Raw genomic sequence first — 129,313 nt, forward strand, 5'->3', positions numbered from 1 at the left:
TATTAATTACTTCGGTAATGTGCAATACCTGATTTTTGCTTTTTTGGTCGAGTCTGGTCAGGATCTTCCAGAGGTGGCAGAGTGCTGAGGAAAAAACACGCAGAACAGTGTTTTGCAAGTACAGATGAGCTTCTGAGAGACTGAGTTCCCTTCGCAGGGCCCACGCTTCCAAAATTTGTTTTCATATCCCAAAACTCTCCCCTCCGAGCATCTCTGGGATCATCTCAGACAGGAGAACACGCAGCTGCTGCTACCGCAGCACCTCTCACCAACGCCCCCCACTGCTCCCACTCAGCAGAGCACTCACAGAAAGTTAATCCTCCCCCTACAGCGCATTAGGCCTCTTTCTCACATTCAGTTCATGTTTTCTGTCCGTCACTAGCAACAAAAAATTCTTAAGTTAATATGTAAAGCTTATTACATATATTACATATCCTCTTTCCTCAAGGAAAGCAACATGCCAACGATTACTAAGCCATCTGAGTGCACTACACTGAGCTGCAGAGAAAGAAAAGTTTAATTAGGACAGGAAATAAAAGGTGGAAAAGCAACTCGTGAACACCCACATAAATAACTTACTGCTAAATCAGTGCTCGTGAACTAGTTCTTTAAATCATTCTTAGCTGCACCCTTCCTTACTAAGCGTTAGTTAAAGTATTATATCAGTTGATACAAAGATAAAGTCTAGCTGCCCTTTTTTTTTTTTTTTTTTTAAACTTTGGGAACAGATAGCAAAGGTTGTGTCTTTTTCTTTTTTTTTTTTCCTTCTTTGATTCCAAAAACACCCTGACACACGGCGAGGGTTCTTTGAAAGATGCTGTGGTCCTTCTCAAATAAAAGAATTTCTTTTCAACTGTTATGCTCCCAAACCCTGCTGATTGCATCACTTCTGGACTGTTTTCCTTCTGCAGCAGGAGCACAAAAATGAGTTCTTATCCTTAACTGCACCTTTCGTACAATACAGACGGTATTTGTCATTGCTATGCTACTAAACTCAGGAAGAAAATATAGCGGGGTAGGTGTTAAATGCAAAGCATTCCTATAAAAATACATTCTTACTCAGCATATTTAATATTCCAGAAGGTAAAACTGAAGAAAGCAAAAATATTTGTCTTCCTGTTCAGTTTTTCTCAAGAACTAACTTTCATTCTGAGCTGGTCTTCAGTGAAATCTTTCCAGCATCAGTCCTCTGCAGAGACAAAGCACAATCCCACCTCCTCACGGCTACCTTCTGAGACAATCACAGGTTAGACACCTTACTATGCTGACAGTTACTGGTTTCAAATGGAAGCGCATCTTTCTCCAGTTTTAGAAGAGCACCCAGCACCCACGAGAGTGGTTTTGTCCTGTTTCCTTTACCAAACACATGGATGCTTAGAATTAGTTTGAGCACATGGAAAAAGGAATTCTCTGATGGTGATTCAGAAGGTTGGGAAATCGCTGATGTCCTGAAGTAGGAAAGGCCAGGGAACACGAACGGGCAAAAGATAGGAGGAGCAAGGGGGAAAAAAAAGGCAGATCTATGCTCAGCTACCTGCCTGCAACAGGACCGCACAACCCACGAGGAGGTTACGCTGTGTCACCACACCAGAGGCTTTGCCAAGGGCCTGGGGGAAACAGGTGAGTACAGAGGGTGTTGAGCAACATCTGAAACAGGCTGAAAGAGTGGGCCAGAAAGCAGAAGTCATTTGAGCCTGCTCTCCACGTAAAGATGCACTCATGTCCTTCTCCATGCCCTGGAGGTGACAGCACCCACCCGTGCCCACTGTTTTTCTCACCTCCTTGGCGACTACAGGGAAAGAAATAAGCTATCGGAAACCCTCGGCACCTCTGCATACCCCCACGTACACTCGGGCTCTGCTCTGTGCAAAACCTCCTCCTGCACCAGTGTCCAGGACAGCTCGCTGCAGCGTATAATTTAAAGTTGTAAAAATTCAGCTTTTCACAGGTTGACTCCCAAAAATTCGCACGCTGTACTTCGGCGATGCACTGTAAGAGCAGTTAATTTTCAACGACTCTCCCCATAGGTTTCACCACCCGTACCCATAATTTTTCATCTTTTTACTGCGGGGTAACACCGAGGGGCAGCAATAACGGAGAAGGCGGCTTCGGTGTTAACTCCCCGCTTTCTCTGCCGTTTCGGCTGCGAATGGTGGAGCTCGAGGGTTTGGGACTTGTCCGCTAAGCCTGTCACACCGAGCTTCCAGCTGGACGCGCTGCCCTGGTTGTAACAGAGCGCACCTGCCCGGCCCAGGGCTGGGGCTTGGCTTCCCGCAGAGAGCCTCGCACGCGGGAGCTGGGAACACCCTTGGCGTTTTAGCGAGTATCTCAGGGAACGCACACCTTTTGCGTTTCAGCGAATATTTCAGGGAAGGCTTTTGCCTTTTAGCGAACACCTCTGCCTTTCGGGGAGCACCTGAGGGAGCACCTCCGCCTTTCGGCGCACACCTCAGAGTCGCAGCCCTGCTTTCCGCCGGACAGCTTCCGCAGCCACCCGACGCCGGCTCACTCGCGTTCCGCCCCGCTTTCCGTCCCTCACCGTCCCCAGCCGCCCCCACGTCCCGTCCCGTCCCGTCCCGTCCCGTCCCCCCTCAGCAGGGGCTGGGCACAGCCGCGGGACCCGCACGACCCCCGCGGGTCCTTTTGCTGCCCCCCCCCCCCCCCCCCAGCCTCCCCGCACGCAGCCCGCCCTCCTCCCCCCACACCCCCGCAGCCCGGGCCCGCGGCCCGGCCGAGGAGGGCCCGCTCCGACCGCGCTGACCTGCGGAGCAGCCTCTTGCGAGGCGGCGGCGGGGCAAGGGCCGCGGCCGGGGCCGGGGGCGGCGCGGGGCGGCGGGCGGCGGCGAGGAGGGCGCCGAGGGCCGCCAGCAGCCATTGGTACATAGGCCCCGGCCGCCGGCGGCGGAACTGCGCGCATGCGCGGGGCCGCCCTCGGGCGCCGCGAGGGCACAAAATGGCGGGCGGCCGCCGGCGGGAAGGGGTCTGAGCCCTCCGCGCCTTGTGGCAGGGGCAGCTGCCTGTCGGGCCCGGCTGGCCGGGAGGGGCTCCTCACAGCCGCTACGGGCTGAAAAAAGTGTTTCGGGGGTGGCGCTGCACCCCCTGCCTCCTCTCCGGGAAGGCGAGCCCCGGGCTTGCCAAGCCCTGCCCCGCTGGAGCAACGCAGGTCTGGTGCCCGCTGTCCCGCGGCTCCCGACGTGTCCCGACAGCAATTCACAGAATCATCTAGGTTGGAAGAGACCTCCAAGATCACCGAGTCCAACCTCTGACCTAACGCTAACAAGTCCCCCACTAAACCATATCACTAAGCTCTAAATCTAAACATCTTTTAAAGACCTCCAGGGATGGCGACTCAACCACTTCCCTGGGCAGCCCATTCCAATGCCTAACAACCCTTTCGGTAAAGAAGTTCTTCCTAATATCCACCCTAAACTTCCCCTGGTGCAACTTTAGCCCATTTCCCCTCTGTGGTGGAAATCTCTGCGTTTGGACTTGTTTCTTGTGTGAAGAGGGCTTCTCCGGTCTGGTGGGAGCAGGGTGAGGTTCTCCTTTGGGACATTGCTCAGCACCTCACAGCGGTCTCATTTCGGGTTAATAGAGGGCTTGCCTAACACAGGTGCCCACTCAAGAGGCTGTTGGGTTTATTTCCAGTTTCACAAAACAGGTGATGTGGGCAGAAACAGGCTCTTGCCCACCTGTAATTCCGGGAAGGTGAGCTGCTAGTGCTTGACCTTTAGAGCCATCAATTAGTTACAGGCTTTTTTTTTCTTCACACCGGACAAGGGCTGATGTGGTGCTGCCTATTTATTACAAAACATCTTTGCCCCAAAATGACCGCTGGCTGTTGAGAGGTCAGTGTTGCAAGGAGAATGGAGCTGCAGGGCAAGCTGGGGCCGATCAAGTGCCCAGGGCAGGGTTGGCACTTCTGTGGGATGTGCTTTCCCTGCCTGCAGGGAGTCGGAGGGATGGCAGAGCCTTGTTTTAATTAAAACGACCTTCTTCGTTACTCCAGGAACCTAATTGCTGCTCCGCTTCTATTTCAGGGCTCTGGCCAAAGGAGGTGGCAGGGACCTGGGCACCGAGCTGGGATGTGGCAGCAGGTAGCGAGGACACAGGCAAGCGTACGGGCAGGATGGGGAGGGCACCAGGCGGCGTGCAGCAGGCTCGGGCAGGGTGGTCGGAGAGGCAGCCTGGCCCGGCAGAGGGCACGGCAGCACTGCGCAGAGCCTGAGGCTGGGAAATGCTGCTTTGGCCGCTTTTCCTTCCTCCCAGCCCTCATGTTTTAGCTGAATCCTGCAACAGAGAGCTGGAGGGGGCGCAGGGAGCTTGTTTGCATTCCTGCGGCAGGAAAGGTGCGAGGTTTTTCTCAGCTTAACTCTGCGCCTGCCGTTACTGTGCACAGCCAAATGTGCAGGTAGAAGGCATGGGCACTGAAGCCATGAGACAACACGCTGCAAACTAGGAGTCTTGTGAAGGGAGAAGGATGAGGAAGGGGCCTTCCCTGCCCCACTGGCAGACATAGGGCTCGCACGGCTTGTCCTGCATCCCTTGCAGGTGCTGTGCTAGGAGCAGGGATGGCGCTGAGGCTTCTCTCCTGTCCTGGGATCCCTACCATGCAGGCGTGAGGTCCTGGCATAGGTGAACATCCATGGGAAGCTAGACCCGGCCTCGGGGCTGCAGGATTCCTCCAGAAGGCATGGTTACCCCTGCTGCCATTTCCACCCCCTCTGCTGTTTTACCTCTGCAGGATAATGCTTAGTGTCCAGAAAAACATGGGGAATCTTCTCAGGAATTCTGTTTGCTATTTTAAGCAAGCTTCTCTGTGCCTCCTGATATCACCACTTCCTCATCCTCACCAGAATAATGCAAGGACAATGATTTTAATCCTTCACAAAATGTCAGCATTAATGGCTTTGAGTGTGCTGGAAAAGTGCCTGTCAATAACTGCGGGGTTGGTGTGACTGTGGGACTCATCCAACCTCCAAATAAACCTGCACAGCCTGAAGGTTTTGTCCCAGACATAGGAGGACAGTTAATGTGGAGTTTCATGTTGTAATTCTTTTTTACCTGGTGTTTGGTAGAAAGATCATCACGATCTCTAAAACATGAATAAACAAATAGAATCTCATTAAATTAACGCCACCAGACAGCAATCTTTCTTCTTGGAGTTGGGTGTCTAGTTGCACCTTGCATAAAATACACTTGTCTTCTTCCCTCTCACACGTGGCAAACTTTTCTTTCTTCCCTATATTTTTTCAATACTGAACTTTGCAAGCTAGCCAAACTGTGTGAATGTTGAGAAGGAGTACACAGGGGCTACACACAGGAGTACACACAGATGTGGCTTCCAAAGGACTTTTATCAGCCAGGTTTGTGAGTTCAGCGTACAGTTGTGGCTGTCCTGAGCCACTGAGTGCCGCCCCTACCTTCACCAGGACCCGGCAGACTTTCTTCTCCGCATTTGATGGAAGCAGGTGCCCTCCCTCTGGGCATTCTTGCATCTGCAGGTTTCTATTTCATACCAGCTCTCCTGCCTTCTTTTCATTTGGAAGCCTTTCCATGTCCTGCCTCCCTCAACTGCTCTCTGATTCTCGTCCATGTTTTGTTTTTCCAAATAAAACAATAGCTAGATTGCAAGAGGTCATATATCATAACACATGCAGTTTCTTTACAGGTCAGTTCTACATTGGTTGCATTTCTCAATCCCTGTAATTTAAGCTGATGGTTAACTTCATGACTTAATTCTTTACAATGCCTGTGAGCTTCTTGCTCAGTACATTGGTGTGTAATGACTCAGAATTATGGCATTTGATGCATGTACATCCAGAATCCTGTTACTGGCCATTTAAATACCCAGGGGTTACTCGTGTCCCATCTCTGATCCCGGTAGCAAATGCATGTAATTCCAGAATCCAGGCTCATCAGTTGTGTGTTACCCAAAGTCCCTACCTTTGAGCAGCATCAGCGTGGAAGCAATGTAGTTCATGGATCTGGCTGCTAAAGCAGCGTGTTTCAAACTAGTATGATAACAGAGTAATTCCACTGAATGGTTAATTTGGGGGATAGAGGAATGAATAGTAATTTTAGGTATATGCCTAATTTTAGCTATATAAAGCGTAGTACACTTAATCTGTCATTAAAATCATTGTTTCACCTGTGTTCAGGATGATGTCCAGGTGGCATAGCGCTGTACCAAAAAGCTGTTTGCCAAAAAGATGCTTCCTCGTTCCCCCTGCCACACCCCTGGTCTGCCACAGGTGATCTCCGTGGCCACGATCTACGTCGTTGCCGTCCTTTGGCTCTGGACCTTGTGCCCTACGAAAACAACCCTGATAAAACCCCAGCCATCCAGTCGATCTTGCTGTCAGCGCCCATGCTTTCACTTAACTTTGTGCAAATATTGGTTCCGAGTCGTGAAGAGGAGGGGCTTGGCGCGTGGGTTTGGAGCACAGCGCTCCCAAACCAGCAGTACGAGTCTCGGCAACGCGCGCTTGCCAAAGCTTTCACATTGCTTGGTTTGCTAATCTTCCAAATTCTTTGCCTTGGGTATAATCCCACTAAATATGATTCAATTTGTCAACATAGCTACCTGATGACTAATGTGTGTTTAGCTGGTCAGCCCTTTTTTATACAGTCGCTATCAAGTGAGATGGTGAATGACAGCAGATGTGGTTGGAAAAATACCTTATTTTTCATCCCAGATAGCTCTGAGGCTGAAACTTGCTTGCTGTTTTCCACTGCCCCAGCTCAGCAAGATTACTCTTTATAATGCAGTGCCTGTAGTTAAGGTGCATTTATAATACTCTTTCACATTGGCTGCATTTTTCATTCCCTATAATTTACATAGCTGAAGGTTAACTTCACAGCTTAATTCTGTATTATCCCTTCTAGTTTCCTGCTCGGGACAGGAATAAATCTGAGCCCGTTTCTGTCCAGCAGTGCGCGTTTGTAGCTCATCGTAGCCAGCAGGGTGTATTCACCCGAGTGCCCACATCCCCGGTGTGTCTGGGTGGGTAATCTCGTGTGCGTGACGGCACGTTTTGGGGGCAGAGATGACCGATGAGCGGTCTACATCTGATCTCGGCTCTCCACCATCGTCCTCCTGGGGTGAGGCAGCTCGTGGAAGGGCAGCGCTCGTGCTGCGAGGTGCCACGCTCCCGGCCGAGGCCAGAGAGCCAGACCCCAGCCGGTGCAGTGAGCGAGGAGATCAGCGTGCGGCCCCAGTGCCAGCGGTGCGGCAGCCTTAGGACTTTCTCTGCCCATCCCGCCGTGCCTTCAGGGAAGGTGGTTAACGTTGCCTAAGCGTAGGGGAAGGCAGGATGAAAAGTGCCCAGAGTTTCCCGGCCAGCTCTCCCAACCTCCTTCTGGAAATCCCCTTGTCCCCAATATTCCCCCAACACCACCTGCACCCCTTGTGTCCCCAGCAAGGACGCTGCTCCCAGGCAATACCTGGGGGCGGTGACGGCACCGAGATAGCCCGACAGCACGGTGACCTGCAGGGAGGGGACACCACGGGGCTCCTGTCACCCCAGCACTGCCTTCCGAGCAGTGTGTGTCGTGGCTGTCTGGCTGCGAGGTGTGATTTTATTTACCTTTCCTAACGAGCCGGGGTTGTGGCTGGTGGGCCAGGTGTTGTTATCACGGGGTGAGCTGCGTGTGTCACGCTTTTACGGTCAGAGGCAAACAAAAACACTGCGGCGCAGAGCTGTGCCGTGAGCGTCTGTGAAAACAACACCAGCGATGATGACTCACGTCTCTGTAATGCCACGTTCAATTTGCTAAATGCAGCTGGCTTGTGGTGTAGCACGGGGACGGCTCAGCCCCAGCCCTGCTGCGGCCGCCTGGGCTCGGCTGGGAGCAAGAATTTACGGAATCAGAAGTGACAACCGATCTGAGTAAAATCTGCGGGTATGATTGAGTGTACACTGGGAGCCGTTTGTGGAAACTGCAGCTTTTATGGTGATTTCTCACACCTGCAGCCACAGAACCTGCTCCTGCACAGCACAGAGCCTGCAGAAGCACGTGCTGCGTTGTACGGACATGAATGGCCAAGCTTGCGCTCGGTGTTAGGAGGATCCTGCTGGGAAAACCATCAGGAAGCCCAGTTAAAGCCATGGGCAAAGCAGAAGGGCACAGATGCAGGCACGCACAGCAGCAGAAGAAATGCAGAGCCATGCGTTAAAGCCAACTGCAGTTACTGGGGCAGAATCCACTTCTGAAGGAAGTGTTTGCATCCGAACCGCGCGCCAGCAGCAAAAGGTCTCCTGGACTGCTGCTGCCATTGGCTGGTGGTGAACGGAGGCAGGAAAGAGAGGAGGTAAAGAACAAAAGTGCTCAGAGGATTTGCTGAAATGCAAAGTCTCAATAATTCACCCAGATCTTGCAGAGCATCCCTGCTGGGCTGCAGGAGGGGAGCAGCGGCAAGCTTTTGCGGGGCCCTGCTCATGCCCACAGGTGGGCTGCAACTTGGGATGAACACGCAGGGCAATCCATATCTGCTTTGTGCATGGGGGGCGACTTGCTGAGTGTGCAAATGTGGATTTTATTCTAGGATGTCCTTACACTTGTGCTTGTCTTTAACTCTCCCTTTCAGCTCATGACTTATTTCCTTATCATTCCCCTCCGCAGCTCTTCCAGCAGCTTCCAGGATATTTCCAGCCAACAAAGGTTCTTGACCTTTCTCACTTTCTTGCCCTGCAGTCCTTCTTCCTCTTCTTCACCCAGAGAGACACAAAGCCCTTCAGGAAGTTCAGGTTATTGCCCAACATGTCATCAGGACTAAGGGCATCACCTCGAATTTGTTGCACAGATCCTTTGACAAAGGAAGTGCAAAAGAGAAAGGGGAAGCACATAATTTGGGCTACTTTTCCTGCAGAGAAACCAAATGACTTCAGCGCTGTTTGCCTCATGCCTTTCTTAGGTTCCTTTGCAAACTCACGCATGAAAAAATATTGCTGCTGTTGAGTTTGTCAGATGGCGGCACTCGGGGCCCGGCTGGTGGAGCTGGGCAAGCAGCCCAGGAGATGGATTATCCCATAGGAGCCACCCATGGGACCTGATTCTGCCCTCATCCGACCCCAACAACGCTTCAGGAGGTGTCATTCATCTGTGGGAGGTGTCGTGAGGCTGAGATTACCTTCACGGGGCTTTGGGGGAGGTAACGTGTGTTGGCCTGGAGCAACGACCGCTGCTCTCCAGCTTGGGCTGCGGGCAGGCAGAGCAACAGCAGCGTCCACCTCTGCTCCTCCAAGCGTGGATCATTGCACTGATTCGGAGTGACCCCTGCCTCAGCTGCGAAGGAGGGAACCCGTAGGAAAGCTCACGCTGAGCTCTGCCACAAGGCTCTGGTGTCCACACAGAGCTGGGCGAGCGGTGGGGGCCAGCCCTGACCTTTACTGTAGCAAGGGCACCTCCGCTGCCCCCCTCCCTGTCCCTCCGCAGGGGCTTTTCCCGTGCAATTCAGGTTGTTCCACGGAGCAGGCTCAGGGGCTGCCTGCTAAATCAGACAATTAAATCCTTGAGTCTGGGTTTTAGTGTTTCCATGTGCCGCGAGTATCTTAATCCGGGCTGCTTAGGGAATTTTTATCCCGCGGATCCCTCGGTATGCCTGGAATGTTTGCTTTTCCTACTGCGTGCGTGTGTTTGAGGCACTCCTGTAAAAACAAGAACTTCCTGCCCGCCTTGTAAATCTTCTCCCTGGATCGGCAGTCGCCTTGGGTGATTAATAAATGGGCGAGCCGAACCTGGCGCCCGCAGGGAGCACGACAGAGGGACCACGAGGCTGGCCTCCCTCCAGAGCCCGCCCAGGGGACGCGCGTGGTGACACCGTTTTTCGGTAAGAGCCTGGGAGAGGAAGAAAGAAACGGAAATTCCAGCGAGCTAAGGAAATGCACCAGCGGGCCAGGGCTTCAGAGGCGTTTTCTATTGTATCATCGAGCACGCAGCTGAAGCACGCGGCTCCACTGGAAGGCCGCTCTGCCGACATCGGAGTTCGGTGTTGGCACCACTCTTTCCTGGAGCTGGCCGTGGGACTCCTGCATCGCTGCTGCACTGTGCTGGAGCTCAAGGCGTTGAGTGTCTTCTAGGGCCTGGTGTGCTCAGGGCCAATTGTAGCTGAGTTCGGTATCGCTCTCGCTCTTTTCCTTCTTATTGCCCTACTTCTCCTCTTGCATCCTCTTCTGCCCACACTTCTCCCAGCAGCTGGCCACAGGGCTGCTGTTTCAGGGTGTTTCTCTAAACGACCCTTTCTCTCCCTCACCATCATTTTCAGGTCATGTCCTTCCCACTCATTCATTGTCACCCGCACGGTCCCCAAGTGCTTCCTGACGTCCAGAGGGAACCCCCTCTGCTTGGGTCTGTGCCCGGTGCCCCCTGCCCTGTCCCTGGGCACCACCGCAAGGAGCCCGGCTCCGTCCTGCCGGCAGCTCCCTGCAGGCACCCATGGGCACGGGTGGGCTCCCCCGGCCTCCCCTGCTCCAGCCCCAGCTCCCGCAGCCTCTCCTCGCAGCAGAGGGGCTCCAGGCCCTCCAGCAGCTCGCTGGTCTCATCTGGGCTCCCTCCGGTGTTCCCGGGTCTGTCTTGTGCTGGGCGGCCCGGGCCTGGCCCCGGCACCCGGCTGTGGCCTCCCCGGTGCCGAGCAGAGGGGCAGGATGCCCTCGGCCTGCTCTCGGGGCTTCGCCTAACTTCTTGGCCTTCTCTGGGACACGGGCACGCTGCTGGCTCACAGCCACCTGGGTGCCCACCGGGACCCCCAGGGCCTTTCCTGCAGATCTGCTCTCCTGCTGGGTGCCCACAGCATGCCCCGGTGCCTCCGGTCATTCCTCCCCAGGGGCAGGACTTTGAGCTTCCCCATCTTGAACTCCAGGAGGTTCCTGGCAGCTCCACCACAGGAGGGGCTCAAAAATTTGTGACGAGAGGGTCACGGGGCATTTCACACCCTCTGTGCCTGTACACTGTATGCCTGGAGCTGCATCTCAGGAACAAGCCCTCCGGCAATCCGCTGCCTTTCAGCAGTGACAGCTTGGTGTCACCCTCCCTGTCAGCATGCCAGAGCTGGCAATAACGCCACCGAGCCCGGTCTCCAGGGTTTCTTTTTCCCCAGGGATGCTCTGGGTGTGCATCGGTGGCACGAGCTGAGCACGGGCTGGTGCTGCTGAAAAGTGGTCCCTGGAGCATCCCTCACCTCCCCGTGCTGCATCTCCTCCTCGTGCCTCTCCCCTGACACGTCTTTGAATCAAGATACCTCCCCCTCTCCCCCAGTAGCCCTGCGGCCCCTGAAGAAATGGCAAATGTGAAGACTTTAGCTATTTAATTTTCGGTCTGGTAAGACATTATCTCTGTGACATTTAAATGGGGCAAAAAGGAAGATCCATCCGTCCATCCACCCATCATTCCCACCCTCTATTCTATATTCTGTTCCCGGTTGGTCTTTGGGCTCTCTCAGGCCATTAAAAAGCTGCTGCTAGCTCAAAGACCAGCCCAGCTGCCCCGAGAGGCAGCCTGTTGGAGGAGGAGGGCGGCGATGGGGGCTCTGGGAGAACAGCTGGTCTTTCTCCTTTCTGGTTTTGTTCTTTGGTATTTGCATGAAAATTTAGCAGCAGGCTGCTCTTCAGTGGCTGCTGTCTCCCTCGTCTCGCCTGCCTCCTCTTCTCAATCTTCTCCCACCTCGAGCCCTCCACAGCACGGCTGTGAAGCCAAACCTTCCCGTGGGGGGTGACCTGGAGCCCACGGGGCAGGCAGAGGTGACACGAGCTGGCTCTTGTGCCACCCCACGGCCCTGCTCCGTCCTGATCCCCCCCCCGCCCTGCTGTCCCTCCCACGGGCAGGAAATCGCACCCAGAGCGCCGCATTTCTCAGGAAAGAGCGAAAATGCCACAAAGGTGAGAAAGTGGCCGAATTATTGCTGGCGAGAGCAGAAAAGGACAAGTTAACATCCAGGAATGGAAATGACTCACTTCAAGAATGGGGCGGAGGGGGGGATTAAAATGCGGAGAAGGGGAAGAGAAGGACACCGGCCCCTTTGTGATGGCCACATGGCTTAGCCAAAAATTTGCACATCACCCCTCGCATTTCCTACCTCATCCATGATGTAGGGACGGGAGATGCCCGTGTGAGCACCAGCATAGTAGGAGCTGAGTCTTGGGGGATGGCTGTCTGTGGGGACATCCCTGTCAGCCCCTCCGCACCGTCACCAGCCCCGGTCCCCACGTCGCTCCAGCTGCGCCCCCACCGAGGCTGCCTGGGTTTCCCACGGGGCAGTGAAGGATGCTGCCCTTCTGCAAGGCCCTGGCACGAGGCTCGCAGGCTGGGCACTTGTTATCCCAGGAATAATTAAAGTCGTGGAGGGTCTGCACCTTGGCTCACAGCTATGTGAGCACTTTGGGTTTGCAACTTGCTGTCCCTGGGGACCTGCAGGTTCTTCTGGAGTAAGATGCAGTAATGGAAAGGTTTTGGGGTGAAATGTGGGGAGATGATAGCTTAGAGGGAGTAGTGGAAAATGCAGCAGCAGTGATGAGTGTCAGAGCCAGGGATGTGGCACCGATCCTGACCCCCCTGGTCAGAACACAGCATCCCTCTGGGACCCTTCGAGCATCTAAGGATGCAGGGAGCCACCCGTAGTGACACGGGCTGGTGATGTCCCCAGGGGCAGGTAGCCCTGAGGTCCTTCCACCGAGCTATTCACAAGCCATGGGTCAGCAGCCCCAACAGCTCAAGCCTGCACGGATCTTGGCACGGGGAAACAGCATGGGACTGGGAAATGGGCACTTGTGTGGTTCCTGAAGCCCCATTTTTCCTTCTCGCTTTAAAGCAGGAGCTTGGGAGAGGGGCGGGAGGGATTTTTCAGCATCCCAGGGCTTGGTGGCCAGGATGTGGCACCTGGCTGCCTGCATGCTGTCGCCATCCCTCCAGGACCAGTTTGCTGGCTGCAAACCTCCTCCCCATCGCGCGCATCCTCCCCGGCTTGCGGGCTCGGGAGCGGCGGCTGGGAGCCGCGAAGAAAGCCGAGGTGATCTCATCCCATGAGCATTTTCTTGGCTCGTTCACCTCGCTCCAACGCCTCGCCGATAAGGCTGGGCGGTGAGGTCAGTGGCAGGGTTTGGCATCGCCAGGCTGTGTGTCATGCAGGGAGCCCGCGGCCCCGGCACCTGCACTCACCTCCTCCCCGCTGCTGCCCCAGGTTTTGGGATCGGGGCTGCTGGGAACCCTGGCTGCTTCTCCCCACAGCCAAAAAACTGCTGGTCTGCCCGCTTTTCCTAAAGGTGGGAAGCGTTACACGGGAGATAACACATCAGGAATATAATCTGATGGCTAAACAGAGTTGAGCCCCCAGGATGGAACTCAGCAATCACAAGCATCCTGGCTCTGACCGAGGATGTGGCACGCCACTGCCTACCCGGCATCCCTGTCTCCATCCCCGCTCCCCAGCCTTGCCAATTCAGCCTCCCTGCCCTGCAAGACTGCCAAGTCTGGGTTTATGGGGCTGCCTTCGACCTTTCTGCATGCTTCATCCCCTGATGAGGGGCACAGGGTCCGTGTGGGGAGCCCGGTGGGTCTGCGGGACGGGGTCGATCCCTGATGTTCAATAGCCAGCTGCTGTTCAGCCTTCACCGGGGGAAGATGGAAAGGTGGAGGCTTCTCATATCTGCAAGTGGCAGAAAGAAAAAGAGGAGCAGAGGGCTTTTCCTCTTCAGATCACTTTCCAGAGTGGTGTTATCAGCCCAGGAGGGGTTTCCTGCTGCCAAAAATAGAGCGGTGTTGAGATAGGAAGGGAAGCGGGATGACGCAGGCATAGATAAGGCTGGTGGATGAGCCAGGGGAGGCAGCCGGGGGGCTCTGGTCCTACCGGGGCCTCTGTCACGCTGGGTCCCCCTGTCCCGTCGGGAAGCCCTGGCAGGGGTGGGGACCTCCCCCACACCTGCAGCGTGGTCTCCACCTTGACCTGGGCTGGAAGCTCATGTTGCTCAGCCCTCTAACTGGTCCGTGAGCCGCCGACAACAAGCCCAGCGCCTGCATCATGGGGAAAAACGCCTGCTTTTCGGGCTCTGCAGCACGCATCCGTCACTCTCCCGCGTGCCTCGCTGAAGGATGCTGCTGGCTGGCAGCGGGGCTTCGGCCGAGCGGAGCTTCCCCGGCAGCTTGTCCCCCTCCGTCCCCCCAGACAAAGCTCTTGAGGATGGGAAGGGGACGAGCCCGACGGCCCACTCCGGGCTTTGTTCGGCGTTTGGAAGGTGCCGAATTCCCTCTCTCCGGAATGAGAGAGCTTAATGTCCCGTATCTAATTAGCAATTTTCCCTGCACCTGCCCCTCCGCTGCCCCCCTCCCCGCCGCCCCCCGGGCCATCTGCCGTCTCGGGGCCCGCGGGCGGACGTGCTGGGGAGCCGCCGGCCTGCACGTGGGGGCAAAGCGGCTTCGTTCCCCGCTGGGAAGGAGCAGAGCCCCCGTCCCCTGGCGTCCCAAAGCCACAAAGCCCTGCTGTGACCCTCCGTCGCCACGTCCCCCTCCGTCCCTCGGCCTTTCCGCCCCCTGACGAGAAGCACCCAGCGCCCGTCCCGGGGCTGGGGGCGGCGATGGCTGAGGGGGGCCGTGAGGGCAGAGCAGATGGGGCCGACGGGGACTTTTTGTGTGCGCGCGTGTGTTTCTTTTTTTTTTATTATTATTTATTTTTTCCTTTCTGGGGGTGGCTGGGAGACAATGGCGTGTCTCCCGCAGCTTTGATCGCACACCAAGATTGATGCGGCCGGGCCAGCTGGCGGGCAGGCCCCGCCGCCCCCCCTCAGCGCCCGGCAGCTGCACCACGCCGCCGCCTCCCCCCCGCCGACCCCTCCTCGGGCACCGGGCCCGGCCCGTGGCCGTGCCCCCCCCGTCCCCTCGGTCCCCCCCCCCCCCCAGCCCCGGCAGCCGAGCCGTGTGAGGGGGGCAGCCCCGAAATGGCGGCGGCGGGGCGGGCGCTGCTCCCCCTGGCGGCGGCGGCGGCGGCGGCGGCGGGGCGGGCCCCGCATTCCGGGCATAGCAGAGCCCGGCCCGGCCCGCAGTCGGCACCGGCCGCGCTCCGCGGGCAGCAGCACGGCCTCGGCGCTCCCGCCATGCCCCGGTAAGTGCCGCCCGGCCCCGGGATCCCGCGGGCAGGGGGCTTCCCTTTGCCCCCCGGGGGCCGCCCGGGACGGGACGGAGCCCCGCAGGCAGCCCCCAGCTCGGGGCTGTGGCGAGAGCGGCGGGGCTCAGGCCGGCCTGCTCCCGCTGCCCGGCGGCAGCAGCAGCTCCCCGACGGTCCCCGAGCTCCCCACCGACGTCCCCAACCTCCCTGCCTGTCCCCTCGCTCCCCTCCGACTTCCCCTCGCTCCCCTCCACCATCCCCTTGCTCCCCTCCGACGTCCCCTCGTTCCCCTCCGACGTCCCCTCCAACGTCCCCTCGCTCCCCTCCAACGTCCCCTCGCTCCCCACCGACGTCCCCTCGCTCCCCTCCAACGTCCCCTCGCTCCCCACCGACATCCCCGAGCTCCCCACCGACGTCCCCCCGTCTCCCCACGCAGGTGCCCACCTCGCCGCTAGATCCCGACGCGAGCTCCTCGGAGGGAAGCGCGGCTTTGCCAGCGGAGATGAGGACGGCGGAGGACTCGAGCGGGACGGTCCTGCACCGCCTGATCCAGGAGCAGCTGCGCTATGGGAACCTGACGGAGAACCGCACGCTGCTGGCCATCCAGCAGCAAGCCCTGCGCGGCGGCAGCGGCGGCAGCCCCCGCTCCTCCCTGGAAAGCCTGACCCAGGAGGAAAGCCAGATGGTGCAGCAGTCCACCAGGCAGGAGCCCCAGGGCCAGGAGCATCACGCTGACCACCTCTACTCGGAAAACAGCGGCTACCGCCTCTGCCAGCCCCAGCACAAGGGCGAGGAGCTGCCGAGCTACGAGGAGGCCAAGGCGCACTCCCAGTACTACGCGGTGCAGCGGGGTGGGCAGCAGCCCGGGGGGGCCGAGAGCGGCGCCCGGCGCCCCGACGACTCGCTGAAGGACCTGAAGCACGGCCACGTGCGGTCGCTGAGTGAGCGTCTGATGCAGATGTCGCTGGAGAGGAATGGGGCCAAAGCGCACAGCCCCATGAGCTCATCCCACAGCTACCCCCAGCTCTCCCGGCACTACACCCTGCGAGGGCAGCGCCCCGAGGGGCCGGAGCCGCGGGGCCCCCCCCCGGAGTATCCCTACATCATCCCCAGCCAGGATGCGGCCGGCACTTACTTGCCCCGACCCTGCTCCCGGGACGGTCCCGGCTTCCAGCACCCCGAAGTCAGGTAACCCGCAGAGCCTGCACGGGTGCCACGCTGTTTTTGGGGTGCAGGGGTGCCGCGGCTTCACAAAGCGGCTGGGCAGCACCGTTTGCCCAAGTTTTCCCTGGCGTAGCCAGACCGCGGTTCGTTTTTCTCCAACTGGCAACGAAAACCCCGCTGTTCTGGGAGGGATTTGGGGTTAATTCAGGAGCTGGAACCAGATCAGGAAATGGCTAAATTCGGAACAGGCACGGGCCAGCGTGGAAGGAAAATGTGCTCCCTGGGGTGGAAAATGCCACCCGGCAATCCCCAGCCAGAGATGCCCACGGGCCCTGGCACCGGGCTCCCCTCCATGCCACAGGGGAGCTGCTGGGGGCTCTGCCAGTGGCGTGGATAAGTGTTGGGCACTTCTTCCTTCAGCAAAGCCCAGCTCCACTTTGAGCTCCACTTTGAGATCCGTGGGCGCAGAGGTTCAGGCATCGCCTGGCATTTGGGGAGGGCTGGAAGCATCGTCTTCTGTGGAAAACGGGGTGAAGAGGGGAACTGCAATAGGCAGGGGGACGCACGCTGCTCCACGCCTTGCTGACCTACCCGGGCTGAGAGCGATAGCATCTCTGGCAGGAAGCGCTCTCCTTCCAGGGAACAAAGAGGGGAAGGGGAGCCACGAGGAAGATGCATTTGTTCTTCCTCACTCCTATATCACCCCGCAGGAATGCGGGCTCCAGCGGGGCGGCTCCGGCGGGGCGGTCGCACGGCTTGGGATGGCCGAGGCGGCTGTGGGATGTCGAGGAACTCGGAGCGCTGTAATGAGGAGGTATTAATAGTTTGGTGGTGAGCCTTTGAGCCAGGAGCCGTGCCAGGAGCCCTTGCTTTGCCCAGAAAGTAATGAGGAAAAAGGGTAGAGCTGCAGGCTTTCAAGGCGCATCCTTTGCCGAGGATTTTCCTAGCTGCATCATCCCCAGTCACAGGGTGGGACTGGAGCCCCTCCTGACACAGCGGCCAGGTCCTGAAGTTCTCAGGTGTCCCAGGTGCTTAAATCCTGGCTGTGGAGGTGCTCGAGCTCCACGCTGTGAGATGGGATTTGCCTCGCATTTGAGAGTGCTTGAGTGAGAACACAAACCCTTCCTGGCCCTGGAAGGCAGGCTGGGTGCTCTCAGAGCCTCCCTCATCCTTTTGGGAGACCTGGGGGCACCCAGCACCTGTTTCATCCCTCTGGTGAGCCCAAGCAGCACCCACAGGTGCTTCAGGAGCTTTGTTTTCCCACAAGGGTCACCTAGAGGAGGAAGACATGGGGGCTGTAAGAAATCCACAGGGTGCTGGAGTTGCTTGGCGTGCTTTGTCCCTGCAAAGCCCCTCAGCATCCCACTCCTTCCTTCCAGCAGGCTGATGCCATCGCCCGTCACCGCGGCATTCCTGCCCATGCCAAGCGCGCTGGGCTCGCTCGGCCCCGCCGGCGTGGAGGCCCTGATGAGCGCCCAGGCGGCCTCGGCCGGCAGCCGGCTGGCCCAGGCGGACGCGGTCCTGCGGGAGAACGAGAGGCTGCTGCGGGAGAACGAGAAGCTGCGGCGGGAGCTGGAGAGCTGCGCGGAGAAAGCCAGCCGCATCCAGAAGGTGAGCCGGCCTCCGCCCCGGTGTTCGCGTGTCGGAGTGGGATGCGGGATCCCAGCCCTGCCGTTTCTTTGGGATTTGAGCAACGAGTGCGGATACTCGGTGGAGCCACCTCTGCTTCGACCCAGAGCTTTGCCCACCTCCATCCCTCTGGGAGGAGGGGACGCGGCTCAGTGACCTCCCACCCCGACGTGCTGCGGGCAGCAGGCTTGGGCTGGGAGTGGGTCCCCCCCCCTGCCCCCCGGTGTGGCTTCGTCTGCACAGCGAGGCTTTGTCCCCTGTTTTGGGGCAGAGCTCGTGCATTTGCTTCCTTGCCGCCTGGGGCAAACAGCTGCTGGGGAAATTCACCCCCCTTTTGTGTTTTAATCTCTGCCCCCTCCCTCTGGTGGCTTCTCCCTGCAAACAGCTGTGCTTCAGTGGCAGGGCAGCTCCTCGTCCTCACTGAGCGGGCAAGAGGGGGGGAAGAGAGCCCATTCTGCGCCTCCGGTAGCACTCGGGCTGCCACAGAAAGCCCTTTGTGCGGCTGTGCACAAGGACAGGGCTGTTCCCCGCCGGACAGATGGACACTTGGAGGCACAGGGAGAGGCTGGGCCAGCGCAGGGGGACTGCGGCGCAGCCAAGTCCATGCTAGGGCCAGTGAGAAAACTCCCTCTGTGCCCACAAAGCTAAAAGCAGGGGAAAAAAAAAGAGTTTTTCCCCCAAAACATGCTGTGGTGGGGGTTCCTCGCTGCCACTCCCATGGGTTTTCTGAGTCCCGTTGGCAGCTTAGGGCAGGTCAAGAAGCCCGGGCGATGTTTCGCCAGCATCTGCCTTTCTTTTCCTCATTCCACAAATATCTCACCCCCGCCCGTCACTTCCTCCTCCCCAGCTGGAAACGGAGATCCAGCGCATCTCGGAGGATTACGAAAACCTCATGAAGGCGTCCTCCAAGCGGGAAGCGCTGGAGAAAGCCATGAGGACCAAGAGAGACGGGGAGATGCGGCGGCTGCAGGACTTCAACCGAGACCTGAAAGGTGAGGGTGGCTGCGACCCACAGGAGCATCGGGGTGGTCCACTTGTGTCCCCCAGTTCCATGGCGGCTCTGGTTGGCCAGGCCCCTCCACACCCCTGTCTCTGCAGGCGCCCCGAGCCCTTGGCTTTTCCCTGACAGATTTCTTTTTAGAAGTTTCATTACTCTGGGTGTTTTCACCAAGGGCTCCCCCTTCATCCGATCAAGACAATTATTTTAAATCTGAATTTTTCTTTGCATTTTTGTGCCAGAACGGTTGGAATCAGCCAACAAGCAGCTGGCCAGCAAGACCCAGGAGAACCAGGAGAGCAACCAGGGCACGGTGGCGAAGCTTCTGGCACAGAGTAAGTCCCCGGGGGCTCGTCTTCACCTGGCTCCCCTGGGGCAGGGACTCGGTGCAGAAGCCTTTAAGCTGGGGGAGGAGGCGGCGGGGGCCGGGTGGGAGCTTTTTGCCCTTCCCCAGGGATAGCTGTGCTGCTCCGGGCGCTGGACTCGAGCCATTAATCCCGGCCGGCCGGCGGGGTGACCTGCATTCTCCGCATTCCTGCTGCCGAGCCGGCTCTTCCAGCACAAAGTCCGCACTCCCTCCCTGCGCCCGCCTGGCCCTTCCTTTGCTCCTCTCTCCTGAGCAAGCTGGGATTTTTTTTGGGGGGGTGGGGGGGGAATACAGCAAGATCCATCTCTACATTTCTGCTGTGTGTTATTTCAGCAGAGAGACGGTGTTGGTGTTACGAGGGAGGAATTGTGTCCTCTTCCCTGTAGTGGCTAGCTACAAGCCAGGACTGTTTTTTTTTTCTGTCACAATTCAAATTTTGGGCTGCAGTATGCCAAAAGGAGGTTTTCTGATGCAGCTAGTGTCCGTGCTTGTGGCCGTGTCCATCAGGACATGTCCATGCTCTGATGTCTGTGCTGCTGGGATGTCACCCGTCACCGACGCACCACGCATGCTGGGCAAGGGCTTCTCATACCATGCAGTTGGGTCAAGAACCATAGGCACGGCCTCTTTTTTAGGGGCCTCCATGTGCTCTTTCCTCCCTCACCTTTGTGTCTCCGGGGCTGAGCTCTGTGTTTTTCTGCAGGCTATGAGCACCAGCAGGAGAAGGAGAAACTGGAGCGGGAAGCCTCCCTGCTGCGCAGTGCCAACGAGGACCAGCGCCGGCGGGCAGAGCTGCTGGAGCAGGCGCTGGGCAGCGCCCAGGCACGGGCAGCCAAGGCGGAGGCCGAGCTGCGGAAGAAGCGGGCGTACGTGGAGAAGGTGGAGCGGCTGCAGGCAGCCCTGGGCCAGCTCCAGGCCGCCTGCGAGAAGCGGGAGCAGCTCGAGCTGCGCCTCCGCACCCGCCTGGAGCAGGAACTGAAGATGCTGCGAGCTCAGCAGGTGGGGGCATCCTGGGGACCATGCGGCAGGAGGCGCCTGCGACCTCCATCCCGGCATCTCCTCACCTTCTCTGTGGGTCTTTTTTTGTCTGCTTCAGAGGCAAGTGGGCGCCGCAGGCGGGGGGACGCCCGAGCTGAGTGCCCACAGGCTGTCCGAGCAGCTGAGGGAGAAGGAGGAGAAGATCCTGGCCCTGGAGGCTGACATGACCAAGTGGGAGCAGAAGTACCTGGAGGAGTGCACCATGCGGCAGTTCGCCATGGACGCCGCCGCCACCGCCGCGGCCCAGCGGGACACCACCCTCATCAGCCACTCGCCGCGGCACTCGCCCAACAGCAGCTTCAATGAGGACCTCCTGCTGGCCAACCACAAGCACCAGGAGATGGAGAACAGGTAGTCCCACCTCACCAGGCCTGCTTTCCGACGAGCTGCTCATTGGGCGGTGCGGTCACAGAGCATCCCCAGTGGGCCAGGTGGCCCCAGTGAGGCTTCATCCAAGGCTTTGGCTCCATCACGCTGGCCGATGGTCTTCCTCCTCTTCTCAACTTGTGCCTCTTCACCTCTCCAGGTTAAAAGCCCTTCATGCCCAAATCCTGGAGAAGGACGCCGTCATCAAAGTCCTGCAGCAGCGCTCGCGGAGGGATCCTAGCAAAGCCCTCCAGGGCTCCCTGCGACCGGCCAAGTCTGTGCCATCTGTCTTTGTCGCCTCCGCCGCAGAAGGCACCTCCAGGGGCAGTGCAGGTAAACGAGGGCATCCCAGCCCTCCTCACCTCTGCTTCCCAGCAAGGAGCAGCCTAAAATTTCCCCTTGCAATTTTGGAAGTGGCTCTCCATAGCTGGGAGGTTTGGGGGCGTGTTGGGTGGGATTTCTCCCATGCTGACAAATCCCTAACGACGTCTCCTCTGGCAGGCAAAACCGCAGCAGATGAAGTGCCAGCGGTGCCCACCGCTGTCCCCCCACCCTCTCATGCCAAGTGCGGCAGCAAGGATGGCAGCACGCAGACAGACGGGGCGGCGCAGAGCTGGGGCGAGGGCGCAGAGTGCCCGGCCGGCTCGCAGGGTGAGTCCCGCAGTCCCCAGGGATGCTCCGAGGGATGCGGGAGGTGCAGGGAGTGGGGCTGGGCTTGGCTGTCGGCTTTGAGCTGAGACTAAATCCACTAAAACTGAAGCAGTCTGGCTCCAGGAAGAAAATCCTGCTTGCTTCTCCAGGCCTCACGTTCTCCCCTCATTTCTCTGCAGAGAGCTCGGCCGCCCCCAGAGCCCCAGACCTGTCTGACATGGTGGAGATCTTGATTTAAGGCTCTTCTGGCCTCCCTGCCTCAACTTCCCCAGTGTGGCCGGGGAGAGCTGCTGTCACCGTGGTGGAGCTGTCCAAAGAGGAGAGGCGACAGTGCAGTCCTCCACGTCCAGTCTTGGCCACTGTCCCCACCATGTGCCCTGTGCGTGTCCCTGGGGACGCTGGAGCACCTGGCCCCGGTGGCAGCTGCCTGACAGCCCAGGAGATGTGACCCCCTGTAAATACACCCCTGTTTTGTAGGACGGGAGCAAATGTATTTATCATTTCAGCCTCCTTCCCCACTTCCCCTGGGGTTTCTTCCCATCCCTCCCTTGTTGACTCCTTCCCATCTCCATCCCCATCTCAGGAGCTACTGGGAGAGCCCTGGGCACATCCCTTTTTTTTTTTTTTTTCACGAAGGGAGGGAATGGAGTGTTGGTTAAGCAAAAACTAAAAAAACAATAATAGAGGGAATGGAAGGTGGAGGAGAAACCTGCTGGAGATGAAATGCTCAGAGTGGAGCAAGCGTGCACCATGTCCAGGTGGGACGCACCGCCCCGTGGCCCCCTCCTCTACTGGCAGCTGGCTTCTGCCCGTAGCCAATGTTGACTGCTCGGTCCTCAGAACTCAGACACTTCCCAGCCTTGCCCTTCGTGCATATATATATATTTTTCTTTCTTCTTCAAACATGTGTGCATTTGCTGGACAACTGCATTTTTTATTTTCTCTCCCAGACATGTAAAAAATGCGTTTGGTTCTCATGCATTGTTTACAAAGTGGAAAACAAAGCAAAATATGAAAGAGGAAAAAAAAACCCACAACTTAATATATTTTATATTAATATTGGTATTTCTTTTTAAGTATTTCGTGCTGTGAACTTTTTTTTCCTGCCAAAGACGACGAGTTCTTGTTTGTGCGTTTTAAGTTATCTGGAGTATTTAAACGTAAACCTGGCTGTTTCGTTATGCCGCCCTATACCGAGATTGCTGTAGCATTCCACTTGGTATAACAATATTTTAATAAAAAAATAAATAAAAACCCACAAATCTCGACCCCCCCCCCCCCCAGTGTTCTTTTCGTATGCGATGCCATGTTTGCCCGGGGAAGTGGAGATTGGGGTGAAGGACGCAGCCGTGTGATGCTCCACAACCTTCCTCTTCCTCCTGGTGAGACTTCCTCGCTGCCAGGTCTTCAAGCCCTTCCTGGTCCCCGAGCTCTTCCAGGGCTTCAGCAGCCACCTCTCGGCCCTTCCCGTGCTGCCCGGCTCCTCACTCTTCTCTTCTGGAAGGCCAGAAGTTCTGGTGTTCGAGATGGGGCTGCCTTAGGACTTGCACAGCCACAAAATGATGCTCCCCAGCTTGATGCTCTTGTTTGCCGCAGTCACTTGAACTTTTTCTGACCGCCGTCACAGATGGACCACCCTGGAAGGTGGCTTCTGAGTATGGTGGGTACCAGTGTGACGGCGATGCTGAACGCGAGCTCCGAGCCACCCTTCCTATCCACAGCGTTCCTCTTGTGAGCGTGTCTCCATCCTGCTGTGATGTGCAGCCACTGCACGGCCTCGCTCACTGCTGTGCTCAGCGCGGCGGCTTTGGAGATGCCATGCTGGGGAGCTTTGGCTCCTCAAGCCCAAGGCTGTGGGGGAGCATGGCTGAAAATTTAGGAGCCTCCATCCCTTTAGGGGCAGGTTGGAGAGGCCCAGAGGGATGGGAAGCCCTGAGCTGGGCCATACCTGCCCTGCCTCCCCCTGCTCCTGCTCCCCAGGGGCTGCAGCGGCCGCTCGGGAAGAGCTGCAGCATTCCTGGCATACCGCAGCAGCTCACGCCCGCTGCTTTATTTACCCAAATCCGGATGCAGGTCGGCCTTGCAGCAGGTCTGGCTGCTTGCAGGCAGCTTCTCAAGAGCTGCAAAAGAAAAAAGGAAGGGGAAGGAAAGCCCCAAAGCCCACCTATAAAGGAGGCAGGATGGGGCAGGATGCTTCTGCTGCTGCAGCCAGCAGGGCCGGGGCTGCTTTGTTTTGGTAGGGTTGCTTTCCAGCTGCAGGAACAGCCTGATGCAGCTCAGGCAGTGGGGCCGCGGGTTAGGAGGAGCTGAGACCCACCAAAATCCAGCCTGAGGGCCCATGCTGCTGCAGCAGCCTCCACCGGTGAGAAATGCCTCCCAAATTTTGCAGAGAGGGGAGGAGGCAGCAGGCAGGTTGGCTCCGAAAACTCCGATTCCCTTCCCTGGAGGCAGTGCCAGGGCAGGAGCTGGGCTCTGTCCCCACGGCATTGCCCCCAGCTGCAGCTCCTCCCTGGCATCGCTGGCACCCGCTGGCCTTCATCACACGCCGTGTCCCACTCAGGCCAGGATGTGTCCCTGTCACTGCTGCGGGGCTGCCAGCGATCCTTTTGCTGTCTCAGCCAAAATACTGCAGGGGAGCCAGACCTCCTGGTCCCATCCCTGTGTCTGTGGTCCTTGTGCCCCAGCATTCCTGCACCCGTGTCCTTGTGCCTCCAAGTCCTAGCACTCCCATGCTTCTGTGTCCTTGCATCCCTGTGTCCTCAATCCCTGCATCCCTGGGTTCCTGCATCTTTGTATCCTTGTATCCTTGATCCCTGCATCCCTGTGCCTCGCCCCTTGCATCCCTGGCTCCCCGTGTCCCCGAGGAGGGGTGGCTGCAGATGTCTACCAAGCTGCTGGCCGTGCTGGTGCCCGGACGTGGCACCTTCTGCAGGCTGCAGGTCCATGGCCCTGGAAGGATGGAAAAGGGCCAGCACGGGCTCTGCTCCCAACGCCACCACCGTCACCCCGGTGGCTTCGAGTCAGTCACCACGTGCCGGGGCAGCAGCTCCCTGCTGGGTGAAGGGGAGGTGGCTCGGCTCGGGCAGGGATGGTCCTGTCCCTCCTGCGGCACGGCGAGGCCGTGGGCTCTGCGTGGGTCAGGGCATGGCTGAGGGGCTCAGTGGTGACCCCCAATTTCCTTGCAGCCCCATGGCCACCAGGAGAGCATCATCCCCCCCATGCTGCTCCCCAGCAGCATCTCTGAAGCCCCATCTCCTGCTTTCCCTCTTTCTTCCAGGCTCCCTTGGAGACACAGGTTGGAGCTTGGTTCTTGGAGCATCCTCGGAGCTTGGCCTCCTTCTCCAGAAGCTCCCTCCTCCTCCCCCCCCTGCTCTCTGTTTCCACGAGCCAAACGCTACAACTGGAAGGGAGAAGAGGAGCTCACCACAACCTCCCCGTGATGGAAAACACCTCTTTACAAAGCTGAGAAATCCCCGGCTTCCCACCAGGATTAGGCAGCAAGGGAATTTCACCCGTCTTCCAGCTAGTCCCCGTTTTTCTGGGGGAAGATTTGAGAAGGCCGGGCAGGGGCGAGCTGCCAGGCGCTGCAGCTTCTCAGCAAACCAGTCGGGCAAAGCGCGCCACCGGCTCCATCTCAAGTCCCGGCTTGCTCTGGGGGCCGGCAGGAATGAAGCTCTCCCCGCCGCGCCAGCTCTGCCCTGCTCCCGCACCTCCCGACCCCGGGGCTTCTCCTTCCTCCCCAGCCCCTGGCCTTCCTCCTCCTCCTGTGCTGCTGCAAGGGGACGGCGGCCGATGGCTTGGCGGGGCCGAGCAGAAGCGGCCGGAGCGAGCCGGGCGAATTCCTCATTCCTCGTCCCCGCGCCGCGCTGCCTGCCTGCCATCTTTGCATGCAAACAGTAAACAGGCTGTGATTATCCGGGATGCTTTGAATAACTGTGGCTATTTTTTCTCTTCCCAGTATTCTAAAAAGGCAAAAAATTCCCTGTGGTTTCTGAGTCAACTTTTTTTTTTTTTTTTTTGCTCTCCCCCCTCACTTTCCCTTCTCTTTCCTTCCCACCACCTCCGTGACCTTGACCAGCCCGGCCGGCGGGCAAGCTCAGCGCCCAGTTTTGTGCCCGCATGGAGACGCTGCGGGGAGCCCCGGGGGGACCAGAGGGACCCGAGGGTGCCCCCAACCTCAGCCGCTCCTTGAAAGCCGAGCTGGGCACAGCAACGTGTCCCCCCCCAGCCATCAGAACGGCTGGAGCCGAGGGATGAGGGGCGAGGGGACAGCCTGGGGAGGCGGCTTCTCCTAGGGAGGACTCTGCCGTCAGATCTCCTTGGTCTCCTTCAGAGACCTTCCTGAGCAGGTCTGTGGGAGACCTGAATGGATTTCGAACAGGTTTGAAGCCAGAAGCTCCCACACAATAATTTCAAGCTCCTGCCTCATTACGAGGGGCCGTGAAATCAGCCTGGGTTCGGGCATCCCTCCCCTGCGCAGCGCTCACACTCAGAGCAAGGGAAGGGAAAGTTGCAAGAAATGATTTTAGGGAAATGCATGTTCCTTTAGCCAAACGTCATGCCCGCCGCCCCCATCAGTGCTGAAGTTGTCTCTGGCCCAAAACACCTTTTTATTTCCTCATTTATTTCGATAAATAGGCAGGGGCTGCTTTCTGAAGCTTCTCATCTTCCAGCGTGACACTGAAAATATGGAAGTGGAAAATTTCCATTTCGACTAGAGCTGGAGCAGGGCTTTGTGTTCGGTCTCTGGATTTTGGTGGAGCAGGACAGGCTGAGAGCTTTGTGGGGCTGCGAGCAGGAGGAATGTATGCCCCTGTCCAGAAAGTTGAGAGAAATGGGGACATTCATGGTTTTCTGCCTGGATGCTACTTCCAGGCTAGAAAACAACCAAAAGCAACCCAAAGACTTGGTGGTCCCAGGCTGGCAGCCTGTAAGAGATGCAGAACGTGCTGGCATCTGCGTGGGGTGTCTGAGATGCTTTGCAGAGCGGTGGCATTGTAAGGGCAGAGCAGCACCAATGCCAGCGCTGCCTGGACAAACGGCCTCGGCGGGATGGATGGACGACGTCTGGCTGTGGGTAGCACGGCTGTGACCCAGCCAGGAGCAGCGGGCAGGGATGGAGAAGCTCCCACCCACCGCTTCCCTGACTCGGGATTCGCATCAGCACTGAGTCGCTGCTCAGGAAATTTCTAGGCAAGCATTTTCTCATGCAGAAGTGTCTTTTTTTTTTAAAAAAAATTTTCTTTAATTTCTTTCCCTGGCTTCCCAGTTAGGCTCAGCATATTTTGGTTGCACCCCACCTCCCGTCCCAACATAAGCAAGCACGAAAAATGCTGCCGGGCTCCCCACAAACATGTGCACAAACACCGCCAACGCGGGGGCTTTGCTTCAGGGAGCGCTTTGTCCCTGCACAGCGTCACCTTGTCCCTATGCAATGGCACTTCCCTTTCCACATGAGAGCTAAAACTCTTCAAAACCACAAATGTGTAAGAATTTTTGTTTGTCGATCAAAGAGAAAGTGTGCATTTTTCACTGTTGTCATGCTTAGGAAAATTACAGAAATATTTTGCATGAAATGTAGGGAAAGTAATTGGCTTCAGGCAGAATGACGGGAGGGGAATTTTTAACTACTGACGCTTGAAATTGAATGTATGAGGTCTCCTGGAACTTGGTCATAGTGGGGGATCGCTTCCCTCGACTTTTCTGACTCTGAAAAAGCTGAAGCCTGTTTCATTGCAAGCCGATGCTTCGGAGCTGTGAGGAGCCGTGCTCCTCTCCCCTCACCTCTGGTGGAGGAGCAAAGGCTGGGAGCTCCCCATGCCATGCCATGCCATGCCATCCCATCCCATCCCATCCCTCCCTGTGTGAGCTCCTCGTGCCGCCCAAGGACCGCCGAGGTGCCGTGCTTTCCCTGCAGTGCTCCAGCTGGGTTTTGGCACACTTGTGCTTCTGAGCCAAGAGGTGGGACAGGCGAGCACCAGCTGGACGTGAGCTCGGAGCCTGGTTTGGGTTGGAAGGGACTTTGAGATCAACGCACTTTGCTTTTCCGTGCTCGGAGGAGCTCTGTTGGCTCTTCTTGCACCAAAACCCAGCGAGCAGGTGGTGAACAGGCAGGTAAGGAGAGAAGGACTTGTCTTGTGAGCAGCTGCAGGGCAGGGGAGTCGCGGTTATCTGCCGGCTGTTGTGCAGCAAAGGGCAGGGAGTGGGAGCCTCGCAGGTTCCCGCGGGGCATGGGATGCTGGCGGTGTGGGGCGACAGGAAGGAGCAGCAGCACCTTTAGAGAAAAACCAACTTGCAGGGACAAAAACACCAACAGCGAGCGGCAAAATGCGGATTTTGGCTTTGGCGGAAAATGACATGCACTGGAAAATATTCCCACCCACATTTTTACAGCCTTAAAGCACGATGCTTTATTTTTTATTTTTTTTTTACTTTTTTATTTTTATTTTATTTTTTGCCTTTCTGCATCGGCTCCAGCATGAAGTAATACCACGCCTGGCCTTGTGATCCCATGGCACACGCGAGCAAATTTGCAAGCGCTGCCGTGCCTGCAGAGGGAAGGGGGCCAGGCCAGTGGGTGCCCTGTGCTGCCACAGGGCGCTCGCCCCATTTTTGGGAAGCTCTGGGGAGCCCCCTGCGCCGTGATCGCCCGCCCTGCAACTCCTGGCACGTCTTGAAGCCACCAAAAGTTTCGGAGTGTGTTGCCATGGCAACACATTATTTTTTCCAGCTGTTATTAAAAAAAAAAGAAAAAGTGGAATAATGATAATAATAATAATAAAACGGAACCAAGAGAGGAAATACTAAGAAAATGAAATAAGCCGGAAAGCTGGCAGGCGGCTCTCTTCCCTCCCCAGCAAATATTGGTGGGAGACAGGGCAGGATCCATCCCTGCGGCACATGCCGGGGCTCTTCCTGAGCTGCTCCATCCCCAAATAGCACCGCCACCAAGGCGTTATCCCGGGGTGGCTATTTCAGGTCGTGAAACATGTGTCTGTGTTGTCACGATGCATTACACAGCTCGACGGCAGGTCGGAAAGAGCCACCCCAAACAGGGTGGCTTTTTGTGATGCCACATATCACCTTGTCCATCTATTCCTGACCCGTCTTTTCCCAGGGATTGAGAATAACCCTCCCACATTCTTCAAATACAGGAGAGTTATTCAAGCCGTGGCTCAGAGATGAGAATAGTGCAAATCCTTCCCAAACTCCCCAACTTTCTCGGCTTCCCTGCAATCTCGGGGCGTCACCGTCCTTGCAGAGCGGTGGAATGAGCAGCATTTCCCTGGCGTCGTAACGCTGATGCAATGGGCTGGTGAATCAGTGGGGCTCGTTCTGCCTCAGCCACGCCGTACCATTGCTGTAGCTACGTTTTGCTATTTTAAGCCACTCAACCCAGGCAAAGTGAATGGCGAGTAACTCCGCCGGGTCTGATTTCAAACCTGCTGCGCTAACCCCAAACTATTCTGGTTCACGAGACCCTGCTCCAAACACACGGGATGCCAGGCGGTAACCCAAGCGGCGTGTAACACTATAAAGGGTATAAATAGCACCCACGGCCCTTCTCCTGGCTGTGCTGGAGGGGCAGGGGGAACCACAACGCCCGCGTCTGCCATCGGCCGGCTACCGAGGGCCGAGGTCCCGGCGTCCCCCTCGCCCGGGTGAACGAACGCTGGGGCCGAGCTGGGAGCGAACGCCGTGTCCACATTCTTCAGCCCGAGCCGGGAACGTCAGCTCCTGTCCCGACGCCAAGGGCTGCATTCCTCCCCAATGCTGCTCCCAAAAATGCCAGCCCGGGACGGTGCCGCTGGGTCCAGGAGGGGGCTCGGGGTGCCTGCCGGCGGCGCGTGGCAGGGCCGGGCAGGGGATGGCGGGCATGCGGTCCCGCGTGCTTACCGAGCAGCGGTGCTGGCCGCAGGGAACGGCAGGAATGCGCTCCCCGCCGGACCCCAAGGACAGGCGGGCAGACCCGGGGAATTCGCTCCTCCAGCCGGTTGCCATGGCTGCGTATTTCGGAGGAGCAAGCAAAGGAAAAAAAAAAAAAAAGGAAAAAAGAAAACCAAAACGTTTTCTTGGGAGGGAAGAAAAATAGCAGGGGGAAAAAATGCAGAAGAGTAATGAGAAGGACTGGAGAGGCCAAGAAATGCATGAGGTCATCCTTAGAAACTGGTGTCGGAGGAGTTCTCCGTAGCTCAGGCTACTCTAATATTTATTGTGTGTTGCTCAAACCCCGGCTCCTGGCACCGGCTGTGGAGCCCTTCAGAAGCTCCACTGCGCCGTGGGCCCTTCAGAAGCCTCGTGAAAAGCTGGGGCTGGGCTCCGGGAGCAGCGGAGGGAGGCTGGCGAGGAGCCCACTGGGGTGGCAGGAGGGCAGCACGGCTGGCCTGGCCATGTTGTCCCGGTGGGCACCCAGGTGGCTGTGAGCCAGCAGCGTGCCCGTGTCCCAGAGAAGGCCAAGAAGTTAGGTGAAGCCCCGAGAGCAGGCCGACGGCATCCTGCCCCTCTGCTCGGCACCGGGGAGGCCACAGCCGGGTGCCGGGGCCAGGCCCGGGCCGCCCAGCACAAGGCAGACCCGGGCACACCGGAGGGAGCCCAGATGAGACCAGCGAGCTGCTGGAGGGCCTGGAGCCCCTCTGCTGCGAGGAGAGGCTGCGGGAGCTGGGGCTGGAGCAGGGGAGGCCGGGGGAGCCCACCCGTGCCCATGGGTGCCTGCAGGGAGCTGCCGGCAGGACGGAGCCGGGCTCCTTGCGGTGGTGCCCAGGGACAGGGCAGGGGGCACCGGGCACAGACCCAAGCAGAGGGGGTTCCCTCAGGGCATTAGGGACATGGAGGGGGACCAGGCACTGGCACATGCTGCCCACGGGGGGGCTGGGGGCTCCTCCTTCGAGTGCCGGGGCTGCCCACGCGTGGCACGGCCGGGCCCGGCCCCACGCTCGCTCGCAGGCCGGGCGGGCACTGCCATCTAGCGGCCCCTGCCCGCTGGGGACCCGCCGGGCCTCGGGCTGGTTTTGGGTTTTTTTTATTCATTAAGGAACGTGTTTTTGCTGGCTGGTCTCATTCCGCGCCCGACGGCGGCCTCGCTGCCCGGGGGGGAAACAAAACGTGCAAGTGAGGGGTAGGAAATCTGTTGCCCTCTCTAGGAGGGATTGTTAACGTGCGATGCCAATATTATCAAAATAACCACAATTTTGAAAGCAAGAGGCACAAGTGTAAGCTTTCCACATAGCTTTCACCCCGTACAACGCCTCCAAAAGGTCAGCCTCCACATGCTGCCTCCAGTGCCGTGCCCCGCAGCTCCGCGGGGAAGCTGAAGGATGGAAAACGCCGAGGTGGACCTGTGGAAGTGACCCAAGGTCAGGCTTCGGCTTTCTGGGGAAATGCCGAGGTACGACTTACAATGGGACAAATCCCCTCTGCGGGGAGGACGGTGGCATCCGGCATAGAAACTCCCTGCACTTCCACCGACCATTAGGTGACTCGCGGCTGCCCAGAAAACACCTGGCCTGGGATTTTGGGAGAGCTCTACGTCGAGGAAGAAGTTTTAGCCGGCAGAGAAATGAGCTGGTGAGAGTGTGCGAGGTCCCTGCGGATCACTTCTCCTCTTACAGCTGCAGTCCGAGACGGGGCAGGACCAGGCCTAAGCAAGTGCCTGCTTACACCATCCTTCCTCACTCTCTTTGGGTCCATAAAAGGTTTCTTAGCTCTGAGATCTATGTGGGAATGCTGGCTATATTATATTGCATGAAATGTATTTTTAAATAGTGGGTTCTTAAATTATTTTGGTGAAGGAAGGCACTTTCATTGAATTCCAGGGGTTGTGGCAATAAATATGAATTCTCAGAACCGGGGTATTTTTATTTAGCATTTTCACTACCTCTCCAGAGGACGGAAAAATGTATTTTAAACTCATTCCTATTATATTATATTATACGTATATATAATATATATATATATAATCCTATTATAATACCATCCCTCAATACCATACCTCAATACCATTATAATACCATTACAATATTGAGGGATGGTATTAAATATTATAATACAATGGTATTGAGATGCTTGATGAAGTAATTGGGATGAAGGTGGCCAAGCTGGAGCAAGGTATCTATTTTCCTTCCCTGAAGCATGCCCCAGGCTCCCAGAGAAGGCAGCCCTGGGTTCAGCACTCCTTTTTGCCTCGATATCGACACACATGTGCAGCTCTCTGTACTGCAGCCAGCAGGGAGCAGCTACGGCATGGCTGAGCTCATCGCAGAGGAGCGCGTGGTGGAAAAGCTGTGCCCCCCACCCCAAGCTGCTCCGAGACATCCCGTGCCACACAGCAGACAGGGCTGGGAGAAACGGTCAGCCTTGAAAGCAAGAAAGGAGAGCAAACGTAAATCGTATAGCAAATCCCCAGAGCCTGCTATAGTCATTTACGCTTCTCCAAAGCATTAAGCTACTAGTGAACCACTCAAATGCTGGGTATCCGTGAATTCCCATGGTGTGAGCGGCTGGAGGATGAATGGTCCAGCAGGGACTCCAAAAACACCCAGAACAGTTGGACAAGAGGAGGCAAGGTTGTCTTTCTCCAGCCCTTTCCTGACCCTTACCTCATTTCCAAGACGAAGATCTATGAAAACACAGCAGTCAAAGAACAGAATCGTCAAAAGCACAAAGCATTTTAATGAGGCAAAACATCCTGCTAAGTCTTTCGGTTTATTGGTGTTGAGCATGTTCCAAGCCCTAAGAAAAGGACTCAGAAAAACTATTAAAATAGTTGGCTTACGGGACCTGCAATGTAAGCATGATTAAAATTGATCTGACTCCATTTTGGCCTATAAGAGAGCTTATCATCTACAGGAATCAGTTATTCAGAAGTAAAGTAACTGTCTCAAGTAAGAGGTGTCCAGCTGAGCTTAGGGTGCAACAGCATTGCCCAGTGCTGGGAATAGAAGCAGATACGAAGTTTGGCCACGATATAGCAGTGACTGGATCCTGTGTCCAGCTGAGGAAATTGATACCACTGCTCTCCTCCATGCCCATGGGCAGGTCCTGGTGAGTCTGGACACCTTCTGTTCTGGTCCAAAGGCCACCAGAAGCTGCGGGAAGGATCCTGTTGCCGACAATGAGTTTGTTAGTATCATCTAGCATTCATCATGGTCTGGAATGTGTGGTTACTCCAATAACCTAAGCACTGAGAGGAGCTTAAGAGTCATGCTCTCTCATGCATCTCACTTTGATGGATCCAGGAACTACACAACCTCTTCTGGACAGGGCTGGGAGCAGTGAAAGCGGGTGAGTCAGTTGATGCTCAGTGACTTTTCTCCTAGTGAAAATGGGGCTTTTAATACTTTTGCAGAAAGGAAGTTAAATAAATATTTTCCACTTCCTGGGTAAATGCTCCAATTGTGCTTTTGTAAAAGAAGGGTGGGCTACGGTGACTCCTAGAGCTAATTGCCTCCATTCTTGTAGTGTGTGTGGGCTCTGAAAAACCCTGCGAAACCATAAAACAGCTCAAACTGCCAGAGCAGAGGGAAAAACTTATTTAAGTGATCTGTAAGATGTGACTGCATAAGTTTATAACTGCTGTTCAGTTGACTTCCCAAGGGAGAAGGGGAATGCACAGGGAGGAATGAGCTCTCTGAGGATCACTGCATGTGCAAGTAGGGTGCTGCATCTGGTGCCACGCGCAGAGCTATGGTGCAAGGTCCATCTTTTCAGCAGAGATAGAGGACAGTCCCTAAAGACATGTTTTGAAGGTTCATTAGCACTGATAAGCAACCAAAAGACCAAACAAGAGGCAGAAACCCAAGCGTCTGTCCTGCAGACGGCTCTCTGGGTGCAGCACGGTTGAGCCAGTCTCAGGTCCCTGCCACCAAGTGATGCTCAGGACATTTGTGCCAAGGTGGTTTTAACAGCAGGGGCAGGGGAAGCTACCTGGCCGGTCAGTGCATGTTATCCATGCTCCAGATCCCATCTGTCATGCTCAGTCCATAAAGGATGTGGTATTGTTGCACTTTGGTTCTGGGAACAGTAGCAGGGTGATAATAAGAGACCCGATCACATGAATTTTCCCTCGATTTTGTCATCAAAATGTTATCTTTTGTCATATTCTATCCTCTCCCGACACCAGCTCTCACCTAAGCATTAAGCACCACTTGGGTGCATGCAGAACAAAATACAACAGCATGACATTAGAGCCTTGCTGTACGACCCATGCTTGTAAAACGGCCAGGAATCCTGATGTCTGTTGGCAAGGCAAATGCTGTGGTTGACACACGAGCCAGCCCCCCACGAGTCTCCCAGGGAGGGAAGAGGTGAGATGGCCAGCCACCAAACACAAGCAATTTATTTCATATTTAGCAATATCACGGCGTGCAACGCTCCCCTTAAAAGGCAAACAAGGGAAAGGCATGTCTCTTACCAACCACAAGCTGAAATCGAATTCAGATGCTTTGCTTCCCTCCAGCCTCTGCTTGTTTAGTGCCATAGTAGCTCTTAGCTTGATGTTCCTTGGACGTTTTTTCCATTAAATGCTACATTTCTAGGAACTTGTATACTGCACTTCAGTCAACAGCCGTGTGAGCTACATTTCCCTCTCTATACATATTCCAGCCTGAATGGTCCGACCCTGGCCAGCTTTATGGACCTGCATGCTCACAGCAAGAAATTTAAATAATAATAATAAAATAGAAATATGTTGTGAAGGGGAGCAGGCTGAATGTCTGGGGGTTTTTAGCTTTGTGTTTAGCGCTGGGTCTCTGCTATTGCAGAAATGGGACATCAGCCTTCCCAGCTAGTGCCCCCTGTTTATAGTTGATGAGACAGGGGGAAAATAATAATAAACTGGGGGGGGTCTTCATGATTTTAGCTTTGAAATTTCAGCTCTTTCTTACCTTGGATGACTGCTGATCTAGGTGAAGCCATCTGTCTGTCTGTATAATTTGATATCTGGACCATTCCCTCACCCTCAGTTCTCCTCCCTGGGCTGTGGGAAAAGGGATGGCAAATTTAGAGATATGGGAGAAAAAAGTGGTAAGAACCCAGTCTGCTCCTGCCAGACAGGAGAGGAGAACTGGAAACCCTCGGACACCTGGCTCCTTGAAAGACAGATGCTGGGCTGAAGAAGCAAACCGTCTGGGCTGGGACACACATGTTTTCTGCTCCTCGGGCTGTGTGACCAACACGCAGTTTGGTTGGACCCCATCCGAGCCCTCACCTGGTACTCAGGAAGAAGAGAAACTGAAGATGAAAATGGAGGAAGAGGCAGAAGTGTCTGTGTCTGTTTCCATGTGGCTAGTTCTCCACAAGGAGTGTTACACGGTCACGTACAGTCATGAAGAGGAGGTGGGGACAGCCACCTTTGTCACAGCAGTGTGTGCCAGTGAGGCTGGACATGGGGCGATCCCAAAGCCCTGTCTCCTTTCTTCCAGCACCCCCGTAAATACACGCCTCCCACTAAGTCCTAGTGTGTCGAACTCTGCTCAGTGTCACTAACTGCCAGCTATTTGCTTTCTCAATTTTGTTTTGCATCCAGAAATGAATACCAGCTCTTCCACGTCTCCTGGGACACCGTGGTGGTAAGCGCTGATACCATCCCGCTCAGAGCACGAGCCGTGATGCATCTCGACGCCTGGCCAAGCAAAACTTCTCCGTAAGAGCGCTGTGAACTCACAGCTATTGCTAGCAGCTTTCCATGCAGAGTCTGTGTGTATCTTCTTGCAATGTATAATCTTACCCAGAATGGTTTTGAAAGACTGAGAACTTGATCCTGCCAAAAATAGTCTGTGCAGCCAAAACAAATCAACAGAGGATCTTTAGCATTTGTGCTGGCCTGCGAGTTACATTTTTCACCTTTTTCAAATGATACATTTCTTGACATCAATGAAACCTTCATTTGACTTGTAAACCCCCTAATTATTCTTTCAAGTGTGACAAACAGTATTTTAATTATAACGTCAGGGCTCAGTAAGCAATTAGCTTCACGGGTGTAGCAGAAAAGATACACCACCAGGGACTTTAGCCCTAAAAGCGCCTGTGTGCAGGCTGGCAGATGTATCCTAAGAATTTGTTTATTTGCATTTGGTTTATGTGGTTTTGGTGACCTTTCGTTCAAATCAGCCAGTGACTTACAGGAGGCGAGCTGCATACTCACTGAAAAGAAATGCAGTAAAATAATCTAGCCCGGGCCCTTCTGCTGAATATCACATTTCTGCTGAATATCACGTCCCCGCATCAAAGGCAGGGATGGCTGAGGCTAAGGGTAAAGTGACAATGTCCGTGGACAGGATGGCTGCAGGGACATTGCCCCCACGTTCCTGGTGGAGAACAGCAGCCCAGACGTGGGTTATCAGCTATAAGGCCTGGCTGGCTGGGTGCATCCTGCATGGCTACAGGGAGAAAGGGGGCAGAGAAAGGCTTCAGTCCCTTACGGTGACGAGGTGATGTGATGCCTAAGCCCATGCCACGTGGTTTCCACGTAGGCTGGACCCGAGGTAGAACCTTTTGCCCTTTGAGGTCCTCAGAGGGTAATTTGGAGGCCATGCTTCCTACCTCACTTTCTGGCGGGACGGGGGCATGGTGAATGTGGAGGTCACCTATGGGCCTGGGCACCGTCAGAGGCTGTTTTATGGCCGGGGAGCGCCACGTAAGCTGCCTGCTCGCCTCACCGGGAAAGGCCATCAACATTTTCATTGGGACCTGGGTGTATTTCAGGTTGCATGTCGCTGAAACCCAGGCAAGGGTGGCTCTGCCTGAGAAAATACCACAAGTACAACAGATAGCGCTGCACTGCTCATCTTCGAGCCATCGGGACATAACAGTGCTTTGCTCTCAGCAACCTGAACCATGGGGTTGTTATTGCTGCTGTCAACAGATTCTTTATTTTAAGGGAATAAACGAGGTTTGTTGTTGAAACAGGCTGATTTTGTATTATCTGAATTTCTCAAAAAGAGCCTGTGGAAGTTTGCGTTCATTTAGCGTGCTAGTTTGGTGGATGCTTTTGTGATGATTTTTCTAACTCAGTTTGGGAATCCTCAGCCAAAAGACAATGCTCCCTTTTGTGGGTGGTCACTTCAGACCCGCAAGTTGCCTGCCTACCCGTGGGTCCCTAAGTGAGGTCCTTTAGGAAATTCCTGGAGTCTGAGATTTCGACCATGTCTGAACTGCATACAAACACCGGGTTTAGGGGGGTTGTTTTGGGTTTAGAGGCTGAGGACATTGTCAGTGGGGAAGCTGTGACACGGAGGGCTCTCGCAGTCACCAGCATTACTCGGGCTGGTCCACATCCACCCAACTGAACTCTTGCATGTAATTTTCAACTCCATTTTCACCTTTTCTTGTGCCTCACACTGCTAAGTGATGCTTATTGTGGGGAAGTGCGTGAACAAGTGTGAACAAGTCCTCCTTCACCGCAGCCATCGTAAGTGCAGAGCTTCTTTTACAGTTTTCCACTCTGACGGCTGTGGGCTGAAACTTGCTGAGTTAAACCCCTCAGCGGCCTATCTGAATACCAGAGCATCCCCCTGGCCCGATGTCCTGTGTTGCAGAGCGACTGCGACGCAGGTTTCGTCTCTCAGAGGAAAGGTGGGCATCCTGGGTTGCGGTGTGGCACCACGCCGTGACGGAATAATGACATTTGAAATTTGGTACAGAAGAGGAAAGGGTCGGGAATGCCTGTACAGGAGATTCAAGGTTTCATAGAATCATGGAATCGCCTAGGTTTAAAAGACCTGCAAGATAATGGCATTTTTTGTCGTTTAACATTTTTATTTGACACTACGCCCCTTAAAAGCAGCTTGGGGATCTCCACAGGCAACTGCCTGAAAGGAAGTTGCAGTGAAGAGCTGTCAGTCTCATTTCTCAGGTGGCAAGTGATAGGACACTAGGAAATGGCCTAAAGTTGGGCCAGGAGAGTTTTAGAATGGATGTGAGGAAGAATTTCTTCCCCCCAAAAGTGGCTGGGCATTGGAACGGGCTGCCCAGGGAGACGGTGGAGCTGCCATCCCTGGAGGTATTTAAGAGACTCATGGATGTGGCACTTAGGGACACAGCTTAGGGATGGACTTGTAGTGTTCAGTGATGGATAGGTCTTTTCCAACCTAAATAAATCTATCATGTGTGGGGATGGCATAAAGCTGCACTAGGGGAGGTTCAGACAAGGTATTAGGAAAGAAGTCTTTTTGTGAGGGCGGTCAAACACTGGACATGCCTCCTAGCGAGGTGGCTGATGCCCCAGGCCTGTCAGTGTCCGAGAGGCATGTGGGTATCACCCTTAACAGTACGCTGTAACTTTTGGCCAGCCCTGAGCGGTCAGGTGCTGGGGCTCGATGATCTCCGCAGGACCCTTCCAACTGAGCTGTTCTAAAATCACAGAATCACAGAATCATTAAGGTTGGAGTAGCCCTCCAAGAACATCTGGTCCAGCCATCCCCCTACCACCAATGTCACCCACTAAACCATGTCCCCAAGCACCACGTCCAACCTTTCCTCGAACACCCCCAGGGACGGTGACGCCACCACCTCCCTGGGCAACCCGTCCCAACGCCTGACCGCTCTTTCTGAGAAGAAATGTCTCCTCATTTGCAGCCTGAACCTCCCCTGGCACAACCTGAGGCCATTCCCTAGTCCTGTCACTGGTTATCTGCGAGAAGAGGCCGACCCCCGGCTCCTTGAGGGGGCACCTCAAGCGGGGGGTAAACCCAGCAAAGAGAGCGGCTGACTAAAACGCTGCACCTCAGCGGGCAAAGGTGAAAAACTACCTCAAAAAAAAAAAAAAAGGGGGTGGGGGGGGGGAAGGAAAAGGTGCCGAGACCGAAACTTTCGAGGAGGGCGCCTCCGAGCGGGCACCTCGGCGGGGCGGGGCCGGGCTGGGCCGGGTGGGAGAGAGGAGGAGGAGGAGGAGGAGGAGGAGGAGGAGGAGGAGAAGAAAGAGGAGGAGGAGGAGGAGGAGGAGGAGAGGAGGCGGCCGGGCGGAGGCCGCGCGTGCGCGGGGCTGCGGGCGGGCGCAGCCATGAGCGGCGGGGCGGGGGCTGGCGGCCGCGGCGTGTGAGGAGGGGTCGGCGGGGCGGGGGGGCCCCCGTCCTCCTCCTCCTCTTCCCTCCCCGTGGAGATGGTGCCGGGGCGCCGGGGCCCGGAGCACGGCGGGGGGCGGCGGGGCCGGTCCCTCTCGGCGGCGGCGGGGCCGTGCCGGTGGTGGTGGCGGCGGCGGCGGTGGTGGTGGGGCCCGCGCCGCCATCTCCTCCGCCTCCTGCCGCTGCTCCTGCTCCTGCTGCCCGCCGGCGCCGCCGGTCAGCTCGGCCCCGGCTTGGGCTCCGGCCCGCACGGCGCCGGGCCCCCGGCCTGGCCCCCCGCCGGCCCCGGGCCCAGCCTGAGCCTGTACCTGAGCGAGGAGGAGGTGCGGCGGCTGATCGGTGAGTGCGGCCCGGCCCGGGGCGGCGGGGGGCTGCGGAGCCTGCAGGGGGCCTGGAGGGGAAGGGGGAAGGGACCGGGGGGTGTCCGGGACTGGGGGGCCGGGGGGTGGGGTGGGGTGGGGATAGGGGGGTCCGTGGGGCTGGGCAGGGGTCTGTGGGGTTGGGGGGGGGCGGCTGTGGGATGTGGGGGGGGCAGATTTCGGGGGCTGGGGGAGGATGCAGGGGGCTGGAGGATGTGGGGGTCAGGAGGGGATGGTGGCGGTGGGGCTGGCCAGGTGTGGGGAGCCGCGGGAGAGCTGGGGGGTGCGGGCAGGACCCCGAGTGGCCAGGAATGAGCCTGTGTGGGGGGCTCGGGGGGTCTAAAGGGGAGGCGAGGGGCCTGGGCTCTTGTGCTGTGGTGGCGGGGGGCTCCCTAGGCTGGAGCGAGTGGGGATGATGCGCTCTGGGAGCGGGGTGACCCCGGAGGAGATGAGCCGAGGCCCGTGATTTAATTAGCACGGTGAGTGACATTCGGAGGGCAGAGAGGAGACCTGGCAATAATTGGGTGCGTGTGTGAAAGGAATCTTAATTTCTAGGCAGGCTGACAATTGCTGCGCAAGGACTTGGAGACAGTTTGTGAAGTCCCCCATCTGGCCCGCCGCAGAAGGCTTTCGTAGTAGCTTTGTGCTTGGAGAGTCTCTGATTTAAACAAAGATTTGTTTTCTGTGGGCTTTGGCTTGCTTAGGGTTGATGGATGGAGTCTCAAAACAAGTATGTTGGTATCCCCAGAGATTTGTTTTTCAGTAGGTGTCCTATGGCTCTGTAAGCTGAAAAACAAAATCTTCCAGCAGCTTATGACTTCGTTTGCATCAAATGGACAAAATAAAAATATCTCCAGTGAACTTGGGCTCTGTAAGCACGTAGCTGACTGCAGTCAGGGGACCCAGGGGGTGAATAACGCTGTAAACATTTTTTTCCCTTATGGCTTGCTCTGGCGATTAGCATTCTGCTGTCATCATTTTTACATCGCATGTGCTTGCTGCCAGATGCTCTGTTGCAGATAGAGGATAAAACAGTCAGGCTTGCTGTTTAGCTGAGTCTCTAAACAAGTAATTAATCTTGGAAATACTGAATGGTAAGGTTTGAGCTATCCAAAGTCTAGTGCCTGAAATGTGTCGTAGATGGACTTGCTCAGGCTTCGGTTGGTCCACTACTGTAATTATTCATCATTAATCATAACATGAAGAAGGAAGATTTTTTTTTAAAGTTATATTGCACTCCATAGTTTCCCTTATGGGCATGCTAACACGGCTAAAGTCACTTACTGTTCAAGTTGTCTGTAGCTGTTTTACATTGCTTAAAATATCTGCAATGTAATGATCTGTTCTGCGACCCCAAAGGCTTGGATAAACTTGAGTCTACCATGGAAATAACAGGTTTTTAGCGCTCTGGAAGAAGTATCAGTTTATAGATCCTGATGAACAGATTGCGTTTTAGGGGTATTCTGTCCTACGTACTAGCTGTCGCAGATAAGGTGTAGTCTAGCTGGGCATCTAGGCACAGATCTCAGGTACCTGCATGTATTCCTCACGTAGAAGAAAGCCCAAAGGGACACAAATGCATTGGTTGCAGTTCTTCACACTTCTGAAGACAAAACAATCTGCTCCTTTAAAACGTTCCCCCCTGTAGTATCTGTAGTGTGTTTACGTCAAATCCAGTTTATTGTTGAAAATGCTCGGATCGGCATGGGTGAGCTGCCCAAGTGAGCAGAGGTTTTCCAGTTCCTACGGCTTCTTTGAGGAAGCCAGTGGTTCAGTGGACACTAGGACAAGTCACAGTAGATAGGAAGATGACAGTGCTTAGCGAAGTAAACTGATAGGTTCATTGAAACTGCGAGTATAAACATAAAAGCTAGTTTCTTGTATCTTTTGTTTCTAAAGAAACTCAGTCTCTTGCTACCGTCTTGCTGCGGTTGAAGGGAAAACTCTGAGGCTCTCTGAAGTGCTAATAAACCCAAGTGTTACACAGTTGCTACAGCCTGTGGTGTGTTTCCATGTTTCCTAATGTCGCTCGGGTGCTTGTTTAGATCACAAACTTGATCGGGAGCAAACGTAAGCACGCAAACATGTTGATTTGACCATAGACTGTGATAGAGTGCATCCTCCCTGCGAAGCTGGAGCGTCCTCGGCGGCTGGGGTAAGGTCTGCTGGCCCCACTGCTTGCCAGGTTGTACTGGCTCAGGGGACCACTGCTCAGAAATGAGGGTTCCGTGCCGTACTGAAACACACTTTGTGTTTTTTATTGAGACTGTGGCTCTTCTACGTGGAAGGTGAAGAAATATTGACTTAAGATTATTCGTGGCTGCTCTTTCTGTGAAGCGGAGAAAGCGCAAATGGTATGGTTTACAGTGAAAACTGCCTTCTGCTTCCCTGGGCGTTTATGCCAGATTTCCACCGTTATTCCATGTGATTCTGACCATGTGTCTGCCTCAAGATGAATTGTTTTGAAATCATCAAAACTTTACATTTACAGACGAAAACTGGTGAAAACTGGCTTGTCTTGTTGTGTGAGATCAATTTGTATTTTGAAAAAGCTGCAGCATTCCCATGATCTGAAAGCAGGACTTGCTATATGGCAGACAGATGCTCCCTCTGTCAGAAATGTCTCTTGCCGTTCCCATGGAATTTGTTCTCAGCCGTCCAAACTGTGATCCTATGGGAAAGAAAAGCTGTGGTTTTCACATGTGCCGGGTGGCGATCCCGCCAGGCGGGGCTCGGCAGCAGGTGGGATGGAGGTAGGAGGAGATGGCAGTGGGTCAGGGCACAGCCTGAGCGGTGGCAGCAGCAGCCAGAGGTGCGAGACAGAGGTGACGTGGGGTGATGCTTGCTGGGGAGAGCTGTCCAGAGCACCACAACTCCTCTTAGGGATGTCTGCGAGCGCTGCCAGCGTGGTGTCCCGTAGCTTTTTGCAGTTGGCTTGTGTGGACAATGGCAGTTCTCTTTTTCCAATTAGCGTGAATCTGCACATAAAGCTAAACATACTGTTCGTCTGGCGAAGCAGCTTCCTCTACATGCACGACAGCGCCGTGTGGTTGTAGTGCTTTATTCTAGTGACCGGGCCATGGTGCTAAACACGCAGGTAGGATGGTGTTAAATCAGTGGTGAGTTATTCAGTAGGTGCTCTGTACTTTTATTTAGTGACTTCCATTCAAATCCTCCCATGAAATCAGAATGTGGTATTTGTCTGCTGCGGTGCTTCATCGCTTCCTTTTTGCAGGGTCTGTGATACAAAGGCACACGTATCCCTGCTTCGCAGATAACAAACCAAGATTTAGAAAGTAACGTCAAAAGTACCCATTAATATAGGTAGCCAGCTCTAATTATTAAGGAATTGATAAGATCTTTTAAAAGTACGCAGCATTTTTTAGCATTTAATGCATTCAGGGTGCATCTCTCTCGGACTTGAGTTTCAGCTGTGAGTTCCTGGCCGTTCTTTCTGTCCCTGCAGTATTTTTTATTTGTGGGCTGCAAACCTGTCAGCTATGACATTGGTCTTGTGGATAGTCTTCCTCATAACACAGCTCTGGTTCTGTTTAAAGACAGGTCTAGCCTGAATATTAACAAGACTGAAGTCCTGTGGGGAAAAAAATACCGCGTGGTCCTGTAATTAAAGCTATTGTAAGGCGTTTATATGAGGGGCTGTACTAAAGGGAGGGAGCTAATGGGATTGCAGGAGAATCTTTAAGTCAGAAGTCCTACAGCGTTTGCAAGGAGTTTGCGAAGTTACTATCTTTGTCCTAGTTTCTTCTGGTTATTCATACTGAGTGTGGTGTGCTGTTGGTTTTCTGTTTGCTCTTGCTTAATTACAGAGTTAAATTAACATGCGACTTCTCTTATGTGTTCTAGAAATTCATTTGAAACCAGCGTGCAGCTGTCTAGTTAAGTGAGGTGCAAAACTGATGCAAAATCTGTTACAGTGCCCCCTGCCCTGTCCCTGGGCACCACCGCAAGGAGCCCGGCTCCGTCCTGCTGGCAGCTCCCTGCAGGCACCCATGGGCACAGGTGGGCTCCCCCGGCCTCCCCTGCTCCAGCCCCAGCTCCTGCAGCCTCTCCTCACAGTAGAGGGGCTCCAGGCCCTCCAGCAGCTCGGTGGCCTTTTGCTGAACTGTCTCAGGTGGCTCCATTTAGTGACATGGAGCGGGTTTCTTAACGTTGCTGTTTGGGCAGCAGTGCTTCGTGGTGTTTGCAGTGACCGGAGATCCTCCTGGCTGTGTCTTGCCTGGTTAGTTCTCCCTGTTGTGAAAAGGACCTGAAAATCGATGTGCTGTGATGTTAAAATTATTGGGAAGTCAAAGTATCCATTTCCTGTGATTCTTGAAATGGTTCAGAGCCTTGGTCAAAGCCTGCTCGCACCTGCCTGCCGCAGCATCGCAGCCTGGAGCACCACCGCTGAGCTGGCGTTGTGCTCTGAGTGAGTTTTGGTAGTAGCACCTGACATAGATTTCCACGTGAGATGGGCAAAATGCAGGTGCTTGTACACGAAACCCGCTCAGGACAGAAACCGCACGCCAACGTGCCTCTATCATTGCAGCCGAATGGATGAGCTGTCTGCTGAAGAGCAGGTGGCTGAGTGCCCTGAGGTCCTGAGGCACGTGTCCATGTGATACGTGACCTGTAGCTCAGAATCTGGTTCTTTTGGGCAAATGTTCTTAAATCTTCATTTTCTAGCTTTTAAGTGCTTGCCACTGAAGAATTGTAGATTTTTGCATGGTATATGCAAAACGAAAAGGAATTTTTTCACTTGAAATGAACTCAAAAACGTACAGCAGGTGCACACTGCTAGCAGGAAAGCAAGCTTCTGCCCTGACGGACGCCGTGCACAAAACACTGAGCAGCTGCTGGTGGCCTCAAAGTGTGCTCGTGTGTGCCACTGGAACGGATGCACCGGGTTAGGGTAACTATTTTATCACCTGTCCCTGGAAAGCCCCTTAGGTGATAGGTGCTTACTGGATGGTTTTTCAGTAGGTGGACGTCTCTCAAGCCCCCTCGAACCCAGCGGGATGAGGGGTGGCGGGGCTGTGCGAGGCCGCGTGCAGCAACATCTGGTGTGTGGCGAGCTGCAGCAGGTTGGGACAAGTCGCTTGCATCACGGAGTTGAGCAATCTGTTTTCGGTTTGGAGCCCTCCAGTCTGCTTGGATGCTTGTCCATCTGATTTACCGAGTACCACAGTTCATGTCAATATTGTTCTGAGGTTTATGAGAACAAGCTGCATTTGGAGTTCCTCTGCCTTTCTCCGTGCTGTTACCTCGCTGTTAATTTACTCAGTTCAAATAGTGTATGGACGGCTTTTTCTTCAGAGATGTGTGCAGTCGTATAAACCCGTGTTTGTAATGTTTACAAACCAGCAGAGGAATATGCTTCCAGGAGTTTACAGTAGCCGGTGGAGGCGGCTTGTAGCCTGGGTGAGGACTGCCTGGAAATCCCCTTTTCTGCTGCCATTCCGAGGGCTGATGGGCTGAGGGAAGTCCAGGTCTTAATTGCATTGATCTACCCTGGATTGCTGCGGTGGGTTTCTGAGGCTGGGTTGATCACACCAGTGTGTGTGCTGGAACTGAAGGATGCTGGAGGCCCGTGCCGGGCCCTTCTGCAAACCGGCTGACGAGGAGGACGCCGTGGGCAGCTGGGACTTGGCTTCCCTGTGCTCTGTGTCTGCACTCAGCCTGGGAGGAAGCAGCCATTTCGGCTCCTGTGAGGCCCAGGTCTGTCCCGTGATAAATGTGCGTGGTTCCTGTAACGTTCGTGTGTCGGGGCCTTGGGAGCAGTCTGACCTCTGAGCCTGCCAGGAAAACAAAATCCCAGAGCTGCATTCCTCGCTCCTGTGGTTTTACACCTGCATTCTGTTTGGCAGCATCTTATTTCTCACCACAAATTGTTCGGTCTCTTTGAGCACGTGCTCTCCTTCTCCCTCTGGTCTGTGGGCAGAATGGGGACAAGAGAGAGGAAATGAAGGCAAAGAGCTCCCTTCATGCATGAGAAGAGCCAGAAAGAAGGGCTCACGGTGCTGGGAGGAAGGCAGGGACTGACACTATTAAACACCAGCTGGGCAGAGGGAAGTACAGCAGATAAGGAACATGCTTGCAGGTGTGAAGAATCTCCGGGTGGCATTTTCCTGGAAGCCAGAGCTGTGCGGCCAGCTCTGCTGTGCTCGCTGGTATGTGGGTACCTTAACAGGTCAGGTATTTGAGGAAGTGTTGTTTTGTTTCCTCCTCCTCTGGTATTCACAGTTGTGTTTTGATACTGGAAAAGCTGAATTAATGAGTCAAATTCCACACGTATCGTAGTTCTGAGCTCTAGCAGGAGAGGATTTCTTGCTGACTGATTCCTGCCTGAAACTGCCTGCACCAGAGGATCACCGGGGTGTTGCTGCTTGGCTTGCAGTGGAAGGGCCCCGAGCTGGAGGCTGTTCCTCTAGTAAAGCGGTGTGCACTTACAGTTGTACCTCGGGACGCAGCTGTGAAGGCAAGGAGGCTGAAGCGCATTTAATCAGATGTGCCTCACGAATTGAAGCTTTTTTTTCTTTTTTTCCTGAATGGCGGCAGCACCAGCAGATCCCGTGTAAGAATGAATGCTGACACTCCCTGCGAATGCCTTGTGGCGGTACAAAGGGCGCGATGGCAGAGGCTTCAAACGCATTATTCCTCTTCCAGCTCTGCCTTTGTCCTTCTTTCAAGCGGATAACTCACATATTTGCCCTGACCGCTCTGGAGATCTGGGAGCAGAAGCAACAGCATGAAACTAATGTGATGCTTTAGAATTCCGCTGCCACTTACCGGGTGTTGAATGGCTGTAATTAAATTAACCAGCATATTGATTTCACCATGCTGCTTGGGAAAGATAAGGGCAGTAACATAAGCGCTGGGGCTGCTGCTGGTTGGCTTGGGAAGCTGCAGCTGTGATGCGAGAGCTAGCACGGTGAGTTCGAGCAGGTTGGTAAACTAAAAGTGCTTGTCCTCTGCGGTGTGTTGGCCTTTAGGAAGCTACTTGATGGCCTTGTGGAGTAATTCCTTATAAAATGAAAGCTGTGGCGCTTTAATTTTTCTTCTGAGTAGAGAGGTCGCCATGGAGGTGAAGGGACCTGTCTAGGTTTGGGTGGAGTTTGGTGGTGTTTCAGCCAAGTCATGGCGTTGTGTCGAAACCTTCCCAAGTGCCTGAACAGGCACAGGGGCTGATTTATCCCTTCGGCAGTGCTGTCAGTCATGGAAATAAAGCAGGAGTCTTGAAGCCAACAGGTCTGATGCATTGAGGGAGGGCTCTGTGTGTGTTTTATGTTTTTTATAACTTATACTCAGCTGAGTACTCGTTCCTGAGCTCATCGTGCCCATGTGGCTGCTGGCTGGGGCACTGCTCAGAAGGTGCCAGCACTGCTGAACTGTAGTGCTTGTCCTGCTGGGATCACTCTGTCAGCAGGGGGATGGATTACTCTAATGAAAAGAAAAAAAAAAAAAAGGTGGCACAGCTTCTGTGGGTAGGTGACACCAAAATATTGCAAACACACACTGCTCACGAGTCCAAATGACTCATGGTGTATCTTGGTTAGGTGGTTACCTTTCGGCCAGGAGGATTACAGCAAAACAGTCCTAAAGGGTTTGTGATACCCGTGAGCATTTCACTTGAAGCTGTTTATTTCAAGGCGTGTTCTGTCGCACACTAGCAGTTCATGAGCGTGGGACCTTTCTGTTATCTAGTCCCAGTGGTTACTTTCCTTCTAATTCAAAAGGAACAATTTAAACACATGGAACTTCTTGATACAATGATGATATCTGGGATGCTTGCCATTACTAATAAGTTACTTTTTTATTTCATAAATGTTCCTAGCTACTGTGTGCTAAGGATCAAGTTGTATATAATTGAATCATAAAGCAAACTTTACCGAGCAAATCAGAGTTCCCTCTGTCACCTCCAGCCCTGTCTCTGCACCATTCTTATCCCAGCCATCCCACTTACCCTTGCCTGCTGCTTCGGGTACTAGATACGTAGGTTCCTGGAACCAACTTTTGCCTGCCTTCAAATATCTCAGTGCCATGCTTCTCTTCAGCATCTCTGTTTTGGACTCAACCCTTCAGGGAACTCATGTGCACTGACCTGGCAAAGCCACTTGTGGTTTTGTTGAGAGGTGGTGGTTTTTTTTTTTCCTTTTAAGTTTCAAATGAGCAAATTTCATTTTAAAAGTGTTCTCAGAACAGTTTACTTGTATTCTACTAAAATAGTTTTTTCGCAGTTAAGGACAGTGTGGTCTTCTAACCCTTTTCTCAGCTGTCTTTGTAGCCTATCTGTCAGAAAAATGAAGATTTTTCTCTAAGTGAAGGAAGGAAGAATAAGCAGACAGGCTGTTGAGGTGGAGTTGTTGCTATTGTTCAGAGACAAACAAAAGGGTAAGCAGCTGGGCGTTAGGAGCCTTCAACGTCTTTTGGTGTGGATTAAGTTAAATAAGGATCATAAAAAGGTTGGGGTGGGGAAGACACCTTTTGGAGATCATCTCGTCCAACTTGCTTTCGCTTCAGCAAGTGCCATCTCCGTGGGGAAGCTTCCTGTTGAAGGTCTGCTCCGTGACTTCTACAAATGCCTTTTGGTGAGAAAAATGTTGTTTGCCAGTGGTGTTAAACTTGCAAATTCAGCATCTGTAAGGCAAATTGCATCGATTAGATGAAAACAGCATCAGGAAGGTGCATTGTGGGTGATCCGTCAGTGAATATTTGTCAGGATTTAATGAGAGCTCTCAGCTAAGGGTTTTCCTTCCCGTTTGCTAGCTGCTGCGAAATTTCCTACTCAGATCCCCTGCTATGGAGTCTTGGTTGGTTTTCAAGGATGCAGTCGTGCCTTGAAGTTATGTTAAATGATTCCTTAGGTTGAAAGCCTTGCCTACTGTCTGCCATCTCCTGCTGGTGAAAAGTTAGCTCTGCAGAGGTGTAAACAGCCCTTTGTGTAAATAACCAATCTGTATAATCTCCGCTCCTGCCAGGCGCAGCGAGGTGAGCTTACAAAGCAATCGTGCCGTTGGCAGTGAGGCGTATGCCTCTGCTGGGAGAGGTTTTCTGGCCAGGTAAGAATGGATTTCATTCTGGAGCCTCACCAGCCACCACGCTACACAAGCAAGCTGATGTAGAGCACCTCCACAAAGAATTTGCCCGTTTCGGGATGCTTTAGTGATGTGTCAAGCAGTGATTTCACTTCTGACCTTTTCTGTGCACTTGATACCTTTTTTTGTTTTTTTTTCAAGGTGTGTGGTACTGGGTTAGAAGACGCTCCTTTCTAGCAAAGCACAGACTGAAGGTTAGAAAAATGGTTTAAAGAGCTCTTGGGTGAGACAGAGATGCACACAGGCAATGAACTATGCAGAGGTGGGAAGCTGTTTAAAGAAAAAGTGTGTGCGTGGGGGTTCTTTTGTCTTGTTCTTTTCCCAAGTCTCAGGTCTTAGGGGAAGGGCTATTCAACAGTCAGGGAAGGAAAGTTCCTAAGCAAAAGTTAGCAAAGGTATTGATGAGCACTGGCGGGTTGCTGCCTGGTGGTTTGTCTTCCAAGCTTGCCACTGCGCCATGTCCCTTGACTTTCTTTAGCACCTGGGTTATGAAAGCAAAAGCCGCTTCTTCCTCATCTTCATGTTAAGGTTTTACTCTTTTCCTAGTGGCATGTTGGTCATCAGTCATCTTTTCCAGAGACTTGTGACCCGCACAATGTTTAAAAGCAAATAGTTCAGCCCAAATTCCCAACTGGCAGCCATAACTGGAGAGTTATTGGAGAGTCATTGTGGAGAACTAAAAATGCAGTAGGAGGTCTTCATCTGTTGCTCGTTTTATTAAAGAAAGTCTGCTTTCGTTGTTGGGTATGCTGGCTGTGTGCAAATAGGATGTAAGAACCATTTATATTTTCAGACGCTTAGTGTTACATTTCCAATAGTTCACTGTTTTCTAAATGAAACTGATGCATATGGAATTTGTATTTGATTTCCTTGTTTTTTAACTCCCAGTTGTGTTTTCAGCCTTGTGTATGTTGATTGCCGAGCGGAACTAATTAAATACATTCAAATTAGGAAGGCTTGCTCTGGGAAAGCGCTCTTTTACCCTACAAAAGAAGTTTCTGTAGCCAAGCGCTGATTTTTAATTTTACAGCCTTGTTTTCATGTGCTTAGCCTCATATATTAAAATATCAAAAGTATTTCAGCACGTATTTGTGGAACCTTCTGTGGAAGTCACCAGCAAGGCTTAGGATCTGAGGCGGGCGTTTCAAGCTTCGGGTGCATTTATAACGAGTGAAGATGGGCGGAGGGGACAGAACTATACAGTACCTTCCCTCAACAAAGGAAATTGCTCAGTGCTGGGAAAAACCTTTGTTTTTAAGGTGTAGGTTGCACGGACCAGGGCAATAGATGATGGTGAAAGGATGTTGAAGCCTGAGGTTCTTTGTCTCCTGTGGATGTTCACCCTGGAGCAGAAGTCCATGCTCTGGCCAGAGGGCTGACCTGGACGAGATCCTCAGGAGACGAGCTATTGTTCTCTGGAGCACGTGAAGCTCTGGAGAAATGCAGTATTTACACAAAGCTAGTAAGTTGTTTCACCATGCAGCTCTTCTCAATTGGTTTTTTTCGGTGCCTGTGACTCAGGAGCAAGAGTGGCTTGCTTTGTGACGGCTGCAGTGATTTTGCATCACGCTGCGGAGATTTCTCAGCTGTTTATGAAGAAACTCTTACAAATTACAGACTAGCATATTAAGAAAATTGGCATTTATTTCAGTCATTCGTGTACGCAGACAGGAGTCTACCGGAGGGCTGGGTAGGCAGCTGGGAGGGCCAGTTATGTCAGCTATTGTTACCAGATTGCTCTTACTGGGATGCTACTTGTTGCAATATGATTATGAGCTCTAGTCTAACAGCAGTCCACCTAACTCTTGCACTGCACACTTGTTTTAATTCTCTTGTGTTTTAGACAGGGTATTTCAGAATTGCATTGGGATGATTTGAGGTCTGCTGCTTGGGGTTTTAGCCTAAATAGGCTCCTTCTGTAAGGAAAACATGTTACTGCTAGTGCATGTTGTAGGACAGATTTGCTTCATAAGGATAAAGTCTAATTTTTCCCATGCTGATAGAGGCAAGCTTCTTTTGTATATTGTGCTTAAAAAAAAAAAAGAGAAGACTTGAAGCTAGACTGCTTTTGCACAAGGGCATTTGAAAAGAAGTGTTTTGTTAGGCTGCTAGACTGACATGATCCAATTTTGTAGTGAACACAAGGGCTGCCCAGCATCTTTTGCATTTGGGAAGGAAAATCAGCCTCTCCCCTTCCTTTCTGAGCTTCTTCAGATGTTTTGTTATGTTAAACAGCGAGAAGAATGACACTTTCTCTGTGGTGCTGCTTAAATTCACCTTTTTGTCTGTGCTCAAGTTTAATTTATTCTTTCAAGCTTGTGCCCAAGGCTGGCAGGGTACAAAGTTGTGGAAGTTCATAATGAAATTTAGGGGTTGCCTGGGTAAAAGGGTGTCGGTTTTGCCTTGAAATGAAAGCAAAGCATTGGTCTTACAGTTCATGTGAGCTGGTGTAGGTTAGTCAGGTTCCAGCAATGAGAAGCTAAATCCCTTGGTATTGTGCACGTGGGCTTGTTTAAGGACGCTTGCCAAAGCACAACTGCAGCCGATGTTTTAAGTTGTTCACCGATGGCCAATGTACTGCTTAACCCAACGGAGGCATCCGCGCCAAGTTGCCTTTCCTCCCCTGCAGTTTGTAACCTAACAATTTTTGGTATTTCTTTTTAAGGTTCTCCTCCCTTTTCTTTAAGTTTTACTACTTTGGCTAGAAAATCATTATTGAAGAGCTTCCCATGTTCTCTAGCGGTTTGTAATGCATCCTGTTATTTCTTCTGCAGCCTTTTTCTCCTTTTATCACTGCATATTGAAAAAACATACCAATCTGGGCTTGTTCCAGGAGGTTCTGTGTGCTCTGGCATATTTGCCTTACTTAGGATGCGAGGTGGAGAGAGAGTTTAACATAGGAGGAGCCTGTCATCTGGCAGAATTACATTTATTTTTTCCAAATGGTGTCAGTCAATATGATTTCGTGGAGCATTATTACTTTGTTAGGCATTATTGAAATCTTAGGTACTTGGAAAACTAATCTTTCTTTCTTTCTTTTCCCCAGCAACCTGCTACCTAGGCTGATTACGTCTTACGCTGCTACTGTATTTGAAAGAGACTTACACATTAAAAAAGCAAACATCAAAAATTGAGATTGCAGGTGTGGGCTCTACACGTGGTTTGGAGAGGGGGGAAAAAAAAGCCTTTACTATCTGGATAAGGTCACAATAACATTTTAGCATAAGCTCTAGGTTAGTGTTGCTGCAGTCTTGCCCTCCATTTGGGGTGCTCCTGAGCATCCTCACTAAATCAGGGAGCTAAATTGACTGAGAAGTGTTCCCCTGTGGTGTTTTTGTTGTTGTCTTGAACCTCCATTAGCTTTTTGCCAGCTTTACTTCCTGAACTAGGCTTGCTGAAGGTTTAAATAATGTTGCATGTAGATGTGAGTATGCATGTCTGAATTAGAAAAAAGGTGAAATGCAGAATAAAGGCAATTCTGAATTAAATAAACTGTCACGGTAATGGAGCCTCAAGTGTTTCCTGCAAACTCCTAAATCAGTTTTAATGGCTGCTCTGGAGAGTTAATGGTATGACTTAATCAGGCTGGAAATCTAAGTAGTGAGGCCAGCACAGTTTCATCGTGTGTAAAAAGGTAGGTAGATAACTAAGAACAAAAATCCGAACTGCATAGGAGTGGTTCACAGCCAGTACTCAACATAACTGAACCTATTTGACTCCTCAGTGAGGCTGAGCATTGTCCTCTTAGCCCAAATTTGCGGGAAGAGAAGCACTGGAAGCAACTTTCCCAAGGGGTTTGCGGTGGTGTCCTCGCACAGGGTGGCTGTTGGGGCCTGGCAGGCTGTGCCACGTGGCTTTTTTTGATGAGAAAAGAACCCGTGCAACTCATGTGGAGTGAGATTGTTCCTTACACTGGCTAAAATGCTTGTGGAGCGTACCCGCTGCTGCTGCAGCGTTGCCGAGTAATTTCTGTAGGTATGGGGAAACCAGTTCCTGCAAGCACAAGAACTGCAGCTCAGAGGAAGCTCAGGGACCGGCGGAGCAAAGCGGTGGATCAGGAACACGCAGTTTGCACGGCCCCCTGGCTGTCACCACTGTGGTGAGTATTCCTGTGGTGGGAGCCGCGTCAGCACCTGGCTCCTCCTGGGCAGGCACAACCTCCTCCTGGCTGCTCGCACCGAGACGCTGCACCTTGCTGTCTCCTGGCTCGCAAGTTCAACCACTATTCTTCTATTCATGATCTGTTGGAAGGTCAAGGTAATTATATAGACAAAGCACATGAGGAAATTGGGATTCTGGAGGAGTGAGGGGTGATGAAAAATTAGGGATGGGAGCATAGTCTGGAAGGAGAACCGTACCAGCGAGGGAGGTGGGAGCTTGCTTTATGAGAACCTGCGTCCACATCAGACATGCACAGCACACTGAGTTCTGTCTGTAGTCTGCTGATGGAAAGGATGTGCTATGGGGCAAAGTGTTTTAATTGGTGGTGTGTCGAAGTTAAAATAAATAAATAAATATATGCACCATACAGTGCTGAGACACGGACATTTCCCACGTATGTATTTATCTGTTACAGCATTTGGGCGTGCATTTACTATGCTCATAGAAGTCTAGTGAGCCAGGCAGATTTCTCTTTAAGAATTAAGAGCTGTACTAGGAAACCTCTTAAATTATTTTTATGTGCCAGCATTTTAATTGGAGCATAATTTTTTGAAGCAATAAAATTTGACATTGATTCTCATGCTGCTCTTAAATAATGCTTTTAAATTCATGTAATCAACGTCACTTGTTAGTATCTAGCTTTTTATGGAAGTACAGACATTAATACGCTAGTGGTCTATATAATGAAATTACTCAATGTTTTAGCACGCTCCTTCTGTTAAAGCTTAAAGATGTGATTGATCTGCTGCAGGGTAACTTGGTTTTGTACACCTTTAGATCTCATTGCACATCGAGGTATTTGTTTGCTGGCTTCAATTAAAGGAGCCTTTTACGTGACTTTTATAAAGGCCAATTTTTATAATGGCCGCTTTTATTGCTGTGCACATGTTCATTTCCTATAATCAATTTCTCTACAAGGTTTATATTAAATCAGGGACTGTCACCTTGAAAATTTCATGATGTTACAAGTTCTGAACCATCGTTTTCTTGAACCTCAAATTATTGGCAAGACCCTTTATCAGCGAGAGAAGGCGGTTTTATTCCAAAAGCAATTTCATTGTTCCACATTGTTGTTTCACCTGCTAGTTCTTTTGTCCTTGTAATTTATTGGAATAACTTGTACATACTGGATTTAATATAAATACTTTGTTTAATCAGTTCATGCCCGTAAATTTTCCCATTGTTATGTTCAGATCTAACAGCAAGTATCAGATAGTTGTGAGCTCTTTCACACACACCTGTCCGTGTTGTCTACATCTGATGCAGATTTTGTCTATAGGGATGTGCGCACATTGAAATTAGGTGGGTCAGTTGTTTGGAAAGTTCTCTTTCTCTTCTTTCAGAGTTTTAATTTTGGTTCAAGATAGGTGTGTGCTTGTCCCCCCTCCTCTGTATTTTACTGGTGGATGTGCTCTTGTACTTCTCATTAATTCTTGAGTGGAAAAATGGACAAATTGGAGAGGTGAGGTTTAACCTTTACTTATATATATATATATAACTTAATACTGTCTCAGGCTGGCTATAGTCAGCACATAAAGGATCACGTGTCTCTTCCTGTTCAGGGTCTTGTTTGAGAGCGTGGCTCCTTCGGATTGCTCTGTTCGATGGATGTGTTTTGTACATCCAGTCTCTAGGGTTCTCCCCCCGCCCTGCGTCTGTGGTTATATACCCTTGGGTTTTGGTCGTGTTTCAGGACGTTAATGAGCCAGCAGGGAATAAAAGTGGTTAACGGTAACAAGAAGGAAGAAGAATGTCTTGGCTGTATTTCTGTGTCTTGTGAAAGCAAGGTGGATTAAATCAAGTGCTGGAACAAGCGAGCACTTAGCACTCTGCCCTGATCTGTGTTCAGTTTTTGCATGAAACAGGAAGAATTACTTCTCTTAAGCTGATTCTCCCTTTCATCAAATGCAGCATGTCTACACAGTTTGTGTTCTATTTCTTAAGAAAGAAAAAAAAAAAAAAACACACACAAAACCACCACCACCAAAACATACAACCTTTTGTACTTCCCTAAATTCTTGGAATAACTTCAGGGTGCCTTAAATGCTGTCTTGCTGGAGTGGTAGCCTCTCCAGTTTTCTTGACTATCTAGCCATAATAAAAATAGCTCTGTTATTTATGTTCCCAGTCTTACTGTGAAGATTTTAAATGAACTCTGTTCGTGCTGCATAACTCCTGCTTGGGGCGTGCACCTGCGTCTGATGTGCTCAGGTGTTCTCTTACTGTGTCGACGTTTTGCTGAGCATGGGTAGCATTGAACTGGGAGCAGTGGAAGAAGATGCCTCGAGTTGAGACAAAATGGTGTTGATGCCAAATGCAGTATTGTTTTGGCCTGAGAATATGGAGCTGACAATTCATTTAGAAGCTGTAGGGAATGGGGCTAATTTGTAGTGGCTGCTTTGCCACTAATTGCTAATGACACCCAGGGCAAGCTATAGGGTCCTACCCTGTATTTATTGCGTCCTTGGAATACGTGCAGTGAAAGATAATGGCAGCTTCAGTATTTTTAATATCAGACTATGTATCTTGTTTACAAAAAATGCACTTTAATGTTCTGTAGTAAATAGCTCTGTGGGTCTTTCAGTTTTCTGGGTTTACTGAAATGTTCAGAAAGCAAATGGTAGACATTAAACATTAGTATTACTTGGTGTACAAATGGCATTTCTCATTACGTGCTTTGTGTTTCCAATGCAATTGCCTTGAAGTTGACTCCATAGTGCATGGGTGTCAGCCTCAGTGGTTTGGAGGGTGCTCAAGAAATGGGCTATTCTGGGAGGAATTACCTACAATTAAAGAGCTGATAATCCAAAGCAGTTTGTTTTGAGGGTACACAGTTGTAAATAGGAGCAAAATTGGACGTGTGATTCCCAGCAGCAGACAGAGGTTCATTCATGAGGGTCTGTAATGATCCTTGTGGAGTAAGGACTCTTTTGGAGGTAATGCATCATGTGAAAAGTCTTGTTTCCTTCCACCGCATTCCAGCTTCTACCTGTTTATTAGGCTGCGGCATCTCTGTGAAATTGTTGCTTTCCCAGGAGTTTGAAGCACTCTGACGTGTGAGCACTGATCTCCAAGCCTGCAATTGCATTTATGGACTTGAGGAAGTATGTGCTTAAACTTCCAAGCAACGAGTGGAGCTGGTGGTACTGAGAGCTGCTTTGTTGTGGTGTGGTGCTGCTGGTTCTGTCCTGCCCTCTTACTGCTTTCTTTGTTCTGCTCTTTTCACAGGTCTTGATGCAGAGTTATCTTATGTGAGGAATGATGTTGTTAATCATTATGCATTGTCCTTCAATCTCTTAATACCCAGCGAGACCAACAATCTTCACTTCAGTTGGTATGCTAAATCCAAGGTAAGCAGGCATAATTGTGTTTGAGTATTTGCTGCATGATTCACTTAGTGAATACCTGCTGCTATAACTGAATTTTTTTTCTTTGCAAAAAATAGCATCTGGTAGTGCAAAAGAAATGAACTAAGAAGCTAAAATAATTATGTGATTGCAGACAATAAATTAAAATACTCTATATCCAAACTGTCCCTCTCTTCTTTTAGAAAGGGTAAGCACTTCTTTTGAAATATGTTATACTTCTTGCTTCAGAATAGACAGATAGACAAGCTACTGGCTCTGTAATATCTTCTGGTGGTGAATTGAACACACAGAAGTGGCAGCCATGAACTAAAGCCTCTGGAAATCAGATGCAGAGCACTTGTATTTTAGAGTTTACCAGAAACAAATGCTTGGAGATGAGAAGAATCTATAAAAGTAGCATCTAGTATGTTATTATTTGAGTCTCAATTAAATGGAAGGGGATTTTCATTTTACTTAATCACCATAGCTGGGGCATGCAGTAACAGCTGTCATAAGATTGCATATGCTTTTACATTTTGAAGGATTTTCAGTTACTTAATTTATTTTTGTAGATGAAATGATCTATTTAGTCTCTGCCAGACGTTTGTTCATTTTTTAAACTCAAGCAATAGTTATTTTGCTCTTAAACAAGAAAGACTGCGATAAAACCAGTAATGTTTAACAGCTCTACCAATGCAATTTCTAAAGACTGCTTCTGCCAGTGTTCTTTCCTCTGAGGTGTAACTTCTTACAAGATGTGAATTTTGGCCCACAGAGTTATTGCATACAACGCAAGCCAGCCCTTCTACTTCATACCACATTCCACTTTCACAGACATTTCAGTCACTTGCCGTTTGAATAGGACCTTTGAAGGAGTTTCCTCATTACTAACAGCTTCAGCTAGGAGCTACGTGCATTGCTGTCCCTGCCCTGAGTTTCCTTGTCCCCATCTGTGAGTTTTGAATAGAAATTTTTTACGGAATCACAGAATGGTTGAGATTGGAAGGGACCTCTGGGGTCCATCTGGTCCAACCCCTGATTAAGAAGGGCCAGCCAAAGCAGGTTGCCCATGACCATGTCCAGAAGCCTTTTGAAGATCTCCAAGGAGGAGACTTCACAACCTCTTTGGGCAATTTGTTCCCCCTGCACAGTCCAAAAGTGCTTCCCGATGCTTATGCAGAACTTCTTGTGTTCCAGTTTGTGCATGTTGTCCTGGCACTGGGCACCACTGAACAGAGCCTGGCTCTGTCCTCATTGCACCCTCTCTTCAGGTATCTATATACATTGGTGAGATTTCCCCAAATATCCTTTTCTCTAGGCTGAAGTTCCAGCACTCTCAGCCTCTTCTCATAGGAAGGGTGCTCCAGTCCCTCCAGCATCTTGGTGGCCCTTTGTTGGACTTTCTCCAGTATGTCCAGGTCTTTCTTGTCCTGAGGGTGGTGTGGGGGGGCAGAACTGGACATGGTACCCCAGGTGTGGCCTTAGCAATGCTGAGTAGAGCAGAAGGACCACTGCTGGTGATACTTTGCCTAATGCAGCCAAGAATACCATTAGTCTCCTTGGTGGCAAGGCACGTTGCTGACTTACGTTCAACTTGGTGTCCACCAGGACCCTCAGGTCTTTTTCTGCAAGCCACCCAGATGGAAAGCAGCTCTGGAGTTGTTCCTGCCCAGGGGCAGAACTCTGCATTTCTCCTTGTTGAACTCCCCAAGATTTTTGTCAGTCCACCTCTCCAGCCTATCGAGGACAGATGGCTGCATGGCCTGCTGGTGAGGTGACCGTTCCCCCCAGTTTTGTGTCATCTGCGAATTACCAGAGGGTGCACTCTACCCCATCGTCCAGGTCAGTCCCCCAGTGCCGACCCCTCGGGGTACTCTGCTCAGTACTGGCCTCCAGCTTGATTTTGCACCATTACCCTCTGGACCTGGCCCTTTAGCTACTTTTCCGTGCACCTCACTGTCTGCTCAACAGCCATACTTCAATAGCTTCTCTATGAAAATCTTATGGGGAACAGTGTCAAAGACCTTGCTGAACTCCAGGAAGACAACATCCACTTCTCCCCGCTCATCCATCTGGCTGTTTGTTTCATTACAGAAGCTTAGTTCCCCCCTTGGTGGATCTTTGTGACTCCTGCTGATGATGTCCTTGCCTTTATCTTTTGCATGTGTAGGTAGCCCTGCTTCAATTACTGTGATTGCACCACTTGACATCTTCAGTGCTAAATGTTCTAGGATTGGCATATTGCCATTTCTAGGAGTACAGAAACTGGGTTATGCTCCTACCGTTGGCATCTTGATTGAAAAATTAGTTCCCAGTAGCTTGCGAACATAAATGTATCCCATGACCTTTTAGAAAGGGGAAAAAAGAAGCTAACATGCAAAGTCAAATGGAATTAGTTCAACTGAGTCTGGAGGGTTAGGGTGAGTTTCCAACAGGAACTTATAACTCAGCTACAGTAGGTCCTGTGCGTAATGAATGACCATTTGTGGAATCAGCTTCTTCAAGTGAAAACAGAATTTTGACTTCAGTTGAAGATGTTTTTTAAGTAATTTCAGCTGTGTAGTTTATAAAACTGACTAAAAGAGTGGGATTTTTTTGAATTCCTGTGGTGTTAACAAATTGCCTTTTGAACAAGCAAGTGTAAAAATATCAGTGAGTGAGGTTAGTGGTTTTATTTATTTATTTTTTAATACAGTGCTTTAATTTCTGACCAAAATTTTTGAAATTATTTCAAGAGTGGCTTTTCTTCTGGCTTTCTTAATTTGAACCGTCAAGAGTCTGATATTTAGACTTCATATAAGAAACCTTGAATTTGGGCACTTAAAATCACCAATATTTTCTAAAAATAAGAAACAGGCTTTTTTAATATTAAGAAAACTAATCAAAAGGTATGCAGCATTTCTTTTTACTACTGTAGAGATTTCTTTACATGTTTTCAATCTCCCAACTGTTGTTACAGGTTGAGTATAAACTGGGATTTCAGGTAGATAATCCCATGGCTATGGCTATGCCCCAGGCCAACATTTCTTTACAAGGAGAAGTTCCTCGCACCCTCTCAGGTAAACAGATCACCCCACGCCCCCGGACATGTACTGCTAGTGCTTTCTGATGGTACTTGTTTTTTTCCAAAGTGTGTGTAGTGTTGCATAAGACCATAACCTTTCTCTGTTAAACGTTATAAGCTTACAGGTCTTCTGCAACAGTCATGACATTGCTGAAAGGGTATTATACATTGTGGCTGCTAGTGTGAGAGTAATGTTTTTCCCGTTGTGTAGTGGAGGATGAAGATCTTCCTTGAAATAAAAACACATTTTTTGTGTTTATAGACACATGCACACGTGTGTGTATATATATGTATGTATTTATATGCATCCATGTGCGCACAAATTTCATTTCAACAATAATAATTAGCAATTGCATGGACTTCAAAAAAAAACAACAGCTTTTAACTTTGCTAGTCTACAGAGACATAATTTCAAGACGTGTGGAAGTTGTTAACGTGTTAGTGTTTATGGTAAGTTTAAAGTCAATAAAACTATTTTGAATATGTATTAGCTGCTCTGTAGAATTTGTACTAGAAACAAATGTGTTTGTTTCAGAAAGTGCACAAATGATCATTGCTCCTTGATGTTCCTTGATCATTCAGTTATGGTTCCTCGCTGCCTTGTGCTCTGTTAGATACACAAATGGGAACAAAATACATGTTTTGATGTTTTGGCTTTGTACCACTTCTTTGTGAAGGCAGAGACTAGGGAATTAGACTTGTTGTGTCTGCTCTGCTGGCATCAATAATGTTGCTATGTAAGCTAGAAAGTAAATACTGTCCAATTAGTTTAAGCTTTGATTCCAGTCAGATTTGCAGAGACCAAAATATTTAAACTTAACTGTTGTAGAAAAAGCTAACCTTCACGGTGTTTGAGAAAGCGGCAAGGGAAATGGAAATTTCTGTGTTTCTGCTCTAATGCAGTTTTATATTGTGAGCACTCCAAAGCTAGTGGGAAGGCTAGTGGTTTACCTCCATTTACCTCCAGCTATAATTTTAGTAACGTGTAAACTTTAATGTGGCTCACATAAGGAAATTTATTTAAAATTACACTACTTAATGCTTTCACAGTTGTCAGAAATTACAGAAATTACAAGACATACACTAAAATAGCATGTTTTATTAATAGAAAATTTTTACAAAATGTACATTAAACAGCGTTTATAAAGACCCCTATGTGTTTAATATTCTTTCACCATGATGTCTGAAATGTGCTTAAACTTAATTGTAATGCCTGTTTGTTGTATGCTTGCAGTGTTTCGTGTCGAACTCTCCTGCACTGGCAGACTTGACTCTGAGGTCACAATACTGATGCAGCTCAACTTGACAATAAATTCATCCAAAAACATCACAGTTTTAAATTTCAAACGGAGGAAAATGTGCTACAAAAGTAAGACACTGTTTCAAATATTCAATGGTTTTTAGTGTTAAAGCAGGATAGGAAAAAGGTGTGGGAAGATACATGACCAAGGACAAGTGTAACAATCCATGAGAGTGAATTGTGTAGAGGACAGGAAGAAACCAAGTAACGTTTTGACTTCCAGAGAAAAATGTGTACGGTTGGTAGAAGCAGAAGCTGATGAATGAACAAGTTCCCTTAAGTGCTGGGCTGCACTGAGTGATCTTCTCACATCTATAGCAAAAAAAAAAAAAAATATATATATATATATATATACTTTCTCTGTTTTACTTGGAAGGAAGCAATTAGATTCTTCAAACCTGCAGTACTCTGAATATTCAAAGTTTTCTAAAAATTAACACCCAAATCTAATTTATAAACTGAGATAAACTTAAAACTAACTACTTAATAAATGTGACCAGATGTTAGTCTTTCAGACTTTGAGTACAAAATGATCTAGGTAGATTGATAACGCAGGCTTCAGGAATCCCAGATTGACTTTCCTGGGTTTTGACTTAAGAATCTGCAAGCACAATTTATTCTTGAATTGTTGTTATCTCCTGTTGCTGCTTCCTGGAAGTATTTTCATAGGCATCAAAAGAAGATTATTTTTGAGAATCTGGAGTGCTGTAGTCTCCTTAAAAATGGCTGCTGTTTCCTGTCCTCAGGCAGAGTTTGAGCATGGCCACCTCTATTTACACGCTCCTCTCAGCACTGTTCAGTTTACGTAGAGCCTTTGAGGACAGTAGTTAGGTTTCAGACCTAACTTCCCTGGAGTCTGAATGTCCACAGATGCACTTTTGCAAAATGTGTATGAAAGAGCATGTGTGGCTTTTTACCACGTAACACCGATACCCGTGCTCCTTGTACTGATGTTATGACAAAATCATTTTTAATTCAAAGTGTATCTCTTTCTAGTAGAAATGGAGATCTTTCCGATACTGTTTAAGACAGAAAATTTACCTTTAGTTCATATTTTCTTAGGTACTTTTTCAGATGTTGTAAGTGGGGGAAATGTAGACTGTGTATGCATTCATACCTTACTGAGCTGCTAAGTGAGTTGAGGGGGTTTCCGTAGGTACTGCACCAGCATCAGGGTGTGGGAAGTAGAGCCACTTCTTAAATTATGCAGAAATAATTCTTACAAAGATCATGTTTCTGTGGGTTCATAATCATGTCAATGGCTTTTTTGAAAGTTGTATGTGGAGTGGTATACAGCATCTGGGGATTTCTAATTTAATTTAGTGCTTAAGTTAACAATATGCAGGAACTTGCTAGTGGTTTTGCTCAAGGCATTCCTAATACTTCCTCCTAAGGTTTAAAAAAAAAAAAAAGCAAAAGCAAAACTCTCAGATCTTTTTTCCTTTTGCTTGATGTACTTTTTGACAAGTTTATCAGGCTGAACTAGCTCACCAAGGAGTCGGAAGGGGACTGTACTGGGGAGGCGGGAGCTCTTTGCAGCTAGGAGAAGGAAGGGGGATGTGCAAGTGCGTCTGGGCTTTTGCAGTCACAGAAATCCATGATACTGCCTCAGACGCATGTGAAACCTCAGTGAGGTTCATCTGAAGTCACCTCCACAGCTTGCTTTCCCTTGGTTTGCCCCTCCTATATTAGAGAGACCAGTAGTAAGTGTAATGAAGATATATCCCCTTCCTAAAGGACCATTTTCACCTCAGAACCCAAGCATTGTCCTTTTGGCTTTTATTCTTTTACCTTTTTTTTGAGTATTTAAATTTCATCCTTCAGTTTTAAACACTCATGATTCCAGCATCAGATGAGAAGGCAAGGTGCTCAGGGCTGCATTTCTTAACTTCTTCCTGGGTGAGTTGCGTTAGAGTCTGAGTAGTATTCATCGAACATTCAATTAATAAATGATTTCGTATCCTATAGTAACCAATTCCATGAGTTTTTTTTTGTGACTGTATGTATGCACACTTACTCTGCACCTGCTTTTTCTACTATCTGCTGCTTTGGACTTTGCAGACAAGCCAAAGGGTTTAAGTAGGTAGATCCAGTGGGTTCAGACATGGCCTCAGTGGGCATGCATGTTAGTGATGACATATCTTACCTATGTGTCTTGAAGTCTGGTGATTTTTTTATTTATACAGTGGTTAGGTGTTTAAAAATGGAAATCTAGAAATAACCGTAGCCCTTAAGCCAACTTGCCTGTTCAGAAAAACAGATCTGTTTTTCAAGAAATAGGCAATTGACTTTTTTTTGAAGGACTTTAGTAATAAATGTGTGCCAAACTTAACAGTTTTTTCTCATATGTTTAGAGCTTGAACCAGAAGTAAAATCTCCAACATCTGACAAAAATACCAGCAAGGCTATCTGTAAGTAACTGAGTGTACCAGGTACTCAAAGCGTGAACAAATGAAAAACTTGTGATGGTCTTTGTTTCTACAGAAACTTGTGATGGTCTTTGTTTCTACAGCCTTCCCTATGAACACGCTCCCCAGGTGTTTCTGCTAAACCTGGTATTTTACTGGGGTTTATGTGGTAACTTTAGCTGGGAATATATTCTAGTGAAGAACTACTGTTCCTACTATTGTAACAACTTTTTTTTAAAAATCGTGTCTTGGGGGCTCTGTTTTCCCATACATGACTCTGATCTATCTTTTTGACTTCAGGACTTGTCTGGTTTGCTGTTTTGACTTGTCAGAATCGAATGAATAGAATTAGGTGGTTTCCTTTACTCTCACTCCACTTCTACCTGGAAATACCATTGACAGGCTGTGCTCAGCCTTTGTGGAACCCAAAATGTAAATGCTTCTCCCAAAATGCTTTTTGAAAGCAGCAGAGAGTTGCTTGGTTTTCCCTTCACCACCCACTGCCTCTTGCAGGGCAGTTGTTCTCCACAACAGCACATTGTAACCTGCGGGTGGCTGGGGTTACTCAGGACCCCCTGATGATAAAGCAGCCAAGCCGAGACCTGCCACCTCCTGCTTCCAGTCCCTTTGCACTGTGTTGCACCCATGGTGCAGTGGCAGAATTTTGCCCTAAAGCTTTGTGCAGTTGAGAGCCTTCTGAGAAGGAGGGTTAACTAGCTAGCCCCTGCTGGCTGTGTTAAGTTGTGGCTCAGGGATCCACATACCACCCATCATACCCCAAAATCAGAAGGAGAAGGTGAACTTGTGTGCTCTGCCATGTTTGGTCAATGAGCAAGCACCACCAGCACATCTAGGCACTAATCTCACTTTATTTTACTGTATAGGTATATGCCTTGCTGTCCAGATAGGCAAATCCTGCTTTTCCAGCCCCACCTAGCAAGTCGGTGCCACTTGCTGTGTCTGGGCTTAGCTGAGCTGGAGGCTGGCTTTGACTGTGCTCCTGTGTTTGCAGCATGGGAGCCATGGAGGAGAGTCAAAGGATTGTGTGGGGCTGGGCCTGCAGCACCAACAAGGCCATTTTAGGAGGTTGCTGGCCAGCTTTTATCATTCTGTAGGAACCTTCCTTTTTTCCCAGCAAATAATTGGAGGCATTGAGTGATCACTGGCCTGTGCCTTGCCTTGCAGCTGCAGGAACCACCCATTTGAGGGGTACTGCAGTCTGCCTCTGTGCTGGCTTCATCTCCCTATTCTTGCTGGACCTGGGTGGTGGGGACACTTGGGGCTAGTCTGGGAACAGTGCTGCTGTCCTACCATGTCAGCACGCTAGTTGCTTTTTCTGAGAAAGGTTCAGTAACTTTTCACCTTTGTGTTTCAGTTGATCCTGTAAATGCAGCTCCCACCACTTCTACCCGCGTGTTCTACATCAGCGTAGGCGTGTGCTGTGCTGTTATATTCCTGGTGGCAATCATACTAGCTGTCTTGCATCTCCACAGTATGAAAAGGATAGAGTTGGATGACAGGTATGTATTCAAGGTTTCCAAGGCCATTTTTTGGGACAGAACTCCCAGACTTGTGGGAGTTCTGGCCTCCAAATGAGTCTTCTGTAGTGGCTTGCAATTTCTGCTCTCAATGTCGGCCTGCAGCAGTGACTGCCTCTGCAGAGTTGTGGTGAGTGCTGTACTCCAGAAAAGCAGCAGTTGAAGATGCTCTGTTGGTTATGGTCTGGAGGCTTGTGGCTGTCAGGTTTTTGCCAGAATAGTTGTGTGGATGATGTCCACTGGGGAAATTTGGACAGAATCAGACCTCTGCCGATTGTCAGGATTGAAGGAAAACTTGATTGATATCTGGGCACACTGAGAATATTTGTTTTTTCACTGACTTCTGCAGGAGCTTGAACTTCAGCCTTCTCTATTTTAATTGATTTACCAATGTTCAGTTTGGCCCTAGGGTAAAGTTTGGAGATTACAAGTGGTTGGTTACAAAACTGAAAATGTGTCTCTCTTCCAAATGGGTTATCAATCCAGTTAAACCAAAATGGCACGTGCACGAGAGGAGGACTTGTAATGTCAGCCCCAAGGGCAATACAGTTGACATGTCCTTTCCTTTTTTCATGTATTGAGTGGGGTTTTGCTGAGCAGGGGTTAAATATTGAAGAGGAAAGCAGGTGGACTGAAGCTCTCTTGGAGGCTATGTGAACAATCTGCATTGGATGCAACTGTTAAGGAGCCAAGGGTTTTGAAACTGAACACTTCAAAAATGCAGTTGGGAATGTAGGTGGTCAGCACTGTTGAAAAGATAACCTTGAATGGTTTTTGTTGCTGCCTACGGTCTCTCAGGCTAGCTTGTCCTCTGGCTCAGACAGATGCTGGCCTGTTTTTCTTTCAGTCTTTACTCCTTCTGTGTTTCCAGACCACTTGGTTTTGGGGGGGATCCGGTGTGCTAAGTGGTAACAGTACCGGAAGACTATTTCTTAGTGTCAGCTTTCCTCAATTCATTTGTTCCTAAATTGTCTAAGGTTTTTTAATCAGTAGAAGTTGTTAAAGGATGTGCAGCTTCCTTTGCTTCATAAAGGAAAAGCATTAAATTTAGAGCGTGTGAATATACTCATCGAAGAATTTTTGAGAGACTCAGTCTCAGTCTAGCAGCATTACTCTCCACTCCATCATACTTGATTTTTGCAGGGTGCACAAGAGCCAGCAAAGACCCTGCAAAGTGACGTTTCAGTGCTTGGCTGAGAAACTGCTTTAGTGTTTTAATTTAAACTGTCTTGCATTAGTAATAGATGTGATCAATGGCTGCTTGATGGAAAGGCTAGCCAAGGAATGTGTGAGAGAATAAACAACTTTTGATTTGTTTTTAAATAACAAGCTCAAAATGGCTCTGTAAAGAGGTTCTGAATCAACGATGATAATGTCATTAGGGTTAACAATGTCCCAGGAGCAAAAGAGAATGAAAACCCCACTGCTATTGCTCTTAATTTCAAAAGGCAGAACTAAATAAAAATGAGAATGATTGTTAAATAGAAGCTACAAACGCAGCTGGGTTTATGGGCTGCATATGGACTATTTGAGAACATTGTATTGAAAGTTCAGTGCAAATGCTTCCATACCTCCTATCAAAGGCACTTGAAAAAGTGCCAAGGAAAGTTGGCATGGCTTAACAGCAGGATAATGGGCGTTACTAAAAGCAAGAAGGCATCTTTCAAAAAGCTGAAATTTTGTGCAAGTGAGAAGATTTAAGATCATAAAGACAAACAAGTTAAACCTAAAACCAGAGTAAAGCCAACCAAAAAAAGTTGTTTCTCAAACTTGCAACAGGCATAAAACAAATGATTCTTTTTTCAGACTTGCCTGCAGCAGGAAGCCAGCCAGAGAAATCGGTACAGCTATTAGGTGATCAAGTTACAAAAGGAGTTTTCAGGGAAGATAAAGCCATAGCAGGAAAACAAAGCTCAAGTTCTGTGTTGGTGTTTAATGTGGTGACCATGGCAGAATGCTTCCTTCTGGGGGACTTGCTGGAGCATGAATCACAATGGGGAGCTTTGAAGATAGCACAAAAAGTTAAAATGAGTGGTAATAAGTTGCCAGCACCAGAGAATATTCTTTCAAAAACTAAAGGAAGTTAAGGTGGAATAGCTAGACCATCATCTGTGGCTTTTAACCTTGTCCTAAAAAATATGCTGGAATCATATGCCTCGAAGACAATGAGTGTGGCAATAACTTTAAAAAAAAAAATCTTGAGTTTTATAGCTGGTCTGGATCTTCAGTAAGCCAGGTATTTTGTATTGTGAGAATTAGTTTCTTTTCTAACAACAGCAAAAATTAGTAGGTGCATCTGTGATTATGGTACAGTGGGGAGAAATGGGCTTCTTTAAAGGAAGTCCTGCTTCAAAAACTTAACAGTGGGCCTTGAGGGCATCACCAAATATGCCCAAAAAATCCTACAAGGACAGCTAGCACTGCTAGCTCAGCGCTCAAGAGCAGCCCCAAAAGCAAATAAATGTTAACTATGTGGCCAGAGAGAGTTATACCCAAAAGCAATCTGTTCTTTGTTCTGCTAACTGTGTTGGCAGTAGTGGAGAAGTTTTTAAGTCTCAGAAAGGAGCGTGTGTGGGGACATGTTTGTGTGTGCTTGCGAGGGAGATCAGGAAGCTTGTTCCAGCCTTACCAACTGAGATAGTAATGGGTACTGCCTTTGCCTGCAGGGTTTCTTACCTGTTCTTAGTCCGTTGCAGATACAATAACTTTTTTGGTAGTATTTTGTCTTGTGGATAAGGCAAGAAACATTTAACTACATCTTAAGTTTGCGTGTTTGTTGAATACTGTGTGCAGCTGTGGTCCTTCTACCCCCCAAAAATCTCATTGTAGGACTGTTGTAGGAAGAGGAAAGACGGGTGATGAGTGAGGAATGACAAAGTAGGCTAGTGAGAAACTTTAAAAAGGCCATTTGTCCAAAGTCCAGTCTGAAAAATCTTCTGTATTTAATTTGATACATTAATTTTGTATTTATTACAGTATCAAGCAGTTGTGTTCATGTCTATTTTTGTTTTTGAAACAGCATTAGTGACAGCAGTAGCTCCCAAGGTTTATCCCAACCTTCCACGCAGACAACACAGTACTTGAGAGCTGATACGCCAAACAACGCAACGCCAGTAACCAGTAAGTGTTAATCTAATTACAGAGCCTTGCAAAAGAGTGTCTTGGACACAGCTGGAGTATTAGTGGTAGGGTCACACTGAGACTGTATTCACAAATACAGAAACAGAAGAGCAGGAAAAATCTCCTGTCTCTGTTAGTTTGTCTCTTTTGAGTTCATGGTGTGTGGTTTTATCTAGCCACGTCATAGTCAAGATTGAGGACTCCATAAGATCTGGGACACAGGATTCATCACGTGAGTGTGATACTGCCTTTGGGTCAATGGGATATTCTCCCTGCATGTAGATCTGTCAGTGAGAAAGGCTGCTCCAGTGTCTGAAGCATCTGCTTTCTTAGTGCTGGAAAGAAGCTGGCTGGGTTGGGATAGATCTGGCAGAGATAACAGTAAGGAAGGATCCGAATAGCCTTAGCCTGACCACTTGTTACTGACTGGAGACCAAAGCAAGCGATGTCATTGACTCCTGATGGTTATTTTATTCTTTTCGCCCTGTTGCTGCAACTTGCAAAGGAAAAGAACGGGGCAGAAAAACTTGACAAGGGTTATATATTCATGTCTCCTTTTTAACAGCTTTGCTTGAAAGAATACGGGGAAAAAAAAACTATTTCCGTAGAGAAATAGAGAGCGAGCAGCTAATTAAAAAGAAGGGTGAAGTGGTTTATATGCTCTGCAATGAACTGATATGAGCTGTGTTCTATGCTAACTCTAATTCCTAACAATATTTATTTGCCGAGTCCTTACTTCTGCAGTTATTGTCCCTCATCTCTAGAGGAGAGGTACCCCATATAGCATAGTTCTAGTGAAGGGACCTTCCTGAGATAAGGAGGAATTGATGCAGCACTGGGTGTGCAGGTCAGTCTCATCTAAGGCTGGACTGACCGTGAGCATTTGCCTTGTCCCTTGTGCATGCACACTGATCTCTTCTGACCGCTTTTGCAGAGTGACTGGCTTTTCGTTGACTTGGGCACTTTCTTTGAGCTGGCACATAGCCTACCTGTATGAGTGCTGGTATTGGTGCTTGGGGGGGTATGGGTCTGCGTGACTGAACACTGAAAGAGAGCAGGACTTAGTCCAGACTAAATTGGCTCAAAGCACTGCTAGAGGGCCTGCTTTAAAAGATCTGAAGGTAGCCCAGGCTAAATTGGCTCAAATTTCTGCTAGAGCCTACTTTAAAAAGACCTGAAGTAAGGTAAGGGTTTATGGTAAAAAGTGAGGGGAAAAATGGGGGGCCCAGCAGGAGGAGCGAGCAGTCTCTGTTAATCTCAGTTGGCTGTTTTTTTTTTTTTAGTAGAGTAGAAATTGCCAAGCTGAAATTGTACTGTGGCCCTTGAGATCTTTTTGGGAAGTGGCTTCTGTTGTCATCTGCTGACACCAATGATTCTCTATCCTCTAATGCTCAAGAGTTTTGTATTAATAACCCAAAGAGTCTTTTTTCAGCAATCTGATAAGTAGAAATGTCAATGTCTATCCTTTATACATTCTAATGTTTATCCTTTGGAGCTAGGTTAAAAACAATGATTAATGGCTTGATTGTTTTTTTAAGCAACTAATAAGACCCAAAAATCTCTCCCATTTTTCTTCTGACTGCACTTAGTAGTGATACTAACCATCCGAAATCACAAGGGAGCAGTGCATGAGTATCACAATTACTGTTCAACCCTAGTGTCTTCCTGTTTCCTGCCCAGGTGTGGAAGCAGGTGTTTACCTAGGACTGAACTCCTGCAGCTTTCGGAAAGTCTTGGCTTTCTTCTAAATTGAGTGAATTACCTCCTGAAACAAGAGATTTTTGTCATCTGAGTTCATCTTCTCTTTGTAGAAAGCTGCCTGGAAACTTTATATGGTAGAAGCATTAAGAGAAATGCATCTATTAAAAATTTCCTTTCCACATAGTTTGGAAGAAACCATGCTGTTGATGTGCTATCAACCTCAGGTTTTTAGGTTGGCCCTCTAAGTGGCACTGTTTAGTTAAAATGATTCTTGGAAACTCATCAATGAGCCTCATGCAAAACGGAAGACTACAAAGCAAGGTAGCCTACAAACCAGGTCCTTATTGATGATTAAACTCTCCTCACCCAGATACGTGTGGAAACAGCTGTAATGGCACCTGTTTGCTTAGTGTGTTCAATCTGCACTGCTTCAGAATGTCTTGTCTTTTAGGGGTGGGGGAACACCCCCAGAAACATAGGGAACGGTGAAAATGAATATGAGAAAAAGGGTTGGATGCAGAAAATGAACAGGAAGATCACTGTTAGACCTTCCACAGTCATTTTAACCTTGCATTCAGTGACATTTAAACTTAAAATTTATTGTCAAAGTGACTCTCAGGCTTTCTCTCTAATAATTCATAGTCTTAATCATGAAAAAACAGTCAGGCCTCTTATGCCCAGAAGAGGGCACTGATATTTCTGGTTGTATTCCTGCTCCAGTGTTGGGGTAAGGTGTTTTCCTGCTGCCACCAAGTCTTCCAGCAGTCTCCAACCTCAGTCTTTACTTCCCTACTGGCAGGGAAGTGCAATGTTGTGTTAATCAGCTTCAGTATGCAAGAAGGAGCTTTATTTACCTGGTGTTAATAAATAAAGAGACTTGGTTGCACGGCACTGTATAGAATTTGTGTGATTTTTCTTTTCTTCAGAGATTATTACGTTCACGTGGCTTCTCCCGCTTTTTTGTTGTTGTTTAATGCTCTGCGTAACATTAAGTACACACTGCTTGCATGTCTTTGTACCTGTAGGTGGTGCTGAGGTGAAGCAATGTGCTTGTGGTCTTATAATAAGGGTATTTATATTGGTTTGTTTGGCTCTGCTGGCTCCTCAGGTTATCCTACGTTACGGATAGAGAAGAATGATCTTAAAAGTGTCACTCTAATGGAAGCAAAAGCTAAAGTGAAGGACATAGCCATCTCCAGGGAGAGGATAACTCTAAAAGATGTGCTCCAAGAAGGTATTGAAAGGACTCGGGACACTTGTTGGTTACAATATGGGGTATATCTGTATTTTTTATAGCTAGATTTTTCTGAAATTAATCACGGGTGATGTCTCAGGTCTTTATGACTTTGGTGGAGGTAAAGAATGATGGATAATGTTTGTATTTGGGGTGTGTGGGGTGTGGGGAAGCAGCTTCCAGAATTCGTTAGAACAGGGGAGCGACTAATTGTGCAAAGTAAATATTTCAGGTTGTCTGTGTTTAATAATCTGGTTCTTTAAGAAAGAAAAATAAATGAAAGGGTGAGATGGCTAAGGAGTGAGGTAATCAGTTGACGCTGATGCTGTAGGTGGCAAAAATTCTTTTCTGTAAACTGACAGATAACTTCATTTAAGGGGAAAAAAATGCCACTGTCATCTAAATTCAGTCAGTCTCCACTTAACAGCTTCTACTATGGACATCTAATCTACAGAGGCAAATAACAGCTATATTATGAAAAATTTGATGACCCTTTTTTGATCTTGTTTAATGTTCGTATCAGAAGTGTTCATATGCAGCAATAATAGGTTCTTGTTGATGTTGCATTTAGGAAATAGACTTCAATATTTAGGGGTTTTGCCACTAGTTGTTGCCACTGCAACTTCCAAGTCTGTGTCCCTGTAACCTGATGAGAAACCAAATTTTCCAAAGCTAGAGATCTGAGATACTGATCCCTTATAGGCAGAACTGCTAAGTGCTTTGCATCCCCCTCTGAAAAACAACAGGAGAATGCTTTTCCATTTTTAGGAAGTAGCGTTGTTCTCAATCCAATGGTTCTGCAGTAAGCTTTGTGCAGGTGAAGGATGTGTCTTGTGCTTCTGTATATTGTTTCTTGCCTGTAGCTGTAATGTTCGGAGCTATCTGATGACTGGAAGTGTAATCACAAGCTGAGTTGGTGTCACAGCTATCTCGCAGAGTTGGTTTGCAGTCACATGGTAGATGATAGAAATTACTGCACTGTCCCTGAAAACTATTTAGGATCCAGAAGATAGCCATACTTTATTCTGGGAGATGTACAGCCAGGCTAAGGCAATCCCTGCGGAAGATTTTTCAGCCTAATCAAACAGGGCAAATTAATGGGAAAGGGATGTAACGGAGGCCTGAAGGTGATGTACACATTGGTGCCATCATAATAACATGATCAGAAAGTGTCACTAACCCGGTCTGTATAAAGCATTAATTCTGTGTGTGTTACCACACTGGGATTGTTCTTACTCCAGCTGTTTAACGTAGCTTTTCTTCCTGCAATGTCTTTGTTAAAATATGTGAATGGAAAAATGTTAGAGACTGGAAAAACCAAAATAAAACAAACAAAAAAAACCTTCCAGCGGAGGTGAAACATTTGAATAATGTGATACTGTTTTTTCAGTCTGTTCCATGTGTACTGGTTTGTTTGAATCCAGTACTTCTCTGTGAACATTTAAAAAAAATAAAATAAAAATGGTGTCTCTGAGGAATGTTTTGACCAGAGAATTCCTAACTAGTTGTGTGAGAGAAGGATGGAGCTGGAAGTTTTAGTGCAGGCAGTTTATGGGGACTGTGAATTGCGACAAATAGACCCATCATCAATACTGATGCTTAAATTAAATGGATTCTGTTGCTGTCATTGGTTCACTCCTGGCTTTTCTTTTTATATTTTCCTCTCAAATTATCTAAAGCTTTCAGCATCTACTACATACAGTTCTGGATCCAACTCTTGCTGGTGTAGCTGTGGTTGGGTTATTTATTGTCAGTAGTTCTATTGATTTAATAGGGCATTCAAGTATTGTGGTTTACCTTCCATTATTCAAAAGTATCTGCTACGGCTGATATGTTTTAAGGCAGTGTTTTCTGAATAAGTATTAAATTCTGTCAATGTTATCAAAGTGTTTTAACTGCATAGTACTTACTACTTTCTTTTCTTCATAGGCACATTTGGGCGCATTTTCCATGGAATTCTAATAGAGGAGAAAGACCCTAGTAAAGAGAAACAAGTTTTTGTCAAAACTGTTAAAGGTATGTTTACATAAAGGGTGTGTGTGTCCAGTTGTTTGGACTGTGGTACATACTGAGTGTAACAAATCCATCTTTAAAAAAAAAATTAAGAAAAAGAATTCAAAAGGAAGCTGCTTAAAAATCAAAATCAATTTGGATGTTGTTGCCAGACAGAGAACAGAAATCTTATATGGAAGAAGAATGTGTGTGTTCACCACTGCCTTTGGTTACTGCATCTTGGATACTTTAGTTTAGTAATTCTCTTTGTTCCATGCCAGGGGAAAAAAGATTTTTACAGTTATTTCCACCTACAGCCTTCCCCTCGCCTCCCAATTGCTGAAAAGGCACTCCTTATGCATCCTAACATCTCTTATGAACATGGATGGCTGTACAGAAGATAAGGCATGGTTTCTGTCAGCCTTAAACTTTGCAGCTAAAGCATGAGAATTATCATTTAGAATGGAATTTTTACAAATACAGCATTTTTGTTCAAGAAATATGTTCAGTGATTTAAATCATGATTGGTAGGCTTTGGAAATGAGGTAAGTATAGATGGAAAGTGTATTACCTACGTTCTGTGTATTGTGTCCAGCGTCTTCTCTGTCTATTAATCTGGGATGTTTGTTATTTACATTGGGTATATTACTGCTGTTGGTTTTTCATTTCACAAAGTCTTTAATTCTTTATTTTAAGATTTGGAGTGCCAGTTACTCTCATAATTACAAGATATTTCTGTTATTTCTTTGGGAGTGCCTCTGAGGTGGTACACTTTCATTCTGTAGCATTTTTCTTACCTGCTGAAGCCAGATAGGACTTCTGCAGAAGTAGATGTGCCACCCTTTGGAGGATCTTGGAACTTACTGCTTAGCAGGATTGTGGTAGCTGACTACTCCTGACTACTGAAGTTGTCTTTGGCTTTGTTTTTGGCATAACAAAAATAATGTTCCCCTTGTAAAAGGCAAGCATTTTAAATGATTTTTAGCAAGAAGCAATGTAACATCCTCAATTAAAAGAAAATTATGCTTCTTTCCAGTATCTTGGGAACTTTTGCTAATTTCTTCTTGTTTTTCTGTGTGCCCTTCCCTACCAAACAGTTCTGGCTGTTGTTTTGCTTTTTTTATATAGTTTCAAAAAAAATATATATCCCTTGTCACATGAGTCTCGTGTTCCTCTGTGAAGAACAAGACTGTCTAAATTGCAGCATCGTTCACAATTACTACCTTAACTTGTGATCTCCTTTGCTGTGTTACTTTGGTTCTTCTCTGCGCAGATGCAGAATCAACAAACGCTACTCCTGTGACACCTAAAATTGTTGTGGGCTGGGGCAGTGTGACATCTGTACAGCACTACCAAGCATGCTTACTCTCTATGGCATAGAATTGAATGACAAGACATCATCTGCAAGAACACATCTTAATTTAGCTGCCTTCCATCAGCACTTGTCCAGTTGCTTTACCAAAATGGGCTTTCCGGTCTAGTCTTAAACACGTTTCTCTATTGCAATGGCTTGTGTTTTTGACAGAATACATAGCCTGCTTTTCCTTAAGCTTTTTGCTTGCTGGCTGCAGTGAACTGGAGAATGGTCTTAAGGGACTAACGGTATTCACGTAATTGTTAGCGAATTTCTCAGCTTTAAAAAGGATCTATAGGGACAAGTTTATAATAGATTCTGCTGATGCTTGCCTGTGAAATAATACTGGTTTGGGCAGCAGAACGTTGCTAGGAAAATAACTATAAACATCCCTTCTCCTTACTGCATTGCATTTGCAGTGCTAATATTAAGCAGCTTCCTCTTCGTACTCTGGCCGTGATAGCTGTGTGTGCAGCTGGGTCATGTACTAAGTTAGGAATTTGATCTGCTTGAGGGGAAAAAAAACTGCACAAATTCTCTATTAACCTGATTTTTCCTTGATCTAGTTCATTCTGTGGCCACACACACACTTCTGTTTTGGCACAAACGCAGGAGTAAGGCAGGACCACAAAAGTGAGATGGGTATGAGAGCTATTAAACTAACTTAAGTACTTCATTTGCTGAAGGCAAAAAAAGGAGCCTGAGGGTTATGGAAAAGAAACAAGGAAAAAAGGCTTTGTCTGTGGAACCAAGTCATCTGAACAAAAAGCAGGAACTGCTATCTTGTTCTTCCCAGCAGTACACTCTGAGGTTGATAAAGTCCAGTAATGCCCTCAATTACCAAAAAATGGTATGGGAGGGTGTCAGACTTTCTGAAAAATGCGAACTGAAATTCTTTTAGCTGGTGCTGTGGTGAAGAAAGTACAAAGAGTAAACAGTTCCATACCCTTCCCGAGAGGAAAGATCTTTCTTCTCATCAGGGTCGGACCTTAAGGCATCAAGGTAGTTGCTGCAGCTTTACATCAGGAATTGCCAACGACCCTTTGGTAGGAGAACACCAGAACAGGGCAAATAGAGTAAGTAAATTTGCTTCCAAACTAGAATTTTATATTCTTAGAAAAAATAATAGAGAGCTTCCAGTTAAGTGGAAAAGATTTTGTTAGCATGGCTAGGCTAGCGTCTACAATATTCTTATGCTATTCTCCTTAAGAAACATCTGAAACTGATGGAGCTTTGTCTCCTATTTTCATGCTGGGTTCTTTGGCATTGGCAGCAAGGAAAGGCTTAAAAGTTGCCCCACTGACTCATCTTAATGCTTATAGAGGAACAGTAGAAACGATGTAAGTCTAATTTACAAAAAAAGCTTTAATGTATTCAAACTTCGTGTGGACATGACCTTAGTTGGTGTAGTTGTCTGCTGTGTCACTGGATACGTTCCTTCAGACCCCAGTGAAAGACCAGCATATTGGCACACAAGTAGCTTTGTGACCAGGTGACACCAATGCAAGCTGTATTAATTGCAGCAACTTTGCATTGTGCAGGGTAGGAAAGCTAGTGGATTAAGTGATTTATCCTCTGGATGTGTCCAGGAATGTCCAACCAGCAGTATACGGGTGCCTGGAAGGCCTCTTTGAGCCGTGGTAATGTATGTTGGCTTGTAGGAGAAGACCTCCGCTGTACTAAGGGAGTTGTCGAGGGGTTATTTTGCCACTTGGGTAATGGTTTCTGAATACTTCTCATTGGGAAAACCTGTGAAGAAAGCTCATGCCACAGATGTGACAGCAGCTGCATGTCGTAGTGAGTATCTTTCTTGCATTCCTTCTTCAATTAATAATGCTTTATAAAATCCATAACCATTCAAGATGGGTTACATCCTAGTAATGTGGACAGGAGAATGTGCTGTTGGTTTTCTCATTTCATATCCAGGAGAAGATGAATATTCTGACAGACATGCTCATCTGACAACAGATCTGTGAGTGTTTTCAGTTCAGAAAAGAGTATCTTTGCAGCCTTGTAAGTTTGCATCTTTCCTATTTTCTTACCTCTCCCCAGCGTTGATTCTGTTACCCAAAGGATCAAAAAGCAAAGAAATGCTGGTTATGGCAGTGAGAGCAGCAGCCTTTTCCCCTTTCTTTCACCTTCTAGCCTTGTGGTGTGGATTGCTGTAAAACAGAACAGTGCTACCTGAAGTTGAGAAACCTTGATCTTTCTAAGCTTAGCTTCAGACAAGAAAACAAGTACTATCTGTTAAGAAAATTGGTAATACAGAAAAAGTAAGAAAGTCTGGACCTGCCTACCTTTGTTCTGAGATACTCTTCAAGTGAAAGAGGCCATTCAAAGAGTGCCTGTGATTAGTTTCCAGGAATGTGTTGTTCACCATGTTCTCAAGTGGGGAATTACCTATTAGGTCAGACTTTCAAAGGCCAAGTTTGATCTTAGTACTGCAACATCAGTGCAGGAGGCAAATAGGTAGGTGTTTGCTTGTTCAGCATTATTTGACTAATTTCTTTTACGTCACAGAATTTGTCACTGGAATTGGACTCTTGTGTGTCTTGGGTCTTTCATCTGAAGCATTTGTGAAGTGATTGAATTGCTTTTTGAGTAATTCAGTGACTTCTTGTTACATGGCTTGAAAGGTAATAGGACTACAGATTTGGTGACACTTGTTGAAATCTCAACACTGTGTCTAGGATATTGTCTGAAGGCAAAATTCATCCCTGAGTGCCAGAAGTTCACTCCAGATCCTTTAGAAAATATTTCTTTTTCGCTTAACTGTAGTACACTCCAGAGAAAAGTTGTAACATGCCCTGGATAGTGACAAAGCTTTCTACCTGCATGTTCATGAAATACTCTAATTTATAATGTGTTTTTTTTAATGCTATATCATCTAACATTTGAGAGCGTGTCTGGATGCCGCAGTCTTCCCTTATGTGGAGTGCTCTGTGCCAAAAAGGAGAGCTTAAAAGAAAAAATGAGTATCGGTTGGCAAAACTAGAGGCAGCTTTCTGGAAGCTCTAATAACTTTGGGAGTACGAAGACTGCATGCCCAGGGCAAAAAGTCATTTGTTCATACCTTCTCTAGATCCTTCATGTTGGCCTTGCACTTAGTTGTTCTTTTCTAGTTAGTTTATGGTTTAACTGCATTAATTTTCTGGTCGTCATTGTGAAAGCTTCAGCTGCTTTCATGTTCAGACTTTCTCTATGGATAACTCGCTTCCTTTTTTGCTTTAAATGGTCATTCATGAAGATTAAGGATGTGTTGTCAGCAGTAAGAGCAAGAACATGTGCTTGTACTATATTTGGGATGTCAGAATCCATGGATCAACAGGACCTGAATAGGTTCTTGGTGAGGAGACGAGAGACTTAACTGCCACCTAGTTTCCTCACTGTGTTTTTTTCCTCTGCAGTAGAACTATTTCACGTAGTTGTAATGTTTGTTTCCTTTCTGATAGGTGGTTTCCAACCACTCTAAACTTTGGGAATTGTCTCAGTTGGACTCAACTCAGTTTATCAGAGCTGGAATTGCATCTCTTGCCAGCGATTGTGAGATCTCTTTTGCCTTTTGCCTTTATAATGGTGCAAAATAGCCTTTCTTGTGCATCTTTAGACCCTTGTACCTCAGAATAGAAACACACAGTTTTGCATTTTGGTTTAAAGAGTACATTGTTTAATGGTGCTTTTCGTTCAAAGGAGAAAATATTTCAGGAACAAATGGAATTGTATTATTCCAGGAACGCACGCAGTGAATTTGAGCTGTGCAGAGCCTTGACTCATTTAGTACATTCTGGCCAAGGTACATTTTTATTAAAAACAACCAATCTTGCTATTCAAGATAACCTGACTGCGTCTGTGTCATTTTTCTAACCACTTAAAATTTTTCTTTTGTACAAGAAAGGAGTGCTTGAAAACAATCCACCCATGAAAAGCACTGGAAACAAAGTCACAGCATAAGTGAAGATTAACTCTTCAGGCTCCATCATTCTACTAACTTCAGCAAAGCTTTGAGTTTTGTTCATGTCAGTGTAGATCACTAAAGGACTTTTTCAGCAGCATTGGCCAATTCCAACGTTATGCTATTGTTTGTTTTTTGTTTTTATGTGTTGTTAACTAGTTAAGAGTGGATACTCAAAGTGTACTACACATCCCCAGTATGGATCTTGATTCTGCAGTGGAAGCCTTGGAGGAGCCTAGTGGTATTCAGCTGGTATATCTCAGGACCACTGCTGGCTTCAGTGTGTTTGTAGGATGCAAGGCTTCTTTAGGATGAGTCCAACAGGTCAGCAGTGCATGCTTGTGCTGTGGTGTAGACAAGGGGAAACCCCTAGCTGTGAAGTTGTATGTTGAAGCCAGTCTGACTTAACTGTCCATAGCTTACAGACCTTTTACTGCCCTCATTCATGTGATGCCTGTTGGGGCCTATTTATGGCCTGGCTTGGTGACCTTTAGGACTACTTCTGTACATTTAGGTAGTGTCAGAAGAAAGATCCTGAGAATTTACACCATGCAAAGCAGGGGAAAGCAAGAGGCATAATTAGATGAGTTGTATGTTTAATAAGCTTTGCCTTAACAAAGTTGAAGAGCTGCTTCGTCATATTGGGCGTACTGTATACCACGACCTCGAGTGTACACAGTGGTTCCCAAGGTACCATTTTAAAATTGCATTGACTTTACATTCGGAAGCAGTACACTGTTAAAATTTACAAGTTTAAGTTCATTCTGTAAATGCCTTACCACACATACAAACATCTTCTGAAAATAAATAAAAAGTACTTAATGTCCTAAAATCAGAGTGCATGATCCTGCTTCTTTAAAAGACAGTTTACAACAAAAAAAAATTAAGAAAGGAGTTCTGCTTCTTCTTGAAGTTCTCTTAAATTTCATCATAGAGGGAGGATACATGAATTTAAATAATTAGGGAAAAGTAATAAATTCATGGAAGTTGACTAAAAAAATAAAAATGTACTGTATGTTATTCAGTCCTAGTTCATTAAGAAAGTATACTGAGAGACCTTAAAGAGTACAATCTACATTTTAAAAAAAAGTGCTGCACTTAAATGTCTTAATTTAAATATTTGCTATTTTGTATGTTTCTGCAGGAAAAGATTGCCCTTTCATAATCCGAAGTACACTTAAGTACTAGTTTCAACTCTTTGTAAATTTGTATTTCACTTTTGTTAGCTGCTGCCCTTTCAGCAGACGCTGAAACGTTAAAGCAGTTATCTTCCTTCCCCAGTTCTACTTCAGGTTCATTTTTTACTTTCTGATTTAATTTGAACGGATTGCTGAGCAAAGAGCCTTTGACTTGTTGCTGTATGCTGCTGTGCCTCCAAGTTCCTCCACTGTTAAGTAGGCAAATAACACTACTCCCAAATCATGCTTCGCTCCGCTCTTTTCTATGGTTTAAATCTGTGTGTACATTTGTAATGTAAGAAAACCAGAACAGCATTCCCCACTTTAGTGGCGTTGTGTTGAATCACTTCCAGAATGCATTAAAATTGGGCTTGAATTTGAAAATGTAAACTGCCTTGCTTTGGAAAATAAATGTGTGGTTGTGGCATGGAAACAAACATTAGAAATAGCTTTGCTATTAAGATCGGAGGAGAAATCCTGCTGTGTTGGAATTCTAACAACACTAAGCATGGTGACCTACTCTGTGGCCTCCTTGGGTTGTTGGATGGATGTTTGTTTTAACATCGAGTATTTGAGGTCTGTACGATGAGTGGTTGCCTTGTAAAGCAGAGAGCTGATGTGTGAAAGTACAGCCCTTACCTGAATGGCTCTGTAGCTCTCTCAGACTTGCACCTGTAAGAGAACTGTGAAGAGGAGCAAAGTTTTTTTTAACCCCTTCACTTCAGTGGTGGGCAGATAAGGTAGATGCCAGCAACATCTGAACTTGTCACTCACTGCTGGGACCTCCTGAAGTTTTAAAGCATCAGTGTTTGTGCGTGTATGTCCTCTTCCCCCTATAAAAAGTAGATTGGATTGTGACTACTTGCATTCATTTTGATTTGATTTATAGCTCCTAACTTCCTTTAACAGCTCATTCTCCTATTGAAGGCAAGTTCTAAAAATGTCTACCAGCGCAACAGAGGTGAACTCAGGATAGTCTTTGATTGTTCAATTTCTTCAAAAACCAAAGACTTGCTGAGAAGGGTTAAAGCAGTATTCAGATGTGTGTAATCTTTGAACTGTGATTGAATTCTGCCTTGGGAGAAATTTTATGTGATGAATTGTTCTGCAGAAGCAGCAGTAATTAAAAAGAACGTGTTGATAGTAGGAGCATTTCTCACCTCAAGCTGAATATTTACAGTCAGGATTTTAATTTCCTAGTCTCAGTTCCTATGGACACAGTGTGGGACCGCTGTGCCTGCCCACGTGCTTTTCTCCCTTCAGTAACTTGAGCTAGTGGACTTTGTCACAGTATGTTTGGCAAAGCCTGCAAATTTGAAAGATAATTGAAGTAGTACAACCCGTGTGAAAACAGATAGCCATATATAAAGTGGATTGTATAAATACATTGATGTTAGGGAAAGTCTGCTGTGCAAGCTTGTAATGAGACAGATGGAAGTTGGCATAGGAATAAGACACCACAGATGGGTCCAAAAGTGAGAAAAGCTTTAGGTAAAGTATCTTTTCAGATGCTGCTGTCAGGAGTCGTGTTCACTGGAAGCCTTGATTGCCTAGCTGCTGTGCTTTGTGGAGCTACTTCTGATAGGAATGCTGAAAGAAATTGCTGTGTGTTGCTGTCTGTAGTAGGCTATGGAAAGGCTCTGGAATATCTTGTTTGAATTTTGAAACCTTTGGTTACGTTGTGCTTTTTCTTTACCTTCCTGCTCTCTGAAGTAATTTATTTTAATGACCGAGGTGCGATCTGAAGTCTGAAGCTGTAATACAGCATTTGCTAATTTGTGATTCTGGAAGATCTGACCTAAAATGTTGTTCTTGAAAGCCATCCAGCTAATCAGATAACCCAGCGCAATATTCAAGTAATTGCTGCTTTTCATCTCTGGTGGGTAATTTGAGGTGTGGAGCGACTCTTCCTGACGTACAACCACCCAGTGAACGCACGGCATGATGCTCTGCCATTGCTGGAGCACCCAGTCTTGGAGCAAGCAAATAGGTGCAATTTCAGTGTCATCGCAAAACTCCCTGTAAACATGTCAGTTGTGTCATGATGATTCATGTGACTGACAGTGCTGGTAAATGAGGATTTAAAGCACAGTTTCGCAGATGGGATCCTGGAAGTGGGTAAAAAGCAAGTAGGTGCTCTGTCCCCAGGAACCAGGAGGGGCCTCAGCACATAAAACGCTTGCCAGAATTGTGTGGGGAGATTAGCCTCATATATGAAAGTGGCAGTGCCAAGAGCCCCATTGTGCCTGGCTGTATACAAATAACGTAATAGTGTGAGATAAACTTGTAGCCATATCAGAGCTTCCAGAAATCCTAGCCTGTTCTTGCTCCGTGCCCCAAGGTAGACTTTCCCAGTCATTGCCTTGTAACAGCAAGGGTAAGATCATCTTCACAGTTCTGGGAGGCACCTACATCATCTGTCTTAAATCGCTTCTGGTCTTGCTTTTGAGCACCTTACAAAAATTGGGCCCTTCTTGTCCTAACTGAACATCTAGAATCACTGCTGTCTCCCAGATGTTTGTCCTAACTCATGTCATCTCCATTTTGTTTGCAATTCAAGTACTCAGCTGTTGATGTGTGACAGCTTTGTGAAAATAGATGATGCTTTCTCAGGGCTGAGCAGCAGTGTCCTGACTGTACCTCAGCTCACTATCATCAGGCCGCAGCTCCATGGATTGCTGAGTACAGAGGTATTCCCAATCACAAATAGCATTAATATCTCAAAGGGAAGTTTAGCTTTTTTTAGGGCTTTGAAGATGATGTGCAACAAGCCTTGCCCAGGATTGTTCAGCTTCAACTCAACACTGTTTCCTGATGACGAATCTAATGCATGCGAGACTGCGGCCTCCTGTCGTGGCTATTCTGATTTGAGAGGTTTATGGCCCTGTGGGAGGTTTTCCCCTTTCTTTTCCCCCCATTCTCTCCTGTTTACCTGTATGAGTGGCCATATTCAGATCAAATAACCTCACAGATCCCATACAAAAAGAAAACAAGCCGCAAAAGCTTGTGGGCATTCTTGTGTGTTTGACAAGATCATTCTACAAGTCTTATTTTGCGTGGCTACAGAAACAAGAAAATACTAAATAAAACCATTGAAAAACAAAATACTAAAATGTGTGTGCTTACAGTTCGTGACACTTAGAGATTTGAAGTATGGTTTCAGCAGAATGTTTGGCTCAGGGAGGAAGATGAAACCTATGGAATTTGCCTTAGTGTGTTCTCACTTGTGTCTCACTGAGCTGGAGCTGACAGGTCAGGGCTGCCCCTGCACTGCCCAGGGACTGCGAATTTCTCATATCAAAGCCAGAAAGGCTGTGGGGTTTCTTGACTGCTTACGTGGGTTTGCAGTGCAGGATGGTCAGGTTGCCCAGATGATGATGTCCTCTACAGCAAGATGTTTTATTGCCAAAATCACCTTCGTGATCTATGAAGACTTATCTGGCTATAATCTAATAAATATTACTTTATGAAAATAAATGAGTTTAATTGCACTCTTTATCATGTAACTAAAGAAAATGGTCATAAAATTAGGTTTAATTGCAATGGGAACTGTTGGAATAGCAATACCCTGATTTTTATATTTTTGACCCCTTTTGGCTGGAATCGCTCAATTTTCAAAGTGATAACTTATGTTCTGTTTTGAATTATATCTAGTAAAACCACAATAATCAAATTGTATTCTTCTAAATTGGCACAGGTCTAAGTTGGAGGAGGATTAGCCTTGCACTGCTATTGTTTGTTCTGCGTGTGTTGTTTTGGTTGATTTTTGTGTAAGTTTTTTTCCATGCAGAAAACAAGGAAATAATATTGATAAGAAAACACAATGTGGATGCTGAGACTGTTTCACCAGATAAGATTTAGATTTCCGTATATACTTGAATGGAAGTCAATCATCCTTTGGGTGCTGGGAGTTCTAGCATAGTCTATCTGAGCTGAAAGAAAACACTGAAGCGTAACAATGACCTTGTGACAAACACCCTGTGTGATAGAAAGGGAAAGGCATTGACACAACAGCTCATCTGTAACTGTGAGCATGAAGAGATGATGGGTGTGTTGTCTGGACCAGATTAACTTGTTCTGTAGATTTTAAATCCAGTTTTAAATAAACTCTGATTTAGCACTCCAGATCATTGTGTGGTGAATCTTGTAATTAAAAGCAAACCAGTTAAGCAAGCACAGGGCCAAAGAGTGTGTGAGTAAGTTCATCAACCCAAACTCGCACCTGGTAATCTTTCAGCACTTCATTGTACATTGGGATGAAGAAGCTGTGGTCTGTTTGAATGTGAGTGGTTAATGCATTTAAAATTGAAGCTTTATCCTAGTAACCTCCTGGCAGTTCCTCTGGCTTCTTGTAACGTGCTTTTGTGCCTTATTTTCAGTGCTTCTTGCCCTGTGGAACAGCTGGATGGTTCAGCCATTCGTGCCTATACGAACTGATTTTAATGAAGTGTCTTGTTTTTTCTCGTTCATTTACAAACCTGAGGTCTGTCTCCTTTAGATGAAGTTTGTCATGTATAAAAGTCAAATATATCTGGGTGCTATCACTGCCTAGTAGGTAGGGCCTTCTCTTTCTCATGGCGTCGATGGAGTTCAAACTGGAGACATTTGATGCTCGCATGAGGCCTCTGTTATTGCAAGAACCTATTCCGTACCCTACCCCCCGTGCATATTTGTTATCAAACAAAAGGAGATGCACCATTTTGATGCATCACATAAGACACCAGAGCCATGAATGTCATGGCACTTGGAGTGCTGTTTCAGGGTTTGGTGGTCTTGGTCCTTCAGCCTGTGCAGGGGCTGGGCAGTGATGCTCCCTAGGGGTTTCCAAGCATACTCAGAGTTCAGTGCCTCTGCCCAGGACTTACATCTGAATTTGTAATGTTGATTCCCCAGTCTCTTTGTTTTTTAGCATCTGGATGCCTTTAGGAAGGTATGCCTCCTTTTGCCTCCTTTTTGTTTTCTCCCCAGCTGAGGTGGTAAAAGAGCCTCTGCAGCAGTTTGCCTTGGGATATCCTTTCTTCCCCTGGTGAAGTTTCTCAATCAGCTGATGTTCAGCAGTTCCCACGTTCTTGAGTTACATGATTTCTCTTTTGATGAACCCTTCCTAGGTTCATCAGAAGGGCTGCGGTGTGCCTGGAGCTGCCCGTGCTTCCAGCAGGTCTAAAAAGCTGGAGGCGAGCGTGTTGTAGGTAGAGCCCATCTAGTAGCTTGCCATTGCCATGAGGGGGAGGCCATGCTCCCTCTCTGGGCCTTGTGCATTCCTTCCCTACCTTGTGCTCTTCTGCACTGACCACGTGCACCTCTCCTTCAGCCAAAAGTTGCTTTTTCTTTTGCAAGATTACAGTTCAGTTAGGAAAGGGTCCAGCGAGGTGCCAGAGCTGGTATGAGGAGGAGGGCAAGACCATGAAGAAGGGAGAAGAGTGGATGCGTGTTCTGTTCCCTATCCTCCTCACCTCCATTTCCCCTCCTAGGGCAGTAAAATGTTTATTTGACTCAGATGAGGTATGTAAATTCATTCTAATGCAGCAAGGAGAACTGATTGGCCTCAGATGGGTTCTCTCCTGTGCTAGCTTGCTGCAGGAGTGCTGGTTGTAACATGAAGGAGGGACAGAAGAGTGCACCCAGCTATGAAGAGGGAGGGTTTGTGTGATCCCTGAGTCACATTGCCTTAAGCTTGCCTATTGCTTCTTGCCACCAGGAAAAAACAAAACAAAAACAAAAAAATCAACACAAAAATGTTTGTGGGGAAGAGGGGTGCAGCCAGTGCTTCTGTCCAGAAGATGTTCTGCTTGCTGTGGGTTGCTGGAGTTATCAGAGAAGCTCGAGTTCCAGCTGGCAGCAGGGATTTCTTTTGGTTTTTTAAAGGCTGGGAGGAGAACTGCAAACATTTCTAAGGTTACCAAGAGTCAAGTGTTTCAAGTAGGGAGCACTAAATATGTGAATCTAGGAATAAATGGTCTCTATCAACATGAAAGTAAACTGCAGAAGCCTGTGTTGTGATTCAGCAGCAAACTGGTGCCCTCTGCGCACCTCTGTGCTTTTGGGAAACACCTGGCAAGCTCCCCTGTTTCCAGCAGTGTTGGTCCTGGGCACAGGATTTGACCCATGCTGCCTGGTGCAAGAGGTTCGTGTGTGCCCAAAAGCTGTCAGGAAGTGGCAAGAGTACATTCTGTCAGCACCTGCAGTTTTTTTTTCCTTTTTCGGCTTCACCCCATTTGTTTAAGCAGAAATATACCCTAGAACTTGGCTTACTTGTGTGTTTTTTTTAAACTCCATTTAAAAAATGTAGGTAAACAAATTCTGTTTGTGCTCGAGTGACCTTAGCTGACTTGCAAATCTGGACCAAATTTCAATTAATACATTGGTTTGTTGCCAACGTTATATCTGTAGCTTTTATTTTTTTCATTAGATCAAGCTTCAGAGGTGCAGGTGACAATGATGCTGACTGAAAGCTGTAAACTCAGAGGACTTCATCACAGGTGAGCTACTCAGTGTTTATAAGCTGAACTGTATCTGTGCAAGATGAAAAATACTTGTGCTTAAAGCTCTTTGGGAGGAGGCCAAACAATTGTTTACGAATTGAGCAACGTTTTATATATTTGAAATTTTTCAAGCCATAAAGAGCTGAAAAGATTTCTGCATGACTTTAAAATGCAGAGTTCCAGGCGTGCTTCCTATTGCAAAGAGTGCCTGACACGCTTTTAGAGCTGCACAGTCAGTGAAATCAGAGGGTAGCCAGTATATGGGGGAAATGGAGAAAGTCTTTGGTTTGGTGTTCCAGGCCAAGCAGTGAGAGATGGTTAGATATTCCTTTAATACATGGCTAGGTATTCCTTTCATTCTCAATTATTACAGAAAAAGGTGCTGTTGGCTTGTACTGCTTCTTGCACAGGCTATTGTTAAATGTGGTGAGATCTTAGTAATGATGAGGAGAAGAAGTCTATATACAGGTTGATTATCATTTTAGGTAATCTACTAGTCTGCCTTGTACTATTTGTAATTTTCTACGTGGCACAGAGGAGTCCTGTGACTAGATATTTCTGTGTATCCATGTAGGACACTGCTCTTTAGGACTCTTGCGTGCATGTGTTGCCCTGGTATGGCATCGTAATGTCACTGATGGGATTTATTCCTTAGAATTACTGGCATGATTTTGGGGGTGATGGCTTATATGTTTAAATTAATACCCCAGACAGCTTGTGTTACTTGCAGTTTTGCAGCTTAAATTGAAGGCTGAAATTGCCCTTAAAGACCTTTGTTACTAGCAAGGATGCAGGTAAGAAGAAACCCACGGTCACTGTTAGGTTCCATGGCTGGTAGTTCATCGTTTTCACTGGTAACATAAGGGAAGGGAAGTTCAAGCAGAACAGTTAGTTCTACAGTGGATTTAAAAGTTGCTTTTCTAAGAATTGTTATGGTGAAGACCTTGTCTAAAAGACAGGATTGTGTAAAGAGCAATAGCAGCTTCTTGAGGAAATACAATTAAAACTGAAACTAAATGAAACAGCCTTTCTCCCATCATTCAAAATCAGCTGTTATCCTTGCTTTTACAAATCAAACTTCTTAAAAAAGTCCCCAAAGCTTTTCTTTATGATACCTATCAAGCTGGGGTGTTTGTTTGTTGAAGGTAGAGCTTAAATGGGCACGCAGAGTTCATGGGTGTAACAGCTGACTACCAGACCACTTCTTACAAGGACATGGAATTTCAAAGTTCCCCTCTAAAAATAATCAGAACTCATTGAAATGTTTCTGATAGAAAATACAGTCATCTGAAAATGTTTCAGGGAAAAATGAAACTCTAGAGGTTGTTTCAAGTTTCTATAAATTTTTATGTTGATGCTACAGGAGGATGTTCGTAAACATTGCAGCATGAGGGTTATCTGAGCTGTCAGGAAGAGTGAAACGCCCCTGGTAGAAGCTCTGAATTACTTCTGCATTTATGGTGCAATTTAATGTTAAGCTAATTCGAAACTAAAAGTTGCAGTTCTGGCATTTTGAAATGGATCAGGCACAATGTTTTTTGTCTTCATGCAAATGATAACCTGTATTCACCAAATCTTAATTCAACCCTCTTGGATAAGTGAAAAGTCTGGGGGTTCCTTCCTAATGAGAAGATACTCAAATATTTCTCTACCCTCTGCCTCCCCCAAATGTCTGCTGCCTCAGTTATTTGGAGGCCTTTTGCTCTGTTATCTGTATCAAAGGTTAATGCTTTTCTTTAGCATTGAATTACTTTCATTTAGCGTGTTTAGGGATTGAGAAGATCTTTGTCAAATTTCAACTTCATAAAACTAGGAATTTCACTCTCTTCCAGGAATCTGCTACCTATCACTCACGTCTGTATAGAAGAGGGAGAGAAACCAATGGTGCTGCTGCCATACATGAACTGGGGGAACCTTAAACTATTCTTGCGACAGTGCAAGCTGGTGGAGGCCAACAATCCTCAGGTAAACTCAGAAAATCTGTCACTTCCTGCCTGTTCAGCTTTTACTCAGAAGCCTTGGTTTGTCATCTGTGTTTGTGCCTTAAAAGAAATAGTTGTGTTATTTACCTGTCCTGACAATGAAAGAATTGACAGGCAGGTTCCTTAGCGTGTATTTATTTTGATTCATACAAGGAAAACATTCTTGGCTGCATTTATCACAGCTATTCAGAGACTAATGAAGCTGAGTTAAACTCTTGGTCAGGGTAGTAGCTGGTATATCAACATATCTGAAAAAAAAAAAGCGGAAATGGTATATGGTTGTGGATTTAAGTTACACAGGGGAAACTGGCAAGGGCTACCTGCCTCTGTTAATTTACAAAACCAATAAATTGTGATAAGCTGCTACGATCTTTCAACTTTGATTCACTTGTTTTGCTGCTTAATCTAGGTTATAAATCTCTGTGCAGCACACTAATACCCCTTTCCGAGAATTTAGACAAACTGTGTTTATATTATTTCAAACAGGAGTTGCCTCTTAGTTGGTATGACCATACTTCCCACCTAGCAAAAACTGGGATGTTTGATGTTGAAGATGCTTAATTGAAGATGGAACTTTTATACAAATACCTAAAGCAAACTCTTGAATTTTCTGAAATAATACGTGGTTCTTATTCTTATTAACAAGCAGTTAACAAAGAAGTCAGCATCTTATTTTTTTAATTTAGTATTTAGTTTAACCACAGTCTTGCAGCTTCAGTGTCTACCTACATACTGGAGCTTCAGGAATACTGTAGAAATGAAAGAGGAAGTGCGTTATAGATGTATGCAAGGGTTTGATTTACATGGAACTGTAAATTGTAAAAGTAGAAGGAGCAACAGCCTTTAATAGTAGCTTTCAGCCATAGGCAGCAATGAGAATTGTGTCTGCTGCTTGAAAACAATTTGGTTTCTAGAGAAACAAAGTGAAAATACTGTGGTAAGAAGGTAAAATCTGCCTACGTTCACCACTAATCCAGGAAAAGGCTGTGTAACAGTGAGAAAGTTGCAAATTGGAAATGTTTGCCCCTGCCATGTCAAGGAAAAAACGGGAGGAAAAAGTTTTTTTCTTAAAAAAAAAAAAATAAAGAACAGATAGTAGTGTCTGTAAACAGCTAGAAAATGAGAAATTACCAGCTACTAAAGGTTAGGGGAGAGGGAAAGGGTACTAGAATGCAAATAAAATACTAACCTAGTAGGCACTGGGCTTGCAGTTCTGCATTGATTGCTCTTCTTTGCTCTTGCAGGCAATTTCCCAGCAGGATCTTGTACATATGGCTATTCAGATTGCCTGTGGAATGAGTTATTTGGCCAGACGGGAGGTCATTCACAAAGACCTGGCTGCTAGAAACTGCGTGTAAGTACTAGATGGGGTAGAGTCGTTGCAAACAGTGTTACCTCACTAACTAGGGCAAAGATAGGCTTTCCTTAACTGACCCAATCTCTACTTCAAAACATACCACTTTTTTTTCCTAAGTTTTGTGCAAGTGCTCTTGTCAGTAAAAAATTTTCTTTTAAATATAGGGTGAGACAGAATGCTTCTTTTTTAAAAGAGCAGAGCATCCAATTCTGAAAGACCGGTAGTAGCTTTTTGTCTTTCCTTATTTTTTCAAATGGTTGCTTAAAGGAAGCCATTAATGTTAATAGGAACTTGGAATATCTTGACAGTTTACTAGTGGACAGGTTTTCTACCAGGTACTGTTGGACAGAGGACGCAGGAACATCTACCCTCTAGCCACCCCTCATGCTTTTGAACCAATGCTACAATGCCACCTCAGCAAAATCTTTCACGTGGTGTAAGGATGCTCAGTTTGATACAGTTCCTTAGACACTCTTAATTCTTATTGTTTTTTTCTCTGGTAGATGTATTGAAAAAGTGATACCACAGAAAGCAAAAATCATAAGCAGTGCTCCAGGGAAACTACCTGGTGACAATGTCTCATTTCAGTGCAGAGGATTAATTGCCTTGTGCCATTCCAGTGCAAAGGGTCAGCAGTCTAGCCAACTTTACTCGCTGCCCTCCTGGGGCAAATTCCAGCTTCGTTTTAGTTGCCATACTTGTGATCCTGAGCGCTGGCAATAGTACTCAATTTGTAGTGCATCTGATGCTTCTTCTCCATGGCAAATGCAGGCAGGAGCTGAACATCTACTGATCTCTGCTGCAGTACAAGAACTACTGGACTAGCCTTGGGTTTTTACACAGAAAAAGAGGTGGTCAGTAGCCAGGATTCCTTGAAGGGCTTTGTTCATCTGCTACTCCCTTTTTTCCAAGGTTTATTCCTGGGAGTACCTCTGTGTGGGAAAGACAAGGAGGAGTTGGTATGAAGTGTATCAGGTCTGTGTTAATTTGGGAAAGGGAGCCAGGATTGCAGTGTTCTTAGCAGGTTTGTGAAGGGGGGGAAATACTGAAGTGTCTTGGGCCCAGTTGGAATGGGCATAGTCCATGACCCAAGTCAGGGCTCTGTAGTCACTGGAAAGTACCCTTTGTACTTGTTCACAGGCAGATCCTCTAGGAATTTCTCTGAGCTTCATTTGTGCCTATTAAGAGTGACAAGATACGGAAATGTCTTGGTATAAATTTTGAGGTCAATGAACAGACCTGAAAGCACATAGGAATGGGGAAAAATATGAAGGTACCTGGAATAATAAAGCAGCAAGCACACAAATTGAGCATTTATATATTTTTTTCTCATCAAAATAAAGAAGTACTTGAAAAAATGAAGATGGCAAACACCATTAAAAAAAGACAACCAAAACCGCAATGTTATTTTCTTATTCTTGTCACAAAATATTTAAGCTAACATTTTCCCCATATTCTGAAGTCAGATGTTTGAGAACACTGAATTTTGACTTTTAAGTTTAAAAGAGCATGAATTAATATCCCAGAGGGGGGAAAAAATCAGTAGACAAGTTTATTCCACATACACCCACTAAAGGTTCCTCTGTGCTACTTTGAGGCTTTTTTTTTTTGTTGATTACAAGTAAGTTTTCCTTAGCCAGCTTCCAATTTCTGATTGCCCAACAATCAGAGTGAGTATCTTTTGCTGAGGCAGTGTTTGTGGAAATAAATATTTTATTAGAGCAAATAATATTGATTAGGGACGAGGTTTTAAGTCACAAATGATACCAGTTGCTTTATCAAGATACTGTTAGATCTTGTTTTGCTGAAGTCTTTAGCTCGTAAATGCCACGAAGGTACTATAGCTAAAATAATTCAACTGAAAGTGTATCTCCAAGGGAGCAATAATAATTAAGGGAGTTCTTTGCTTTAACTGTACTTTTCTGCATTTGTAAATGTTGTATTTTATTTAATCTAAGATTTCTGATTTTGTAGTGCTTATCCGTTAACACAGAATAAATACTTTAATTAGTATTTGATAACCACAGATTAAGTGTCTTGATCAAGAAGAATGCTAACACTTTGTGTTGATAGTGTGATCAGTATTCCCCAATGAAACCCTGAGTTGGAAACTTAAAGTGGAGTGTAAATATTTTCTGTAAAACTGTAGTGCTGAGGTTGCTAAATACTTCTGTTCTTTTAAATTAGCATTGACGATGCACTTCAGGTTAAGATTACAGACAATGCGCTATCTCGAGACCTGTTTCCTATGGACTACCATTGCCTGGGGGATAACGAAAATAGACCAGTTCGATGGATGGCTCTCGAAAGCCTGGTTAACAATGAATTTTCCAGTGCTAGTGATGTGGTAAGTTTTGTTGGTTTTTTTTCCCCCTTACATTTTGTAAATGTATTTTGATAACTTTTTTTCCCCCACCAAACCTTTCTCAGTAATTACAGAATTAAGGCACTGAACAGAGATCGGTGATTTATCCAGAACTGCACTCCTGTTTCCTGCATTTGCTGCTTAGGGTAGATAGTTTAAAGGTCAAGCAGGCACTTCTCGCCTGGCGGAATTGTCCGTTGCTCCTTGTCCTACTTGGTAGTGTTAGCAGAAAAGACAGTTACATTCAGGGAGCAACCTGTATCAGCACGTTTGCTGTTTGAATGAACATGATCTGTAGTCCACTGAAGATCTAAGAAATAGCGATGGTTCTTAAACTCTTTCCCCTCTGGGAGGTTGGCTTTGAATTTGGGATCAACAGGTGAAATTGTCAGTGTTTTTCTCTTGTATGTGGAAGCTCCAAGTTGAACAGAGTACTTTGCAGGTAGGGAAAAGGTGGGAAGAATTGTTTCCCTTGACCTACTGGCTATATTCATGGTAACAGAGCCCAGAATACAGCTGGCTTTTTGCTTCAAAGACACGCTGCTGATGCATTCAACTTGTTCATGAGGACCCCAAGATCCTTTCCTGCAAAGCTGCTTCCTAGGCAGCCAGCCCCAGCCTGTCCTGTTGCAGGGGGCTATTCCATCCCAGAGGTAGGACTTTGCATTTGCTTTTCCTGAACGTTGACATTCAGTTCACTTCTCCAGTTCTTCCTTCTGACCTCCAGCCTGCCAGCTACTCTGCTGAGTTTGGTATCATCCAGAAGCATCCTCAGAGTCCAGGTTGTTACTGGAGATGAAACGGTGCTTATTGCTGAGCACTGTCACTATAACCAGCTGCTAGTTGGACTCGTGTTGCTGATCACAGCAGTTTGAGTCCAGCAGTCCGGTTGCTTTACTGAAAACATCTTGCCACTTGGGTTGTAGGGATGCTATGGAAGATGATGTCAGTGACCTTGCTAAAGCCAAGGTGAACATCCGTCCGTTGCTCTCTCTGTTCTCACTATGTTCTCAGCAGAGTAGCAGACAGCTTAGTTTGGCAGTTTGCCCTCAATAAGGCCGTGCTGGCTGTTCCCAGTCACCTTTATGCTTCACGTGCATGGAAATGGCTTCTAGTGTCTTGTGCTCCCTGTCTGTCACAGGAGCTGCTGCTCGCCCAGCTCCTGGCCTGTAGTTCCCTGGGCCCTGCCTCTTGAGGAGGGTGTCTTTTGTACAGTTGCCTCTTCCCCAGTTCTCGTGGCCTTTCAGAGATGAGGAGAGCAGCATTGCAGTGACTTCAGCCTGCTCCCTCAGCACCCTTGGAGCTTTGGTTCTCCAGACTCCATCCCTGCATGCTCATGCAGTCTCGCTGCGTTCCTCAGGCAGCCTTCTCCTGCATCCACCTTTCTTTCCTTCCTCGGTGCCTGGGCTCAGTCAGTGCATCCATGGTGGCCTTGTACTGTGCTTGCTCAGCTTCCTGCACATCCAAACAGGCTGTTCTTGTGCTCACAGGAGGATGTCCTTGAAGAACAACCTTTGGTAATTTGAGTACTAATTAGATAAACCACTTCCCCTTATGATCTGTCTCTTCCTGCTAAGGGGGTATTTTCTTTGGTAACGATGCTTTCCTTAGCGTGGCTACATCCAGAGATTGTAATCTATTTCTTAAAATGTGCTAGTTTAGGAAATTTTTGAAAAGATCTGGTTGCATTTTCCTCTTGCCACAGTCTTTGTACATCAAGCCATAGAAATAAAAAAAAAAAACAAGAAAAAGGAAAGAAAGGGAAGGAGTCAGCTCTGCCCCAGAAATATTTCTGTTCTCATTATACTCGTGGGGTTTTGTTATACCAAACTTGAAGACAGACCAGGAAATAGAAATTGCCTGTAAAGGCATGTTTTTATGATACTAAATGGGATCAATAAAAACATTGATTTCTTCTTACTCACTTTCTGAAATCTGGAACGCGAACGTATTTGCTGGTCATGAAGACTGGACTGGAAATGAATGTTTATATAGCACTGCCAATAGAATTTTATTAGGAAGAAGGCACCTTAGTCTCATAACCATTTTAGAAAACTTCAGTGCAATTCAGCTTACAGTATTTTAACACATCTCCCTTTTGTATTACATAAAGTCAGCTTCTACTATGTAGTTCTGTACTTTATATGCGTAGCTGTTTGAGTTTTGTAGCATGCAAAATGGGAGATCTTTCTGGGTATGGGATATGTGCCCTAACTATAATTTTTGCAATTACCTGGATACTTTTCATAAATATGTTGTAATATGTTTTTGTCTGTTCACTTGGAACAAATCTAAATACCAACTGCATGCAGCTTTATCGGCGATGAAATCTGTTACAAGAGATTTAGGTGTTGTCTGCTAAGATGCAATTAGCATGTGTTCTAAACTTGCTTTTTGGATGCATTTCTTTAAAACAGTTTTCCTGGCTTGAAACATTTCTAATGTATTCCTCCTCTGCCAACAGTTATACCAGTCAGCTAAAGCATATAAAAACTACTCCTGATGACTTTTAATTGTTTTTTCCCCTCTCTGGTGGACATGAAGCTCTATCTTTTTATGCTGTTTGTATGCAGGTCCTTATAGAATTAGAAGTAGCTATATTCTCAAAGTAGTTTTGCTTGAATTGCTTTTTATTCTAATGCTTTAGGTGCTCTACCACCTGTTCATTGGCATTTTTCTTACCTGCCTTTTCCTTGCCTCCCTTGCCTCCACGCACTGTTAATAGATAGCTGTTCAGAGACAGGCCAGGTCCGTGTGCCTGCCATTCTCTGGCTCTGAGCTTCTCAATGTACACTGGCAGCATCCCTTAATTTAAACACTCCTAATCAAAGCCACCTTTGATTAAAACCAAGAAGCTTTCAAGGCTGAGAGAAAAGGCAGTTCTGCCCCTTTTAAAATAAATCATGATGATTGCAGCACTTGTAACTTCTGCTGTGAATCTTCATTGTGCAGTATCAGCATCCTCTTTTGGTTTTGTCTCTTTGGTCTCCGGATACCAGCTAGTTAAACCACTTTACCTGTACAGTGCTTGTGCTTGTATTGATTAATTGAGTTTTCATCTTTTTAAGCTCCTTTTAGAAGGAGTGTCAGATGAATGATGTGTTGAAGGCTGATCCAGCTGCCAGGTTTACTTAGATAAAATCTTTGTTTTTCTCAGAAGTCCTACTTCTGGGCGTATACTCAAAATATACAGAGAATTTTGATTTAGAAAAATGGTTTCATTCACTCTATTCTTCTGAACCTTTGAATTTCATAGGACGACTTTGAGAAATTTTGGGTAGTGTTTTTGAAGGGGTAAACATATTATGAAATCATTAAACCAATTTTTATTAAAATAAATAAAAATAAATTTTAATGTTCCTTAGACTTGTTAAGTGGGCTGCATGCTTTTTCTTTTCAGTGGGCCTTTGGAGTAACACTGTGGGAGCTGATGACTTTGGGACAGACTCCGTATGTCGACATTGACCCCTTTGAGATGGCTGCTTATTTAAAGGATGGCTATAGAATAGCTCAGCCGATCAACTGTCCTGATGAACTGTAAGTGTGCATCTTTGGAGAAAGGGTAAAATGTGTCTTTTGGAACCAGCATATTAAGCCAACCTTATCAATGAAAGAGCCAGGTCTGCCTCTCCCTTTCCTGTTTGTTTGTTTTTGCTGACCCTTGTGTAAGTATTTGTGTGGCTTCACAATTATCTGCCTCGAGGAATGCAAGCTAACATTTTTTGTTGTTGAGTTTCATTTAATCCTGACCCACCTCTCTTCCTTACTCTGATATGTGGGTGAGACGGGGTTAATCGTCAGGCTGAGAAGAGGGAGCCAAAGGGGGGTGGAGGTTTTCCACTTGGTATTTGTGGGGCTGCAGTGTAAGGAGCTGCTGGGTTTGTGGGGAGTTTCAGTTCTCTCAGCAAGACTAAAGAGAGAAGCACTCTGTGTAGTGGTGCTCAAATAGCAGCACTCGCAGTGTTTAATCATAATCTTAATGGGATGGGAGAAGGCAAGAACACAGGCACCACCTCCTGCCTCACATGTTCTTCCAAATCCCCTTCCCGTAAACCTACCACAGAAGCGCTTTGAGCTATGCTTTTACAATACTTCAGCAATTTCCGATGAATTATGTATTACTTCCTCCTGGATTGCCTCTGACTTGTGTCCTGAATCAAAACAGTGCCTCCAGTCATGGCGTGTTTATTGATCGTTCCAGGTGTCTGTCTGCAGCAGGAGTGATTCAGCACAGTGTATCAGAAAATGCGGGGTTCCTTTTCTCTTCCTCTGGTTGGCAGGCTTTCTTGTGCCAAATGTTGTGTTGTTTTTCATTTTCAGGCTTGGGACTGTGGTTGCCAAGTGTGTGTTCTCATGTCTTCTGTTTGTCTTCCAGGTTTGCTGTGATGGCCTGCTGTTGGGCCCTAGATCCTGAAGAAAGACCCAAGTTTCAGCAGCTGGTGCAATGTTTAACTGAATTCCATGCAGCATTGGGAGCCTACGTCTGAAACTGCGGGGAAAAGATTCAATTCACTGACTGGGAAGAAGGCATGGCATACATTTGCAGCTCCATGCATCACTCGGACTCGCACACGTGATGTGTATAAAGCAACACTAAAGGGAGAAAGCACTTCTTCCAAAACACTGTGCCTTAGAATGCTTTAGTAGTCTGAAGTTTTTTGTAAGACCTCTTGATGTTGAATATTTTCTAGATTATCACTTTTGCTAAGTTAAATCGAGACCTTTTTATTTGCCAGCAGGATTTTTAAAGTGTAGTGATAGTGAACTTGAACACAAGGTTTGGATGGACTTTGCACTCTTACAACAGACAAGTGATTTTTTTTGAAGGGTATATGGAACTGGTAGAAAAGTGAGGATAGGGGGAATTAATGCAAAAAACACATTGCAGAAAAAACTCCCTGCTTTTTAAAAATGTTGAAACTGAATCTTTCTGACCAGCTCTAGTGTTTGTACTTGTATGTATCTGGAATAGCTTTTTAGTATCAACTTCTTCTATTTTGAGACAACAGCACATTGTGGTTGGATCCACAAGCGGCATCTTACTTTTTTTTAACCCATTCATGAATGTTTTTTTGGAAAAGCTGGTCTTCAGGATGCAATATCCCCTTTTTAAAGCAGTAAGTGATTATGTAAAAGTGATTCCAGTTTACCTCACACAGAGAGTAGTAAAGGGGGGGTGTGGCTTGAAAATGGTACCCCTCCTTGCAGGTAAAAGGCTGATGTGATTTTTAAGATGGTTTTATGTGCTAAATAGAGGCCTTCAGAGAAGTGCCAAAGCAGCCCTTGCTTGGGAGTCTTTCACCTCAGACTTCTGGATCACAGTTTCTCTTGTTGAAAAGGTACTGGTTGTTTTTTTTATGGGCTTTTATGGCCTGAAACGGGCTTAAATATATAAATATATATTTGTAAAGACACTTGCAGAGTAAAGAATGTTTTTCTATTACATCTAATGTGAAAGTTTGGTCCCTCACATTGCCTGTATTGAACGTACAGGTTGGCGATTGTCATTGGGGGTAGAGTTGGTTTGAAGACACGATGCGTTGCTTTCCACCCTCCCTGCAGAACTAGTCCCTGAGACTTTATATATTGTCTTGCTGCCTTCGTTAACCCAAACATCCATTCCACCCCAGATTATTTTGAGTTTGAACATTGAGAGTACTGAAGAAGGTTTTTCAGGAAAATGTATGATGATCCACTGACTGAATCACAGAATCATTTAGGTTGGAAAAGACCTCCAAGATCAAGTCCATCTGTTAAACTAGCACTGCCAACTCTAGGCTGAGCCTCAGTAACTTTCAGATTCCACATAAAACTATGTATGAAATAACCTTCAGTTCTCCAAATTCACTGTAGAATGCATCCTCTACAGTGATTGTAGGCTGCACCATGAGGTTGCACCTTAGCATAATGTAAAGCATGAAGAATTTGGCTTTTTCTCATGCCATCGTCAGAATAAAGCATCCATCACCTAGAGTGTTTGTGCAACTGCATGTTGGGGAGCATTGCCCTGACAGGCTCCATAGTGATCGCAGCATTTTAGGAGACTCTGGTCTGCAAGTACGAGCAGCTGGATTTGGCTGTGTTGTGCAGTTGTGCAGCTTTTGTTCTTTCCAGAGTTCTGAAAGCTGAACCTAGTTGAAGGCAATTAATCCTTTCTAATTAGTATTGCGTGAGGCAGAACTCTGGGCAGTCAGTTGTCATTCTCACAGGCTTCCCCTTTGCCTTGCTGAACTGAAATGGAGTGTCCCCCAACATGCAGGACCTTTTCTGCCTGAGCTCCAGTGCTACTTATCTCCGGCTTTGGAGCCAAGGCTTGCTTTATCCTAGAAGGAAAATTTCCTGCTGGCTTTAATATAACTCAAGTCTGGGCACGTTATGATGGGCTCTGTTTGCTTGAGTGAACCGAAACTGCTTATATTTGGTTGGCTTTGGACTCTCTGGGCTTGGGGGTAGCAGAGAGGTTTTGTTTGTGTGGCTTTCTGTGACCTTGTTCATTTCTAATCCAGGAAAACTACCCAATGTCAATACTTGTTTATGAAGACTTGGTTAAAGCTGTCAGTGGCAGAATTACTGGAATTAAGATCTGTGTTATGATGGGATCTAATATTATTTTTGAGATTAGAAAAAAGCTCAAAGTGAAGACGGTATGCACGCTGTATTTCATAGGGTAGCATACGCTTTGCTAAGCACACTGCAGTGGTTGCACACAAGATGTGTGGGGTTGGTTCGTCTCTGACAGGTACCCAAAGTGATGTCTACCTGCTGCGGTCTCAAGGTGGGCTGTGGATGTGCTGAGCTTCAGTCGGCACTGGCTGGGGGAATGGCAAACTACATCAACAGGCTGTTTCTTAGCTGCTCTCTGATGAGTGTGCACATCAACAGAGGCAAAAAGTGTTCAGTGTGTTAGGGTATAGATACAATTACCGCTTTTGGAATCTCTCCTTTCATTTAAACATGCTTTGCTACAGGAGTTAAGGCTAAGGTATGCATTTTACTGATAGCACAGCTGCTTTACCTTGAGGAGATGCTGTGAAGGCATTTATTGCATCCAAGATTGCAGATAGCTTTCATGGTTGCATTTTTCTTTGCTGCTGCATGCGTTACATCTTAGCTACGTGACCATGTAGGCAGGCTCTGAGGAGCAAGGCATTAAGGTAGAAGATGAAAATACAGAAGATGAAAATACAGACTTCTTCGAAGGAGGATATTGTCAGTAGCTTCTACTACTTTGGACTCAAAGTGTGAAGGTGATGTTTTGTGTGCGGGAGAGACAGAAGATAAGAGCTAAAGGAGAAGGGAACAGCTGTGAAAACGCTAATCGAATTTCTGGGGAAAAGAGCAGGATGGCCTTGGAGTTCTCTCTACCTAACGCTTTGGAGCATGGTAGTTGCTTGCTGTGGCTTCTTTGTGAAATAATGTCACTGGAGACTTCTGCAAGAGCAATTTCAAAGTGCCGATGTTGGAACTGTATGGGAGGTGTTATAGGGCTGGGGAGAGACACCTGTCAGTAGCTCTCTTGGTGGGCTTAGGGACAAAAAATAAGCAAACCAGGTGGGATGGGTGAGCTTCGGAATCTGTAGCGCTCCTGTCTTGGAAAAAAGCTGAAGGAGAGGCTAAGGAGAACAGAAAGGAAACGGCATGAGAGTGATGCTTGGAGGAGCTAGATGGAACACAACTGGTGGGTAAGTCAGAGAGGTAAAGGAGCTGTGGTTACAAGAAAGGGGGAACGTGGTCACTTCCAGGTTTTTGGGGCATAAGGACAGTGCTGGGAGAGAAAGTAGGCAAGGAGTGATAAAAGGCAGGAGGTGGTGAGCTTGAAGTTGGGTGACTTAGAGGAGAAGGTGCCTGAAGAACTGGGCATCGCAGGGCTCCCTCCAGGGGCAGGGGACAGGGCTGGCTGGGGCAACATCACATGGAGTAGGGCTGCAGAGTGAAGGAGGGGATCGAGTCATAAGGAGGAAAAACAATGGGGAGAGAAGGCTGAGAGCAGACAATTCATCAGCAGTAATGATTTGAGCTCTGTGGAGGTGATAAAGAAGGGATATGAAAGGGACCTGGAAAGCAATGCCAAGGGAATGGCTGCTCCATGCAACTCAAACGAGGGGCGTCAGAGGATCAAAGCACTCTTCTTGTCTGTTTTGGCCAGCCTTCATGTTCACATTGTCCTCTCTTTCTCACTACAACTGTTTGCAGGTTTTCAGAGAAGGGTGAGGCTGACATGGCAGAAGAGAAGAGGGAGAAGATGCATGTGAAGATGTTGCCACTTGTTTCTACCAGATATGACCTTGTTTTATTGAAGTTTATTTTATTTTTTATTTGAGTTTGGCACTCAGAATCAGCACCCCACCCCAAAGTGTTTGTCTTGACAGCCTTTGTCCTAGGATTTGTGAGTAGGTTTTCAACTATTTGCTCTGGAAAAGACGCACGTGTGGTGTACTCTAAGCTGCGTGCAAGGAAAAGGGCTTGAGTCAGCTGGTGCTTTTCAGCAGACAAATTGCTGGGACTGTGGATACTGTAGAAGGGCACTGAGTTTTGAGCAATTCTGCAGTAGCTGATGGGTATGAATCATTCTGAAGAAAAGCAGGATTAAAAAAAGGGGGGACGTCCATGAAAAGAGTGCAGCAATCTTATACTGCATATTTTCCTCATGGGTAAATCTGCGTACTTGGCCCCAGGTGCAAATCTGGAATTTGGTCCTAAAGAAAGACAGCTCTGAAATGCTAACCTTCGAAAGCAGGCAAATCTCTGTGCCGCACAGAAAGACCAATGCTGGTGTTAAAAATCTCACTCGACACAAATGAAAGTGAATGTGTGTAAAGGATGTGTATGGAAGCGTTGCTGTGAGTGCTCTGGGAACTGGTGTATTTTCTAGCTAAATCATGGTGTATTTTTTTCAGTATTGTACATGACTTGTAGCACAAGCGATCTGTGTGCACATTCAAGGTGGTGTTAACTCAGGTTAAGAAATCTGTCAGGTGAACTCCTTTCAGAGTTGCAGGATGCAAGGTGAGTTCAGCCCAGCCTTTATCTCGGTGAGAATCCATTGGAAGAAGTAGAAGAAATCGATCAAAATAAGGAAAAGGACAGGCTCCCTGAGGTTTAGACCAGATAGCTCACCTGAGACACAGAGCTCCTGATAAGGAGCAATCAGGCAGCTGAAATCTGCAGTGCTGCTGGTAAGTGAGACTTTTATGCCCTTGCATGTGTTGTTATGACCAGATAAGGACATTCCTCCACTCCTTGTGTGTTCCACGTGGAGATGCTCTCTGTAATTGCTGCCTCTGCCCTGGTAAGGATGCAGAGAACATATCTCCTCTCTGGAGTGCCTCCATGCAAATACCAGAACGAAGCAGCATTGCAGGGAGGGTATATTTTGGGGGTGGAGAGAATGTGCTTTATTTGTAGTGGCTTCGAGAGCTGCATCTTGTGTCTAATGCTGATAAGCACTTGCTGAATGTTGCTTGTTGATACAACGAAGGGGCTTGTATTACCATGCAGTACCTCTGTAGTAGAAGGCAAGTTTTGATTGTAAGACTCAGGGTGGTTTTGGTCAGTTTTGGGCCTGATTGGTGCTGTGTGTGCTGGGCCTAGGACTCGGGAGAGCTCGCTATGTGCTCTCACATCCAGGTTTGTAATGGTGGTGTTCAGGCCCGCTGGGACAGCACCAGCTGGATGCTCCTTGGCTTGCGCTCTCACTTTTAAGCCATCTGCCATTAAGCTGGAAAGGGCCATAATGTTAGTTTGGTCTCCTTCCTTTCATGGCACAGAAACTGTTCCCAGTCATGTAAAGAAGTGCGCGTGGCTCCCTGACTCCAGGCTTGCTTTCCCTCCGAGTCTGATGCTCCAGATAGCAAGTCAGGGCTGCATGGCAGCCGAGGCAGTCAGGCACGTCAGGTTTATAAAAGCTCCAAAACAAAACATTTTCCACTGAGAAACCCAAGAAATATGTAAAGTTAAACAAAATAGCTACCCCAAGTGTATTTCTGATTCAGCTATCTGTTTCCGTGCATTCCTGGGGTGGGAGAGGCTGGATGCATCAAATAACCCTGTCCCCTCCCCTCCTGCCCTCCCAGCCTCCTTTGCAGCTCACAAGGCTCATCTCTGGCCTCAGCTTCCACCTTGTTTTCTCCTGCTCAAGCAAGATGCGCTTCCTTGTACTTTCTTCTTCCCTTTTTTCCTTACTAAGTTTCAGCTCAGCCTCTTCCGCTGTCTGCTGTTGTGTTGCCATCCCCACAGCTTTTGACGTGATGAGCTGGGTTGTCTTGGGGAGTAACCCTTCGGGAACTCTTCCCGTGCCATACATAAGTCCATGCAGAGCCAAAAGACGTTGCAGCCAGGAACCCTGGCGCTGGCTGCAAGCAATCCCCCAGTCTGCAGACGTGGGCTCATTAGTGAGACAAGATTAATCTTGCTGAAACTGTAACTGGGAAGAGAGGCACTTCTGTGGTGTGGTTCATTTCATCCTGCAGCTGACAATTACCATGGCTCAGCCCTATGTCCCAGGAGGAGCATACCTCCTGGCCAGGGAGCTCTGCAGTGAAGGGGTGGTTGGCTTCTGGCTCAATGCGCCGCTTCTGCCCACTCCGTTTGAGCTAAGCTGTCGTGGGCTCCATCCTCTCTGATTAGCAAGTGGGGAGAGGCCATCAGTGCCGTTTCTCTCAGCTCCTTGATTCCCCTTCCTCCTCAGATACCTTCTTTAGACTGCAGCGAGAGCCCCCTTAGATTTGGGCAGCCCCTCGGCACAGGGACTTGCCCCGATCTGGCAGGAAGAACTGCAGGAGCGCGGCGTGGCGCAGCTTGTGTTGGAGAGACCCAAAGCCAGGTCTGGCCGCCTGAGGCTCCCCTTGGGGAGCTGTCCAACAGCTGCCAAAAAAAAAAAAAGATTTTCAGCATTTTTATTCTTTGAACCAAGTTCTGTGCATATCCTGGGCTTGCTTGCTCAACAAAAGCTGATCGCCCTCTAAGGATGAGGGGTAGGGGTAGCTAAGGAAAGTGGCTCCAATGGGTTTGTGATGCTTCTGGAACAGACTCAGGGAAGGCTGGTAGCTGAAGGCCTGGGTGCTGAGAGCTTTTCTGCTGTGAGGCTTGGGTGAAAGCAAGCAGGAATCTCTTCTGTACATGCTTGAGACGCAATACCTGTGTAGAACGCAAGTCAGATGTAGCTAGCGTGTAATAACTCGTCGAGCTTACCTGGCCCTGGTGGTCCTGCTTGGGGCTGCTCAGCTCCGTTTTTTTCCCTACCTCTGTCCAAACCCCTCAGTCTAATGCTTGCCATCGTTGCTGTGAGCACTTCTTGGTTCTTCAAGCCCTTTACATTTTCCTTTGTGTCCCAAGCTGCAGAATGCTCCCCAGAGATGGCCTTCCCCTAAACCCAGATGGAGCCAAGCTGGTGAAACTTTAAATGCAACTGTCCTCTAAGTCTTGATTTGGAGCTAAGAGAAGCCCGCAGATACGGGAAAGTGCTATGTTGGGGATGATTCATTCTCTAGAAGGAAAACATAAACGAATTTTCTGTCCTCAGTGATGCAAATGGCACAGAAGCTGGCAACACCTCCCTAGGAACTGCTGAAGAACAAACTCAATAATAGTGTTTGGCTGAAACAGGGCTTGAAAGAACAGGGAAGTGGACTGACTAAACTTGTCCTTGCACAAATGTTAGAAGTCTTGGAGGAGGGGAGGCAGTAACCTGGCTGTAAATGAGAATATTGATATGATGGGCGTATGAGAAGGATGATAAAAGCAGCAGAAGTGGCGAGATAGGCAAATAGAAGGTGATGACGGGAATGGTGACCTGACCGAAGACCTCGGTCTTTTATGTTGGGTAAATGTCATAGCAGAGCACTGTCTGAGTTTCTCTTGTTGATGCATAAACTGCTATTTTCATGGAGCAGCTGGACAGCCTCCTCTCCAAAAAATGGAATAATTCAGCTTCATCCTGAACCAGGATGCCTAGGGCTCCTAGGATGCCTAGGGGCAGCCTTAAAATGGCTGCAGAGCTGCTTTGTACCAGCGACCAAACTGGGCTGGGATTAGGAGTCCTCACTGATGCGGTAAATGCAACAAAAAACTTTAAAAGCATTTAACTTTTGTAAAGGGGAACTTCATAAAACAAACGCAGTGTAAAAAACAAAATGGATGCTGTGAAAGGGGTAACATGCTCTTCGGTTCTGCTTGCAGGACCTCTTTCCTGGTTTGAGTGCTGGCCTCACATTACTAGAGGGCTAAAATCCAAGCTTTGAATGCTCTCTGCCAGCTGGCTAGGGACTTGCATGTCAGCAGATCAAAAAAATCTCCTATGTGCTTTTAAGTTTTAATCATGCTGCCATGACGATATTTCAGCTGGCATGCCCTGAGAAGTCTTGGGTGGTGTTGTGGCTTAGCATCGGGGCCCTCCGTGGGCAGGAAAGGGCCAAGCAGAGGGCACCAAGAACAGCAAAACTCTGCCCTGGGGCAGGAGCATCTTCAGTTGGGAAGCAAGGAGGTGGAGGTTGGAGTGCTCCTGCCTGGGGGGAGCCCCAGTGAGCAGCAGCTCTTTATTCTGCCCAACTTTTCCTGCAAAGCTCATTTTGTTTGTGTGCTTCATTGCGCTCAGGCTGGTGCTTCCAGCTATGTAAAGCCACCAGGATGGTTTCGGGTGGGTTAAATAGTGTAAGTTTTGCTTGTGTTTAAAACTCCAGCGGGAATTGCTGATAGCTGCTTTGGGACTAGCAGGAGGGGGGAAAACCTGTGCTGCATCTCCAAGCAGTTCTTCCATGTGGCAGGGTGTCACCGTAACTTACCTTCCAAATTTTGCCTCTGAAACAAAGGAACAGGCTAGTAAAGTGATGAGACCGAGCACGAGCTCATCTAATGATGTACCCGTTGCAACATCCGCCTGTAAAACCGCTTTCATCTGTGTACATCCCCTCTACAGGCAGGATGATGTTGGTGGCTAAATTAAAGCTTCGGACAGCCTCAGCGGGTGTCCCTTGCTCTCTGCGCGGTTGCAGCTAGGTGTGTGTGAACAGCCCATCTCCATCGCAGAGGTGCTGCTGGTGCCATTTGTCATGCAGGCATCTCAGCTGTTTGTAGCTGTTGGCCACACGGATGAGTTAAGCTTGAGGCTACTTCAGGTCAGTCACCTTTTCTGCTCCGATGTTATTTTAAATCGGGATGTCTTGGTGCTATCTGCAGAGGCTCTGTTTTGGCAGTGTCCATGTTGCGATACAGCAGAGATCGCGGGTTCTGGGAAAAAGCTGTGAATTCCAGCTCTGCATTTGGAGACAGCGGTGTTGTTGTATGTCAGAGCCAATCCCGTGTTTCTGTAGGGAGTTCTTGCGCCTTGGGGAGCTTTTTGGGATGTGTGCTCGACTTCTCGAGCTTTCTGTGCTGATGTAGCTTGGGATGATTTTGGCCGTTCGCCAGTCTCTGTGTGGTGCCAACTTCGCAGAACATCTGACCATGCTTGCAACTTGGGGTTTGGCTCTCCAGTTGCAATTTCCAAAGTCTCTCAGCCAGGAAGAACAACTTGAATACTTGGGAGTGACTTGAATACTTCTTTCTTAGAAACAAGAGGACTTCTCTGGGGCAGAACACACTGCCCTCACGTTCATGTTACAGATCCTCAGGTCTGCTCAGGCTGGGACCATCTCTGTAGCTGACTTTTCCTTCCAGTTGTAGCGGACCACAGTGGGTTTCATGCCCGTGCAGAAGAGATGCTCGGTGCTGCATCTTCTGTAAGAACTCGGATTTCCGTTCAGTCACAACACTGGTGTGGCTACGTGTTCACCACCCTCCCTGTGGGGCTATGCCAGCTCAACTCAGGCATTTCCACCCCCTAAGTATTGTCCTTTTATTGCTTGGCTTTACCAAGCAAACTACAATCCTACCAAGACACATGAGGAGTCTTAGCTAAGAGTGACCTAATTATTTTGGGAAAACTCCATGATAAAAAGTCATCTTTCAGCATGACTTCCTACAGCTTCGATTGCCTTAGGCCAGTAGTGAAGCCAAAGCTGTTCTGCTCCTTCCGTTAGCATTCCCTACCCACTGCAGTTCCCTTCCCTTGTTAGTTATGGGCTACTGCCTGTCCAAGTTAAAGATTTTGGAGCAGCCGTACTGGGTCAGATCAAGGGTCCCTGTCTTCTCTCCAGCACTGGTCAGAGCAGAGGCACAGAGGGAAGAGGCATCGCATCCCACTGGGTCTTCTTTCAGTCCCCAGCCCTTTCCAGCGTGGATGATTTTCCAAGCCCAGCAATGCTTCTGTCTTCTAAGATGGGGATTTCTCTTTTGCAATCTTCTCTTAAAACCATGTGGGTATTAAACAGCCCCGATGTCCTGCAGTGAGGAGCTCTGCAGCTCGACTGCTGGGGGAGGAGCCGTCTCCTTTTTGTTGCCTTTTTACTCCAAAAATACCTTCTCATCTCTCAAGCGTGCAGAGCTCTGGATGTCCCCTGCAAGTCACCCCTTTTTTGGGGACCAGAAGTGCACGCGTGGTTCCTGGTGTGGGTAAACTACCAATTTACCCAGTGGTGGAATGAAATATTTTCTTTTTCTATTTTCTCTGCTCCTTTCTACGCAGTATCTAACACTTGCTTTCCTGCTGAGCAGTGAGCTGATGCTTTCGTGGGGCGTTGGAGCACACCGTGCCACCTCAGCACGGGGAAATCAGAACACTGCTTCCAATGCCCGGCCCCATAGCCCCGGTAGGATTGCCCCTTCTCCTGGTGTAGCACTCATGTAATGAGGAGTACATCTCATCATCAACAATTACCCCTACTGGAAGCTTAAGTATGACTCCCAAACAAGTTAAAAAAATAAATTAAAAAATAATAAGAAGAAAAGCTTAATGACCTTAGTTGTACATGCAAAGCTCCACATTTTGTTACAAGAAGGGACTTGTGGATATTGTCTCTGAGTCTTTATTAAAAATACATAACTCTTTCAAAGCTCTTTTGTTCCTTTGGATAGTAGGAACCACTCTGGGTGTGTTTCTCTAATCTTGAAATCTGTGAGCTTTAAAGGAAAAAAATCAAGCTAATTGAAATGTTTTTTGCATGTATTCCTTCCTAGTGTGGCACAGGACTATGGAGCTGGCTACAGGATAGGGAAACTTCCCTCAGATGCTCCTGGCTTCTCTCCCAGCCCAGTGACCACTGCATAAGCAGAAATCTGTTACTATTATCCCCTCCGTACATGTCTGCTTGAGTGGGGCCAGAGCAGTTTGAACTCCAGTGTTTAGCTTTTTATGGATAACATCCTATTTCTCAGCATCCCTGCTCAATAGAGGCTGAGTCCCAGGGGGGGAATTTGGAGCCATAGGAAGGAGAGGTGGGTGGGAGAGTGCATTAAGCCACCTTCCCTCCCACAAATATATTTCCTCTTTGTAGCCCTTAATGAGATGCCGTGTAGTCGCAGAGAGCTTGTGTGCTGCCACTTTTTTTTCTTGTTCCTGCATCCTGGCAAAGTTCATCGGAGATTAATTGGTGTGGGGCTTGTGTCTTCCCCTAACTGCGTGGAGCAGGAGCCCTTCCCCACTTGCTCTGCTGGTGTTTGGGGCATGCGTGGGGCTCTGCTGGTTGCAACATGAGCCTTGGTCGTTGCTGCCCCGTAGCTTAGTGGTGGTGTGGAGCACCTCCATGGCTTGTCCTGTGCCTGGTGTGGACCTAAGGGTGCCGGACCGGGTGGGGGACTCGCAGCTGGACTGTGCCCAGAGCAGATACGTGGCTGGCACTTGCAGAGCATCTCCTCCGTATTCACGCCAGCCCAAGCAGTAATCCCCTGCTCGTTCCCCAGCTAGGAGCAGCATCTCCAGCCCCAGGGGGCTTCCTCCTCCGTTGGCAGTCGGTGCCAGCCAGTCCCCATGGCTCAGGAGCTGGAGTGTTCCTGGCTCTCCTGCCCTGCTGCTGAGTTGCTGGGGTCGGGCAGCTCCAGGGACGGAGCCTGGAGGTGAGGAGTTGCTGCTGCTGCCAGAGACCTCGTGGTGCTTTGGTGACTGTCACAGCAACCATGTGAGCTCTGCGAGGAGCAAAAGGAATACATAGCACAAAACTGCCAAATTATGCTTTTTAGCATTCTTTAAAATCTGATTCTTTAAAATCTGCTTTCTTAAAAATCTTGATACCTGGAATCACATCCTGATGTGAATATCTCATCGAATAACCTACAAGTTCCTGGCCCTGGAGAACTGAAAACTAGAAAGCACCCAGGCTGTAACGGGAGCAAAGGCACCCTCCTCCCTCTCTCCGTGGGGAGCCGAGTGTCCCCGGGGGCTGCATGGGGGCGAGGAGCAGGAACCACCCAGGAGCCGGGGCTGGGAGCATCCCTCGGGGCTGCAGCACATGGCCTGGGCGTGCTCGGCATCGGGCGCCAGAGACTTCTTGATTTTTACCCATGTGAGGGAAAAGAAAAAGGATTATTCCTCTCCTTTTGGAGGAAAAAAAGTGTTTTTCAGGCGCACGGAGAGTAAATACCGGTAAGACGTAAATCCTTTAGCAGCGCCCAGGTCGCTTGGACAGCGTGAGCACAGGAAATCAGGAAATTGTCGCTGCTCGGTGCTTGCCTGTACAAATATTGTAATCTTCTGAAACCATTTGGTGGAGGAAGTGGTTTTAAGTGTTGATTAATTGCCCAGTCATTTATTATTATTATTATTATTAGTTTTTATTTTTGTCTTGAGCATTTCAATTTCCCAACCTCAAGTTTTCATCCTCTCCCCAGCCCCCTGCTCAGTCGCCCGCTCCCTTTGGCCGCTCTGCGGCAGCCCCGCGTGTCCCTTGGGGGCTGCGAAATCCCGCAGCAACTCCAAACTGCGAGAGGAGCATCCCTGCTGCAGGATGCTTGTCCAGGGGCTGTCCCCTTAGGGCTTTTCTGCTGCCAGGACGGGCAGAAGGGGGGGAGCTGGTGTGTGCCCCCAGGCCTGAATCCTGCTGCTGGGAGGTGGTGCAGAGCGAGGTCTCCTCCTGACCCATGTGCATCTCCTGCAGGCTACGGGCATCTCCCCTCCACCAAGATTTCCCTCATCAGGCATCTTCAGGGGAAGTTATTTTATGGTTTCTAGAATCATCTAGGCTGGAAAATGCCTTTGAGATCATCAAGTCCAACTGAATCAATTAAAGCTGACAAAAGAGAGGAAAACACTTGTGTGAGCACATTTTTGATTCCCAAAGAGCTCCAGAATATCCCAGGTCACAGATCAGCACTTTGGCCACCCCTTTTGGGGTAGGGTCACAAGCACAAGCTGGGCTTCCCCAAGTCCCCCTGCTCCTTGGGGCCGCTCAGGGCACTTCTGGGTCGTGTCCTGCTCCCACCGCCAGGGACTGAGTGGCCCCATAGGGACAAGAACTTGCTTGATGTCCTTCAAAGTGTGTTTCCCCTTTGCAGTTTCTGCCAGGCGGCTCTTCCTTCGGGTGGCACGCATCAGACCTGCGGAGCCTGGCTTGTTTAAACAACAGCAGATGGCTGATGCGACGGGTGAAGGAAGTGTTAGCGATGCTTGCAGGTCAGCCTAAAGAAAACAGAGGGATGGGAGCTGTCATGCTTACGGTAAGGGCTCCAGAAACAAACCAGCTTGTTGGGGCAGGTCCTGGCGAGAGGTCGGAGCAGCTGACACGCATCTGGCAACCCACAGGGCAGCTCCCCACAGCCCAGCGAGGGTGCTGGGGGTGCCCTGTGCCCTGGCCACAAAGCATGAGTGACGTGGCAGCCTCAGGGAGGGCAGCGTGGGGGCAAGAGGGCTTGGATGGAGGAGGCAGGCAGCTGATTTCCATGCTCACAGTGCTGTCATGAAGAGCAGCAGAGCTCGTTTCACGCTGTGGTCTGTTTGCTTCCAGGTACCTGGCTTTGCTTTCTTCATCTTCCCCAGGTTTCCAGCAGAGCATCAGCTTGCCTGTCTCTACTGCTTTGTGGCCGGGCAGATCTGGCAGAGGTGGCATCAGGACCAGAGCACCTTCTGCACATGACGTCCTGGACCATGTCAGACATCTCTCCCAACTGTGGTGGCCTGAGAGCTGGCTGCAGTGCCCCCACCACAAACACAACCTGAGAACCCCTGTCCTGCTCTGTGGGAGAGAAGGAGAAGTGCACGGAGACAGCACGGTGATCCGTGTGGAGCAGGAGCAATGTTCTCCTGTGCTCTCAGCTGTCCCAGGCCACCCTGCCGTGCAGAGAGGTGATGGATGAGCTTTCCCACGGGCAGAGGGATGCTCCTGCCTGGCAGCCCTAAGGATGGTCAGGCTTGGGCTGCAGCACGAGCTGGCAGACGTCAGCCACACGGCAAACACGGGCCGATGTGTCACGGCAGCGTGGTCCTCAGCATGTGAGGCGCGCGCCCAGTGTCGCGTCCCGGCTCCCCGGCGGGGAGACAGGGCTCACGTCAGCGGGATGGTTTCACTCTGTGCTCAAAGATAAGGCAGAGCCACAGAAAGTCCTCCCAGTTAAATTGTCGGGTGACTATTTTCTTTTATTTGCTGACGGAGATAAGTCTAGTGTGAGCTCACCAGCGTGGAGCACGTGGGGTTTTTACAATTGCCCAGAGGACATTGGACTGTTGCGCAACTCCCGGGTGCATGAAAACAAACTATTCCTTCCTCTTTCCTTTGTCCTCATCCACACCATTTAGTGGAAATGTTGATTTCTTTTGTCAGCCAAAAGGTCGACGAGACCAAGAGGTCAGTGTTACCGCAGACTTTTGGCTAAGCTTTTTCCTGGAAAGCTGTGCGCTTGGAAGAAAGGAGTGCAGCGAAGGCTTGGGATCCGCAGGTGCTTTGGAGGAGGAGGTGGTGGTACATATCCACAGGGGCAGAAGTTGGTCCATCTCCTGGGGCCAGCAGGTAAACTGCAGCCTTTGAGGAAAACTCAAATGGGCACAAAACATTTGTTGGTCTGTCTTTAAAGGATAGAAAACCTGGTGGGGAATCACGCAAGGGAAGCGCAGAACTGGGTCTGGGAGGAACTCAGATAGCACAGAGGACACGTGGAGGGCTGGGGAGCAGCAAACAGGCTGCCACGGCGTCAGGGTTTCGGTGGCAATCTGCCACCTGCCTGCACCGCACCCCTGGAGCCGGCGATGCAGAGATGGAGCCTCGTGTTTACTGAGGTGCAGGACGAGATTGCCGTGCCGGGGATGGGTCACCTCGCTCCTCCCGGCACGGCTGCTGCTCGGGGAGGTGTCCCCATGCGGGGAGCTGCGGGGTCATGGGGAGCCCTCAGCCACGGCGATGGTGGTGGCACCTGGTCTCCCGGGGTGCAGAGGACACTGCGAGGAGCTGAAGCCCAGCCAGGAGGGCAGAGCTGGGGTCTTCACGGTGGCTCTGTGGGCGCAGCGGGTCTCACTTGCAGCTCCGCCCTGGAGATGGGTTGGCACGTCTGCTGCATCTTTTGAAAAATCTCACCCTGGGCTTTCAGCGGTAGCTGTTCTTCCCTGCGCTGGAGGTGTCATGGCCTGCAGGCCTGATGGTCCCACGTGCCCCAGGCTGTTATTGGACCCCCTACTGGTGGCCCCGATGAGTTTTCTCTCTTCCCGTGGCCAATTCTAGCAGCTGCATGTCTTGCCATGCCACTGCTGGTGGTGTCCTTATTGCGTATCTCATTGGCGGTCCCTGCAGCTGGTGGACCAGCACCCTAGAAGTTGTGTGGTGCTCCTTTGCACCACCTCTGGAGTAAGGGCTGGCAGTTGTAGCTGTGTCAGCAACTCCACTCTCCTGCTGCTGGGCCTCCTCTTGGCGGTGGTGGTGGCCCTGGATGTTCCTGCAGAGAGGAGACCCTGGCAGCATCTCAGTGCAGGAGGAGCAGTGTGGTACCAAACAGCCAGATAAGCTGGGGGGGTCAGTATAGGTACTTCAACCTGGTGGTCTCAGCAAAGCCCATCAGGAAATTCCCAACCTAGCTGGAAGCACCTTGACCGAGGACTGAGAAGTCCGGGGTGAAATAATGGTGCTAAAACTGCCCTCCTCATTCTTTGCAGGCCAATCTTGTCCCAGCCACTTCCGCAGGGAGGGCGGTGGCAGCCACGCCGGGGGAGCGGGGGTGGCAGAGGTTGGTCCTCTGCCCACTTTGTGCACGCTGCGGTGCTTTGGGCTGCCGCATGTGTGGGTTGGAAAGGCAATCGTATCTCTTGGTGCACGCTCAGCCAGCTGGGTTGGTGGCCCAGTGGAGCTCTTTGCAATGCTCCCCACGTGCAAGTCACTCAGCAGCATCTCCCCCAGGAGCTGGTTCCTGATGAGGAGTCCACCGGGATGGGTTGTGGAGGGAAAATACAAATTAAGTTTTAGCTCTTCTTTCTGGGGATGATGTGCAGCATTTAAGGTGTCTTGTCAGCCTCCGGCAGGTCCTACAGGCGGGCAGAGTTGTGGTCACTGTTCTCAGGACTTGAGCTCACTTGTTCCATCGGAACCTCTCTGGTCAGCTCTTTCTCCTGGAAGTACCTTCAGCACTGCCCCTCCTAACACGAGTCGTGCTGGATACCCCTGCTTGATTGAAAATAGAACAATGACCTCAAGAATTTTCCTTTGAAAGTGTCTTGAGGGAGAACAAATGGGAAGGACTTGAACAGGCCATCTGCTCCCCTCCCATCCGGCTGTGCTGGGCCAGGCTCTGCGATAAGGTTGGGTGAAAGGCAACGTGTGCCAGGAGCCTTGGCTTGCCAGGGCGTGAGAAGGGGCAGCGTGCTGGCCTCTGAATCCCATCAGGCCATGGAGTGGTGCTGGGGAGCAGGTGTCAACGGAGCCTGTGGGGAGATGTAGTCCTTCCTGCTGTCCCAGGAGAAGCTCCTGCCCTGGGTGCCTGCCCTCTGGGCTCGGTGACCTCCTGCAGCCCACCCCAGCTGGGCTGTAGGGCAGGGGTTCCAGGGCTCCAGCTACCGTGGTCAGTGTGTAGTGAGCCTGGTGGCTCCGTACAGGTCCCTGGAGGTAGGCAGTGCTAGCCTGGAAGAGAGAGGCCCTTGTCCCAGGCAGGGATGTTTGTCTCCTGGGTGAGCCAGCGCTTTCCTGCTGCGCTGCAGGATGCTGAAAGATCTTCCCAGTTAAGCAGGGCACAAGCCCAGCAGGATTTGTAGCTCATGCTGGAGCTGTCAAATCCTTGTGCGTTATATCTCTGGGCGTTGTAGATCGTATTTCTTCCGTAACCTCAGGTGCCCTCCTGGGTTTGCTTGTTTGGTTAGGAGTTAAGGTTAGGAGACGCACTGGTGCTGTGCTCTTTCCTTTGGTTACAGGACTGTAGCTGCACATCCGCTGTCCCAGTGTTTGAGGACCCCCAGCTCTGGGCAGATCTGGGCCAAGCCCAGCCTGGGAGCTGGGTGCACCAGGCTGTGGTGAGGAAAGGAGTTAACATAAGCTGTGCAGGGCTACCTCCGCGTTTGTGGCTCTGCTGCCTTTATTTTGGCAAAGGCAGGTCCCGTCAGCAGGGCACCATGGGCAGGAAGGGGATGGTTGACCACAGGATGGTCAAGAACAATGGCCGGGAGCAATTGCTGTCCTATTTTCACAGAATCGCAGAATGGCTGAGGCTGGAGGCACCTCTGGGTCCATCTAGTCCAACCCCTGCTCAAGCAGGTGCCCGGAGCAGGTTGCCCAGGACCACGTCCATGCGGCTTTTGGAGATCCGCAAGGAGGAGACTTCACAATCTCTCTGGGAAACCTGCTCCAGTGCTTGGTCACCTACGCAGTAAGTTAGTTTTCAAGGCTCCAGCAGCCCCACTGAGCCGGTGCCAGCCCATCTGCTCCCCACAGCTCTTGAAATGCCCTTGCTCTCGCCGCAGGCTGGGACACCATGTCCCGCAGCCTTCTCCTTCTGGAGAGGAGCACTGGTCCAGACCCCAAGGGCTGAACCTCCCGAGATCTGGGTGGAGCCGCGCCGCACCTCTGCAAGAGGTAGCATGTCGCTGCCTCTGTCCCTGCGCTGGGCAGAACAGGGAGGGATGGTGCCCGGGGCTTGTTCCCAGCACCGTACATCTCTTGGCACGCGGGCCCAGCCTCACGTGGGCCCCTGCAGCCAGCTTCAGGGCTCTGCCTCTGCCCCCCCACCAGCCCTCCCAGGGGGTCCTCGCCCCGCAGGGTCCCTGCACATGGGGGGACCGCGGATCCCTGGTGCCGGCTGCCCCCAGGCGCCCCTTGGCCGCTGCTGAGGATCAGGTTAGGTCTTGTGTCCAGGTGCAGACGGCCCGGTTGATGCAATGTGCCTGTTCGTGCTCGGTGGGGAATGTTGCTCACCTGCCCGGGGAGGCACAGGCGCTCGCATGGCTCTGCGCAGCCTGCCAAGCCTTAATCTCCATTGTTTGACAGCTGGCGCGCTGCTGACGTCAATCCCATGGCTCTGGGGGCTTTTCGGGGAGGAATGGGCAAGTCTCCGCATACGCCTGCTTGTAGGCTTACCAGAAAAACATAGCACTAAAACCACAGAGGGCGAGGGGGGGAAGAAGGAACGGAGAGGGGAGCGTGGCATGAGAGCTGCTGCTCCTTCACAGCGCAGCCCAGCCCCGGGAGCTGCTGGCTGACTCATGCCTGGGCCTACCTGTGTGGGTCCCATCCCTGACGGGGAGGAAGGTGCCACCAAACACCTCCAGCTGGCCAGGAAGTGCTGCTCAGCTCCCTCCTGTCCACACCGAGGGGCTGTACGTGTCCCATCAGCATCTCACCTGCCTTTCTGGTCCTTCTCCATCTCCTTCAGCCAGTGGAGACCGCTGATGTTGGGACCTGGATGTTGTCTCTGTACTGCTGGGTATCTTCTGCTGCTCTCTTGTCCTTGCCTGGAGGCCCAGGGTAGAGATGCAGCTTCCTTTATTAGGTATCTTGTTCGTCTCTGGGTTGTGCCAGCTCTGGACGTCACTGTCCTGCCTCATGGGATCATTTCAGGATGTCGCCTTGAAGCCATGCCCAGGTTGCTTTTGGTGTTGGCCAATGTTTGCCCAGCTCTGCTGCTTTCCTCTAGAAGAATAAGCTCTGGAAGTGATGGGAGCGCCACCCTGGCCGTCCCGTGGCCTGACCCCTCTTCCACGTGTCAAAGGATGGAAAGGGCGATCTGTGTTGCCCTCACTGCTCCAGAAAAAGCTGAGCATCCTTGGTCACCACCAGCAGGAGCAGTCCAGCTCCTCTGCGGCCAACTCGCAAAGCCTTACAGTTTGGCTTCGGAGCCTGGACAGGGCTCTCTGGGGAGTCTTGGCGTGGAGATCGCTGCTTCCAGGCCGCACCGCTGGCGCTTCTGCTTCCACTTGTGACCTTAAAAAACACATCCTGATGGCAATTGTTCTCCTGAGCTGGAAATCCTGTCTGCTCTGCTGTGGGACTTAGGCTCCCAAGTGGCTTGAGGTCTTTGGTCAACACGGCCAACCTTTCCCGCAAGGGAAATGACTCTCGCCCTTCTGCTTGGCGGCAGCCAGGCCGGAGCTGCTCCCGCTGCCAGCCGGAAGGACACCTCTGACTCCATCGGCTCCCCTCCCTGGGCTTGTCTTCTCAGCACAACGAGCTCTAATGGCCTTAAATAGTTTTCATCCAAAAAAAGCAAACTCTGAGGAGACAAAAGAGGAGGAATCCAGGAGCCACCATAAGTAGTTTTGAAGGGATTTTTTCTCTTTCCTGGCTCAGAAAGCAACTTGGCTGGAACTGTCCTGAGGCTCAACCCGTGTCATGCCTAGGAAGTGGAAACCCTTAAAGCCATTTTGGCTCCATGCGTGGAGCTGAAACCCCACAGCCAGGAGGGTCAAAGGGCCCAGAGCAGCAGATCCACAAAATAAGTTTTTTCTTTTCTTTTGCCCCCACCCCTAGGTAGTGTGAAAGAATACAAGTAGCCATTGGAGCAAATTACTTGACTTAGGTCGCCTTTGCGCTATGCTAGCACTACTGGCATGGGTCTGTGTTCCTTCCTGACCACATAGTTTTGAGATCTTGGAAACTGAAAGTTGGATGGTGTCCACCAAGCAAGAGTTTTAGCAAAACATTTGAGTTTTCATCTCTCCAGGGAAAAATATGGACTATTTCTTGGTCTGGAGGAGGGGAAATAGCAGAGGTTGTGCCTTGGTGAGCTTTTTTGGAGAAAGCTGGATTCCTCTGTGCAATTAGTCAAATGCTATGCGTCAGCCCTCCCCCGACAAATGAGGCATCCAGAGGTATGCATGCAGTTCCTGTCGCTTGAAATTCTGATCTTATATTTGGGGCTGTATATTTATTCTTATATTTGGGGCTGTGTATTTATTTGTGGACATAAAAACTGCACTTGATCAGCAAAAAACTCCTTTGGTCATTTGGATGTGTTTCTTAAACTCACAGACTTTAGTGAAAATAATGGCATGTGAGTTCGTAGCTCTAGGGAAGACAGCACAGGCCCCCAGCATCCTCTTGTGTATCGTTATCTTCTTGTCCCTCACCCCCAAGGCCAGTGGCAGAAAGCAGTATTTGCTAGTTAATATTCACCCAAATGTTTAAAATAGCTTTCCAAGGCTGGGTTCATGCCTCTCCTTCCCTGCCCACCACAACCCATTTCCAACAGGCAGGGTATGGCCGTGGTGCCCACGCGGAGGTTTCCCGTGTGCTGGGGAGGATGAACATCGTGTGTAGGACACTCTCTACCTGATCAGACCCGTGACCGGCTCTGACTGCTCAGAAAACATTTTGCAGAATTTCCTGGCATAATTAACAGATTGGAGGAAATTACTGTAAGTGTGCCAGAAGCTCCCCCAGAAAGTAGAGCAGAAGGATTTTTTGTCAGTTATACACCTTCAGCACCACGTTGGCCTACTAATATCAGCAAGACAAGGTTTAGAGGAGAGGTGATGTTCTGTTCGTAAATATTGATGAAAGATGATGCTTTTTTCTACATACTTGACCTCACTGCTGTAATGAAACCAGTGATGTTATCCAAGACATACAATTTGCTCTCAACTGAAACATCAGGGAAGCTGATATGGGAAACTGAGCAATCACATTGAGAAGATGTGGCCAGTCTCATGGCACAGGAACGAAGTGTGAGAAAGGCGGGTTCAAAACTGCATGACTAAGGGATCAGTTGATGTGGTGCTTTCTTTTCTTTTTTTAAATGTACCTTTTAATGGATTTCAGGCCATGCTTATGGTATCTGCATGCTTAGTCTCCACACAGCAGGGACAGTGAGCTTCTTTTTTTTCTGGCTGCAGTCTCACAGGGCCACCAAGTTGCCTGTGGGGGAACCATGGAAGATCAGACCGGGTCCTCCTGCTTGCCCCTCACTCCTTTCCGAGGTGCTGCTCTTCACAGCCAGCCAGGGGCCATGGTGCTCTTCCCTGTTCTCTCCCCAACTCTCATACTGCTTGTCTGCTCTTGTATTTTATTTTATTTTATTTTTTTTAGTGATTGCCTTTAGACTTGTTTCCCCTTCTGTGGACTTGTCCAGTCTTCCCTTGAATCCCCCTCAGCCCTGTCATCCTTCTGTCCCATTAAGAAGTAAGATCTGTGCTTTGGATTGTCTTCTTGGCTTGCCTTCTGAAAGTGCCTGGAACCTTGCAGGGGCTGAATTGCTGCTGGTACAGCTGGGTTTGCTGAGGCTGGGGGGATCCTGGACCCTCCCCTCTCCAAAACAGCCCCCAGCCTGGGTTTGTGCTGAGCCTACACCTTCCGCAGGAGAGCTGTCAGCCTTGGCTAGAAGATTGCATGAGAGGAAAAGCTCACCCTTCCTTTGCTAATTACTCTGGTTGGTCACTCCCACCCCTGACCATCAGGGTCTTACTGGGATGGGGCTTTCTCTTGGAGTTGTGCTGGCAGGTGCCACCTCCCTGGTGGCCAGGGACTGGAGGTCCCGAGCTCCTCTTTGAAATGCTGGCTTACCTAAAAGCTCTACTGAGATGCCTGCAACTCCTCTTGTGGAGGAGCTCCCATGGCTTCGCTTGCCCCAGGAGCCAGGGAGTGTCTGGCTGAGAGTGGGTGGGTGGCTGGGAGTCAGGGCGCTGGCATGGAGGGCGCTAGCTAGTGCAGGCAAGCCGCTGGGCCCTGCAACACGTGGTGGCTGGCCAAGTCCCACCTGCCTTGGAAGAGGCCTCCTTAGCGGGCCTCCAGGCAGTTCCTGGAGGCTGCTGGAGGACCAGCAAGCCCCGTTTGGGTGACTTGGAGGGATGCTGAGCTGCTGGGAGCACAATGGGTGGAGGAGATGCGCAGAGACCAAGAGGAGGCTTGGCTTAGCCGTACCCTCAAGAGCTCCCTTACCTTTGGAGGATATGGCAGCCAGCCCTACAGAGGGATTTGAAAGGCTCTGACTGCCAGGTGGACTTTTTTGTTTTTAATAGCGTTGCAAACATAATTGTTTTAGTCATTTTCACCCAATTTTTAAAAAGGCTTTGTGAGAAGAATGAAGCTGTTGCCATCTCTGAACCATTCTTGATCTGCCCTTCACAGGCTTTTCTTTATTCCTCTTAGCCTAAACTATTGTTTTTTTTTTGTTGTTTTGTTTTGTTTTTTTGTCCTTCTGATAAATCCAAGTTTGGATGAAAGCTGTGTGGTTTCTGCGCCCGGCAGTGACGTGATGGGTTTGGAGGGCACACGATGCCTTTGAGGGTGTCCTGGCCCCATGCCGTGGGAGGAGGAGGAGGACGAGGCTGTCTCATCCTTCAGCAATGCAGATTGCTTTTGACCCGGGGGGAACCTGGGGCAGAATTGAAGCCTTCTGCGTTACCTCCAGCCCCAGCACATGGTTGCAAGCCAACTCCCAGGTTTTGCAGAAGCTCAGCCAGCAGTTGATAAGCACGGATATCAACGAGTTGAAAGCCCTGGGAGCCGTAATGAGGGAGAGTGAGCGGAGGAGGGAAGGAAGGGGAATGGTTTTCTCTCTTCTTCCAAGAGGAAGATGAGGAAGATGAGACTGCACCTGTGCATGGCTGTTGCAAAGCCTCTTTGGGCAGGCGAGGAGGAAACAATGGGAAAACAGCATGGATCTGCATTATTTCTGTAGCCTGGAGAGGGTGGGTTGCGTCAGGGGCAAGATCAGATGGACAGGAGGAGGCACTGGCCATGAGGGTGGTGAGATGGGGTGCAGGTGGCCTTGGTGGGAAGGGGAATGGTGCGACTGAATGCCCTTGGAAACGGTCTTGGACAAGAGCTTCTGGGGGAGACGCTGTGCACAGAATACAGTGGAATAAATCCTCATTGACTGCGATGGAGGTTGGTGCCACAGCATTAATCCAGGTGAAGAGCTGAGCCCATTTCGTTAGTACTGTGTGTCATGCAACACCCAAGCTCTTTCTTCCTGTAAAAGCCCATCACCACCAAGTGATCCCCTTGACAGAATTGTGAAGGGCTTGGGGATAATTCAGCTTCCCAAAACTGAGATAGAGAAGTGTACTGAGAAGAGAGGGGCATCAGAATCTGTCACTGCTACCCCTGAGCCCGGTGTCAGGGGGAGGTAAGGGCAGTGCTGTGATACAGCGGAGGAGGGAAGCAATGTACCCAAACGTAGATTCACTGGAAATTGGGCTGCTTAATCCTCCTAATACCAGAATGGCTTCATTTCTCCAGACTAGGCTGACAGCTCCCCAACAGTTTGCTTCTGAGAAATGACCTTCCCTGTAAACTGAGATTATCTGATAAAATTTACTAATTCAGTGAAATGACTCCATCATTGCTTGTTTGTAAGTCTGCATGGTTTAGGAGTGCTTTTTAAACAGAGACTGTATTTTGGGGAATAATTAATTCTTTTTTTTCTTTTTTTAAACAAAAAAAGCTCCCTAAATCCAGCAGCGTTCAGGAAAAAAAAAAAAAAAAAGGCAAGGACAAAACAAGAGCAGGGAAAATGTTGCATTTCCATTTCAGGAATTTTCTTTTATTTGTTTAAAGAGGATTCATCCCCATGGAAGCATTTCCTATCAGGATCTGATAACCTCTCTGGCTTTCCACTTGGCTGCCTGTCCCCCACTGCACACGTGTTGGGAATTGCAGCACTGCCAAAGCCCTGGGCGATGGATGGAGACCACGGATGGAGGCTGCAGCCCTTGCTCTCCAGTTTTCTCAGACATATTTCCAAAACCCATGAAACTGGGGGGGGAAGTTGCTCCCTATTATGGAGGAGAAAAACAAATTCAAGAATGGGATTAGTTAAGCTGACTGTTTGCCAACCTCATCTTTGCTGGAAAAGTCTTGATGAGACACTGTAGCAGTAACCAATGTGAAAACCTGTTTCTGTAAAATGTTCTTTCTTCCTGCCTCGTAATAGCCAACTGCAGGGTGTTCCCTGCGGAGCACAAATATTTTCGTCAGGCTAAATAATTATATTCAATTAGTTTTCATTAAGGTGATGCCAACCTGTCCCTTTATTAGCTGCATGGAAACTCACTTAGCTTCTGAAAAGGCTCGAAAACAATGAAGCAGGGAGAATATCCTACTCGCATCATGCTCATTTCCATCCGCTACGTGAAAGAAAGGGACTACCAGACTGCATGGGCTATGCAATTACTTTCCAGACTTGGCAAGGGAGGCTACAGTGAGTTTAAAGTAATCCATCCCTACGATGTGTTTTCATTTTTCCCTCAAAAAAAAAAAAGCTGGGATTGCTTCCAGATTGCTTCCCAGAGGCAGTGGTGTCACAGCACTTTGGGAGGCAGCAGGGGTGGCTTCCCCTGTGCCAGGGCCAAGCAGTGGCCCGTGGCCAGTGTGGCTACCACTAGTTGCAAAGGCGAGCCCAGATCTCACTGATGGCTCGTGGGCATTTCTTACCGTATTCCTGTGCGTCTCCCCAGCCTGTTCAGTAAACAGAGGGAGGATGGGGAAGTGGTCCACCCGCCCACGGTCTGCAGTGAGTGTCAGCACAGATAACAGCCCACCATTAGTGAGGTTTTCTTCTGAAAAGCTGAAATTCCCCAAAGCTCAAGTCAAGCCATAAATAACATAAGAACTGTGGGGTGTAATCGCTTGGCATGTGAAACAGCCAAAAACGTGTGGTGGTGTCCCTGTCGTTCCATCTCTGCCTCAGGAGTGAAGGTCTTTGTGTGTCCCCTGCGCAGTGTCTGGCCTGCATATTGCTCACGTTGTGCTGGACCAGCTGGGTGGGATACGGCCGGGATCAGGCCGGACAGGGTCCAGGGTCATGTTTCTGGCCAGGGCCACCACTGGGGAGGAGGAGCAGAAAGAGCTGGAGCCCCATGGTGGCAGGTCCTCAGTCCTCACTTGTCCTACTTCTGGGCCGCTGGTTTCCATTTCCTTCCTTCCCCCTTTCAATCCAGGGCACTTGTTTCCAAACTAGTTGGGCTCACCTTGGTTTCCTCAAATTCTGCCTTTTCTATTTCCTTTCTGCAGTTCTCCATCGTGTTGCAGCCCAGCACAATTCCCATTTAACTGGGGGCAGAAGAAGCCTCTCCAGGCCTGCTCTGGCCTGATCATGTGCTTGGTTGGAGCATGGCCTGTTGCAGCTGCTGACTTTCATCCCAAGTGCTGAACCCTTACCCAGGAGCACCCTTCTCACAAACGTTTATTGTGTTTATTGTGGAGAACAAAACACCCAGACGCACGCCTCCAGCTGTGTTAACCACCCTGGCACCTCTTCGCCTGGTCCCACTCCAAGCCCCATCAGTGATGAGGGGAAATCCCCCGCTCAGACAACAGAAGGAAACCTACCGGCATTCCAGTCAGTCTTTCCAAAATATTTATGATGGGGGAGCACACACGCCCTTCTTTTGAGCCTGACAAGTGTCCTGTTTACCTTTCTTCCGGGACTCTACAGGCTGCTGGAGAATGTGGGCAATGTCCCGGCTTCACCTGGCCCAGGGAAAAGGGGAATTACTCAAGGAAGGGTTGAAACGAGGCCTTGTCTTGGCACTTTGCTGGGCCTGGAAGATGCCAGCAGCACAGGTAAGGCTTCCCGGGACAGGGGTTGCAAAAGATGGTCAGAAACATCTGAGTTTTCGCAGTGAGTACCCGGCAGTGCTGCTCGGGGATGAGATGATTGGCCTGGCACTGGGGGGGAAGCACTGGGGCACATGGCTCTGATGATTTTTGTGGGGCTGATCAACGAAATCCTGCTGGCCATATCAATAGCTCTTGTGTGGGTGACCTGTGAGGAAGATGCCCAGTTTCTTGTATCAGGGATGTAGTACTTATTTTTCCAAACAACCTTCGCTCTGGACCATTACGTGGCAGAGCAGGGTGCACCACTGCCTTGGAACAGCAGGAAAGCTCACCGGCTGTCCCCAGCTGCTTCGGCCATCCCGGTGGCACCACCTCCAGTGTCGGGGACCTGCTGCCTCTACCCGTCGCAGAGGCTTATGCAATGGGTTGTGTTCATGCCAGGCTATAACCTTCTTCCTCTTTCTCACAGATGTAATGGAAAAGAGTTTTTTTTAAAACCTCTATAATTTCTGTTTATCCCCGGTTTTTGATTGTGCCCTTTGTTTCTTCTCTGAGAGCTTTCCTAGCTAGCAAGGTGAGTCCCATGGGTGACTTTGGTCTCCTCTCACCTCTTAGAGGGGCAGCTGCAATGCCAAACCTGACCAAAGATGACCTCCCAGCACCGCTCAGGCTTTGGACAACTGTCCCTTCACATCCCGCAGCTCTTGGCAGCCTGGTCCTTGTTTTGGGTCCCCACCAGCCGTGCATGGTAGGAGCAGGGGTTGGTGCTGGTGCTTGGCCATGTGTGCAGAGCAGGGCAGGCGCGTGTTTGCGTGAAAGGCGTGGGGCTTGCAGCAGGCCAGGAGTGAGTCAGGGTCAGTGCTGACTGCTTGGCTCCATCGCTGCTCTGAAAAGGCACAGAGATTGTTTGACAGGCGGTGGAAATAACAAAAGCAGGAGAGGAGCTGCTGTTTTTATGGCATTGTGTGTTCTGCCCCTTGGCTCACCTGCACAGCCCTCCCTTGCGGGCAGGACCAGAGAAGCAGGTGCCTGAGACCCAGCCAGAGCTCAGACCATGCGTGTGCGAGGGTCAGCTGCCGCTCCAGGGGCCTGGAGGAGCAGACACCTTCCCCTCTCTTTCAGCACAAACACTGATCTGAGCTTGCTTCTCCCCACCAGCAGCCTATTTCAGCAACCTCTGCAGGAATTAATTTTTTCTGTAATTATTCTCTGAGTGAGTTAGGAACCTGCTCCCCACCACCTGGATGGACCAAATGAGGTGTCTGCTGCCGTTTGTGGAAGCAGATGGGGACTGGCTCAGTCTTAATTTATCTTCTTCTCCTGCCACTGCTGCTTCTTTCGTCTCCAGACTCGGTCTGAGCCCTCTGAGAACAGATCTCCTGGTGGGTTTGGGGAAGGAGAGGGGTCTCCTCATGCCTTTGGCCTTCTGTTGGCAGCTGGAGACATCACAGAGGGCTGCTTGGGTCCCTGGAAGACCCCAAATGCAAGACCTCTGGGGATGGGAGGAGATAAGTCTTGCAGTCTGAGTCATGAGAGAGAGGAATTGTTGCTGGACTCCGCCTATTGCAGCTATGTTACAACTGCCTGGGCTAGCATCGAGACTGCTGAAGCCCAGAGATACTGCCTGTAAGCTATGAGTCAGTCATTGTCCAGAGAGTCTCCAAGGAACAGACATCATCATATCTTCTTTCCTTGGCCGCCATCTCAGCGACTGCATCCCACAGCTGGCCTGGCTGCTGCCTCTCCTGTTTTGTTTGCTTCCTCCTGGCTCCGCGCGGTGTGCTGTTGCCCAAAGGCGAAGTGCCGATGGTGCCTTTCAGTCTATCCCACCTAAATTTAAACTGCTATTTTTGTCTCATTGTGTCCTATTTTAAAGCAGGAGCCGGTAGCCAAGAAGCTACTTGAGGAAAGGTGTTGTCCGATGTTTGGTGCCACGGCGAGATGCGCCGCTGCGTGATGGAGACCTCGTGCCAGAAAGGCCCCATCCCCCTGCAGGCATCCTTTCTGCGAGGGACACGCTTTTGTTTCTTACCATGGTTTCCCAAAGGAGTGGGAAGGCACAGGAGCGGGATGACCTGTTTCTCTTCCCATTTAGCTGTGGTGAGTGTTTCCAGTCAAGACACCCTTTCAAAAGAGTGTCGACACACAGATAACACAGGCAGACGCGTTTCAGGAAGCGGTTCCCAGAACTGGCTTAACATTTCTTATTGGTGTGACCTGAACGAAAACTGTTCTCCCTAAAGAAAGAAAAGTGAAGCCAGGGGTCAAACAACAGGAACAGGCATTGAGGAAATGATCCCTAGCTGAAATTAATGCCCTTGCAAGAGTAACATGCCGTTCGGCATGAGTCAGAGCTTTTCCTTTCATGGTTCTTAGGGCAGTGTGGGCACGGGGGTGTGGGTTTTCTGCTCGTCCCTCGGGTGTCCCAGAAGAGGGGGTCTGTGCCGAATCAGGGGAGGACTTTGGTGGTTCCTTGCTGAAAGGAGGACAGCTCTCAGAAAGGGATGGCTTTGACATCCCTCGCTGATTTAATACCAAAGGCAGTTTGCGGAGAGCTTCGCAGCTGATCCCAAAAAGTACATTGGTGGCCGTGCAGGTTTTCATCATTCTTACCGGAGATTTCCTTGGCATTGACCAACCCTGCTAGATGAGGCTACTCTTCCTTAAATGAGGTCTTCAAGGAGACCTGAGGAAAGAAAGGAACTGCAGGACCCTGCCTTCCAAATTGCCAAGCAACACCCCCTTGTGCAGGCCTTGGCCTCTGCCATCCCACCCACATGGTAGGCTGCTCCAACTTCCAGCAGGGAGTTTTGGGGATTTTCTTCTTTAGAGACCAGCAGCATCTCCTGAAGCTTTCCTTTTGGTCAGAGGGACAACAGGTAGCTTGCTCCCTGAGCTGTCAGCCACTCCTGAAATGATTGCTCTTGGGTGAGCTTCAGTGGACCGCTGTTGTCCTGTCCATCACGCCCTTTGCATGTTTCAGCATACCTCCCCCTTATGCTTCCTCGTGCCCTTGGCTTGGTTTTGGGATGCCAGATGTGAAGTGGGGCCTCTGTGCAGCCAGCCAGCGTGGCTCCTGCTGGTGGAGCTCAGCCATGTCTTTTGCTCTGGGGTTGAAACTTAACATCAGGTCCTTTAGCTAACATAAAATATAGTTGTCAGATGCAGACTAGGTAAACAACATTTCTGATTCAAAACAGTGAATTTTTAAGGTAAGAAATTCCAGCCTCGTCAAGAACATAGTGTTTGTCTTGGGCAAAGGGTTTCTTTTTCGTCGGAGTGGTCCGTCGTGGCTGTCACAACTGCTTTCCTTGTTAATGTCTCATTTTTTGGGTGCAGTTAATCAGCCGAGGGGCAGAGGCATACTTAGCTGAGAAGTCTGTCTGTTGTCTGATGGGATGGCTCTGAAGCATGCACCCATGAAGTGTAAAGGCATGCTGTGAACATCATCGGAGCTGACAGCTCTTCACAGGATGTATTTATTTCTTGATGCTCTGCTTCCTTGTTTGTGTGTCAATCGATCACTGCTCTTCTTGGGGGAGCTATAAATAATCAAGTTCCTTGATCTGAGTTAAACCTAGGCTTGCCTGGTAGTGCTGAAACCCAGGAGGCAGAGAAGTGTGTTTGGGCTTGGTCCAAATGCTCGCTCTGGCAGTCGATGCCTCCAGCAGTGGTGAGGACAGTTGTCCACAAGGCGTGGGATGGTCTGAGAGCAAAAGCGTGTTCTCCAACAGACTTCTTGGAGCAATTTAAGAGTGTGGTAGCATTCATGGCCTTCGGGAAAGACTCAGAGTAGCTGCTTCTCGGGAGTACCGAGAACTTTAAATGCTGGCCAAAATCTCAGTTTTGCGGTTAGAAAGGGAAAACCAAAGCCGGAAAAGAAACCCAGCTGTGTCATGGATCTTTGCTGCTGTGCCGAGGATGGCAGCACACCAAGGCTCACACCCCCAGCCCTGATCCTCTCTGCACAGTGTCACGCCATGCTCAGAGGACCATGGTCTGCCTCTGATGCTCACCTGCAGCAAAGTCACGTCTAATTCCAGTGAAGTGGTCCCTAAAGGGAGGAAAGTGCTGGCTGTGTGAACAGGCTGGCTTTGGGCCCTTTAGCAGATAGACACCCAAGTATCTAGAGGCATGTCTGGGGACCCTTTAGTTTGTCCCCATAAAATGAAGGAGAACAGGAAGTAAAGGATCCTGTTTGCGAAAGGTTATTTTTAATTATTAACAGTGGCAGCTAACTTTTCGCTGAAATGATTGTTTAGGAACGTGAGCTAATCCCATAGCACTAAAAAGCCATGATCTAAAGGAAATGTTTTGAAATTGGGAAAGGGAAATGTTTTGGTCAACCTCAACTTTTTTTCTTCAAATGAAACTTTCCAAGAACAGAGCTTTTTATCTGAATTTGGTATGGGAGTGGTTTGAAGTTTCTCAGGCTCTGCAGGTATGAGAAATCTGAGCACAGCAGGGCTGGGATTTCCAAATTATTATCTTTTACTGCTTTTTTTTGTTTGCTTGTTTGTTTTGTTTTTGTTTTTCCCTCCCCAGTTCTTTGTGAAAAAACTGATAGGAAAGTATTTCTCTCTTCTGGTACCTTTGTTTGTTCTCCTTCCCTTGAGGTCTCCTGGCTCCTTTCACAATTTGCTTGTACAGAATGAAATGGATCCTGCTGGAATGCCCTGCACACCTCTGTTTTACCCGTTAAAAACGGTGCTTTTGTGAGCTGTGCCTGTGGTGCCAGCTTGGATTGCTCCTTGTCACCCCAGACGTGGCAGCTGGACACGTCCCTCCTGCTCCACACCGTGCCGGTGTTTGGTGGCTCTTTGGGTCCCTGCTGCCCAAGTGGGAGCAGCCAGGGGAGGATGGAAATTGTGATGGGGTGATTCCGATGTGCATCAGCAGAAACAAAATGTCATTTCCATCGGAAAGTATTTCAAGGTGTTTCAGACTTTCAAGATGAAACAAAATCTTTCCTTGCAAAATGTCAGTTCCAGCCATTGTTCCAGTTTGACTTGCACGTTCCAAGGAAAACAAATAGATTTTGAGTTGAAATGGCTGATGCTGAAATGGCCAACCCAAACCAAGCCTTGTCTACTGCACATTCAGAGTTAGGAGAGGATCTTGTAATGAAAAGCGTGAAAGTATTGTGAAATACAAATGTTTAAGCCCTATGGGAAGAACCACCCCACCAAGGTGCTTCATGTGGGGACGTGAGGTGCATGTGGCCATGGTCTGTCCTGGGAAAGCTGCTTTGGTGTGTGGATGCAGTGACCTTATTTTAGGCAGGAGCAGGAGGAATCCAAAAAGCCTCTGCAATGGGGAATGGGACTGCAGGTCAATGGCAAAGCCCTGTGAGAAGGATCCTGGCTCCTTTCGGGACAAGGGAGAAGGAGGAAAGGATGTCTCCAGAGGAGGAGGGGAGTGAAAAGATCTGAACTGATTTGGACATGCACAAGTGGGTTTGTCAAAACCAATTTCTAGCAGAGCTCTGCAAAACACGTCAGCAGGGCTGGTGACTGCCAAATCCCAGCCTTACTCACGACTGCTATGGCACTGCCTTTGCTTACATCCAGCGCGAGGAGAACAGGTTTTATTAGTTTGTTTTGGTTTGCCTCTTATTGAAATTCAAGCTGTTTTATTTAATCGATCCTAACACCGTAATGGCCAAACCACATGCACACACGCACACACACACACTACCTCTCTCTGGCAGAGGAAAATTTGTAAGGTTTTGAACCAAACAAGGAGATTTTATGAAACTTCCAAGCAGCTGAAAGTGCAAGTTAGATGATTATGCAACTTGTTTGGCACTTTTATTGCCATCATTGTTAAATAACTTGGTATATAGTATAATAAAAATATTTAGTGGAGACTGAACCATTTTCAACTTCTCTGATGCGTGACTGTCACTCCGTGTTTAACAGTGCCCAGGGCTTCAGGACGTGCAGTGGTATGAGGACAGTCTTGTGGCCATATATTAGGAAAAATGTGTTGAATTCACCCTCTTTTATCCTCTTTTTATTGAATGTGACGTTCTCCAGAGGGAAGCGGGCAAGCATCCCAATGCTCTGGTTTAACTGTCCTTACCATGACTTCAGGAGGGATCTAATCAGAGCTATGATCATCACACAGCATTGGACTATCTCCTTTCAGGTAATGCGATAATGATCTTACAGCTTTTGTGTACTTAATTAACTTATTTATTTTTAAATTTTCATTCAAATGGCTACATGAGCACTCTGAGGTCTTTTATAAGGGGCAGAGCAGCTAAAAAATAAATTTCCAAGGTAAAATGTCAACATATCCGACAACCATCAGCCCTTCAAGAAGGTGAAGACTTCTAGTGGGACATGACAGGTATGGGCACATGGATCTCACTGAGACCAAGGGAAAATTCCTTCTCCGAGTGTTTTTGGATGTTGTTTTTCAGTAGGGAGGTGGTGCTGCTTTTTCTCTACAAACTCAAATTTTCACAGGACACAGCTGAGGGCTCCCAGGTTCATTCCTGAGCCAGGAGTCTTGTTGCCACACTCAGTCTGCATCTCTCCTGCAGAAAAGGCAAAGAAAAGGGAAAAAGGGGGAAGAAAGATAGGGCAAAAGGTTTTTCTCTGTTTTAGGAGGAAAACCATGATGATGGCAATGGCAGCCCTAGCAGCAGGTCTTCTTTTCCCTGGTGGCTTGACTGGAAATAGCGGTACTGATGCCCCAGCTCAGGAGCAAGGGGAAGATGAATTTCTTGCTCCTTTGAGACAATATTTTTAGCGAGCTTTGCATCTCAGCATTGAATAGAGCAGGAGGGCTGCCCTGCGGGCAGTGCACAGTTGCAAAATCACTGCCGCGTCCATCCCGCAGCAGCATGTCCAGGCAGCAGCCTGATGTGCTGGGATGAGCACCAGGCATTTTTATGTGATGGCCAGGGGTATCTTCACAACAGGAGGAGAAGGCTGAAGCTTAACCCTCCATCAGCTTCCTTAGCCCTTCTGCTGGAGGGACTGCTGCTTCTGGACTGCACCTGAGAGCCCTTGTTGAGATGGATGATGCTGGGATGAAGCAAGGAGAGGCAGAGAGGCAAGCTATTCTCAGGGTCAGACAGAGCGTGTGGCTGTGTCCCAGAGGCCCTGCAGAAACCCGTGTGTCACCTGCCCCCTCCCCGTGCTGGGCTGTGCAGCTGCATGTGGGATGTTGTTCTGGATGGGGGCTCCTCCAGGTCTGGCTCAGTCACGCTGCTTCCCCCTGCGCCTCAGGATGGCATCCCTGTAGACCTGCTCCCAGGGGTTTAACCACATCCCTGCGAGCACCAGCGGGTGTTAGCTGGCATTTTTGCTGCTGAACAGTGTCTTTTCAGTGTGAAATAGCAGGATTGCCCTGCCCAACCAACTTCAAGGCCCAGGAGAGTCTCCAAAGCTAACCTGCATCTGTCTGCCTCTCCTGGGTCTGTGAGTCCATGGAAGAAGCAGGGTTTAGGATTTTTACAAAAATATTGGGCTCTACCTTTCTCAGCTGCAGAAGCCTGGATTAGGGGCACAGTTCCTGAAATTTTTAGTGACTGTGAAGTTTATTGGCAGCAGGCAGAGCTAAATCAGACTGTCTCATCGTGCTCACTTGAAGCAATTTCAAGGAAATGCAATCCTGCTTTGAATGGCACAGATTCTTGTCTGCCTCGTTTAATTGCTTTTACTACAGGATACTGATGCTTTAGATTGTATATCCTTTGAGGCAGGGACTGTCTCTTTGTTCTGGGCTTGCTGAACGCATCCTGCAGCGAAGGCCAGGGCCCTGGCCCGACTACAAACACCTGGTTATTTTGAGAACTGTACTTGGAGAGTGCCAGGAGGGCTTTGCAGTGGTGCCCAGAGGGTGCGAAGGACGTGGGGACCTCCATGGCACATCCCTGCTGGGTGCTGGCCCCTGCTATTCGCAGCACCCACATTGCTCTGAGTGATGCACAGCAGCTTCCATCCTTGCTTTTACTCTTGTATATGGCGAGGCAGCATTCATCGTGAGTTTGTTCGGCCATGGCCATGCAAATGACAGAAGCTGGAGGGTGAAATATCTTAATTCCCGTCTCTCACCTCCTTTTGCCAACCATCAGCACTGCTTCTCTGGAAAATGCTGAGCAAAAAACCCTGAAGCCTGCAGAATGGCACCCCGAAAAGCTGCTACAGGGAAAGAAGAGGTGAAAGAGGTTGCTGGCCCAGCTGGACCCACCAAAACAATCCATGCAGTGGGTCTTCTCCAGTCTGACCAAAGAGCCTTTGGTATATTCCAGCAGGGACTCAGCTGGTGGGGAAACCCAAGGGGCCCAATTGTAAACCAGGCTCCTCGAAACAGAGGAGGCAGAGGAAAAAAAAGGGGCTGCTGAAGACCTGCAGCATAACGCATCTTCTGCCACTGCCCTGCAGGTGTTCTGCCCAACTGACCGGGTTTGCGTAGGGGATGGAGAGCAGAGCGGAGCTGCTTCATGCACATCAGCCAGTCACCAGCACGGATGAATGTCCTCTGATTCGGGGCAGCAGACTGAGGCAGCCAGCCCTGGGAGGGATGCCTTGGTGCTGGCACCTCAGCTCCTGCCACCTTCTCCTTCATCCAGCCTTGGCCTCACTCCCAGTCCCCGGGCGGTGTCCGCAGGGTGGGCGCCGTCGGGGTGCTCACGTCAGCCAAGCCTGTTCTTCAGGTATGGCCATCCACCTCCCTCCGACCAGTATTTCTGCTCCAGATCAAGCATAAATTGCTGGTAAATTAAACCCAGCCTGTCACAGTCTGTAATTTCCAGTGAAACCACTGCTGTGCACTGGCTGCAGGGCGGGGGGGGATTTCTGCTCTCCCACCCATCCTCATCGGAGGAGGACTGTCCTCCCCACCCCATACCATCAGCCCCAGGTCTGCAGGGGCTGTACGGGGCACGCTGGCCTGCAGCCCCGGGCACTGGGTCTGGGAGCAGTGGTTCTTAATCCGCGTTCCTAGAACAATGCTTGTACTTGCAAGTCTGAAACCTTCTGGGAGCCTGGGGGCTTTACGTTTGCTTTTGCAGCGGCTTGCACTGCCCTGGTACTCAGGTGTAGCAAGAAAACTGGGGGTCATGCAGCTCCAGGAAGTTTGAGCTGTGCAAGGTTCCTGAGTAAATACAGGGACTGCCTTTTGCTCCATTCCTAAGCCTGCTTTTGCAACAGCACCACCCACAAAGCAGGAGACCCAGCAC

General features: G+C 48.7%; 3 protein-coding genes across 6 annotated transcripts in view; 2 read left to right on the forward strand and 1 right to left on the reverse strand.

Moving 5' to 3' along the window:
• The window catches only part of SENP2 (SUMO specific peptidase 2), a 20,073-nt gene extending 17,147 nt beyond the window's left edge, over window positions 1–2,926 (reverse strand). For both annotated transcript variants that reach the window (XM_083847996.1, XM_083847997.1), the window contains exons 1-2: window positions 2,762–2,926; window positions 29–84 (exon numbers count right to left, since the gene is read on the reverse strand). In XM_083847996.1, coding sequence (XP_083704122.1) covers window positions 29–84; window positions 2,762–2,883 — 178 coding nt within the window. In that variant the 5' untranslated portion in view covers window positions 2,884–2,926. The remainder of the gene's footprint in view (window positions 1–28; window positions 85–2,761) is intronic.
• Window positions 2,927–14,963: 12,037 nt separating this feature from the next.
• On the forward strand, window positions 14,964–22,571 carry AMOTL2 (angiomotin like 2). 2 transcript variants are annotated; one of them, XM_083847993.1, is made up of 10 exons: window positions 14,964–15,088; window positions 15,528–16,279; window positions 17,635–17,866; window positions 18,732–18,876; window positions 19,124–19,216; window positions 19,952–20,247; window positions 20,345–20,637; window positions 20,813–20,985; window positions 21,154–21,303; window positions 21,483–22,571. In XM_083847993.1, exons 2-10 carry the CDS (start codon window positions 15,594–15,596, stop codon window positions 21,539–21,541), a joined length of 2,127 nt encoding a protein of 708 aa, XP_083704119.1. In that variant the 5' UTR covers window positions 14,964–15,088; window positions 15,528–15,593; the 3' UTR covers window positions 21,542–22,571. The 2 variants fall into 2 exon arrangements, with proteins under 2 accessions (XP_083704119.1, XP_083704120.1); XM_083847994.1 differs by having other exon boundaries at window positions 17,638–17,866.
• Window positions 22,572–38,272: 15,701 nt separating this feature from the next.
• RYK (receptor like tyrosine kinase) lies at window positions 38,273–95,789 on the forward strand. Of its 2 annotated transcripts, none has more exons than XM_083847777.1 (15): window positions 38,273–38,699; window positions 55,204–55,325; window positions 58,282–58,381; window positions 59,621–59,755; window positions 62,041–62,097; window positions 63,470–63,614; window positions 66,652–66,752; window positions 69,553–69,687; window positions 71,617–71,703; window positions 84,573–84,642; window positions 86,478–86,610; window positions 87,872–87,981; window positions 90,172–90,331; window positions 93,750–93,886; window positions 94,725–95,789. In XM_083847777.1, exons 1-15 carry the CDS (start codon window positions 38,399–38,401, stop codon window positions 94,834–94,836), a joined length of 1,905 nt encoding a protein of 634 aa, XP_083703903.1. In that variant the 5' UTR covers window positions 38,273–38,398; the 3' UTR covers window positions 94,837–95,789. The 2 variants fall into 2 exon arrangements, with proteins under 2 accessions (XP_083703903.1, XP_083703904.1); XM_083847778.1 differs by having other exon boundaries at window positions 69,562–69,687.
• Window positions 95,790–129,313: the final 33,524 nt, after the last annotated feature.

Source organism: Anser anser (assembly GCF_964211835.1).
Source record: "Anser anser genome assembly, chromosome: 9".
Classification (NCBI taxonomy): Eukaryota; Metazoa; Chordata; class Aves; order Anseriformes; family Anatidae; genus Anser; species Anser anser.

Coding starts and splice junctions, on each gene's coding strand:
- AMOTL2 (XM_083847993.1), top strand. CDS start 15,594: ATGAGGACGGCGGAGGACTCGAGCGGGACGGTCCTGCACCGCCTGATC. Junction 17,867..18,731: donor AAGCCAGCCGCATCCAGAAG/GTGAGCCGGCCT, acceptor CCTCCTCCCCAG/CTGGAAACGGAGATCCAGCG. Junction 18,877..19,123: donor CTTCAACCGAGACCTGAAAG/GTGAGGGTGGCT, acceptor TTTTTGTGCCAG/AACGGTTGGAATCAGCCAAC.
- RYK (XM_083847777.1), top strand. CDS start 38,399: ATGGTGCCGGGGCGCCGGGGCCCGGAGCACGGCGGGGGGCGGCGGGGC. Junction 38,700..55,203: donor GGAGGTGCGGCGGCTGATCG/GTGAGTGCGGCC, acceptor CTCTTTTCACAG/GTCTTGATGCAGAGTTATCT. Junction 87,982..90,171: donor CTGGCTGCTAGAAACTGCGT/GTAAGTACTAGA, acceptor CTTTTAAATTAG/CATTGACGATGCACTTCAGG.